General features: G+C 49.5%; 2 protein-coding genes across 3 annotated transcripts; one reads left to right on the top strand and one right to left on the bottom strand.

The window, feature by feature from the left end:
• Positions 1-38,770: 38,770 nt before the first annotated feature.
• Positions 38,771-124,451, top strand: XPO7 (exportin 7). Its single transcript, XM_073654053.1, has 28 exons — positions 38,771-38,898; positions 46,758-46,904; positions 49,176-49,269; positions 49,552-49,718; positions 50,841-50,906; positions 51,432-51,536; positions 61,123-61,288; positions 61,373-61,446; positions 61,540-61,659; positions 62,998-63,144; positions 63,704-63,876; positions 65,937-66,130; positions 66,687-66,792; positions 67,267-67,402; positions 67,644-67,717; positions 67,807-67,890; positions 68,142-68,202; positions 71,402-71,510; positions 73,899-74,005; positions 74,221-74,309; positions 75,467-75,574; positions 117,231-117,313; positions 117,407-117,621; positions 120,903-121,041; positions 121,125-121,285; positions 121,673-121,771; positions 121,863-121,990; positions 124,281-124,451. The coding sequence occupies exons 1-28, from the start codon at positions 38,776-38,778 to the stop codon at positions 124,372-124,374; spliced, it is 3,369 nt and encodes a 1,122-aa protein (XP_073510154.1). The 5' UTR covers positions 38,771-38,775; the 3' UTR covers positions 124,375-124,451.
• A 4,669-nt stretch (positions 124,452-129,120) lies between these two features.
• On the bottom strand, positions 129,121-135,901 carry PBDC1 (polysaccharide biosynthesis domain containing 1). 2 transcript variants are annotated; one of them, XM_073654055.1, is made up of 7 exons: positions 135,752-135,848; positions 134,310-134,349; positions 134,042-134,107; positions 133,289-133,348; positions 132,583-132,723; positions 132,381-132,492; positions 129,121-129,496 (listed from the first exon to the last, which is right to left on the bottom strand). In XM_073654055.1, exons 2-7 carry the CDS (start codon positions 134,331-134,333, stop codon positions 129,399-129,401), a joined length of 501 nt encoding a protein of 166 aa, XP_073510156.1. In that variant the 5' UTR covers positions 134,334-134,349; positions 135,752-135,848; the 3' UTR covers positions 129,121-129,398. The 2 variants fall into 2 exon arrangements, with proteins under 2 accessions (XP_073510156.1, XP_073510155.1); XM_073654054.1 differs by lacking the exon at positions 134,310-134,349 and having other exon boundaries at positions 135,752-135,901.
• Positions 135,902-143,426: the final 7,525 nt, after the last annotated feature.

Here is a 143,426-nt window from a genome sequence, read left to right as displayed (position 1 = left end):
GGGGAGAGGAATGATGGGGCAGGGGAGAGCAATGATGGGATGGTGGGGCTGGGGTGAGCAATAATGGGGCTGATGGGGCTGGGGAGAGGAATAATGGAGTTGATGGGGCTGGGGAGAGGAATGATGGGATGATGGGGCTGGGGAGAGCAATAATGGGGCTGATGTGGCTGGGGACAGGAATGATGGGGCTGGGAAGAGCAATAATGGGGCTGATGGGGCTGGGAAGAGCAATAATGGGGCTGATGGGGCTAGGGAGAGGAATGATGGGGCTGGGAAGAGCAATAATGGGGCTGATAGGGCTGGGGAGAGCAATGATGGGGATGGTGGGGAAGGGGAGAGCAATGACGTGTTGCTGAGAGAGAGCAATGATGGGGGTGCTGGGAGAGAGCAATGATGGGGGTGCTGGGACAGAGCAATGGTGGGGGGCTGGGAGAGAGCAATGATGTGGGGCTGGGAGAGAGCAATGATGGAGGTGCTGGGACAGAGTAATGATGGGGGTGCTGAGAGGAAATGATGGGGGTGCTGGGAGAGAGCAATGATGGGAGTGCTGGGAGAAGCAATGATGAAGGTGCTGGGACAGAGCAATGATGGGGGGCTGGGAGAGAGCAATGATGGAGGTGCTGGGACAAAGCAATGATGGGGGTGCTGGGACAGAGCAATGATGGGGGCTGGGAGAGAGCAATGATGGGGGTGGTGGGACAGAGCAATGATGCGGGTGCTGAGAGAGAGCAATTATGGGGGTGCTGGGAGAGAGCAATGATGGGGGTGCTGGGAGAGAGCAACGATTAGGGTGCTGGGACAGAGCATTGACGGGGGTGCTGGGACAGAGCAATGACGGGAGTGCAAGGAGAGAGCAATGATGGGGGTGCTGGGAGAGAGCAATTATGGGGGTTTCACTTTGCTTGTGCTGTGAAGCCTTGTATGTTTTCCGTGTGCACATAGCCTTACAGTTAATTGGGGAGAGTCACAGAGACTGAATAATTTATATTATTGGCCGGTGCAGATTATAGTTAATGGGGGGCACTTTATATTTTGATTACTAAGTGGCTAATAGTATATTAATGGGGGGGGTTACATATCTGTATTCGAGGACACAGAGCGGGGAGACACATGTATACATACAGTACAATATGTGACCTTGTTATTATCTAGGCTGGAGATCATTGTGACAAGTCGTGGCTGGGAGATGTCGACATGAAGGTCTGACCAGATGGAGAAGAAGCAGCAGAAACCTGCTCTGATGAGATGAGACGTCAGCGGTAAGTGCCTGGATGTAAATATTATTCTGTATCTGCACTGTGTGACTTGGAGTGTTAATGTTATCTGTAAAATCCCTTAGGCCACATTCTCACATTTGTGTGAAATGTCCGTGTGCTGCCAGATCTTTTTATTGGATGGTCCACGGACTCGTACAGTTTTATAGATCCATTCACACATCCATGAAAATCACGTATCTGAGAATGAGATCTGTGAGCGTCAGAGAATGTCCTGTTCTGATCCGATTTTGAGGATTAGAATAGGACATGCTCAATGCGTCAGTAAAACAGGGCAGCACACCGACACTGCACACAGATGCAGGAATGTAGCCTTATTATGTATAGCACAGTTTCTTAGTATATAGTGTACTCACTTATTATGTATAGCGCCATCCTTAGTTATATAGTTTCCTCTTTTATTATGTATAACACCCTCCCTTATTATGTACCATCCTCTCTAGCGGCTCACAGTTTGGGGATCATACTGTGTTGGGGTCAGCATACTTTACCCTGGGAGTTGAGGTGGGGTACAGTAGGGTCATTATACTATGCATGTGGAGGAATTCACCATGGGGGTTTCATACTGTGTTTGGGGGCCCTTTTATTGGCATCACACGTTATGGGGCAATGAAAGAGAGATCTAGGATGTCAGCAGGAGGAAAATTACTATGTAAAGGATGGAAAGTTGTGAGATCTGATCTTTGGTGACCCCGACAATTATTTAAATTTTTTTTTGGGGGGGGCCCAATTAGAGCTTCTGCTATGGGGCCCCATGATTCCTATGTACGCCCCTGGGCACTTGGTAGAACACAACCTGCACAAACAAGAGGGGAAATCTCTCCACCTCTACCTCAATGCATGGTGGTGTAAAACAGGTGCCGGAATGCAACACACAGAGACACAAGGCGAGCACAGTCAGGGATGGATATAAACAGTTTATATATATGTGACGCCCAGCTGCGCTTGGTATCACAGATCCTAGAAGAGTGCATTGATGGATTCCTCCACAAGAGGCCCCCATAAACATTCACACATCTCCACCTTCCACCTCAGACCAGCAGAGGGAGCCCGTTAGAGATATAAATAGGGAAGGTGGAGCTAGGCAGTTAGGATTTCCTCTGGAGAGTTCAGCAAGTACAGGTCTGAATACAGAGTCACGCTCAGTCAGTTCCTACAGTGGAGCTCAGTTCAGTTGTAGCTCAGAATAGGGAGCTTTAGGTGTGCCGGCGCCATAAGATCGGTGAAGCACGGCAAGCTGCCGTTAGTGTGAGTAGCCTAGTGAGGGCCCAAGTAGGCCGAAGGCGAGTGGAAAGTGAGTAGCAGTGGGGGCAGAGGAGCTTACCCAGCTCACCCCGAAACATACACCGGACACCGGGTCCGAGCTTACCGAGATCTCTACGACCCAGTAAGGCATAACCGGAATCCCTGGAGAACTACAGGTTCCAGGTTCACCAGCGAGCTGATACGTAACAGAGCCAGGAGACACATAGGCCCCGTAAACTGGGAGCGTTCACTCCAAGAGAAGGCCCTACCACAACGTCAGCCGGTGCAGGACAGAGATAAAGTTAGGCCTAGCTTCAGGCAGGTCAGAAACTTACTATGCAGAGGCAAGAAACAGGAGGCCCTATACCCGCTCATTGGGGAGGATCCTGATATGCACCCTTCACACTACAGTGCTCCGGGATGTGCCTAAATTACCACCAGTAAAAGGTACTGAAGTGACTATCGTGTCCGTCCCCGTTCTTGCTCTGACTTGGCTGGGTCTCGCCTGTCCTGTATCCCCCTCTCCGTACGCAGCCCTGAGGCCTAGCTCCACCAGTGGGGAGCTATACCATCGAGCTGCCTTATCACCGGCCTCAGTGGACTGCCGCAGCGCTGGTGATTCTCACCAGATACCACAGGTGGCATCACGAACTTTCATAAAATTAACAAACACTCCCCTTTTAAAAGCTGACCCCAGGGTACGGGCCTGGGAGCCGACCACCGCAACATCCCCAAGGCCAGGCAAAGTCCCGGGTACCGAGTCATCCTCATCCCCTGGGCTAGTCATATATATATATATATATATGCAACAGGTGTTCTAAACAAGGGAATGGTGACAGGGATAACAAAGGGTAAATTGAAGTAATAATGCAAAGTCTCTCAAGGTAGTGTGATGCACCCAATCGTGGGAGTCACCACGTTAGTTCTTTAACTCTGTATATGGCCCTAGCGGGGGTCACCGGTTATTTCCGCTAGGCCACAAGTCTTTGCCGGACAAAGTCAATCAAATCAAGTTTAGCTTTTCCCGCCCCAACCGGTCCCCTCCGAACCTGAGATCCTAAACCCAGCTGCCCCTAGTACCGTAGGTGAACAGTGGAAGTGACGGCCCTGTTCACTTGTGCAGCTCCTCTGCTTCCGCTGGCGTGACTCTCTTGGCGCAGCCTTCTCCCAGCTCCTCTCTGCTTGGCCATCGGAGGCAGTCTCTCAAGCCGTGGGTAGGGGGATCCAGACCTCGTCTGTTGGCTGGCGACGTTGGGTCCTGCGAATTCACCCAGCACCGCAAACAGGTCCCAACTCTCCTCAGCAGGCACAGCACTCGAGGCACCTCTGTGGGGAATCCAGAGTTCATCCACCGGCGTCTGGCTGTTATGTGTCGCAGGCCTCTGGCTCAGGCCTGCCACGCTGGGCTTCTCAGCACGTCGCTCTGCAGCTTGGCACCAATCCAGCTTCAGGCTTGGCGCGCTGGACTTTTATATGCAGGAAATCCTTCCTGGAAATCATCTGACTGAGTCCAGCGTCTAAATCTGTTCCCCCTTCAACTTTCCTAACACATCTTGGTTCCGTTTGATTGTGTCTGACCAGCAGATGGCAATCTCTCTTCATCTTTAACACATCCTGCAAGAATTGTCATGATGGCTTTTTTTCTTCTACTACATTCCTACCCTCTTTTTGCTCGCCAGTCCTTGGGCGAGTGAATTTCTTGCGGGATTGATGCCTCTTTCCAGGTAGCGCAAGTTCAGACAATAGCCCATTGTAGCCCATCCTTCTTCATGCCCCAAGGTCTCTGTGTGTGGCACCTCAGCCAATTCATTTGGAGGCCCAACCCCATTACAGCCCTCTGCTTCAGAGGAGCAGGGCCGCAGCATATTGCGGTGCAACACCCTAGGTGTCGTGGCGTCATCCCCTTCAGGTCTGACCTCGTAGACTGGGTTGTCTGGGTGGATCTTCTTCACCACTTGATATGGTATCACCTCCCAACGATGATCCAGCTTACTCCCAAATCGTTTGGCCCTAACTAGCACCATTGTCTCCTACCTGGAGTGATCCACACGAGGTCAGGGGCCGACCTACATGCTCTACTTCCTGAAACGTCTGCGCAACCAATCTTCTCACTGTATGAAGTCGGCGCCTGTGCTCCCAAATCCAGGTACTTAGGCTGCTGCCCGGGCCGGAGTCTTCTGAGTCTAGCTCTAGTTCAGTAATTTTTCGCCCATTCCTTGCAAACAGCAAATGTAAGGGGTGTAACCAGAAGTCGCATGAACTCGATTATTATACACCCACACCAGCTTGGACACTAATTCGGGCCACTTCATCTTTTTTTCCTCTTCCAGCATTCGCAACATTTGCAATAGGGTTTGGTTGAAGCGCTCGCACGCTCCGTTCCCTTTGGGGTGATAGGGCGTTGTACGGGATTTGTCGATCCCTTAGACACGGTATAGCTCATCCATCACTCGCCCCTGGAAGCTGGTCCCCTGATCAGAATGTATTCGCTTTGGGCACCCATAAATCTGAATTAAATCCTGACAAATGGCCTCAGCTGCAGCTTTGGCTGTCTGGTCACGGGTAGGTGTCACCACTGCGAACTTGGTGAAGTGATCAGTCATTACCAAGCAGTGTCCATAACCATTGTATGAAGTTCTGATCATCAGGTAGTCAATCATCAGGACTTTTAAGGGTGCAAAAGTTCGGATGGTCTGAATGGGAGCTCTTTATTCTGGGGGCTTACTCAACTCATACTGGCGACATTTTCGGCAGACCCCTTCAACTTCTTGCCGCAGTTGGAGCCAATACACCAGCCGTTGTAACCACAGAAAGGTATTCTCCACACCGAAGTGAGAACCTCTTCCATGAGCTTCCTGGGCTAGCTGTGCTACTAGCGCTTCTGGAACTACTACCTGCCAGGTAACATCGAACTCTCTAGGTAGCTGGATTCTTCGGCATAGCAAGCCATCTCTCAGGAAGAGCTTTTCCCACTGGCCTAGGATTTGTAGGGAAGTTGGGAGTGAAGCAGCCCTGGCTATCTGGTCGGGTCTTTGACCCAGGACGACCCATTCTCTCGGCTTTGCCAGTTCTGGGTCTGACTGTTGCAGATGTATCCATTCGTCTCTTGAGCGGTCCAGAATTTGAGTGGGCCTCGGCTCCTCTCCGGACTCCTGGGCGTTGACCACAGGAGCGGTGAACTGGCTGAAATCCGGAATCTCGTCCCCTTCAAGCTCCTCATCTATATCTCTCTTGGGCCCCGTCTGCGTGACTCAGGACAGGGCATCTGCATGAGTGTTCAGGGCCTTGACCAATAGGCAATTTTGTACTGGTATTTAGACATCCTTGCGACCCACTGCTGCTCTAGTGCACCCAACTTTGCGTTCTCTAAGTAGGCCAAAGGGTTGTTGTCTGTCCGCACTTGTACTTCTGACCCCGACAAGTACTCCGCAAATTTCTCGGTCATGGCCCACACCAGTGACAGTAGCTCCAGCTTGAACGAACTATAGTTGTCCGGATTCTTCTCCGTATCCCAGAGTGACCGACTGGCATACGCGATCACTCGCTCTTTTCCTCCTTGCACTTGAGCCAGCACTGCTCCCAGCCCATGCAAGCTACTGTCAGTGTACAACATAAAAGGCTGCGAAAAGTCAGCGTAGGCCAGAATTGGGGCATCTGTTAGCGCCATTTTCAATGCTCGGAATGCCTCTTCTTGTCATGGGCCCCACTGAATGGGCTGCCGCTTGGCGCCCCCAACCGTTCCTCTCAGTAATTCATTAAGCGGGAGTGCAATCTTAGCAAAGTTTTTTATGAATTCACGGTAGTATCCAGCGAGCCCCAGGAATGCCCTCAGTTCTCTTAGGTTGGGGGTGTAGGCCACTTCTGCTCTGCAGCTACTTTCTCTGCAGTGGGGTGCACTCCCGCACTGGACACAGTGTGCCCGAGATATTAAATTTCCCGCTTGAAGAGATGACACTTACGAGGCTTGATTTTTAATCCGTGCTTCTGAAGTCGTTCTAACACTTGTTCCAGTTGGCGGAGATGATCTTCAAACGTAGCGGAATAGATAATTATATTGTCTGCTCAAACAAATAAAGGGAACACTTAAACCACACAATGTAACTCCAAGTCAATAACACTTCTGTGAAATCTACCTGTCCAGTTATGAAGCAACACTGATTGTGAATCAATTTCTCCTGCTGTTGTGCAAATGGAACAGACAACTGGTAGAAATTATAGGCAATTAGCAAGATACCCCCTATAAAGGAGTGGTTTTGCAGGTGGTGACCACAGACCATTTCTCTGCTCTCATCCTTTTTGGCTGTTGTTTTGGTCACTTTTTCATTTTGCCATTGCTCTCACCCCTAGAGGTACAGTAGCATGAGGTGGTGTCTACAGTACAACCTACAGAACTTGCTCAGGTAGTGCAGTTCATCCAGGATGGCACATCAGTTCAAGCTGTGGCAAGAAGGGTAGCTGTGTCTGTCAGCACAGTGTCCAGAGCATGGAGCAGATACCAGGAGACGTGGAGGGAGCCATAGGAGAGAAACAACCCAGCAGCAGGACCGCTACCTCCTCCTTTGTGCAAGGAGGAACGGGAGGAGCACTGCCAGAGCCCTGCAAAATGACCTCCAGCAGGCCACAAATGTGCATGTGTCTGTACAAACGGTTAGAAACCGACTCCATGAGGGTGGTATGAGGGTCCGACGTCCACAGATGGGGGTTGTGCTCACAGCCCAACACCGTGCAGGATATTTGCCATTTGCCACAGAGCACCAGGACTGGCAAAGTCGCCACTGGCACCCTGTGCTCTTCACAGATGAAAGCAGGTTCACATGCACATGTGACAGACGTGACAGAATCTGGAGACGCCGTGGAGAGCGATCTGCTGCCTGCAACATCCTTCAGCATGACCGGTTTGGCAGTGGGTCAGTAATGGTGTGGGGTGGCATTTCTTTGGAGGGCCGCACAGCCCTCCATGTACTCGCCAGAGGTAGCCTGACTGCCATTAGGTACCGAGATGAGATCCTCAGACCCCTTGTGAGAACATATGCTGGTGCGGTTGGCCCTGGGTTCCTCCTAATGCATGAGAATGCCAGACCTCATGTGGCTGGAGTGTGTCAGCAGTTCCTGCAAGATGAAGGCATTGAAGCTATGGACTGGCTCGCCCGTTCCCCAGACCTGAATCTGATTGAGCACATCTGGGACATCATGTCTCGCTCCATGCACCAATGTCACGTTGCACCACAGACTGTCCAGGAGTTGGTGGATGCTTTAGTCCAGGTCTGTGAGGAGATCCCACAGGAGACCATCCGCAACCTCATCAGGAGCATACCCAGGCATTGTAGGGAGGTCATACAGGCATGTGGAGGCCACACACAATACTGAGCCTCATTTTGACTTGTTTTAAGGACATTACATCAAAGTTGGATCAGCCTGTAGTGTGTTTTTCCACTTTAATTTTGGGGGTGACTCCAAATCCAGGCCTCCATTGGTTAATAAATTTGATTTCCATTGATGATTTTTGTGTGATTTTGTTGTCAGCACATTCAACTTTGCAGAGAATGGAGTATTCAATGAGAATATTTCATTCACTCAGATCTAGAATGTGTTATTTGAGTGTTCCCTTTATTTTTTTGAGCAGTGTATTAAAGTGGCTTCGAAGTTGAGGTCCCCCAAACATCTCTCCATCAGTCTTTGGAAGGTCCCTGGTGCATTTGTTAGCCCGAACGGCATCCAGTTGAACTCAAACAACCCCATAGGAAGGACAAAGGCTGTCTTCGGATGATCCTTCTCAGCTACTGGGACCTGTCAATAGCCACTGGCCAGGTCTAGAGAAGAGGAGAACTTGGGGCTTCCTAGTGCAGACAGAGACTCTTCAATTTGGGGTAGCGGATAGGAGTCCCGCACAGTACATGCATTCAGCTTCCGATAGTCTACACAAAACCTCAGGGTACCATACTTCTTCTGAACCAGCACGGCAGGGGCTGCCCAAGGACTCTGACTTTCGCGGATCACGCCATTCCGCAAAATGTGGGCCAACATTTCTTTCACCTCCTGGTACATTTGAGGTGGAATCTGACAATATCTCTCTCGAATGGGGGCAGTATTTCCTCTGGGTATTTCATGCTGAATGTCCCGAGTGCACCCAAAATCGTCTTCATGCTGTGCAAACACTCCCTGATACAGCTGTAGAAGTTGTTTGATCTGTCTGACCTGCCCGGCAGAAAACTCAGTAAGGTTAGCCTCCATTTGCTCTAAGAGGTGGTGTCCAGCCAACGGTTCTCTTTCATTCTCTTGGCTGTTGAGGGACACCTCTAGGGTCCATGGTTCTCCTTCCACAGGTGCCAGCCCTATAGCGTCAGCTCTGATAAGATCCTCTGGCATTATGCAAACTCGCACCACCTCTTGTCGGGGCAACAGCTGCAAACTTGCGCCACTTAGATTGATGCAATGCACGGGCACCCGGCCCTGCCACACGGTGGCCAGGGTGCGAGCAACCAGAAGTCCCGAGGGTGCTTCCTCTCCCTCTCTTGGTTCAATCTGAACGTCCACACCCTCTAAGGGACACATGTGCCAGTACCAGTAAAGTGAGTACAGTCAGTCCCACTGGCAGTGTCACTCTGGCTTTAGGTGGTATCGATACCTTACCAAGATACTGAGAGGTAGCGGGCAATTTTTGAATTTGGTTGACACGCACGAGATGCTGGAATACTCTCTTGCTGGCTGGGCTACGAGTGGCGCGGATCCAGTTGTTTTTGTCAGAGCCCTCAGCCAGGAACTGTCCGACGTCCTTCGGCAAATTCATGCCCAGGGTTACGATGGGCCCGTCGCCTCCAGACCCTGTGGTCAGTACTATCCCTTTCCGACCGAGGTCCTTTCCGCATGCCCAGACAGACATCCATACTACCCCCGCTACTGGGATAGGTACTTGATTAGCCACCACCAGATTGACAGTGGGAAAGAGCAACTTCGGGAAAGTGACTTTGGAAATACGTCCCAGGCAGAGTGGTCACCTGAGACCCGGTGTCCATTAGAAACGAATCCGCTGCCCATTAAATTCAGTCCAAATTATGGGCCTCTCGGAGACAATGTCTTCTGAGCTCGCTCTTCCACTCTCTGAAGTTCGAAGCCCCACGGTATGCTCCACAACCGCGGGGCATATTAGTTTAACGGCTGCCCCCGTCTCCTCCTTTCTCGGTTTGGACAGTCTTTGGAGATATGCCCCCTACCGCCGCAGGTCCAACTCTCCGGCCCTCACTCCACCGATGGGCTGGGTACATGACGTGTTGGAGCTTGGTAGGAATGTCTTTCTTGTTCTGGCCTCCATCCACGTGGGGCAATACCGTCCAATGGCAAGGGAGCAGAAGGAGTCTTCCTAATAGTGCTCAGCTCACCTCGAATATCTCGAATTTCCTGACGTATCTCCCGTGCCCAGTCAGGCTCTTTGTGGGTGAATTCAGGAATAGCTGCTTCATGGCTTCTGACTGTGGCTTTGAAAACAGGAACTTCTTTTTCCAGGACTCTAGCTTCAGCCCCAACCTCCAGGAAGCCCAGATCGGGACTCAAACGCAGCCGCTCCTTTAAGATCTGCCTCAGGGAAGGGTCCTTCAAGCCAGCAATCAGTTGGTCATGCAACACTTCAGCCAATGGTCCCAGTCCTCGGTTCTCATCTCGAGCCTTCTTGACAATATGGGCCGTCACTTCCTGTAATGCATTAACATATTGGTTTATGGTCTCATATTCCCCTTGGACCCGCTAATTGCAGGCGCAAGTGCCCCAGATCCGTGGTGTCACCGTGCATGTCTTCCAGAGTTTTTATCACTTTGTCCACGGTGTTACGGTCCCCAGGTGGGCGGTACATCACAGTTTGCAGGGCCTCTCCATCAAGGGTTAGGAGGGCCAGCTCCGCCTGGGCTAGGGGATTGAGGGGATACATGCGCAGCATACTTCTCAGTCTTTCTACCCAGTCCCACAGTGACATACCATCCCCCGTGAACTTGGGAAGGTGGCTGAGCATAGCCCCCAAGGGTATATGTCCCCTGCCGGCACCCAGTAACAGACTGATAAGCCGTCTCTGTGCATGAATGTTGCATCCTGCCGACTACGCCAAATGTAATGCAGTTACCGGAATGCAACGTACAGAGACACAAGGCGAGGACAGTCAGGGATGGATATAAACAGTTTATATATATATGCAACAGGTGTTCTAAACAAGGGAATGGTAACAGGGATAACAAAGGTTAATTGAAGTAATAATGCAAAGTCTCTCAAGGTAGTGTGATGCACCCAATCGTGGGAGTCACCACGTTAGTTCTTTAACTCTGTATATGGCCCTAGCGGGGGTCACCGGTTATTCCCGTTAGGCCGCAAGTCTTTTTCGGACAAAGTCAATCAAATCAAGTTTAGCTTTTCCCGCCCCAACCGGTCCCCTCCCACCCTGAGTTCCTAAACCCAGCTGCCCCTGGTACCGTAGGTGAACAGTGGAAGTGACGGCCCTGTTCACTTGTGCAGCTCCTCTGCTTCCGCTGGCGGGACTCTCTTGGCGCAGCCTTCTCCCAGCTCCTCTCTGCTTGGCCGTTGAAGGCAGTCTCTCAAGCTGTGGGTAGTGGGGATCCAGACCTCGTCTGTTGGCTGGCGACGTTGGGTCCTGCAAGCTCAACCAGCACCGCAAACAGGTCCCGACTCTCCTCAGCAGGCGCAGCACTCGAGGCACCTCTGTGAGGAATCCAGAGCTCATCTACCGGCATCCGGCTGCTATGTGTCGCAGGCCTCTGGCTCAGGCCTGCCACGCTGGGCTTTTCAGCACGTCGGTAGTGCGTATGCTCCTCTCTGCAGCTTGGCGCCAATCCTGCCTTAGGCTTGGCGCACTGTTTTTTTATATGCAGGAAATCCTTCCTGGAAGTCATCTGACTGGGTCCAGCGTCTAAATCTGCTCCCCCTTCAACTTTCCTAACACATTTTGGTTCCATTTGATTGTGCCTGACCAGCAGATGGCAATCTCTCCTCATCTTTGACACATCCTGCAAGAATTCTCCTGAAGGCTTTTTTTCTTCTGCTACAGTGGTACTTTTAAAGTCCTTCAGGGGTCAGATACCCAGGACATTACAGTAATAGTGTTGTGGATTCGATTTTAATAAAATCTTATCCACACGCTGTTAAGAAAATACACATTGCAGATTTCATATTTGCTGCCTGTCAATTCATGCTGCTGAGACATCCAAACAGATATTGTCCCCATTCCAGGTAGGTCCCCCTTTTTCACATATAATTAATAGGTGATAAACTAGATGTGCCCACATTTGGGACATTTTTCATGAAAGTTGAGGCGCACCGAGAAGAATAAATTTGTGCCAATATTTTCACAATTTTTTTTATTTACACCATAAGATTTCTCATATGGAAATAATGAACTGGTACTTAGTGGACACATTTGTGTCTTCAGGGGGAACAGAAAATAACTAGTCAGGTCACCGAGCAGCTCTCTCATTGGTGTCATCTTAGAAGTGTGAAAATTCTATACTCACAAATTCGTCTTATCTGTTACTGCTTTTTTTCTGGTGACATGCTCCCTGGCAACTCATGAGAGGAACTTGTGGGTCTCAACCAGTGATATAATCTGCTGTGGGTGTCACATACTGCCTGATAACCAAGACGAGGACTACAGATCGACCCTGGACACGTGGCAGCAAGTGCGCGACAATCAGCTCAGTAGCAGGCCGGTCATATTGAAGCGTATGGTGGAGAGTCGCGAGCAACTTATGCAACGCAACCGTTGCAAAAAATATTGTTCCGTTTTGTAGGTTGCGGATAGCAATGTGAACTCTTTCCAATAATAGGATGCAATGTTGATACATGATCTTTTTCTCACACGACGCAGGTTAGTGTGTACCCTAAGAAACTGCAGAAAGGTTGTATCCAAGCTGCAAATCACACCTATTTGTTTAAGGCTGCACACAACATGAAAGCAAAACCGAATAGTGTTAGATTTTTTGGGTGGTCATTTTACGTCTCCGAGCTTCTAAGAGACCTAAATGACAATCAATAGATGCAATGTTGCAATGCACGACCCATGAAGAAACAGCACCATCACGTATGAAGAATATACGGCTGTGGAGCAAGTTCAACAAGTAAATCTAACTGCATCTGTTACCCCAATAATGGGAGCATCTGGAAAAAAAATACATAAAATTTTCTGCACATTTTGCTCTATTTGTCTCTGAGGTCTAAGAACTCATTCACACATGTAGTTTTTTCACATACGTGAAAAAAAAAACTGAACGATTATCATCAGTATTTTGCATCAGATTTTCCTCAATGTTTGTGACGCGCCCCCTGGGCCATGTTGTTAGGGATACCCGGAGCCGGATCAGATGGGGGTTGTAGTCTCCGAGTGGCTGTGACCCGGTCCGTGCCCAGGGTGTCAAACTCAGTGTGCGGCAGTCCTGGTAGTTGTTGTTTCTGTGTCGACTACGCCACCCGTTGATTTGCGGTCAAAAGGCCGCCGCTGCAGGATGGTCCGCTGAGGCTGGTGGTGTGTGTGCAGCTGTGGTAGTATAACCCCCAACGGGAGGGGTATAGCCTCAGGGGGTCAGACGTGGAGGATGGTGGTTGTGAAGGTGCAGCAAGGAGACTCAGAGGCATAAAATGCAGTTCCAGGGTTTTACTTACTGGTGTTGCTCGGGTCACTGTGTACAGCAGTGACCACCCAAGCCGTGCTGCGTCCACCAGGTGCGGGACTCGGTCAACTCCCGGGCAATTCCGGAGCGTGGTCCTGAGCTCCTTTCTGACTCTCCCTTCCTCTGGCCGTTCCCACCAGGGATCCACTTTTGGCCGGCTCCCTCGGGTCTCTTGGTGGTCAAGCCTCCTCTGGGCTCCCTGACCCTATACTTGGTATGCCTTTCTAGTGGATTTGGTGAGGGTCGTGGCAGATCCTGACCACGACCTCCGGTTCCTGGCTAAGGTTTACTTCTGCTTCCACCAGCTTGGGATCCGGTACCCTTGTCCGCCGACCCTTCACCCTTCTGTCCTTATTCTGGGATCTTGGGGTTCTTTCTGACTCGTTCTCTCTGGGTCCTTCTGACTCCTCTCTCTCTCTTCTGCTTCACTGCAGGCTCAGCCCTGGAGCTGGGCCCAGCCGGAGCCACAGCTCCCTGTCAGCCCTCCTGGCTGAGCTCCTCTGCTCTGCTTCTCCTCAGGCTGAACTCACCCTGATCTAAGATGGTGCCCACCTTTTATACTCCCTCTATGTGTGAGCCCAGGTGACCAGCACCCAATGAGCTCCTAGCTTTACCCAGACTGCTCCCCCTATCTGCCCCTACACTACTGGGATGTTCCACCCCCCCTCCCACTCCAGCCAGGGACAGACGCTGTCGTACCTGCACATATACTGGTGGGAGTACCGTAGTTCTGTCCCCCGGAAATGGGATGTATGTAGTGCATGCAGCCTACTAAGCTCAGTTCCACACTCCATCCTTACCCGGGAGTGGAATACCACACCTCTGGGTTGAGGTGCAATACCCCTGTAGCAGCCGAATCCTCAGGGTGCTACATTTGGTCTGTGAGTCAATTTTTACCATCATTGTTTTATCTACCCAGTACAATGTTAAAAACGGACAGCAAACTGCACATGGATGGTGTGGCACCCCAGGTTTCCGGTTGCCACAGGGGCATTGCCTCCCTCAAAAGAGGTAATGCCATGCCTGGAAGCAAGCAGGGATCCCCTAGTCAGGTATACTAAACATGCAACACTTTCCTGGCTCCAGACCAGCAAGGGGAGCCCCCTCCCCTTGGCAACTGGTATCTGGGGGCGGGGTTAGTTAGTCTTAGTGTGGGGAGTTGAAGCGAGGACGTCGAGGAGAGAGGAGCTGGGAACTGGAGCTGCGCGGCAACTCACCCCAGAAGGAACAAACACAGAAGAACCGGACACGGGAGTCCGAGGCTGTGGGGCACTGAAGACCCAGCAGCAGAAACCGGAGGGCAGGAGACTGCAGGTCTCCTGGCCCCATCAGACGCCCGGAGACTCAGCAGCACAAAGGGCCCAGCACCGCCACGTGGGAGCGACGCACCAGCAAGGACCGAGCTGCCTGCCATACGGGTGAGCACAGAAACGTTACACTCAGGGACGAGGGCCACCGCACAGCTACAAGCAGCAGGGCCAAAGAGTTTAGTGGAAAGGGAAGGGCTCCAACTTCACCTGGCGAGGAGGATTCTTTACTTGCTTCCAGGCTGCCCGGACTTCCACTTCTAGTCAGTACTCTAGTCCTGGCTTGTCTAATCACCACCAGTAAAGACAAGAGTAAACTGCCATTAAGTTGTGGACTGATTATTGCTGCGCCATCAACCCCTGCACTACAACGCCCAGCACAACCTACAACATCTACACTGCCCTGGAGCTAAGCTCTACCTGTGGAGAGCCACACCATCCCTGCTGCAGTAACATCAGCTCCAGAGGACTGCTCCGCAGCGGTGGCTCCCTTTAGCCGCATTCCGCAGGTGGCGTCACAAAAAAAACACTATAAATCCCTTATACATAACCCCTTTTATTGACCGCCCTGGGTCACGGACCAGGTCACTGCCACTGTGACATTCCCCAGCATCCACCGGCCCGACACCGGGTACCCCACAGCCCAGGGGGCGCGTCAATGGCATCTGTGCGCTGTCCGTGATACTCACGGACCCATAGACTTGTATGGGTGATTTTGATCTGTGACTTGGATTAAAAATGGACGTCTGACATCTCCATTTTATTTTTTGTTTGCCGACCACTTGCAAAATAACAGGAGCATGTGAACAGAGACATAGACTATAATGGGCACATGAAATACCCATGGAAAACACAGATAAAAGACGTACGTGAAAAACGCAAGTGTGAATGAGACTTAAAGCAAACTTGCCTTTGTACCCCCTCCCCAAAGAGCAGAAAAAAATGCACTATGCTGCTATAATAAGGCCCCAGGGCTTAATACAGTGTATTCACACATTCTATAGCAGTAAATGTGTAGAAATAAATTGCTTTCACTCACTGAGAGGCTTGAAGTCTTCAAAAATAGGGAAGAAATCCTGAACAAACAAGTTCATCTCCTGCTGAGGCTTTTAGCAGCTGCCACTAAGGAGATACCACCAATCAGACGAAAATCGCAAAACAGCTCTGATCCATCGAAGCCTGGACTCCATCAGATCTCTGCAGTCTCTGTGGCATCTGGCACAAGACATTATCGGCAGATCCTATATATCTTGTGCGTTGCTTGCTGCAGCTTCCACATCTGACTTGTTTTTCCACCACATCCCACAGAAGATCAATTGAACTGAGATCTGGGGGATTTGGAGATGTCTTCACCTCAATCTCTTTTTCATGTCCCTCTCACCATTCCTGACAATGTCCGCAGTATGGCAGAGGCATTATCCTGCTGCCATTAGGGCATAGGACTGACATAAAGGGGTTTACCAGGTCTGTACAATGATTAGGTAGGTGGTACATGTCACATCCACATGACACAAGGTTCTCCAGCATGTCACTGCCCCACCACTCTGCCTGCGCCGTCTTGACTTCTTCCCATGGCGCATCCTGGTGCCGTCTCTTCCAAGGTAAGTGTCACTCACGCACCTGGACATTCATAAGACGTTAAATGTGATTCCTCAGACCCGGCCGCCTTCTTCCACTGCTCCATGGTCCAGTTCTGATGCTAATGTGCCCATTGTAGGTGCCCTGTGCAGTAGATAGGGGTCTGCAAGGGTTTTCTCACCGGTCTGTGACTACACAGCCCCGTACACACACCAGGCAGCGATGCTCTGCGTGTTCTGACACCTTTCTATAGTAGCAAGTTATTCAATAATTTGTGCTACCCACTCTTCTGGGGGATTGAACCAGGTGGGCTAGCCATACCCCCCACATACATCGAGTTGGCCGCCCATGACCTTGTTGCCGGTTCACCAGTTGTCCTCCATTGAGCCACATTTGATTGGTACCAATTACTGTGTACCAGAAACAGCACACCTGCCATTTTGGAGATGCTCTGACACATCGTCTATTCATCACAATTTGGCCCTTATCGAAGTGGTTCAGATGCTTACGCTCACTAACTGGACTCCCTCCACTCAAGCAATGATGGCTTTCTAGAGTTGTACTATTCAAAACCGTTTGAAAAAATGAGATCTGTACCAATCTGTATTCGGTGAGCTTCCTCTAGCGGTGGCTGCGAGCAGTCAGAATTCTATCATCTATTTCTATGGCTGTGTAACTCATATATTACGCAAATAATGAATGTTTCGGGACTCTTCAGAAAAGTGGCACAGGCCCCAAGGCTCTTCAGCAGTAATTTGCACATAGCACATACTACACTACTCAAAAAATAAAGGGAACACTCAAATAACACATCCTAGATCTGAATGAATGAAATTTTCTCATTGAATACTTTGTTCTGAACAAAGTTGAATGTGCTGACAACAAAATCACACAAAAATCATCAATGGAAATCAAATGTATTAACCAATGGAGGCCTGGATTTGGAGTCACCCCCAAAATTAAAGTGGAAAAACACACTACAGGCTGATCCAACTTTGATGTAATGTCCTTAAAACAAGTCAAAATGAGGCTCAGTATTGTATGTGGCCTCCACGTGCCTGTATGACCTCCCTACAATGCCTGGGCATGCTCCTGATGAGGTTGTGGATGGTCTCCTGTGGGATCTCCTCCCAGACCTGGACTAAAGCATCCGCCAACTCCTGCACAGTCTGTGGTGCAACGTGACGTTGGTGGATGGAGCGAGGCATGATGTCCCAGATGTGCTCAATCGGATTCAGGCCTGGGGAACGGGCGGGCCAGTCCATAGCTTCAATGCCTTCATCTTGCAGGGACTGCTGACACACTCCAGCCACATGAGGTCTGGCATTGTCCTGCATTAGGAGGAACCCAGGGCCAACTGCACCAGGATATGGTCTCACAAGGGGTCTGAGGATCTCATCTCGGTACCTAATGGCAGTCAGGTTACCGCTGGCGAGCACATGGAGGGCTGTGCGGCCCTCCAAAGAAATGCCACCCCACACCATTACTGACCCACTGCCAAACCAGTCATGCTGAAGAATGTTGCAGGCAGCAGATCGCTCTCCATGGCGTCTCCAGACTCTGTCATGTCTGTCACATGTGCTCAGTGTGAACCTACTTTCATCTGTGAAGAGCACAGGGCGCCAGTGGCGACTTTGCCAATCCTGGTGTTCTGTGGCAAATGCCTGCACGGTGATGGGCTGTGAGTACAACCCCCATCTGTGGACGTCGGGCCCTTATACCACACTCATGGAGCTGGTTTCTAACCGTTTGTGCAAACACATGCACATTTGTGGCCTGCTGGAGGTCATTTTGCAGGGCTCTGGCAGTGCTCCTCCTGTTCCTCCTTGCACAAAGGCGGAGGCACCGGTCCTGCTGCTGGGTTGTTGCCCTCCTACGGCCCCCTCCACGTCTCCTGGTGTACTGGCGTGTCTCCTGGTAGCACCTCCAGCCTGTGGACACTACGCTGACAGACACAGCAAACCTTCTTGCCACAGCTCGCATTGATGTGCCATCCTGGATGAGCTGCACTACCTGAGCAACTTCTGTGGGTTGTAGAGTCCGTCTCATGCTACCACGAGTGTGAAAGCACAACCAACATTCAAAAGTGACCAAAACATCAGCCAGAAAGCATTGGTACTGAGATGTGGTCTGTGGTCCCCACCTGCAGAACCACTCCTTTATTGAGGGTGTCTTGATAATTGCCAATAATTACCATCTATTGTCTATTCCATTTGCACAACAGCATGTGAAATTGATCGTCAATCAGTGTTGCTTCCTAAGTGGACAGTTGATTTCACAGAAGTTTGATTTACTTGGAGTTATATTCTGTTGTTTAAGTGTTCCCTTTATTTTTTTGAGCAGTGTATAAACATTTAGCTCTTTAACTCCTTTATGTGACATGCAGAAGTAACACAAGCATATGAGACAGGAAGTGTTGTGCTCCAGAAGCATCCAGCAACTAGAGGGGTTAACACAGTCACAGGAGAAGGGGGGTGTTTTAGCAGAGCCCCAGGAGGATTGTGGGGAAGTTGTTTACTATCTGGCTGGAGCCAAAGAGAAAGGTGATGTGTGTGTTCTGTATCTCACAGAAGCGCCCCTGCAAGTGAAAAGGATTCAAGCCAGGAGTGAAGCTGAGCACAGTTGAGGTAGTGTTCCTGAACTAGTATTTCCTGAACTAGTGCAGAGTATTGTCAGGTAGAAAGATAAGGACTGTAAGAAATGGTGTCACAGGGATCGTCTCCCTCAGCAAACCCCCCCCCTCCTCCATCTCACTGTGCTGTAAAGAATGCTGTGTTCATTAATGTGCCTTTGCATTAGAACTGTGCCGTCCTGTACTACTCGGAAAACTGTGAACTGCTGTGCTGCTAAGGAAACTGTACTGTTTGTTACTGGAGCCTGTTGCTCATAAGACTTAACTAGCACTGGCTGTGCGGCTTCTTATTAAATGCTACTGTTCTACCGTTTATGAGGACTCTTGTCAAGTGTGTCTGGTCATCAAGTGAAACAACCTACGTGTCTGTGCCTGAGGGTCAATACCCGTGTGCCTGAGAGAAGCTGCAGCACAAGGTCTATGGTCGCCCTGAGTAACGGTTCCCCAAGGATTCCAAATAATTCATGTAACCTGTCTTGCCCCTATCTGAACCTAGCGGCGTGCGTGTAACATTTACCCCCCAAGGATGTTTGCACGTTAATGACCAGGCCAATTTTTACAATTCTGACCAGTGTTACTTTATGAGGTAATAAATCTGGAACGTTTCAATGGATCGCACTGATTCTGAGATTGTTTTTTTTTGTGACATATTGTACATCATGATAGTGATAAAATTTCTTCGATAAGACTTGCGTTTATTTGTGAAAAAAATGGAAATTTGGCGAAAATTTAGAAATTTTCAAACTTTGAATTCTTATGCCCTTAAATCAGAGATACATGTCACACAAAATAGTTAATACATTTCCTTCATGTCTACTTTACATCAGCACAATTTTTTAAACTAAAGTTTTTTTTGTTAGGAACTTACAAGGGTTAAAAGTTGACCAACGATTTCCCATTTTTCCAACAAAATTTACAAAATCATTTTTTTAGGGCCCACATCACATTTGAAGTGACTTTGAGGGGCCTTTATGACAGAAAATACCCAAAAGTGACACCATTCTAAAAACTGCACCCCTCAAGGGGCTCAAAACCACATTCAAGAAGTTTATTAACCCTTCAGGTGCTTCACAGAAATCTTTGGAATGTGGAAGAAAAAAAGGAACATTTAACTTTTTTTCACAAAAATTTTACTTTAGACTCAATTCTGTTATTTTCGCAAAGGTACCAAGCATAAAATGGACCACAAAATTTGTTGTGCAATTTCTCCTGAGCATGCCGATACCCCATATGTGGGGGAAAATCACTGCTTGGGCGCGCACGGCAGGGCTCGGAAGGGAAGGAGCGCCGTTTGACTTTTTGAATGCCAAATTTTCTGGAATAATTAGCAGACGCCATGTTGCGTTTGGTGAGCCCCTGATGTGCCAAAACAGTGGAAAACCCCCACAAGTGACCTCATTTTGGAAACTAGACCCCACAAGGAATTTATTTAGATGTGTGGTGAGCACCTTGAACTCACAGGTGCTTCATAGAATTTTACAACGATGATCTGTGAAAATTAAAAACATAGTTCTGTCAAGAACTGTCTCCTCACCCGGGACACCCCCACTTACCACACTTATAGGAATACACGTACCATTAATACCCAGCAGCTTATGGACAATCGCCACACATCTTTAGCCCCCATCTCCTCCCTCTCCTCTCCGGACTTAGCAGTGTGACACTACAATAATACACTGAAGAGTGCCCTAGATGAAGCAGCACCTTCTACACGCAGAAAGACCCGACACAGACAACGGCAGCCCTGGCACACAATGCAAATACGCTTTCTTCAGCGTTGCTCAAGGTGTGCCGATGGTCAGTGGAGAAAATCTCTTTTAGCAGAGGACTTCATCCACTATAAATTCATGCTCAAAACCTATAACTCTGCCCTTCATCTGGCCAAACAATCCTACTTCACCACCCTCATCACTTCACTGTCCAACAATCCAAAACGACTTTTTGAAACCTTAAACTCCCTCCTGAGCCCTAAAGCACAGGCCCCCACCACCAACCTCAGCGGGGAGGATCTGGCCACTTATTTCCTAGAAAAAATCAACCACATCCATCAGGAAATCTCAGCCCAATCTCCTCAGTGCCTGGATCCCCTTCCCTGCCGCACTTCAAGCTCACTAGCCATCTTTCAGCCTGTTACAGAAGAAGAAGTTACCCAGCTCCTCATTTCTTCTCGACCTACAACCTGCAACAGTGACCCCATTCCTTCACATCTCCTGCAGTCTCTCTCACCGGTGGTCACCACTCACCTGACTAAAATACTTAACCTCTCTCTTTCTTCAGGTATCTTTCCCTCCTCATTTAAACATGCTATCATAACCCCTTTACTTAAAAAGCAATCCCTGGACCAGAAATGCACTGCTAACTACAGACCTGTCTCTAACCTTCCTTTCATCTCTAAACTCCTGGAATGCTTGGTCCACTCCCATCTAGTTCGCTATCTCTCAGATAACTCTCTCCTGATCCTCTACAATCTGGTTTCCCCTCCTTACACTCCACTGAAACTGCCCTCACTAAAGTCTCTAATGATCTACTAAGAGCTAAATCCAAAGGTCACTGCTCCCTGCTGATTCTCCTGGATCTCTCTGCAGCATTGGACACTGTGGATCACCAGCTCCTCCTCACTATGCTCCGCTCTATAGGCTTCAAGGACACTGTTCTCTCCTGGTTCTCCTCCTACCTCTCTGACCGCTCCTTCACTGTGTCTTTTGCCGGCTCCTCTTCCTCTCCTCGTCCCCTTACTATCGGGGTTCCGCAGGGCTCAGTCCCAGGCCCCCTCCTCTTCTCTCTATAAACTGCCCCATCCCAGGCCCCCTCCTCTTCTCTATATAAACTGCCCCATTGGACAAATAATCAGCAGATTTAGGTTCCAGTATCATCTCTATGCTGACGACACCCAACTATATACCTCTTCACCTGACATCACCCCTACCCTAATACAAAATACCAAGTATTGTCTGTCCGCTGTCTCTAACATCATGTCCTCCCCCTATCTTAAACTGAGTCTCTCTAAAACTGAACTTCTTGTGTTTCTCCCCTCTACTAACCCAACTCTACCTAACATCGAAATTACCTTGGAGGGTTCAACCATAACTCCCAAGCAGCACGCTCGCTGCCTTGGGGTCATATTCGACACTAACTTTTCCTTTACTCCCTATATTCGATCACTCACTTGCTCTTGTCACCTGCATCTTAAAAACATCTCCAGAATCCGACCTTTTCTCAACTTTGAAACTGCTAAAACTCTGACTGTTGCTCTTATTCACTCTCGTCTGGACTACTACAACTCTCTTCTGATCGGTCTCCCTGTTACCAAACTTTCTCCTTTCCAATCCGTCCTGAATGCGGCAGCCAGGGTCGTATTTCTGTCCAGCCGCTTTACCGATGCCTCCATCTTGTGCCAGTCATTACACTGGTTGCCCGACCGCTACAGGGTCCAATATGAACTCATCGCGTTATATCTTATATTTAAGGACTCTGTTGAGACTGGGTCTGTGCCACTTGATTGGCGACAGGCGAATGTAGTGCCAATATTCAAAAAGGGACCAAAAAGTAACACCGGAAACTATCGGCCGGTGAGTCTGACGTCCGTTGTGGGCAAAATTTTTGAAAGCTTCATTAAAGAGGCAATTACGGAGCATCTTGGGGAGACGGTAATGTCGGATTCACTACACCAGTTCAAGCGGGGACTGGATGCATTCCTAGATACCAGGCAGATTTCAGCATATACTTAAAAATAAAATAAAATAGTAGGTTGATACAAAGATTTCTTCTGACTGCTGGTTTCAGAGTCGGGAGGGAATTTTTCCTCAGGTGAAGATTGGCCAAATCATTTGGGGTTTTTGCCCTCCTCTGGATCAACTTTAGCAATTACAGAACTAACAGGTCGAACTTGATGGACGCAAGTCTTTATTCGGCTTTACAAACTATGTTACTATGTTACTCTCACCCACAAAGCTCTCCATAGTTCTGCACCACCTTATATCTCCTCCCTCATCTCTGCCTATCGGCCTACACGTGCCCTCCGTTCTACAAATGACCTAAGACTAACATCCCCCATAATCCGAACCTCGCACCTCCGTCTCCAAGACTTCTCTCGTGCTGTGCCAGTTCTCTGGAATGCACTACCCCAGGCGATCCGACTGATGCCTAGCCCCCATGTCTTCAAGGGCGCTTTAAAAACCAATCTCTTTAAACAAGCCTACTAATCAGTAAATTAACTTTCCCCTGTTCCATCCTTCTAAATATTATTCAGAATCTGTTCCCTACTCTTCATCTGTCTCCACACCCTCTACGCACACGATAACTGCACTCGATACTTGAGTATTGCACTTAAACATATGGGCTGATGACCAGATCATACAGCTTTATATGAAAATCCCTATTTATTATAATTGCCAGACCTGAAATAACTAGCACTTTTCACCTATTGTGTCCCCCCCATTTCCTTGTAGAATGTAAGCTTGCGAGCAGGGACCTCACTTGGTTCATTATAAATGTGGCATAAACCAACATTGAATCCATGAAAATAAACACAGCCCTTTGGGCAAAATGGGAAAACAAGCAAAAAACAATGTGGTCACGCACAACACAGTCCTTGTGTTAGCAGGGGTCCGCCTGCTCAGAGTTAGCAACTCTACATGGTTCAGGTCAGCACAGAACACCATCACCTGTCTGCCTCTCCAGATACTGAATACTGAATGCCTCTGCAGGCCGAATATTTAAACCCCCCCGAGACCACACCCTGATGTGGAGATATGGTGAATGGCCTCCCCCGCTTCACAATGGCCATTCACAAAAGCCGTTCCCTTTTACTATTGAGGTTTAACCCTCTCAGCAAATAACATGCTGGAGCACACTTTATTATTTCAATTCACGGAAGCTAATAGCCTCCGTGAAACATATCTTCCCTCTATCACTTTACCAGTGACTTTATCACACCCTAAGGTGCCAGAACAGCATAACTCCCCATAAGAAACCCCATTTCAGAAACTACACCTCTCAATAAATTCATGTAGGAGTACAGTGAGCATGTTGACACCACATGTGCCTCATAGAATTTTACACCATTGGGCGGTGAAGAAAGAATAATTACATTTATACCACCAAAGTTTTTTTAGCCCCAGATTTTACATTTTCACACTGGGAAATGGTAAAAATGGCACTGTACAGCACTGTTTAGCCACACGGCAAGGGATGAAGCGCTATTAGCCTCCTGGAGTGCAGATTTTCCTAGAATAGTATGCGGGCTCCATATACAGAGACCCTAAGTGCTAGAAGAGCAGAATCACCAATCAACAGACCACATTTTGGAAATGATACCCCTTTGGGAATTTACCTACAAGTGTAGTGATGATTTTAACTATATGGATGTTTTCCAGACAAAGCATCAGTGGATGTTGCTGAGTGAAAATCGCAAACTGCCGTTATAGTGACCAGTACATTGTAGTGACCAGTACGTTGTAGTGACCAGTACGTTATGCCCAGCCCGTGCTTCTGGAGACATGCACCCATAAATTAAGCGGGCTCTCATCGCTACAGAAATGCCAAACATGTGGACGCTAACTGCGGTTTAGGCACACTGTGGGGCTCAGAAGGGTTGGGCTGGATTTCTTTTGGAGGGCGAAAAGCCATTTCGTTTTTCCAGAGCCTTTGTGCTACCAGTAATGTGGAAGCCCCTATATATTTTTAACAGATGATGGACCTGAGTTGGGACTTGCTTTTTTTGTGGAATGAGTTGAAGCTTTTATTGTGATCCAAAATGTTATGTAAAATGTTTCCATTTATCCGGTGCTCTACACTCAGCACTGATATTGAGGTTTCCATTTAAATCTCCAAGTGATGTAATTCAGATGAAACCCCTAGGTTCTATCTGAATCACGTATTTCAGGGATTTACACAGAATTCACGATGTAAGCGCTCAGCGCAGAGAGCAGGATAAATATGAGCCGGGCTATACTGCGATCTTTGGGAGGCAGAATGAACAAATCAGCAGCAAGTGAAGAATTGGTTTAATTTACTTTGTACGCCGTTCCTAGTGCGGTATAAGTGATTAGACAACTTTATTCTTCGGGTAGGTGCGATTACAGCGATACCAGATTTATATCGGGTTTTTATGTTTGGCAGCTGTCACACACTAAAAGACGCTTTTTTTTGCAAAAACGTTTGTGCATCGCCATATTTTGAGAGCTATCATTTTTCCATATTTTGGCTGACATAGTCATGTGAGGGCTTGTTTTTTGCTAGAAAAGTTGACATTTTTATTGGTACCATTTTCGGGCATGTGACTTTTTTTTGATCGCTTTCTATTTTGATTTTTGGGAGGAAGAATAAACAAAAACCAACAATTCAGGAATTGTTTTTTGGGGGGGGTTTATGCCGTTCCGTGTATGGTCAAATTGATAAGGCAGATTTATTCTTCGGGTCAGTACAATTACAGCAGTACCATCTTTTTTATGTTTTGGAGCTTTTACACAATAAAAACTATTTTATTGAAAAAATAATTAATTTTGGATTGTTTTTTTCTAAGAGCTATTACTTTTATTTTTTGGCTGATGGAGCTGTATGGCAGCTTGTTTTTTTGCAGGACAAGATGATGTTTTCACCTGAATCATTTTTATTTACATTCATCTTTTTGATCGCATTTTATTCCACTTTTTGTTTGGCGGTATGAAGATAAAGCACCGTTTTTTGCTTTGTTTCTTTTTTTTTTTTTTTTTTTTATCGTGTTCACTAAAGGGGTTAACTAGTGGGACAGTTTTATAGGTTGGGGCTTTATGGATGCGGCGATATCAAATATGTGTACTTTTATTGTTTATTCTAATATTTATTTATGGGTACAATATATATATATATATATTTTTTTTTTTATTATTATTATTATTATTTTGTGATTTTTTTAAAAATATTTTGACAACTTTTTTTCATTTTTTTACTTAGTCCCACTATGGGACTTTCAGTTTCTGAAGTTTGATCGCTGTTATAAGGCCCTGCAGACACTGCGCATGATCTAACTACCTTGCTGGTGCCTGGTGACCTGGATGTCGTCATGACGGCATGGGGTCACCATGGCAATGATCGGGACCCTGCGATGTCGAGGTCTGATCCAAGAGCAGAGGGGCTTTTGTCCCTCTGCCTGTTCCCTAAATGCTGTAATCGCAGCATTTAGGGGGTTAAAGTGCCGGAAGTGGTGCGGGCACCGATCCCTGCACTAAGTGCCGGGTGTCAGCTGTCAGAATCAGCTGACACCCGGCGGCGATCGCGTGTGCTCACAGCAAAAGCGCCTAGACGTATCCATACATCCCATGTCGGTAAGTACCAGGCCACAGGGACGCATGGATACGTCTCATGTCAGAAAGGGGTTAAGGACAGGGCGATTTTTTGTTTTTGTGATTTCTTTTATTCCTCCTCTTTAAGAACCATAAGTTTTTTTTACTTTTCCATTGACATAGCAATATGAGGACTTGTTTTTTACAGGACCAGTTGTAGCTTTGAATCCCACCATTCATTTTACGATAAAATGTTCAGAGAAATGGAGAAAAAATTCAAAGTGCAGTGAAATTGCATTAAAAAAAAAGTGAAATTCCGACATTGTTTTTTTTGGATTTTGTTTTTACGTTAATTTTGTGGTAAAAATTACCTGGAAACATGATTTTCCAAGTCATTACAATTAAGGTGATACCAAATATGTTTTTTTTTTTTTATGTTAAAGAGGAGAAAAAAAAATCAGAAATGTGAAATCAAAAAATGTTTTGCTTGTGTCACCATGTCCATGTTTTATTTTTTCAGTTGTGCCCTGAGCTGATGTTATTATTTATACCATGTTGGGATACATAAAATGTTTTGATGGCTTTTTATTGAATTTTTATTGGTGGAGATGTGGCGACCAAAAAAAAAGCAATTCTGGTGTTTCTATTTTTTTCCTTTTTGATGTTTAAAAATCAGGTTTATTTTATATTTTGATAGAACGGACTTTTATGGACATGGAGATACCACATATGTGTATTTTTAATATCTTTATTTTTAATGTGGGAAAAGGGGTAATGATTTGAAAATTGATGTGTATAGCAAAATTCATGGTCTCCTATGAACGTCAGGCATAGGCACCCTGAGAATGCTTCATGGCGGGCTGTAGGGAGCGTGGAACTGCATGCCTCCCCTGGGCCATGTGCTGTAAATACCGCAGTCAGCGGCATTTAACAGGTTAACAACAGCTCAACTGAATTCAACTCCACTTGTGGCTTTTAGTAGCAGATGATGGCTGAATAACACAGCCATCTTCTGCTGTAAATAGCGTGGGCTCGTCGACAAAGGAGTTAAAGGGGTTGTCCACAGGATAGAGAATAACTTGCTAATCGGTGGTATATCACCACCTCTGCCTTCCCGATCACTGTATACAAACTGCTGAGCAAGATCTTGGCATACAGTACAGAAAGCACTAACAGCGTCTCCTCCTCTGGAGCCATTGATCATGTGAACGATGGGAGCTGGCACTCAAGCCAGTCGCCAAATGGCTCTCGCTGGGGGTAAAATGATAGTGTTTGGTGGCCAAAACCTTGCCCACCAGCGGTTTCGACCTCAAGTGGGCCGGATTTAAGTTGCGTTAATTTAATCGTAAATGTGTGTTAACCTGCACTGAATACATATCTAACAAGCGCCCATTTGGAATTCAAAAGAATCGGCTCTTTTTGGTGAGTGGAGCCAAGTGAATCAAATCACCAAAAAAAGCTGACCTGCCCATCATTAGGAGGGAGCGGGAGTTGCTGGGAGACCCAAACAGCTCTCTTATGCAGCCAGGAGGCTGAATTTCCTCTGTAACTGGGGCTAATATAACAGTTACAGGGGAAATCAGTAATAAAAAGAATATACTAATATTTTAATATTACCTCCCCTGGTAGGCATAATGTGTTAAGTAAATGTAAAAAGATAGTAAATAGAAATGCAAAAAAAAATCTTAAGAAAAACAAACACTGTTTCTAGCCCTGCCCCCATTGAAAAAAGTATGTCCAAAATAAAAAAAATAATTTCCATGGAAAGAGGAACGCAACTGAAAATGTTTTTAACGGTCCTTCGTGGTAGCACGCATTGTGCTTCCTATTTTTCTTCATATATTTCCGCAGTACTAGCATAAAAAAAGGAATACAAAAATGACGTTAAAATGAAGCCCTATGTATTGTAAAAATAGGTAAAAACAATATGAATATCCGTATGAGAAAAAAGTCTAGTGGCGTTAAAAGCGTATATGCAAAAAAAAAACGCAAAATTTTGCCTAATCAGGAATGGTGCTGAGCCAGTTCTCTGAAATGCTCTACCCTAGACGATCCAACTAATGATTAGCCACCACGCACTTTAAAAACGCGCTTTAAACACCCATCTCTTTAAACAAGCCTACCGCTTCAACTCAGTAACCTAATTTACCCCTGTTCCCTCCCTCTAAATATTATTCAGAATCTGCTCCCTACTATTCTGTCTCCACATCCTCCATGCACACGATAACTGCACTCAATACTTTATTATTGCTCTTAAACATACAGACTGATGACCGGATCATGCAGCCTTAGATGATAATCCCAACTTATTATAATTGCTGGACCTGAAATAACAAGCACTTTTCACCTATTGTGTCCCCCCCCATTCCCTTGTAGATTGTAAGCTTGCGAGCAGGGACCTCACTCCTGATGTAACTGTTTAAACTGTCACCTTGCTACACTCATCAGGAGAGATTTAAACTAGAACAATGTGGGAAGGGAAGCAAAAGGCCAGAAAAAGCCATACAGCTGACAAATACTATTGAGATCTCTGCTACTGGAAGTGGAAAGGAAAAACTAAGACAAAACAATTTAAATAATAAAAATATGGGAGGAAGAGAAACGAATCACAAACTAAAATGTTTTTATACAAATGCACAAAGCATGGGCAACAAACAAGGACAATTGGAACTACTAATGCAGGAAAAGGAATATGATGTCATTGGAATCACTGAAACTTGGTGGGACGATACACATGATTGGAATACAAGGCTAAAAGGATACAACTTATTTGCAAGAAACAGATTTGATAAACGAGGAGGAGGTGTTGCATTGTATGTTAGAAAAGCGTATATCTGCACAGAGATTGAAGCTTCAGTGACTGGGAGTTCTGGGGAAACTGGGTAAGAATACAAGGAGAGAACAACGGAAAGGACACCATTGTAGGCATTTACTACAGGCCACCTGGGCAAACTGAAGATATGGATGAACTCTTTATGTATCAAATGACCAAGTTCTCCAAAAAATATGACGTAGTGGTCATGGGAGATTTCAACTATCCAGACATTTGTTGGGAATCTCTCTCAAGTAAAACTACCAGGTCAAGCAAATTCTTATCCTCTCTTGCTGACAACTTTATCTTCCAAAAGGTAGGGGAGAAAACAAGGGGATCTGCTACTTTGGATCTAATCCTTATAAACAGGGAGGAAATGGTTAAGGGGGTAAAAGTGGCTGGGACCCTAGGAGGCAGCGATCATGCTATTATAGAATTTTGGATAACTAGAGGAGGAAGACATGTGAAGACTCAAACTTCAAGGTCAGACTTCAGAAAGGCAGATTTTAAGCAACTCAGAAAGAGAATAGGAGGGATCCAATGGCTGGATGTCCTTAAGGACAAAAATGTCCAGGAAGGATGGGAAATTTTTAAAAATGAGATTCTCAAAGCACAATCGTTAACAATCACGAAAAGTAGGAAGAATGGGAAGCATTTAAGGAAACCAGGATGGATGAACACAGAACTTAAACACATGCTAAAAAGAAAGAAAGAAATGTTTATCAAATGGAAGGAGGGAGGCATATCTAAAGAAGATTATAATGCAGTCTGCAGAACCTGTAGGGCACGTATCAGGTTAGCTAAAGCTGACAATGAATTAAGGCTTGCAAGAGACGTCAAAAGCAATAAAAAAGGATTTTGGGGGTATGTCAAAAGTAAAAGAAAATATAACAAAGAAAATATAACCAAAAAATAGACACATCCACCGAAAATAATGATAAAATTATCACTTTTATTGAATACTAAATATTAAAAACATTATAAAAACACACAAAAATAGTAAAAAAGGGAAAGGTGATAAGGACACTCACAAAAACTTTCGGGTTAGTACCTATTTATCTACTTACCTTTTATATTGCGAATTTTCTGGTCAAGTTTACAATTTTAGTGCAATATTCCTAATATGCTTATACATATACTTATATCGATTCATTATTTATCCACTTGGATTTATTTATTATGAGTATGATTATAATTATATTTATTTATTTCTACACTTATTCTTTATTTAATAGCACAGTGCACTTTTTTGTGGATATATATACGTAAGATATATCTGATTTTTCGCATGTGATACTTGTCCTGTTGATAGGTTAATAATATCTTACCCTGGTGTACTCTTTTTGTGAGTGTCCTTATCACCTTTCCCCTTTTTTACTATTTTTGTGTGTTTTTATAATGTTTTTAATATTTAGTATTCAATAAAAGTGATAATTTTATCATTATTTTCGGTGGATGTGTCTATTTTTTGGTTATATGTTTGGTATCGACACATCATCTTATTTACTCATATGCATTTGTTGTGAAAAGTAAAAGAAAAGTCAAATATGCTATAGGATTTTTACAGGATGAAAATGGTGAAATGGTAAGAAAGGATGTTGAGAAGGCCGAGCTTTTTAATTCCTATTTTGCATCAGTTTTCTCTCAGAAAGAAAATGTAACATCAACTGATCTTCACTGTCTTATTAAAGGAATAGAAGAATCCAGGTTATCTGTAAACAGAAAGATTGTGAGGGAATATTTAGCTAACATAAATGAGTTCAAGTCTCCAGGTCCAGATGAATTACACCCCAGAGTACTGAAGGAGATCGTAGAAGAAATTTTAGAACCACTCTCCATAATCTGAAAATTCTTGGAGAACAGGAGAAGTCCCAGAAGACTGGAGAAGAGCAAATGTTGTTCCTATCTTTAAAAAGGGGAAGAAGGTGGACCCAGGGAACTATAGGCCGGTGAGTCTGACTTCTATACCAGGAAAGATCTTTGAACAAATTATTAAACAACATGTATGTAAGTACCTGGATAAGAATGAAGTGATTAACCAGAGTCAGCATGAGTTTGTAACTAACAAGTCATGTCAGACTAACTTAATTTCCTTCTATGACAGAATCACTGACTGGGTAGATCAGGGAAATGCTGTAGATATAGTATATCTTGACTTCAGCAAAGCATTTGACAAAGTATCTCACACCATCCTTATTGAAAAAATGACCAAGTATGGAATGGACAAGGCAACTGTTAGGTGGATTCATAATTGGCTTAGTGATCGGACTCAAAGAGTGGTCGTAAATGGCTTCACATCCAGTTGGATGAATGTCTCAAGTGGGGTACCACAGGGCTCTGTCCTGGGACCTGTATTGTTCAACATCTTTATCAATGATTTAGATGAAGGAATTGAGGGTAAACTGATTAAATTTGCTGATGACACAAAGCTAGGAGGAATAGCTAACACTAGAGAAGAGAGAGAGAGGCTTCAAAAAGACCTAAATAAACTGGAGCAGTGGGCAGTAACTAACAGAATGGTTTATAACAGGCAGGGAAAAATGCAAAGTACTACATCTGGGCAATAAAAATAAAAAAAGCATATACAGAATGGGAGGAATAGAGCTAAGCAACAGTACATGTGAAAAAGACTTAGGTATACTAATAGATCATAGACTGAACATGAGTCAACAGTGTGATGCAGCAGCAAAAAAGGCAAATACAATTCTGAGATGTATTAATAGAAGCATACAGTCTAGATCACGTGAAGTCATTATCGGACTTTACTCCTCTTTGGTCAGACCTCATCTGGAATACTGTGTCCAGTTCTGGGCACCACATTTTAAAAAAGACATTGACAAACTGGAGCAAGTTCAGAGAAGAGCGACCAGAATGGTGACCGGTCTGCAAACCATGTCCTATGAGGAACGGTTACAGGATTTGGGAATGTTTAGCTTGCAAAAAAGAAGACTGAGAGGAGACTTAATAGCTGTCTACAAATATCTCAAGGACTGTCACATTGTAGAAGGATCATCTTTATTCTCATTTGCACAAGGAAAGACTAGAAGCAATGGGATGAAACTGAATGGGAGGAGACACAGATTAGGTATTAGAAAAAACGTTTTGACAGTTAGGGTGATCAATGTGTGGAACAGGCTGCCACGAGAGGTGGTGAGTTGTCCTTCAATGGACGTCTTCAAGCAGAGGCTGGAAAGACATCTGTCTGAGATGATTTAGTGAATCCTGCTTTGAGCAGGGGGTTGGACACGATGACCCAGGAGGTCTCCTCCAACTCTACCATTCTATGATTCTATGACCTTGTATTGAATTTATTGTCTGTACATGTCCCCGCTTAATTGTAAAGTGCTGCAGAATATGTTGGCGCTTAAATGTTTACATACCCCACCAGAATTTTTGCTTTCTTGGCTTGTTTCAGAGAATATGAATGATAAAAAAAAACTTTTTCTCCACTCATGGTTATTGGTTGGGTGAAGCCATTTATTGTCAAAACTACTGTATTTTCTCTTTTTAAATCTTAATGACAACCAAAATCATCCAAATGACCCTGATCAAAAGTTCACATACCCCAGTTCTTAATACCGTGTATTGCCCCCTCTAACATCAATGACAGCTTGAAGTCTTTTGTGGTTGTTGTGGATGAGGTTCGTTATTTTCTCAGATAGTAAAGCTGCCCATTCTTCTTGGCAAAAAGCCTCCAGTTCCTGTAAATTCCTGGGCTGTCTAGCATGAACTGTGCGCTTGAGATCTCCCCAGAGTGGCTCAATGATATTGAGGTCAGGAGACTGAGATGGCCAATCCAGAACCTTCACTTTCTTCTGCTGTAGCCAATGACAGGTCGACTTGGCTTGTGTTTTGGATAGTTGTTATGTTTGAACATCCAAGTACGTCCTATGCGCAGCTTCCGGGTTGATGAGTGCAAATTTGCCTCCAGTATTTGCTGATAACGTGCTGTATTCATCTTTCCTTCAACTTTTACCAAGTTTCCTGTGCCTTTGTAGCTCACACATCCCCAAACATCAGCGATCCACCTCCGTGCTTTACTGTAGGAATGGTGTTCCTTTCATCATAGGCCTTGTTGACCTCTCTCCAAATGTAACATTAAGGTTGTGGCCAAAAAGTTCAATTTTGGTCTCATCACTCCAAATTACCTTGTTCCAAAAGTTTTGAGGCTTGTCTCTGCGCGGTTTGGTGTATTGTAGGCAAGATACTTTGTGGCATTTGCACAGTAATGGCTTTCTTCTGGCAACTTGACCATGCAGCCAATTTTTCTTCAAGTGCCTCCTTATTGTGCATCTTGAAACAGCCACATTGCTAGTTTTCAGAGAGTCCTGAATTTCAGCTGATGTTATTTGTGGGTTTTTCTTTGCATCCCGAACAATTTTCCTGGCAGTTGTGGCTGAAATTTTTGTTGGTCTATCTGACCATGGTTTGATTTTTATAAAGCCTCTGATTTTCCATTTGTTAATCACAGTTTGAGCGCTGCTGACAGGCATTATCAATTCCTTGGATATTTTTTTGTATCCCTTTCCTGTGTTATACAGTCGAACTACTTTTTTCCATAAATCCGTTGATAATTCTTTTGCTTTCCCCATGGCGCGCAATCCAGAAATGTCCGTGACTGGATGAAAGATGCAAGAGTCTGTCTGATCCCAGAAACTCACTCAGCTTTTATGCACACACACTGATTACAAGCAAACAGGTCACAGGTGAGGATGTTACTTTTAGTAGCCATTCAAATCCATTTGTGTCAAATTCTGTGCATGTTGTCAGGCCAAAATCACCAGGGTAAGTGAACTTTTGATCAGGGTTATTTGGATGTTTTTGGTTGTCATTAAGATTTAAAAAGAGAAAACTCAGTAGTTTGACAATAAATGGCTTCACCCAACCAATAACCATGAGTGGAGAAAAAGATTTTTTGTTATCATTCATATTCTCTGAAACAAGGCCAAGAAAGGAAAAATTCTGCCGGGGTATGTAAACTTTTGAGCACAACTGTATATAAATAAAAACTATTATTAATTATTATTAATGGTGGGAAAAAAAGCCCTGAACTGGATAAGGAAGTAGCTATTTTGGCTTTTGAGGCATTTTGAGCGCTGCAACTTTCCAGTTTTTCTGTTGACTTTTTTTTTTTTAAGAACAAGTTCTATGACTCCATTTAGGTATGTAATATGTTTTAGAAGAAAAAATATATACAGCACAAACCAAAAGTTTGGACACACCTTCTCATTTAAAGATTTTTCTGTATTTTCATGTCTATGAAAATTGTACATTCACACTGAAGGCATCAAAACTATGAATTAACACATGTGGAATTATATACTTAACAAAAAAGTGTGAAACAACTGAAAATATGTCTTATATTCTAGGTTCTTCAAAGTAGCCACCTTTTGCTTTGATGACTGCTTCGCACACTCTTGGCATTCTCTTGATGAGCTTCAAAAGGTAGTCACCGGAAATGGTCTTCCAACAATCTTGAAGGAGTTCCCAGAGATGCTTAGCACTTGTTGACCCTTTTGCCTTCACTCTGCAGTCCAGCTCACCCCAAACCATCTCGATTGGGTTCAGGTATGGTGACTGTGGAGGCCAGGTCATCTGGCGTAGCACCCCATCACTCTCCTTCTTGGTCAAATAGCCCTTACACAGCCTGGAGGTGTTTTTGGGGTCATTATCCTGTTGAAAAATAAATGATGGTCCAACTAAACGCAAACCGGATGGAATAGCATGCCGCTGCAAGATGCTGTGGTAGCCATGCTGGTTCAGTATGCCTTCAATTTTGAACAAATCCCTAACAGTGTCACCAGCAAAGCACCCCCACACCATCACACCTCCTCCATGCTTCACGGTGGGAACCAGGCATGTAGAGTCCATCCGTTCACCTTTTCTGCGTCGCACAAAGACACGGTGGTTGGAACCAAAGATCTCAAATTTGGACTCATCAGACCAAAGCACAGATTTCCACTGGTCTAATGTCCATTTCTTGTGTTCTTTAGCCCAAACAAGTCTCTTCTGCTTGTTGCCTGTCCTTAGCAGTGGTTTCCTAGCAGCTATTTTACCATGAAGGCCTGCTGTACAAAGTCTCCTCTTAACAGTTGTTGTAGAGATGTGTCTGCTGCTAGAACTCTGTGTGGCATTGACCTGGTCTCTAATCTGAGCTGCTGTTATCCAGCGATTTCTGAGGCTGGTGACTCGGATAAACTTATCCTCAGAAGCAGAGGTGACTCTTGGTCTTCCTTTCCTGGGGCGGTCCTCATGTGAGGCAATTTCTTTGTTGCGCTTGATGATTTTTGCAACTGCACTTGGGGACACATTCAAAGTTTGCCCAATTTTTCGGACTGACTGACCTTAATTTCTTAAAGTAATGATGGCCACTCGTTTTTCTTTACTTAGCTGCTTTTTTCTTGCCATAATACAAATTCTAACAGTCTATTCAGTAGGACTATCAGCTGTGTATGCACCTGACTTCTGCACAACACAACTCATGGTCCCAACCCCATTTATAAGGCAATAAATCACACTTATTAAACCTGACAGGGCACACCTGTGAAGTGAAGACCATTTCCGGTGACTACCTCTTGAAGCTCATCAAGAGAATGCCAAGAGTGTGCAAAGCAGTCATCAAAGCAAAAGGTGGCTACTTTGAAGAACCTAGAATATAAGACATATTTTCAGTTGTTTCACACTTTTTTGCTAAGTATATAATTCCACGTGTTAATTCATAGTTTTGATGCCTTCAGTGTGAATGTACAATTTTCAAAGTCATGAAAATACAGAAAAATCTTTAAATGAGAAGGTGTGTCCAAACTTTTGGTCTGTACTGTATATATATATATATATATATATATATATATATATATATATATATATATAAATAAAAAAGTTCCCACACAGGTTTGACGTGGTCCAGGGAATCCGACATAGTCCACAAATGGAAACCTGAAAACCATAAAAAGAGAGAAATAAAAACAAGACACTGTCCCTCGTTCGCCACTTTATTATAAAAAAAAGTTCCCACGTAGGTCCGGCGTAGTCCACAGAATACAACATAGTCCAGAGGGCAGAGTGAGCAGGAACGTCTGAAGAGCAGAGACGTTACTCCGCTCTGCAGAGGTGCACGGTCTCGCTGCGCTCCGTGAGACCCCGCGACTGTGAAGAGCAGGGACGTTACTGATGTCACCGCTGTTCAGAGCCGCCGGGTCTCTCTGAGTTCCGTGAGGCCCGGTGACTGTGAAAAGCAGAGACGTTACTGATGTCATCGCTGTTCAGAGCCGCCGGGTCTCGCTGTGCTCCGTGCGCCCCGGCGACTGTGAAGTGGAGGGACGTTGCTGATGTCACCGCTGTTCAGAGCCACCGGGTCTCGCTGCGCTCCATGAGGCCCGGCGACTGTGAAGAGCAGGAACGTTACTGATGTCACCGCTGTTCAGAGCCACCGGGTCTCGCTGCGCTCCGTGAGGCCCAGAAACTGTGAAGAGCAGAGACGTTACTGATGTCACCGCTGTTCAGAGCCGCCGGGTCCCGCGCAGCGCAGTGTGAGTGGCTGCTCCTAAAGCCTATGACACCTCAGAACAAGCCTCCATAGGCTTTGGTCGATGGATTCGGGAATTTTGTGGGAAGCGCTGGATTACGTCGGACCTGCGTGGGAACTTTTTTTCTAATAAGTTGGTGAACAGCGGACAGTGTCTTGTTTTTATTTCTCTCTTTTAACCCCTTAACGACCACCATAACGCATTTTTACGGTGGCAGTTAAGGGTACTTATGCCTCAGCGCCGCTCTTTTACGGTGCTAAGGCATAAGTGTATAGCGCCGCCCGGCGATTCCCGCGGATGTGACAACTGACACCCTGCAGGCAGTATCGGCCCCGGCCGGTTTCGATGCTGATCAGGCCGATTAACCCCTTAAATACCGCTGTCAATCTTGACAGCGCTATTTAAGTGGTTACAAGGGGGCGATCTCAATGTTTTGGCTGCAACAGTCCTGATGATGGTAGACGGCATCAGCGCATCTAGTTGACTGGCTGCAGCGGCTCTGATAATGTAGAGAGCAGCGGTTCTGATGCTGGTAGATGGTATCAGCGCATCTGATTGGCTGCAGCGGTTCTCATAATATGAAGAGCAGCGGTTCTGATGATGGTAGACGGCGTCAGCGCATCTGGTTGATTGGCTGCATCGGTTCTAATAATGTAGAGAGCAGCGGTTCTGATGATAGTAGACGGCATCAGCGCATCTAGTTGACTGGCTGCAGCGGTCCTGATAATGTAGAGAGCAGCGGTTCTGATGATAGTAGACGGCATCAGCGCATCTGATTGGTTGCAGCAGTTCAGATAATATAGAGAGCAGTGGTTTTGATGATGGTAGAAGGCGGCAGCGCATCTAGTTGATTGGCTGCATCGGTTCTGATAATGTAGAGAGCAGCGGTTCATATGATGGTAGACGGCATCAGCACATCTAGTTGATTGGCTGGAGCGGTGCTGATAATTTAGACAGCAGTTCTGATGATGGTAGACGGCATCAGCGCATCTAATTGATTGACTTCAGCGGTTCTGATAATGTAGACAGCAGCGGTTCTGATGATGTAGACGCCATCAGCGCATCTAATTGATTGGCTGCAGCGTTTCTGATGATGTAGACGGCAACGGTTCTGATGATGTAGACAGTATCAGCGCATCTAATTGATTGCAGCGGTTCTGATGACGTAGACATCAGTGCATCTGATTAGCTGCAGTGGTTCTGATGATGCAGACGGCATCAGCGCATCTGATTGGCTGCAGCGGTTCTGATGATGTAGATGACATCAGTGCATCTAATTGATTGGCTTCAGCGGTTCTGATTATGTAGACACATCAGTGCAACTAACTGATTGGCTGCAGCAGTTCTGATTATGTAGACGCATCAGTGCATCTAACTGATTGGGTGCAGCAGTTCTGATGACATAGACGACATCAGCGCATCTAATGGATTGACTGCAGTGTTTCTGATGATGTACATGACATCAGCGCATCTAATTGATTGGCTGCAGCGGTTCTGATGATGTAGACGCATCAGTGCATCTGATAGCCTGCAGCGGTTCTGATGATGTAGACGCATCAGTGCATCTTACTGATTGCGTGCAACGGTTCTGATGATGTAGACGACATCAGTGCATGTAATTGATTGGCTGAAGCGGTTCTGATGATGTAGATGGCAGCAGCTCTGATGATGTAGACAGCATCAGCACATCTAATTGATTGGCTGCAGCGGTTCAGATGATGTAGACGACATCAGTGCACCTAATTCATTGGCTGCAGCGGTTCTAATGACGTAGACTACATCAGCGCATCTAACTGATTGGCTGCAGTGGTGATGTGTGCTGGAAGACAAAACAATGAGACTGAAGCAGCAGGAGAGTGGAAAACCCCTTTAAAAAAAACAAAACATGATAAAAAAAACTAATGGGACAAAATCCACAAAAAGCTTTTTTGCAAAAAAAAACAACTTTTTTTTGGTTTTTTGCATTTTTTGCCAAGAATGAATAGAAATGTATCTGCACCAGAAATAAGGGATAGATGAAAAAATCAAATAGTCGGGTTTTAAGGGGTTAAAGGAATGTTCCAGTTTTCCTCCCCTCAAAATAGAGAAAATAATAACCTTTTATAGTGTAAAGTGCAGGAAGCACGGAGCCCCCGGTGTCCTGAGAGACCGGACAACTTTCTGGTGATTAATAGCGACATAAATAGACCGGAATCTTCTTTTTTATCATTTCTCTCCGTTTCCAAGATGGCGCCGGTTCCCTACAAGATGGATCCGATTTTTTTTTAAAATTGCCTCAACCAACATGGCGGCTTTTACCTGCCTCGATAACTTCAGTTGAAAAAAAAACGGCCGGGTCGGTTCATCCTCTGTGACATTACTCATTTCCCTCAACAAAGATGTCGCTTTTCCCTCACGCGCCCTTTACCAACATGTCCGCTCGGAACCTTCACCCGTAAGCAATATGGCGGCTGCCCGCCTTCAGCCCCTCCTCTGTTGTCTATGGTTGCGGGGATCCCTGTACGTGCATGCGCAGTGCTCGCTGTGAGCGGTTGCGCAGGCGTAGCTTGTTCCTCGGGGGGGAAAGAGGAGCATGAATGGAGCAAGATGGCGGATCCTGTGCAGGTGAGGGGGGACCCTGAGGATGTGCTGAAGGAGGAGGGGAAGGGGGCAGCAGATGGGCACTGAGGGGGCCCCCGGGAGCTGTTGCTGGGCCCTGTGTGACAAGGTGCTGGCTGCTGGGGTGGCAGCACAGGAGGCTGAGGCCTGCAGACTGTGCAGTGTGTACATAAACACAGGGGATGCAGATGTGTGTGTGTGTCTGCAGGGCAGCCCTGGATTACCTGCAGCTCTGCTCCTGCCCTCCCCCTACCTCGCTCTCTGCCCTGCAGAGTTACAGAGGGACGCTGCAGGATTTCGCTTATTCTATCAATAAAAAATAAAAATTTCCCAAAAAAATAACCCGGGTGTCTCGCTGCGTACATCGTGGTTTATGGGGGCACCAAAGACCCGCCAGGTTCAGCCGTCACCACATTGTATGATCACGTCACCAAAGTCTACCCTGCTCAACAGCGCCGCCCTACTGGGGTCTGCCCTTTATATCCTGCTCCAGATGGCGGCTAAACCGTTGCTAAAGGGATCTTCGCCTAACAGAAACGTTTTTCCGATAAGATCCGTTACTAGTACAAAAAACAAACAAATTGTTCTTTACTCACCCTCCCCGGGTCCAGCGCCGGTCCCTACTCGCCGTCCCCGGGTCCAGCGCCGGTCCCTACTCGCCGTCCCCGGGTCCAGCGCCGGTCCCTACTCGCCGTCCCCGGGTCCAGCGCCGGTCCCTACTCGCCGTCCCCGGGTCCAGCGCCGGTCCCTACTCGCCGTCCCCGGGTCCAGCGCCGGGCCCTACTCGCCGTCCCCGGGTCCAGCGCCGGGCCCTACTCGCCGTCCCCGGGTCCAGCGCCGGGCCCTACTCGCCGTCCCCGGGTCCAGCGCCGGGCCCTACTCGCCGTCCCCGGGTCCAGCGATGGGCCTTACTCGCCTTCACCGGGCCCAGTGCCGGACCTTAGTCGCTGTCCCCACATCACATCCAATCAGGGAGCTCAGGAACATGTGTCGTTTACTCGGACCGATTGGCTGCAGCACTGCAGACAATAACAGACACCCGGAAGAACCGTGGAGACTCAGCGCTGAACCTGGGCAGGGGGAGTAAAGGACAGTATGTTTGTGTTTTGTTTTTTTTTCTTTGTGACAACCTCTTGTGTCTTCTTCAGGCGTCCATTTTTCTTTTTTTTCATGCATATGAGAAAAAAGTGACTTTTTTTCATCACTTTCACTGGATCCGATTTTCATCTGTGTCCGTTTTCGCCGTCAATGTTTCATCAGTTTTTCTCGTATACAAAAAAAATACATTTCCACTCGTATCCTCTCCGTCACACATCCGTCTCACTGTCCCCAAATCCCGCACTGAGTCTCTGCCGCTGTTACTGTCTGCAGTGCTGATGTCACATCGCCAGCACTGCAGCCAATCGGTGAGCTGTGCGGCTTGTTGTCAACTCGGGCAGAGCCACTGAGCTTATGGATTAGCGGCAGTGCTGTTGACGTGACGTCAGCGCTGCAGAAGTCTCATAGTCGGACCTGGGAAGGGGAAGTAAGGCGTGTTTGTTTATTTATTTTTTTACCCGTTCAGCTGTGCCTCGTAGTTTATTGGGAAGGCTGCGGTGGGTGCAGTAACATTTGGGGGACTGACATGTAAGCAATGTTGTGATATCGTACGGGTGATAGTTGACAGGCGCGGATTTCCGGCGGTGCAGTTTGGTTCCAGCCCTTGTGTAAAAGCCGGGTGATTACCAGACGTGGGGTACGACAGAAATTTCACAATGGAAATCCACATGGATTGATTGCATAGGAATCCACGCCGTGGGGAAAAAAAAGTTTTATGGAAGCCATGTGTCAATTAGTCCCATTAAGATGAGCTAAATCTGCTCTTAGCCATCCACAGCAAACTCCAATCCCCACGAGATTGGTGGTGGACCCTCCTGGGACCCCCCTGATTCCCCAGATCGCCCCTTTGCGAAACGCAGACGGCACACATGCTATTCTTCCCCATTAAAATTAGTGCACAAAGGGACCGTGGAGTGCCATGTTCCCTAACAATGACATCTTAAAGGAGTTGTCCACCTTTTGTGGTCAATTTTTTTTTTTTGTTAAATGCATTTATTTTTGACTAAAAATAAAGTTTCATTAAAAATGTTGCACCATTTGCCTTCTACAGCCTCTGCGATGCACTGTCCATTGCTGGCTGCAGAATGGGTGAACTGAGAATCCGTCAGTGAGCTCCTCCTGACAGATGGGAGAGTTTTGTAACTTGTTTATCTGTCTTTTTCTGAGCTCTTCTCAGCTGATTCATGACCACAGGGAAGCAAAGCGCCTGTAAAAACCAAAATTGTTAGGTGAGATCCAATTGCAAAAAGCCCCAAATACACACAAAAAAAAAAAAGCCACATTGCCATGCTGTGCCTCCTCGCCAGTTGTCGTATACATTTAAAGAGCCTGGGGCGGCGTCTCATTGGTGCACGGAGCTGAGGGAGGAGGACAAGTTGTTTGGTTTTGAAAGAGAAGGATGTACCAAAAAAAGTGCTGAGATAAGGAGGGTGGAGGCTGGAGGCCGGGGTCAGCGGAGTACAGCTCTGGTACAGAGTGTTTTCTGGACCTGGGGTTTATTGGAGACGCTTCTGTCTTCAGCGGAGACCAGGATTGGGATTTCGCGGCCACTGATGTCCCGTCCTGAGCAGAACCAGCAGGTTACGGCTCCGTTAACTTTTCCAGCCAATTGTTGAGATGATCACCCCCCCCCCCCCCCCCAACAAGGCGGCCTTGTCCCCTACTGCTTAGGTTTACAATGGTGTATGTTGGATAAGGCAAAGGTTTGGACCACCACCAAACTTCTATAGATGGGACACAGTCAGACTGTTGACCGCAGGTTGGTGGTGGGGTCTGGACCCCCGCAGATCTAATAGTGACCACCTATTCTAGATCCCCATAACGTCAGAGCTTCAGGCATTGGCTCCAGCAGTCGGTGACTACTATCTCTAGGGCCTGTGGAATCCCAGGATCCGGTGCTTCACTTTCTGGAAGAGAACTTCTGTTCCCCGAGAAATAATCACATTGGCTCCTGGAGTTCACAGTATTTTTCCCATCACCCCAGAGACTTGGCATCCACTTGATGTTCCAAGTATCTGACAGCCCATCCTCCTGGAAATCATGTCACTCGCTCCTCATTTCACTTGTTTCCCATTGATGTCTATGAGAGTTGTTATTGCCGGTCGGGAAGCGGAGCCCGGCCATCAGGTTGGGGCAGAGGAGACCAGCAGTCGGCTCGGGCAGCGGAGGCCTCCGCTTCCCGACCCGACGGGCATCGGAGGCCATCAGGTTTGGGCAGCGGAGGCCAGCCGTCAGGTCGGGAAGCGGAGCCCTTCTGTCAGGTCAGACAGCGGACGTCAGCCGTCAGATCGGACAGCTACATGAGGTTTGACACCTTACTCTGCCCAAACCGTGCCCTTTTTTTGCTGGCCATGCCTTTTGGATGGAGTCCTTTCATATTGACCATAAGGGGGTAAGCAACTTGTGGTATTCTCGCTGCTGTGAAACTACAGCTCCCAGCACGCTCTAATTGTTCCTTGTAGTGGTGGCTTTTGCAGCCGTGCACAGGACAGAGGCGCAGTGAGTGCTGCGTCGCAGTGTGCCAGCGCTGCGTTATCTCATGGAGGCAGATCTCCCTCTTCTGTATCTATCCCCCTCCCGTCCCCTTATCACAGGGCTCACACCCTCGGGCTTCCCAGTCCTCACATTCTGTCCGGTCCTTTTGTCCTGATGTCACACATTGGAGGATGTGTGACGCCGCCATGTGACTGTCATCCCCTGCCCGCTCCGCCAGCACAGGACTGACACCACCGACCATCCAGGAGATTAGATTATTTTTTTCTTCGTTTATTCTTCTGTAATAAGCTTCTCATTTTCTTTTGTTTTGGAATTAAAAAATGCAAAATATCCGTTTGTGAATTGATTTGCAGACTTTCAGTTCTTCTCATGAATCAGTCACAACTTTGTTGTTAATTTTCTCCATTGAGTTCAGTGGAGAAAAAAATTACTGTATGTCCCTCAGCCCACCATGGACACTACCGTGAATTTCTTACCTGGTCCCTCTCCTCCGATGACATCTCATCCCATGGGACCTCTGCGTTGGTGGGAACCTGGCATGGAAACCACAGAAATAGGTTTCTTTTAAACTGTGTAGCCGGATTACTGGAGCAGCAGCTACAGGGAGAAATTGAAGTTATGTCCTCCCTGCAGCCGCTGCTTCCAGTCATCAAGGCGGTGCAGGGAGCGATTACAGTCACCATTCACTATAAAGATAGCGCTGCTGTGCCATGTAAGGACTTGTTTTTTTGTGGGACGAGTTGTACTTTGCAATGACACCATTGGTTTTACCATATAGCGCACTGGAAAACAGGAACAAAAATTCCAAGTGCAGTGAAATTGAAAAAAATGCAATTTCACAATTGTTTTTTGGGTTTTTTATTTACCATTTTCACTATATGGTAAAACTAACCAGGCAATGAGATTTTTCAGGCCATTACAAGTACACGGACACCAAACATGTATATGTTATTTTTTTATTTAAATGGTGAAAAAAAATTCCAAAATTTGTATGAAAAAAGTTTTTGCGTTTGCCCGCTCCCACCTTCTGGCTTTCTCTCTGCCCGCTCCCACCTTCTGGCTTTCTCTCTGCCCGCTCCCACCTTCTGGCTTTCTCTCTGCCCGCTCCCACCTTCTGGCTTTCTCTCTGCCCGCTCCCACCTTCTGGCTTTCTCTCTGCCCGCTCCCACCTTCTGGCTTTCTCTCTGCCCGCTCCCGCCGTCTGGCTCGCTCTCAGCCGGCTCCCGCCGTCTAGCTCGCTCTCTGCCCGCTCCCGCCAGAGCTGCAGTGCGCAGGTGTGTTCACTGTGTAGCGGCCTCTGTCGGGTCCTGCAGATTAGCTGTTACTTACAAGAATATTCAACAGAACAGCTGCTGATCCGCAGCTACATGGCATATGAATAGTTTGTAGGGGGTGAAATTCTGCTGACCGATTCCCTTTAATGACTTCCATCTTTCTAGAGAATGGCAATCGCTGGATCCGGGCAGCTTCTAGCCTCCATTCTCCTCCGATGCTCGATGCTACAGAGGCAAAGCTGCCTGATATAGCAGCACGGAGAAGGCTGCATAGAGAATGGAGAGAGCCGCACACTGTGATGGCTACCTCTCTAGTGCAGAGGTCGGGGGGATGTCATTCTCCTGATATATGGGAGGTCCAGAGATGGGCTCCATTGTCCACCATTACTACTTTTTTTTTTTTTACTTTGACCATTACTACTTTTTTTTTTAGCTAATGAGGTTTTTAATTAGACTGCTTTATTGACAAATTACTGTTTTATCTGCTGCACCTCTGCTAGTCTTCTTATTGATGATAGTCCTCAGATAGTCCTCGGATCGGGCTCATAGGTGAATAAAAACCTGTTATGTGAAAAGCCTCATTGACTTTTATATGGGTCAGTGAGCACACAGATGAGAAAAACTGCTTGTGTGAATAAGGCCTGAACAGTAGATAATCTTGCCCTACTATTTATCAGTCTGCTTTTTCCGGGCACAGTGGTGTAGAGATCTTATTCACACATCCGTCTGTTTTTCATCTATTTTTTTTTCCTTTTTTAACCATCGCATATTCAAAACTTAAAGGGTTGGTCTGGTAGATAACAACATTTTGTTTTTGTTTTAAAAAGGACTCAGACTGATTTAAAAAAATATAATAAAAGAAGTAAAACCCTCAGTTGTGACAAGTCAGTGATTGGCAGAGTGGGCTTTTCCGGTGTGCCGAGATGGGACCTGGAAGTAAACTCCAGCGGGAAACATGACCGCGTCGGATCGCGGAGGGTCACTGCTATTAATTTCTTCTAACCAGATCACGACCATTTAAAAGCATCTTTTTCACCTGGACAAATCCTTTAATAACCTCTGATCTTTTCCATTTTTCACTGGTTGGAAGGAGAGAGTTTAGCCAAGTAACGTGCTTAGCCGGGACAGTGGGGGGAGGCTCCTGCTGCGGGACAGTGGGGGGGGGGCTCCTGCTGCGGGACAGTGGGGGGGGCTCCTGCTGCGGGACAGTGGGGGGGGGGCTCCTGCTGCGGGACAGTGGGGGGGGGGCTCCTGCTGCGGGACAGTGGGGGGGGCTCCTGCTGCGGGACAGTGGGGGGGGGGCTCCTGCTGCGGGACAGTGGGGGGAGGCTCCTGCTGCGGGACAGTGGGGGGGGGGCTCCTGCTGCGGGACAGTGGGGGGGGCTCCTGCTGCGGGACAGTGGGGGGGGGCTCCTGCTGCGGGACAGTGGGGGGGGCTCCTGCTGCGGGACAGTGGGGGGGGCTCCTGCTGCGGGACAGTGGGGGGGGGCTCCTGCTGCGGGACAGTGGGGGGGGGCTCCTGCTGCGGGACAGTGGGGGGGGGCTCCTGCTGCGGGACAGTGGGGGGGGGGCTCCTGCTGCGGGACAGTGGGGGGGGGGGCTCCTGCTGCGGGACAGTGGGGGGGGGCTCCTGCTGCGGGACAGTGGGGGGGGGCTCCTGCTGCGGGACAGTGGGGGGGGGCTCCTGCTGCGGGACAGTGGGGGGGGGCTCCTGCAGCGGGACAGTGGGGGGGGGCTCCTGCAGCGGGACAGTGGGGGGGGGCTCCTGCTGCGGGACAGTGGGGGGGAGGCTCCTGCTGCGGGACAGTGGGGGGGGGGCTCCTGCTGCGGGACAGTGGGGGGGGGCTCCTGCTGCGGGACAGTGGGGGGGGGGGCTCCTGCTGCGGGACAGTGGGGGGGGGGCTCCTGCTGCGGGACAGTGGGGGGGGGGCTCCTGCTGCGGGACAGTGGGGGGGAGGCTCCTGCTGCGGGACAGTGGGGGGGAGGCTCCTGCTGCGGGACAGTGGGGGGGAGGCTCCTGCTGCGGGACAGTGGGGGGGAGGCTCCTGCTGCGGGACAGTGGGGGGGAGGCTCCTGCTGCGGGACAGTGGGGGGGAGGCTCCTGCTGCGGGACAGTGGGGGGGAGGCTCCTGCTGCGGGACAGTGGGGGGGAGGCTCCCGCTGCGGGACAGTGGGGGGGAGGCTCCCGCTGCTGGACAGTGGGGGGGGAGGCTCCCGCTGCTGGACAGTGGGGGGGGGAGGCTCCCGCTGCTGGACAGTGGGGGGGGAGGCTCCCGCTGCTGGACAGTGGGGGGGGAGGCTCCCGCTGCTGGACAGTGGGGGGGGAGGCTCCCGCTGCTGGACAGTGGGGGGGGAGGCTCCCGCTGCTGGACAGTGGGGGGGGAGGCTCCCGCTGCTGGACAGTGGGGGGGGAGGCTCCCGCTGCTGGACCGGGGGGGGGAGGCTCCCGCTGCTGGACAGTGGGGGGGAGGCTCCCGCTGCTGGACAGTGGGGGGGGGAGGCTCCCGCTGCTGGACAGTGGGGGGGGGAGGCTCCCGCTGCTGGACAGTGGGGGGGGGAGGCTCCCGCTGCTGGACAGTGGGGGGGGGGCTCCTGCTGCTGGACAGTGGGGGGGGGGGGGCTCCTGCTGCAGTCAGTTGCCCTTAGTGAGGAGGAGGAGTGGAGCACATGGCGGCGTTGCTTCTGTTGCATAGAGACCATTCCTTTATACGTGGAGGAAAGTTAGCAATCATGGCACCGGGCAAGGACCACAATGCCCACTAGCAGTGCTGCTCTGCGGCGAGTGGTGTTGGCAGATGTGTCGTAGGGTCCTGAAGACCCCAGCGCTGCACTGACAACACTATGACCAGTTGGTATATTATCCACATTAACCATCCTGATACTTGTACGCATGGTCAGAGATAATCTGTTGTGACGGACCCCATGCACACTTTGGTATTAGTGCTCTGCTTGCTCTGTATGACCCTCATGTAATTCATTCCCTCTTCTCTTTCTCAGAGTCTAGCGCAGCTAGAAATCCTGTGCAAGCAGCTGTATGAGACCACCGACACCAGCACCCGACTGCAGGCGGAGAAAGCCCTTGTGGAGTTTACCAACAGCCCGGAGTGTCTGAGCAAGTGCCAGCTCCTGCTGGAGAGGGGCAGTGTGAGTACAGAGGGTGTATGCGAGGCTCCGCGCCCTCTGTGTGTGTATAAACAGTGCACCCTTAGGCAAAAAAATCAGGGTTAAAGAGGAGGGACCAAATATATAAGGTCCGGAGAATGGGGGGACGAGCATTTGCACCTGCGCTCAGTTCATTCTCTATGGGATTGCTGGAAATTTCCGAGCTCTGCACTCAACTCTCTCCAGCAGTCCTATAGAGAATGAATTTGCGTCATTCACAAGGGGCACTGCAGAGTCCCTTTTTTTAGGGGTTGGAGCTGGGACCCCCACCAATCAGTAAGACTGCTGTCTCCATCTCTACTGCACTCTGCTGTTCGGTCAGTCTTTGCATGGCGCTCTCGGTGTATTTGTGAGATGCCGGACTCTCCGTCCCCAGCTGCTGATTTATAGGTTTCTCCCTATGGATCTTAATAGGGAGAAAGTTGGCAACTAGCGGCCAGGGGGGGTGGGGTGGAGGTCTCCTGAATATATTACACTTTTTCGTTGCGGAGCCTGACATAGTGGGTGCACATTGGAAGAGCGGGTGAGATGAGGCGGCCCAAAGGTTCCCTTACCTTCCTTTTGGCGCATTCCTTTTTTTGTTTCCTCCTCTTCTTCCAAGAGATTATCACTTTTTTTTTTTTCTGGCAACATACCCCCCCTATAAAGGAGGTAAAAGTCGTTTTTTTGCAGGATAAGTTGCAGTTTTGAATAACACCATTGATTTTACCATATAACATTCTGAAAACCGGTGTGAACGGTAAAAAGAGCGCAATTCCGTCTTTTTTTTTTTGTTATTTTTACATTTTGTTTTTACGGCGTTCAAAAAAAAAAAAGACCTTGCTACATGATTCTGCAGGTCAGTACGATTATGGCTTGATGTCACAACTTTCAGAGACCCGTAAGGTTTTTTTTTTTACCGTCCACAGATTTGTTGTGTTTTTTTTTCTCTTCTTTCTTTTACTTAACCAACTGATGTTTTTATTGATGCCAATTTGTGGCACAATATTTTGGGCTTCACCTCAGAGCTAAGATGACAGCAATGGGGGGCTTCCAGCAGGCCCCTGCTGCCACGCGATTGCATCCTGGGGCATTGATGAGAGCAGGTGGTGGCTTGCATCGGCAGTCTTGTCATTAAAATGCAGCAATAAGTGACTAGTAGTGGCATCAAAATGGTTAAACAGCAGCTATTGGTGTTACATGCAGATGCCGTCCATGTAACACAGCCAGGTATGGTGCAGGCTCAGCTCCTGAGCCCGTTCCATACATTCGACCTGACGTAGGATGTACTATTGCGCCCGGAAGAACTTAAAGGAATATTCCCATCTCCAAGATCCTATCCCAATACGTAGTAGGTGTAATAATATTAACAAATACCCCAATTAAAAATGTAGCATAGTTCTCTTGATTTGCTATATTCGCTAACCCCATGTCCAGGGCATTGCAGTAGCTTAGGTATCCATGTTTACGACCACTAACAACTAACTGTCACTATATGAGTGGTCATAACCATGGATACCTAAGCTACTGCGATGCCCTGCACATGGGGTAAGAGACATAGCGAATCAGAAGAACTGTACTACATTTCTAATTGGAGGTATTTGCTAATATTCTTTTTATTACACCTACTACTTATTGGGATAGGATCTTGGAGATGGGAATACCCCTTTCAGGACTTGAACCTACAGTTGCTGATTGTTTGCTCAATATACAAATCAAAATGTTTTATTATTGTCGCCTCTTTCTGGCAGAGGTCATTGTTTTTTAGTTTCTTTTTTTCTGTTTATATACGACATTCATTATGTGGGAAAAATAACTCGTTATTATATATATATTTTTTTTATCACTGATGATGCAACAATACCATTTTTTTTCTTCTATAAGAAAACAAGATACAAAGTTTACTTTTTGTTTTTCTTCTTTTGATTTTTTTTCACACTTTATTAGTTTAGGACTGGTCAGGTGTACTCTTGGTCAGGCTGGAGAATTTTTGCAGTCAGTGTCCTTCGCTCTATGTCCTGTCCTAGGAAGTGTGTAATACCTCATTTCCCCTCTGGAGATGCTGCAGGGTGCATGATCCCTCACCACTGATCGCTGGAGGACACGCACTGATCAGTTTATTGCCGCCTTTTCAGCAAATAGAGATCGTCCAAAAGCGAGACCCCTCTTCACATTTTAGCAGCAATTTTCATACATTTATTTTAATATTTTTAAAACATTTATTTTATTTTTTTTAAATCCCAATAATCATCGTCTTCCCTCTTTCATCCGCAGTCTTCCTATTCCCAGCTTCTTGCTGCCACGTGTCTCACCAAGCTGGTGTCCCGGACCAGTAATCCCCTGCCGCTGGAGCAAAGAATTGACATCCGTAAGTACACGGAGCACGCCATCCCGATTTTGGGGATGAAATTGACGCTCGGGAGGTTAGTGGCGGCGGACATTTCTGCGACTGAACAGTCGGTTCCTTCCACGTCCACGGGATTGTTGCTGCGACAATCGTAAAGATTTCTGCAAACCCCAACCAGATGAATTGGAAGGTCCCAGAAATTTCTGCCACAAGTCATCCACCCCCAATAGGGCTCAGACAGCTTCTTAGTTAAATCTCTGCTGGATACATAGATATATTTGTCCTCTTTTCTCTCCGTTACAGGGAACTATGTCTTGACCTATTTGGCCACCCGCCCGAAACTTGCTTCTTTTGTCACCCAAGCCCTGATTCAGCTGTACGCCCGCATCACCAAGCTGGGCTGGTTTGACAATCAGAAGGACGAGTACGTGTTCCGCAGCGTCATCGTGGACGTCACTCGCTTCCTGCAGGTTAGTGGCCACTCAGCACATTCACTAGTCACCAGGTATCAGAGAACAATTAGCCGGCTGGCCTCGCTCTACTGCTGTCACTTCTCAGTATCTTTACTCCATTAGCTCCCATAATATGCGAACAGGAATAAGGGTCAGAATCTTCCAGACATCCGTGCAACACGGACTGGCCGCTTGACTCCCGACCTGAGCGTGACAGCTTCATTTTATTCTTTGAGACTGTCACGCTTTATTCAGGCACAATGACTAATAACACCTCTATATACAGTAGATAGCACAGGATCCTCCATTCACAATAGGTGATATCACAGCTCACCTCCTCCCCCTCCTGTACAATGACTGATAACACCTCTATATACAGTAGATAACACAGGATCCACCATCCACAATAGGTGATATCTTCTGTATATAGAGGTGTTATCAGTCATTGTACAGGAAGGGGGGTAGGTGAGCTGTGACATCACGTATTGTGAATGGTGGATCCTGTGCTATCTGCTGTATATATAGAGGTGTTATCAGTCATTGTACAGGAGGGGGAGGAGGGGAGCTGTGACATCACCTATTGTGAATGGTGGATCCTGTGTTATCTACTGTATATAGAGGTGTCTGTGATGAGTGGGACTAGTGAAAAGTCTCCCCGACAGAACAGGAAGCATAAGTCTAGATTCCAGTGTGAAAATTGCAAGATTCCAGTTCTTTTTTTATATAAGTAGCGATATGGTAACATTATCAAAATTTAAAATAATAATTTTATCATGAATGCCTGATTTAAACACTGTTCTTTTCTGATGTCACATTCCCTTTAAATCCCCAACATTTGACAATGTGAAACCCATTTTTGCCTTTTGGAGCTGTGTTCACAGTCGCACTATTTTTGTGTGTTTTACTGGTTGTAAGATGGGACCCTTGTGGCCATCACGGTTTATTAGGGTCAGTATTTTTCCCTTGTGACTGATACTGGGTCGCCCAGGTTTTTGGGTTGAAAATCTGTATCAGAAAGCATCGGAAAAGAACCAGGACTGACCTGAGCACAGACTGATCCGCATCAACTGCTGATCCCTGTCCCTTGTTTATGCCTTGTTTATACCTCTGCTCTGACCGACACTTGTGTCCCCCCCACAGGACAGCGTGGATTATTGCGTCATCGGAGTCAGTATTTTATCACAGTTGACCAATGAAATCAACCAGGTAAGAAACTCCTCCAGGAAATATTGCCTAAATGTTTATCACGTGAAATCTCTGATGTGTTGGATGAACCGCAAAGTGTACAGAAGGGGCTTCTGCGTATGTGGGGGGGGGGGGGGGGGGGGATCAATCCTGTCTTCTAGCAGGCAAGGCATCTGACAAGATGGCTACACATAGAGGGGGAAAGTCGGCCAATATCAAAGCTCCTAAATTTCCTCCTTTTCCTAGTTGAGAAATATATAAAGAAATTGTCTGTGTCCCATAAAATCAGCCATGACGCCCCCTACACCTTACTGCCCTGTGTCTGGCCGTAAGACAACTAGCTGCAGCAGGAGGCTGTCCCCTCTACCATGTGTTAAAGCATAAAAGTGAGGCTTCTGCTGCAGCCAGTTGTCCTATGGCCAGACACAAGTGCCGCTTCCTTACTTTGTTGTATGGTGAACTGGACAATGTAAAACAGAATTGACGTAGCTCAGCTTTATAAGAAAATGGATGAATGACATTTCTTGGACCTATTTATTTTTTCAGGCAGATGCTACACACCCACTGACCAAGCACCGCAAGATTGCTTCATCTTTCCGAGACTCCTCGCTTTTTGATATCTTCACTCTGTCTTGTAACCTCTTAAAACAGGTATGGACAGAGAACCCAGGAAAAGCCATGTGTTTAACCTTTTCCTCAAATTACATTATTATATGACTAAAAGGGACAAATTTCCTTCAGCTTGAAATAAGCCCCATTGGAAAGGAGGGGTGGACGGGCACACCAGCCTCCGCTCCATTCATTTTTTTTTCATAGAACTGATGGAGATTACTGAATACAGCGCCATAGAGAATGAATCAAGACGACACATGTCCACGGCCACCTCTCCATCCCGTTGCGGCATTTCAGAGCTCGTTCTTTAGATTATTGAGGGTCCCATCAGTTGGGACCATAATTAATTTGCTTCTTATCACTTATCCTCTGGATAGGTAATAATTTGAAAGGGTTTGTCCCATATTCTATCTTCAGGCACACACAGCTCCACAGCCTCTCAACTTCCTAGTTGCTGTGGGGCGCGGGCTGGCTGCATTATTAGGCGACATTGCCTCTGAAGCATTGGAAGCTCAGGTTGAGGTGGCCGCTCCCGTGATCCCTTCTGGCCTCAGGGCAGGGCTTACAAACTGAGTAGGAAAGAGCTTGTAAGCACTGCCAAGTAGGAAAAAAAGGTAGTAAGCACTGTTAAGTAGGAAAGAGCTTATAAGTGCTGCTCAGCAGGAAAGAGCTTGTAAGTGCTGATCAGCGGGGAAAGCGCCACTAGTCAGGAAAGTGAGTGTTGCTCAGCAGGAAAGAGCTTGTAGGCGCTGCTTAGCGGGAGAGGGCCTTTCGGCTCTGCTCTTCTATAAGGCAGCAGTGGTCAGTCTCCTTGGCAATGAGCAGTAAAGAATAGAAAAAAATGAATAAAAGTAGGGCTAGTTGGAGAACGGGACAGATTTTAATAAATACATTTGCAAAGTCGCCTTTCTTTAAAAGCCCTTTGCAAACATACCCCCATCTTCGTAGATGGTAATAACTTTTTAGGCTCCTGGTTCTTAATGCAAAATCTGTAACACGGCCCCTGCTGACTATATACCATTTATAATAATAATTTTTATTTTTATAGCGCCAACAAATTCCGCAGCACTTTACAAATTTTAGGGGGGACTTATACAGACAATACAGAATAAGCATAACTCATATCGAAAGGAGTGAGGGCCCTGCTCGCAAGCTTACAGTCTATGAGGAAATGGGGGAGACACAAAAGGTAGAATGTACATATACTGTATAATGCAGCCTTGATATACTAAATAGGATAAATAATACATGTACTGGTCGCCTGCCAGTATGTGTGCATTCCTGACCGAGGCTATTATGTGCATGGATGGTATGAACATGAAATTGAAGAAGATTTTAATATGGGGGAAAACTGGGACGGACTGATAGTGTGTGGAGGCGATACGCCAGTCTAAAGAAATGGGTTTTTAGGGTCCGCTTGAAACTGTGGGTATTGGTAATTAATCGAACTGTCCTGGGTAGTGCATTCCAAAGAATTGGCGCAGCACGCGAGAAATCTTGGAGACGGGAGTGGGAAGTTCGGATTATGGAGGATTTTAGTTTTAAGTCATTGGCAGAACGGAGGGCACGTGTAGGGTGGTAGACTGAGACAAGGGAGGAGATGTAGGGGGGTACTGAAGCATGGAGCGCTTTGTGGGTAAGCGTGATAAGTTTAAATTGAACTCTATATTGGATGGGTAACCAATGCAATGACTGGCACAGGGAAGAGGCATCGGTGTAGCGGTTGGCGAGGAATATGATCCTGGCTGCTGCGTTAAGGACGGATTGGAGAGGGGAGAGTTTAGTAAGAGGGAGCCCGATTAGTAGAGAGTTGCAATAGTCCAGACGAGAATGAATAAGAGCTACAGTAAGAGTTTTTGCCGAGTCAAAGGTGAGAAAAGTCCTGATTCTTGAGATGTTTTTGAGGTGAAGATGACACGAGCGAGTGAGTGATTTGATGTGAGGAGTGAAGGAAAGATCTGAGTCAAAAATGACCCCAAGACAGCAGGCTTGTTGCTGGGGAGTAATGGTTGAGCCACAAACGGAAATGGCAATATCGGGCACAGGTAGGTTAGTGGAGGGAGGAAAGACGAGTAGTTCAGTTTTTGACAGATTCAGTTTTAGACTGAGGAAGGACATGATGTTGGACACAGCAGAAAGACAATCACTGGTCTTATGTAGTAATGCAGGGGTGATGTCCGGAGCAGAGGTGTATAATTGGGTGTCATCAGCATAGAGATGGTACTGAAAAGCGAATCTGCTGATTGTTTGTCCAATAGGAGCGGTGTATAAGGAGAAAAGAAGGGGGCCTAGGACTGATCCTTGAGGAACCCCGACAGTAAGGGGAAGGAGAGAGGAGGAGGAGCCGGCGAAAGACACAGAAAAGGAGCGGTCAGAGAGATAAGAGGAGAACCAGGAGAGAACAATGTCCTTGAGGCCAATAGTGCGGAGCATAGTGAGGAGGAGCTGGTGATCCACAGTGTCCAATGCTGCAGAGAGATCCAGGAGAATCAGCAGGGAGCAGTGACCATTAGATTTAGCTGTTAGTAGATCATTAGAGACTTTAGTGAGGGCAGTTTCAGTAGAATGTAAAGAGCGGAAACCAGATTGTAAAGGGTCAAGAAGAGAGTTGTCTGAGAGATAGCGGATGAGACGGGAATGGACCAGGCGTTCCAGGAGTTTAGAGATAATGGGAAGATTGGAAACAGGTCTGTAGTTGGCCGTGCAGTTCTGGTCAAGGGATGGTTTTTTAACCACTTCGCACCAGAGCCTGTTTTGGCCTTCTTGACCAGGCCAATTTTTTCAATTCTGACCACTGTCACTTTATGAGGTAATTACTCTGGAACGCTTCAACGGATCTCCCTGATTCTGAGAATGTTTTTTCATGAAATATTGTACTTCATGATAGTGGTAAAATTTCTTCGATATCACTTGCGTTTATTTGTGAAAAAATCGGAAATTTGGTGAAAATTTTGAAAATTTTGCAATTTTCAAACTTTGAATTTTCATGCCCTGAAATCAGAGAGATATGTCACACAAAAGAGTTAATAAATAACATTTCCCACATGTCTACTTTATATCAGCACAATTTTGGAACCAAAATTTTTTTTTGTTAGGGAGCTATAAGGGTTAAAAGTTGACCAGCGATTTCTCATTTTTCCAGCAAAATTTACAAAAACATTTTTTTAGGGACCACATCATATTTGAAGTCACTTTGAGGGGCCTTTATGACAGAAAATACCCGAAAGTGACACCATTCTAAAAACTGCACCCCTCAAGGTGCTCAAAACCACATTCAAGAACTTTATTAACCCTTCAGGTGCTTCACAGGAATTTTTGGAATGTGGAAGAAAAAAATTAACATTTAACTTTTTTCACAAAAATGTTACTTTAGACCCATTTTTTTTTATTTTCACAGGGGTAACAGGAAAATATGGACCCCAAAATTTTTTGTGCAATTTCTCTTGAGCGCGCTGATACCCCATATGTGATGGAAAACCACTGTTTGGGCGCACTGCAGGGTTCGGAAGGGAAGGAGCGCCATTAGACTTTTTGAATGTAAAATTTGTCTGAATAATTAGCGGACGCCATGTTGCGTTTGGAGAGCTCCTGATGTTCCTAAACAGTGGAAACCCCCCACAAGTGACACCATTTTGGTAACTAGACCCCTCAGGGAACTTATCTAGATGTGTGGTGAGCACCTTGAACCCCCAGGGGCTTCACAGAATTTTATAATATTGAGCTGTAAAAATAAAATTTTCACATTTTTCCCACAAAAACGTTTTTCATCCCTTAATTTTGCATTATCATAAGGGTAATAGGATAAATTGCACCATGAAATTTGTTGTGCAATTTCTCCTGAGTACGCCGATACCCCATATGTGGGGGAAAACCACTGCTTTGGTGTACGGCAGGGTTCGGAAGAGAAAGGAGCGCTATGTTGGCTGGGATAGGCAGCAGACACCATGTTACATTTGAAGAGTCGCTGACATGCCGAAACAGCAGAAACCCCCACAAGTGACCCCATTTTGTAAACTACACCTCTCAAGGAATTCATCTAGGGAAGTAGTGAGTATTTTTTAATTTTTAAATTTATACCATTGGGCAGTGAAAAAAGCATAATTATATTTTTACCACAAAAAAATGTTTTACCCTCAGATTTTAGATTTTCACACAGGGCAATGGGTAAAAATGGTGCCGAAATGCGTCACACAATTTCTTCTAAAAGTGCCAATACCCCATATGTGGCTGTATCGTACCGCTTAGCCATACGGCGAGATCTGGGGGGGACGGAGCGCTATTTGACAATTGGAGAACAAATTATTGTAGAATAGGCATTTGGATTTGGGAGCACAAAATTTTTTGAATTTCTTTTGGGGGGCAAGGGCCATTTCGCTTTTCCAGAGCCTTTCTGCTACCAGTAACTTGGAAGTCCCTTATATTTTTAACAGATGACGGACCTGAGTGGGGACTAGCTTTTTTTGAGGACTGAGTTGAAGCTTTTATTGGGAACATTTTACGTAACATTTATCCGGCGCTCTAGGCTGAGCACTAACATCGGGGTTTCCATCTAAATTTCCAAGTGATGTAATTCAGATGAAACCCCTGTGGGATCCATTCACTGTAATGAGGCAGCAGAGTTACTCTGGACTCCGTCTGGCCTCTGTTTAGCAGTGTCCTTTTTTTCAGAAGTGCACAAACTGTGGCCTACCGCACTTTTATGCACGCCTAAAAAAACTGACACCGTGGGATCCCAGGCTAGACGGCGTCCACAGTGGCCTATATCTGCCTCATTACAGGGAATCTTCCATCATAAGTTCCGTCTGAATCACGTATTTCAGAGATTTACACGGAAACTCTGGTGTAAGTGCTCAGCGCAGAGCGCAGGATAAATGTGAGCAGAGCCTTACTGCGATCTTTGGGAGACATAATAAACAAATCAGCAGCAGGTGAAGAATTGGTTTTATTTATTTTTTTACGCCGTTCCTAGTGTGATATAACTGATGAGATTACTTTATTCTTCGGGTCGGTGCGATTACGGAGATACCAGATTTATATCGGGTTTTAATGACTGACAGCTGTCACACACTAAAAGACGCTTTTTTTGGCAAAATCTAGTTTTTGCATCGCCATATTTTGAGAGCTATAATTTTTCCATATTTTGGCCGACAGTCATGTGACGGCTTGTTTTTTGCGGGACGAGTTGACATTTTTATTGGTACCATTTTTGGGTACGGGACATTTTTTGATCGCTTTCTATTTAGTTTTTTGGGAGGTAAAATTAACAAAAGCCAACAATTCAGGAATTGTTTTTTGAGGGTTTTTTTTTAATGCCGTTCTGCGTGTGGTAAAAGTGATAAGGCAGCGTTATTCTTCAGGTCAGTACTTTTACAGCGATACTACACTTACTGTATATTTTTTTTATGTTTTGGCTCTTTTACACAATAAAACAATTTTATAGAAAAAATATTTTTTTTGCATTGCTTTATTCTGAGCGCTATAACTTTTTTATTTTTCGGCTGATGGAGCTGTATGGCGGCTTTTTTTTTGCGGAACAAGATGACGTTTTCAGCGGTAACATTTTTATTTCCATTTTGCTTTTTGATCGCATTTTTTTCCACTTTTTGTTTGGCGATATGAGGAAAAAGCATAGTTTTTTGCTCCGTTTTTTATTTATTTTTATTACGGTGTGCACAGAAGGAGTTAATTAGTGTGACGGTTTTATAGCTCGGGTTGTTTTGGACGCGGCAATACCAAATATGTGTACTTTTTTTATTTTTGCATAAATATACGGATTTATCGGTTTAATATTTTATTTATTTATTTTAATTAATTTTGTATTTTTTTGGCCAGATCGTCAGCGCTGAGGTCGGTGGTCGGGGCCTGTGCTGTTTGATTGAGGAGAGAATGAAACGTGTCAAAGAGTCGTTTAGGATTATTGGAAAGTGAGATTATGAGGTTGTTAAAGTAGGTTTGTTTGGAGAGGTGAAGCGCAGAGTTATATGTTTTCAGCATAAATTTATAATGGAGGAAATCTTCGGGCAGATTAGATTTTCTCCACAGCCTTTCAGCGCACCTGGAACACCGCTGGAGAAGACGTGTTTGCAGTGTGTGCCAGGGTTGTCGCCGTCTATGCCGAATTGTTCTTTGTGTAGGAGGTGCGGCTTCATCCAGGGCGCATAGCATTATTTCATTATAATGCTTCAATGCAGAGTCAGGACATGAGAGGGAGGAGATTGGGGCCAATGATGATTGCAACTTTTTCAGAAATTTCTGGGTGTTAATGGCCCGTATATTTCTATAAGTGTGGAAAGTGGGGGGGTCTTGAGTAGAGTCACAGTTCTTGACAGAGAATGAAAGAAGATTATGGTCAGAGAGAGGAAGAGGAGAGTTAGTAAAGTCATGTACCGAGCAAAGCCGGGAGAAGATCAGGTCCAATGTGTTCCCGTCCTCATGTGTAGGAGAATTAGCAAGCTGTGAAAGGCCGAAGGAGGAGATTAGTGATAAAAGATGAGCGGCAGATGGGGAAAGGGGATCGCCAATTGGGATGTTAAAATCTCCCATGATTAGAGTGGGGATGCCGCAGGATAGAAAATTTGGAAGCCAGGCAGCAAAGTAATCCAGGAACTGACGGGAGGGACCTGGAGGGCGATAGACAACGGTAGAGTCTGACTGTGTGGGCCTCAAAAGAAGGGAAGATAAGGGAGGGTAGTGGGGGGATAACTTGAAAAGTACATTTTGTTGAAAGAAGCGGACCAACACCTCCACCTTATCTGTTGTCAGGTCTCGGAGTATGAGAGAAGTGTAGGCCACCATATGAGAGAGCTGCAGCGGCGGTGGTGTCCGACTGCTGGATCCAGGTTTCAGTGAGAGCCAGAAGGTTGAAGGAATTAGAGAGAAAAAAGTCATGGATGTAAGAGAGTTTATTACAAGCTGAGCGCGCATTCCAAAGGGCACAGTTGAATGAGACAGAAGATATGCAGGGAATATTAATGAGATTAGCAGGGTTACTGAATGTAACAGGGAAAGAGTTAATGTTATTACTGGAGGGTCCTGGATTAGGGGAAATATCACCTGTGACTAAGAGAAGGAAGATACAGAGAGTGAGCAGATGGTTGAGTGATTTGTGAGAGCGTTTCCTATGTTGTATGGTGGGAATGAATGGATCTGTGTGGTATAACATTGTGAAGAGAGCATGACAGCTGTACATAGGAGAAAAGAGGAGAGAGGGGTTAATATGGATGAAGTGTGCAGAATTTGTGGGAGAACGGTGAATGTGGATGATTGTAGCAGCCAGAACGTAAATGGCACAAATACAAATGGTGAATACTGTTTGCAAAACAGATGACCTGGAAGCAAGTTTGTTTAATTGTCTTGCATGTCTTACCTGTCTCCTGCCCAACTGCCATATCTAACTGCCGAGGCACTTTGATAAAGTATGCATGAATGCTATATGCATAAATGCCCCCCGCATAAATGCTGCCCCTTGACTATGTCTCAATATATAGGGACGTATCTGCTTAGATCTACTCGTTAGCAATCAATCAACTAGCTTAAGACAACAGGAGACCATAAAACTGCAGAAAAAAAAAACAGACTGGCAACTCAACATGGATCATAAACTGTTAAAGTAAGTGTGATGACCTTAAAGTATCATGGATTAAACAACGTAGATGAGTGAGATATACAGTACAGACCAAAAGTTTGGACACACCTTCTCATTTAAAGATTTTTCTGTATTTTCATGACTATGAAAATTGTACATTCACACTGAAGGCATCAAAACTATGAATTAAGACATGTGGAATTATATACTTAACAAAAAAGTGTGAAACAACTGAAAATATGTCTTATATTCTAGGTTCTTCAGAGTAGCCACCTTTTGCTTTGATGACTGCTTTGCACACTCTTGGCATTTTCTTGATGAGCTTCAAGAGGTAGTCAACGGAAATGGTTTTCACTTCACAGGTGTGCCCTGTCAGGTTTAATAAGTGGGATTTCTTGCCTTATAAATGGGGTTGGGACCATCAGTTGTGTTGTGCAGAAGTCTGGTGGATACACAGCTGATAGTCCTACTGAATAGACTGTTAGAATTTGTATTATGGCAAGAAAAAAGAAGAAAAGTAAAGAAAAACAAGTGGCCATCATTACTTTAAGAAATGAAGGTCAGTCAGTCCGAAAAATTGGGAAAACTTTGAAAGTGTCCCCAAGTACAGTTGCAAAAACCATCAAGCGCTACAAAGTAACTGGCTCACATGAGGACCGCCCCAGGAAAGGAAGACCAAGAGTCACCTCTGCTTCTGAGGATAAGTTTATCCGAGTCACCAGCCTCAGAAATCGCAGGTTAACAGCAGCTCAGATTAGAGACCAGGTCAATGCCACACAGAGTTCTAGCAGCAGACACATCTCTTCAACAACTGTTAAGAGGAGACTTTGTGCAGCAGGCCTTCATGGTAAAATAGCTACTAGGAAACCACTGCTAAGGACAGGCAACAAGCAGAAGAGACTTGTTTGGGCTAAAGAACACAAGGAATGGACATTAGACCAGTGGAAATCTGTGCTTTGGTCTGATGAGTCCAAATTTGAGATCTTTGGTTTCAACCACCGTGTCTTTGTGCGACGCAGAAAAGGTGAACGGATGGACTCTACATGCCTGGTTCCCGCCGTGAAGCATGGAGGAGGAGGTGTGATGGTGTGGGGATGCTTTGCTAGTGACACTGTTGTGGATTTATTATTAAAATTGAAGGCATACTGAACCAGCATGGCTACCACAGCATCTTGCAGCGGCATGCTATTCCATCTGGTTTGCGTTTAGTTGGACCATCATTTATTTTTCAACAGGACAATGACCCCAAAACACACCTCCAGGCTGTGTAAGGGCTATTTGACCAAGAAGGAGAGTGATGGGGTGCTACGCCAGATGACCTGGCCTCCACAGTCACCAGACCTGAACCCAATCGAGATGGTTTGGGGTGAGCTGGACCGCAGAGTGAAGGCAAAAGGGCCAACAAGTGCTAAGTATCTCTGGGAACTCCTTCAAGATTGTTGGAAGACCATTTCCGGTGACTACCTCTTGAAGCTCATCAAGAGAATGCCAAGAGTGTATAAAGCAGTCATCAAAGCAAAAGGTGGCTACTTTGAAGAATCTAGAATATAAGACATATTTTCAGTTGTTTCACACTTTTTTGTTAAGTATATAATTCCACATGTGTTAATTCATAGTTTTGATGCCTTCAGTGTGAATGTACAATTTTCATAGTCATGAAAATACAGAAAAATCTTTAAATGAGAAGGTGTGTCCAAACTTTTGGTCTGTACTGTATATACCAGTGATTAGCTGCAGAGCATTGCAAGTAACATGGAGATACAATGTAAATTTCAGAAGAGATTACACGGAGCAGAGGAATGAGATATATATACCTGTGGTGTGATCTTCTGTGGCAGAGGGGCCATTGTAATATCCAGGGCCTGGATGCCCATTTACCCTTGTATCTGTGTCCCTCTGAGTGATACGGATAGGACTGGTCTCGGTAAGACGACCCTTTTATTCCTCAGGAGTTGCTTTAGCATCTAATATATAATCATGAATCAAAGGCCTAGAATTAATTCATTTTTGTGCAATTTTTTTTCCCTTTTTATTTTAAAGGCGTCTGGAAAGTCATTGCTCCTCTCCGATGGGTCCCAACAAGACCTCCTTATGCAGCTTCTCAAACTAACCCACAGCTGCCTGAATTTTGACTTCATCGGCACTTCCACAGACGAGTCCTCCGACGACCTCTGTACAGTACAGATCCCCACAAGCTGGCGTTCAGGTGAGAGAGAAGACGGTGCATGAACGGACGGGGAATCGGGGGTTGTAACAAGCCGTTCTCATGCTTCGTTCATTGCCTCCGCAGCTTTCTTGGACTCTTCCACACTACAACTCTTCTTCGACCTGTATCATTCCATCCCCCCCAACTTCTCCCCACTGGTGAGTACATGGCGGAGAGAAGGAGGAAGCATTCCGGTTATTTCTGCATTGATCACATCCGTAACGTACTAGTAAGATCTTTCCACCCCACAGGTCCTCTCATGTCTGGTACAAATCGCCTCTGTCCGTCGCTCCCTATTTAATAATGCGGAAAGAGCCAAGTTCCTCTCTCACCTGGTGGACGGAGTGAAGAGAATTTTAGAAAATCCCCAAGTAAGTATGAAGGAAGGTTAAATCGCTCTTACATATAGTGGAGCAGTCATAGTCTTAGAATAGCCCTATTGTAATCGAACCCTGGGGTCTAAGGCAGAGAAGAGACCATCCCAAATGGTTTGTAATAGAGAATGGGTTACTGCTAGAATCCCAGGTGGTCTAGGGCAAAGAAAATGAATATTATCATCGTCCCTGGTGGTATGGGGCAGAGAAGACCGGTATCAATGAGCATTTGTGGTGGGCTAGGGGTTAATCTTTTCATCCCTTGGGGTCTATGCAAGTGAAAAGGTTAATAGTACCATGCCTTTAGGATAGTATAAGGGAAAGAATAGGTTCTTATCAGTATCCCTGGTGTTCTAGGGCACAGGAAAGGGAAATGCTAGAGTCACCAGTAAGAGTCGGTGTTGAAATCCCTGATGGTCAAGGTCATTATATGGGTAAATGTGAAATCCCTGGTAGTCTAGGGCAGAATATGGGTAAATTGTGAATCCCTGGTGGTCTAGGGCATTGTATGGGTAAATGTGAAATGCCTGGTGGTCAAGGCCATTATATGGGTAAATGTGAAATCCCCGATGGTCTAGGGCAGAATATTAACATCACTGGTTGTCTGTAGATCCCTAGAGCCCACTTTCCTCTCCAGGTACCAGCATCGTCTTGGCTGTAACAAGAAATTGACTGCAGCTTCTTCTTCTTTGCTTCCCCTGATGACTACAGAGATGAGTTCAGGGAGGGAGCAGACACAACTATACAGCTACACGGTTCTCTCCTGTGATTGAGCAGAGCCCCATCTCTAAGTGACGGGAGTTTGTGAGCACAAAATAACTGTTCAAACCAAGCACTGGTGCTTTGTGCCCTCCCCCCTTGGCGTGGCTGAACAGTTCAGTGCACCTTCTCACCCTCCTATAAAGCCAGAGCTGTCAATCAAGGAAGAAGCAGAGATGGTTAGAAAACAGTTGGTCAGGAAGGTGCACTAAACTGGGCACGCTAATGGAGCACTGAATGCCTGTGCTTGGTTTGCACAGTCATATTATGACGACAGACTTCCTTTATTGCTTTGTAGCTGTGCCAAATGTCGTTCCAAACCCCAGTAAACGGCAGCACTGATTTGCAGACTTATTGCAGAGCGGTGGGAAGGAAGCTATCCAGCGAGAAACACGTGTAACTTTGCATTAGTTGCAGTCGTCTCTGTCGCCAAGGGCGTATGTGCAGGACAGGCCGACTACCATTATGGTTTCTCACACACGGTGGTAGTTAAACCACCCAGGAGGCCCCCATGCTTTTTTCTATGATTATCATGTGTGTGTGTATAGCCGCACTTACCGTGTTTTCCTCCTCCAGAGCTTGTCAGACCCCAATAACTACCATGAATTTTGCCGCTTGCTGGCCCGCCTGAAGAGTAATTACCAGCTGGGGGAGTTGGTGAAGGTAGAGAACTACCCCGAGGTCATCAGACTCATCGCAAACTTCACCGTCACCAGTCTACAGGTACGTGCGTCAGTGCGTGTCACCCTTCCTGTATCTCTGCAGGCTGAGGATAAGCTTGCGTTACTACAGAGGCCAACAAACATATCTGCCCGGGATCATCAAAGCGATTACCCCAGAATTCTGCAGGAAGTCACTTTTGAAAAGTCTTTCACCACGTCTTCAAGGGACCGGGGTATAATGCATGACGAGCTGTGGCCCTCCTTACACCAGAAAATTTACTCCAGGCCATGACTGAAGTAAGATTTGTGGCAAGACCCATGGAGGTGCACACCACTCGTCAGATGTGCCTGTTTCATTAAGAGGCGTGCGCCCCCTCATCAAGACCGGCATGAACATCCATACCACGTGCCCAAGGGCTAATGGTGGCCCCATGGCCATCCTATGTCCTATCTGTAATATGTTCAGGTGTGGAGGAGATGAGAGGCTGCGGGGCGGCTCTGAAGCTACTGCCTTTGCTCATCCATTAGTATTCCAATGTTTTTGCTTTGCCCATTCTCTTTAGAGCTTTCTCTTTTCGGCTTTAATCTGGTTTCTAATGGACTTTCTTTTTCTTTTCCAGCATTGGGAATTTGCACCCAATTCAGTACATTATCTTCTGAGCTTATGGCAGCGTCTTGCAGCATCTGTGCCCTACGTGAAGGCAACGGAGCCTCATCTTCTAGAGACCTACACGCCAGAGGTGACCAAAGCCTACGTCACGTCCCGCTTGGAGTCCGTGCACATTATCCTCAGGTACATTGGTGTTTGCGATGACTTAAGGAGTAATCTTGCACTCTGAGATTGCGGGGACTGTGGCTGCAGTGTCCTAGGTATCCGCTCAGGGAACAAATATTAAAAGGGTTGTCCTAAGGCGCAGCTCCAGGAGCTCACCGCTCCTCTGTCTCCTGGTCCCTGTTTTCCTGGGGAGATGGGTGACCGTTCAGACCTGCAGCATGGTCGCACCGCTGGCTGAGCTGTGCTCTCTCACTGTTGGAGAATCACAGGGGACTGAGGTAGGTTGGATCCAGCGATACGGCCGGCTTCAGAGTAGTACGAGCACGCTGTAAAGCCGGGCGCACACATCTTCTCTAGGGACTGCAGAGGTGGACGGTAACCTAGAGAACAGAATTATAAATCTGCGGAGCAAGTTTCACAACAGTCATCGCTGCTTGACTATTTATATATACTGAGGTTGATAATGTGGGGGGGGGGGGTCCGAAGACCACATAAAAGAAAGCCCAGTCCCAGATGCCCTCCTCCCGCTTCCTTCCCTGTTGGCCACCCTCCCACCGGTTAGGCAGTCAGGGGGGAATCAATCCATCTACCCCAAACTTTTGGAAACTCTCCAGGGCAGCTTCAGCGTAGATGCATAATTTTCTTTTAAAAAGTGAAGGAGAGATTTACCACCAATTTCCATTGTGATATGGTTGGCAATCTTGATGACATCCACACGTTTTCGGGCCATAAGTAGGACCTCAGTCAGGAATGATCCAGCTACAGTCCTCTTGTTCAGGGTCAACAAAGAGTAGACAAGTCTTGGGGTCCTCTGTAATGGGTATTCCCATGTGGTCGTATAGGAACTCATCCTCATCAATTGGGTCCAGTATCCCCTACTCGTTGGGAAATCCCACAAAAGGGGGAAGAACGTTCCCGAGCCCCTGTGACATTTGGAGCCCTCATCCAGATATTCAGGTTGTACCCTGTGCATTCTGGATGTGGTGTAAGACGTACGGTGGAGAATATATATCTGTGTGCCTCTGTCAGTATAATTCGGGGCTTCCAAGGCTCCCAGTGCTCATCACTCCCACATCTGTCTCCCACCTGCTTCTCGTCAGGTCATGTAGTGGATCCGCGCTCCCTTCCAGCAAAGGGGCAAATAAATGGGATATAAGGCCAGATCCAGGTGGATCCAGCAGCACCTAGGACAAGGGGAAGTCTCGCAGGACAGGGGACTGGTTCAGGGGGCCGTCGGGAGGGAGGCGTCGGGGCCGTCGGGAGGGAGGCGTCGGGGCCGTCAGGAGTCGGTGTCTTGTAGGAACAGGAGGATATCATTCGCTATAGATAAAAGTTTAACCCATCTAGTAAATACAGGTCCAGAACCTGTCCTTCGCACCGTTGCCCAACGCCTGCACTCCTCCATGGTCTCCATGAATAATCTGAAAGATAAAAGATTGCAATTGATCAGCTAAAATTTTGGCAAGGATTTTGTACATCAGGTTGTAATAATGAGATGAGTTTATACATGGAGAGGAATTTTAATATGGGGTAAACTGCACAGTTGCTTGTATTTGCAAGCACTTTACAATTTTACCCATTTTTGACCTTGAGACTCCCCTTTAAAGCAATAGTAATAGTCTGACATCTCAGCATTTCTTCAGTAAATGTTTTTACAATTTGTACTTTGTGATATTTAAAGGGGTATTCCCATCTCCAAGATCCTATGCCAGTATGTAGTAGGTGTAATAATAAAATAGCATACCTCCAATTAGAAATGTAGTGTAGTTCTTCTGATTCGCTGTGTCACTTATCCCATGTGCAAGGCATTGCAGGACCTTAGGTTACGTGGTTACGACCACTCCTATATTGACAGTTAACTGTTGGTGGTTGCAATCATGGATACCTAAGCTGCTTCTGCAATGCCCTGCACGTGGGGTAAGCGACATAGCGAATCAGAAGAACTATACTACATTTCTAATTGGAGGTAATTGCTAATATTGCTACTATTACACCTACTACATATTGGGATAGGATGTTGGAAATGGGAATACCCCTTTAAGCCTCTTCCCTAGTATTCAACCACTTGCTTTCTGCAGGGACGGCCTAGAAGACCCTCTTGACGATGCAGGTCTGGTACAGCAGCAGCTGGATCAGCTCTCCACCATTGGGAGGTGCGAGTACGACAAGACGTGCGCTCTTTTGGTGCAGCTGTTTGACCAGTCAGCTCAGACGTATCAAGAGCTTCTGCAAAGCGGATCTGCCCCCAGCATGGAGCTGACTGTGCAGGAAGGTAAGCGGCTCGCTGCCCTCTCCAGAAGAGCAGCATTAAAGTGCATCTCTAATGTTACAGAAAAATATTACCGTGCACAGGAATCGTTCTAAATACATTGCATAGCGGCTCGGAGCGGGCTTGCTATACAATGCTCCTATCTGGGAGGCAGAGCTGCTGGCTTTATCTCCTAGTAATAAGGTGCTCCAGTGCCGGCCCCCTATCATTAGCAGGACTGATATGAGCCTCCTGGAATGCCACTGCTCCTCACTGCTGCACAATCCACTCTGCAATATACTTACAATTTTTATTGAATTAATGATTTTATATATAATAGAAGGTACAAATCTAAATCCCTGTCCGTATATCCTACTCCTGACAACGTTTATTTAGCCAGAGCAGTGAACGCCGTAAGACATTCTCCCACTATGGTGGACCCGACGAGTCCATGAATTATATGTAGTGGCATTCTCCACGGATGCCTTCCTCTGTGATATCCGAATATTTCTCAGCTCTTGGGTGTTTCTGCGATTGCTGTCTTTTCACACTATATGCTGTCGCGATTTATTTTTCACAGGTCGGCTCACCTGGTTGGTTTACATTATTGGCGCAGTGATCGGAGGCAGAGTATCTTTCGCCAGCACTGATGAACAGGACGCCATGGACGGAGAGTTAGTCTGTCGGTATGTATTATTTCATCACGATCCATTGCTTCATTGCGGCTAAATTTGTGGGTTTTTTTAGACTGTAACTGCTGATTGGCAGCCGAGACCTGGCCGCGTTATGTCACCTCCACACCTGTCCAAAATCTCACACGTGCAACGCTTTGCTCTTGGCCAACACTTACCACGCAAAAGAAGATTGGATGGTGCGTAAGATTTTGGCCGGGAGCAGAGCTGACGTCGTGCAGCAGAGATTGCATCTCCACTGTCGATGAAAATAAGAGAAGAGGACCCATAGATTGCAATTGCATTGCCGTCTAGTTTGCAAATAGGTGTTTGTTGCCCACTCCCGTGTCTTGCACTACTCTGGCTGCTGACAGGTTGACTTTAACGAATCTTTTTAATAAGCGCGGCGAATCATTATACAAATAGTAATGGTAATTATTAAACCCGAGAGGACTAATTTAGTCAGGACTAATCCATTCTCCACCACAGTGTGCTGCAACTGATGAACCTCACGGACTCGCGTCTCGCCCAGGCCGGCAACGAGAAGCTGGAGCTGTCAATGCTGAGCTTCTTTGAGCAATTCAGGAAAATATACATCGGGGATCAAGTTCAAAAGTCATCGAAGGTAAGATAGCTTCACAAAGCGTGCGATCCCGATATACGGAGAAGAACGCGCTCCGCCATGGCTTCATTAATGAGGGTCCCGTGTGATTGACAGCAAGAAAAAAGATGATCGTGTGTATTTCTTGGCAACAATGGTGCCGCATTAATAAAAATCAGTGAATCCTCAATACGGAGAATGTACAGATTAGCTGGTAGATTATTGCAGATTATTCTCTAACATGGCGTCCTGTTCTCTCTTACAGCTTTATCGGCGTCTCTCAGACGTTCTGGGTCTGAACGATGAGACCATGGTGCTGAGCATTTTTATTGGCAAAATGTGAGTTTATTTCTAGCTATTGGGGATACAGGTTTTTTTCACGTGTATAAGAAAAGAACAGTAACCCGTCACCTCGTGTTTCCCCACAGTATCACCAATCTCAAGTACTGGGGTCGCTGCGAGCCCATCACCTCCAAGACCCTGCAGCTGCTGAACGACCTGTCTATAGGATATCCTTTACTGTGTTATATGGCTGTAGGAGGGGATCATGCACAGGAATAAATGACGCTTACTCATGTAGGGTCTCACGTTGCTGCGTCCTACTAGGGGGGGCAGCAGCCTGTGACCACAGATGGATCTCACCATGTTGGAGGGATTATCCATACATCATGGGCTCTGTGGGCATTGATCATGCTATAGGCTATAGAGGCGGAGAGCGTTTTCCGCTGTCGGTGCTGCTTTTCTCCTTAACCCCTCGCACATACAGCAGTGTCCGGAAGCTGGTGAAGCTCAGCGCTGTGCAATTCATGTTAAATAACCATACGGTGAGTACAAGGGGCTCATAGCGGTCAGATAACAAATGATAGTATTCTCGGTGTCAAGCAGTTTATGCGGAGTTTAGACGTACCCTGATGGCGGCCGGTTATCACTTCTTTGGGTCATGTGAATGGTCGTCCAACAAACTGCAAACAGAACAAATAAAGTATAACATGGCAGGTTATCAGGACAGGTGTACTAACCATTCTTTATGCCTCGTACGTTAGTAGCATGCTGTTTATCTAATGGGTTAACAAACTACATATGTGATATCTATGGGGTTGATAAAATAACATGTCTCGGGGGTTAATGAGATGTCTGGGGTCTGGTGGGTTAATAATTAGCATGACTGGTGTCTGTGGGGTTAATAATTAGCATGACTAGTGTTGAGGGGGTTAATGACATGTCTGGTGTTGAGGGGGTTAATGACATGTCTGGTGTCGAGGGGGTTAATGACATGTCTGGTGTCGAGGGGGTTAATGACATGTCTGGTGTCGAGGGGGTTAATGACATGTCTGGTGTCGAGGGGGTTAACAATTAGTGTGTCTGGGGGTACGGTAAGTACATGTCTGGGGGTACGGCTGGTACGTCCCTGGTGTCTGGGGGTATGGCTGGTACGTCCCTGGTGTCTGGGGCTACGGCTGGTACGTCCCTGGTGTCTGGGGCTACGGCTGGTACGTCCCTGGTGTCTGGGGGTACGGCTGGTACGTCCCTGGTGTCTGGGGGTACGGCTGTTATGTCCCTGGTGTCTGGGGGTACGGCTGGTATGTCCCTGCTGTCTGGGGGTACGGCTGGTATGTCCCTGGTGTCTGGGGCTACGGCTGGTACGTCCCTGGTGTCTGGGGCTACGGCTGGTACGTCCCTGGTGTCTGGGGCTACGGCTTGTACGTCCCTGGTGTATGGGGGTACGGCTGGTATGTCCCTGGTGTCTGGGGGTATGGCTGGTATGTCCCTGGTGTCTGGGGGTATGGCTGGTATGTCCCTGGTGTCTGGGGCTACGGCTGGTATGTCCCTGGTGTCTGGGGCTACGGCTGGTACGTCCCTGGTGTCTGGGGCTACGGCTGGTACGTCCCTGGTGTCTGGGGCTACGGCTGGTACGTCCCTGGTGTCTGGGGCTACGGCTGGTACGTCCCTGGTGTCTGGGGCTACGGCTGGTACGTCCCTGGTGTCTGGGGCTACGGCTGGTACGTCCCTGGTGTCTGGGGGTACGGCTGGTATGTCCCTGGTGTCTGGGGGTACGGCTGGTATGTCCCTGGTGTCTGGGGGTACGGCTGGTATGTCCCTGGTGTCTGGGGGTACGGCTGGTATGTCCCTGGTGTCTGGAGGTACGGCTGGTATGTCCCTGGTGTCTGGGGGTACGGCTGGTACGTCCCTGGTGTCTGGGGGTACGGCTGGTACGTCCCTGGTGTCTGGGGGTACGGCTGGTACGTCCCTGGTGTCTGGGGGTACGGCTGGTACGTCCCTGGTGTCTGGGGCTACGGCTGGTACGTCCCTGGTGTCTGGGGCTACGGCTGGTACGTCCCTGGTGTCTGGGGCTACGGCTGGTACGTCCCTGGTGTCTGGGGCTACGGCTGGTACGTCCCTGGTGTCCGGGGGTACGGCTGGTACGTCCCTGGTGACTGGGGGTACGGCTGGTACGTCCCTGGTGTCCGGGGGTACGGCTGGTACGTCCCTGGTGTCCGGGGGTACGGCTGGTACGTCCCTGGTGTCTGGTGGTACGGCTGGTACGTCCCTGGTGTCTGGGGGTACGGCTGGTACGTCCCTGGTGTCCGGGGGTACGGCTGGTACGTCCCTGGTGTCCGGGGGTACGGCTGGTACGTCCCTGGTGTCTGGGGGTACGGCTGGTACGTCCCTGGTGTCTGGGGGTATGGCTGGTACGTCCCTGGTGTCTGGGGGTATGGCTGGTACGTCCCTGGTGTCTGGGGGTACGGCTGGTACGTCCCTGGTGTCCGGGGGTACGGCTGGTACGTCCCTGGTGTCCGGGGGTACGGCTGGTACGTCCCTGGTGTCCGGGGGTACGGCTGGTACGTCCCTGGTGTCTGGGGGTACGGCTGGTACGTCCCTGGTGACTGGGGGTACGGCTGGTACGTCCCTGGTGTCTGGGGGTACGGCTGGTACGTCCCTGGTGTCTGGGGGTACGGCTGGTATGTCCGGGGGTACGGCTGGTACGTCCCTGGGGTACGGCTGGTACGTCCCTGGTGTCTGGGGGTACGGCTGGTACGTCCCTGGTGTCTGGGGGTACGGCTGGTACGTCCCTGGTGTCTGGGGGTACGGCTGGTACGTCCCTGGTGTCTGGGGGTACGGCTGGTACGTCCCTGGTGTCTGGGGGTACGGCTGGTACGTCCCTGGTGTCTGGGGGTACGGCTGGTACGTCCCTGGTGTCTGGGGGTACGGCTGGTACGTCCCTGGTGTCTGGGGGTACGGCTGGTACGTCCCTGGTGTCTGGGGGTACGGCTGGTACGTCCCTGGTGTCTGGGGGTACGGCTGGTACGTCCCTGGTGTCTGGGGGTACGGCTGGTACGTCCCTGGTGTCCGGGGGTACGGCTGGTACGTCCCTGGTGTCCGGGGGTACGGCTGGTACGTCCCTGGTGTCCGGGGGTACGGCTGGTACGTCCCTGGTGTCCGGGGGTACGGCTGGTACGTCCCTGGTGTCCGGGGGTACGGCTGGTACGTCCCTGGTGTCCGGGGGTACGGCTGGTACGTCCCTGGTGTCTGGGGGTACGGCTGGTACGTCCCTGGTGTCCGGGGGTACGGCTGGTACGTCCCTGGTGTCTGGGGGTACGGCTGGTACGTCCCTGGTGTCCGGGGGTACGGCTGGTACGTCCCTGGTGTCTGGGGGTACGGCTGGTACGTCCCTGGTGTCCGGGGCTACGGCTGGTACGTCCCTGGTGTCCGGGGCTACGGCTCGTACGTCCCTGGTGTCCGGGGCTACGGCTCGTACGTCCCTGGTGTCTGGGGCTACGGCTGGTACGTCCCTGGTGTCTGGGGCTACGGCTGGTACGTCCCTGGTGTCTGGGGCTACGGCTGGTACGTCCCTGGTGTCCGGGGGTACGGCTGGTACGTTCCTGGTCCAGGGGTTAATATTTTCATTCCTGGGGAATTTACAATAGTCAGGAAATTGTGACTGATTTTCCCACTGCTTTGAGCTGTACCATGAGCTGTCCTCGGACGCCGGCGCTATAACATGAGCTGTGCTTTGTGTTACAGAGCGAGCACTTTTCCTTCTTGGGAATCAACAGCCAATCGAACTTGTCAGACATGCGCTGCCGGACGACCTTCTACACTGCACTAGGACGCCTTCTCATGGTGGATTTAGGTACTGCCTGCTGTTTAAAGGGGATTTAACGCCTTAAAGAAAAACTTAAAAAGTGTCAGTAGATGAAATGACAACATTTTTCTCATATACATGTCATTAGTAAATCAGATGACTTCCCCTGGTATTACAGCAACAAGGTTTCACTTCATCACAAAGAACACAGAATCTGGTGAGATTGTCTACTCTGGGAGATACCAACTGTGAGGGGAAGCACATTCTATATCTGTACTGTAGGGGGAGCCTTGCGTTCAGATCTGTGTAGGATTCAGGGTCAAATTTCCTATTTTGGCATTGTGTTTCATTTTTTTCTCCTCTACCTCCTTCTACTCCATAATACACAGGAATACATCGTACTTGGCTCCATGTAGTGATACATCCATGTTGAAGTATGATAGATGTACAGATCTGTGCTTCCAAGTTGCTCAGCCCCCCCCCCTCTCTTCACACACACAGTGGTATCTCCCAGCACAGAGGCAGAAAGTCTTAACACAGTTAATGAGATAGTGAAAGACTTCAGCCTCCCTCTCTTAAAGGGCCAGAACTATTATGACAATATTGGACATCTATCATGTATATATATATATATATCCGTACAGACCAAAAGTTTGGACACACCTTCTCATTTAAAAATTTTTCTGTATTTTCATGACTATGAAAATTGTACATTCACACTGAAGGCTTCAAAACTATGAATTAACACATGTGGAATTATATACTTAACAAAAAAGTGTGAAACAACTGAAAATATGTCTTATATTCTAGGTTCTTCAAAGTAGCCACCTTTTGCTTTGATGACTGCTTTGCATACTCTTGGCATTCTCTTGATGAGCTTCAAGAGGTAGTCACCGGAAATGGTTTTCACTTCACAGGTGTGCCCTGTCAGGTTTAATAAGTGGGATTTCTTGCCTTATAAATGGGGTTGGGACCATCAGTTGTGTTGTTCAGATGTCAGGTGGATACACAGCTGATAGTCCTACTGAATAGACTGCTAGAATTTGTATTATGGCAAGAAAAAAGCAGCTAAGTAAAGAAAAATGAGTGGCCATCATTACTTTAAGAAATGAAGGTCAGTCAGTGCGAAAAATTGGAAAAACTTTGAAAGTGTCCCCAAGTGCAGTTGCAAAAACCATCAAGCGCTACAAAGAAACTGGCTCACATGAGGGCCGTCCCAGGAAAGGAAGACCAAGAGTCACCTTTGCTTCTGAGGATAAGTTTATCCGAGTCACCAGCCTCAGAAATCGCAGGTTAACAGCAGCTCAGATTAGAGACCAGGTCAATGCCACACACAGTTCTAGCAGCAGACACATCTCTACAACAACTGTTAAGAGGAGACTTTGTGCAGCAGGCCTTCGTGGTAAAATAGCTGCTAGGAAACCACTGCTAAGGACAGGCAACAAGCAGAAGAGACTTGTTTGGGCTGAAGAACACAAGGAATGGACATTAGACCAGTGGAAATCTGTGCTTTGGTCTGATGAGTCCAAATTTAAGATCTTTGGTTCCAACCACCGTGTCTTTGTGCGATGCAGAAAAGGTGAACGGATGGACTCTACATGCCTGGTTCCCACTGTGAAGCATGGAGGAGGAGGTGTGATGGTGTAGGGGTGCTTTGCTGGTGACACTGTTGGAGATTTATTCAAAATTGAAGGCATACTGAACCAGCATGGCTACCACAGCATCTTGCAGCAGCATGCTATTCCATCCGGTTTGCGTTTAGTTGGACCATCATTTATTTTTTAACAGGAAAATGACCCCAAACACACCTCCAGGCTGTGTAAGGGCTATTTGACCAAGGAGGAGAGTGATGGGGTGCTACGCCAGATGACCTGGTCTCCACAGTCACCAGACCTGAACCCAATCGAGATGGTTTGGGGTGAGCTGGACCGCAGAGTGAAGACAAAAGGGCCAACAAGTGCTAAGCATCTCTGGCAACTCCTTCAAGATTGTTGGAAGACCATTTCCGCTGACTACCTCTTGAAGCTCATCAAGAGAATGCCAAGAGTGTGCAAAGCAGTCATCAAAGCAAAAGGTGGCTACTTTGAAGAACCTAGAATATAAGACATATTTTCAGTTGTTTCACACTTTTTTGTTAAGTATATAATTCCACATGTGTTAATTCATAGTTTTGATGCCTTCAGTGTGAATGTACAATTTTCATAGTCATGAAAATACAGAAAAATCTTTAAATGAGAAGGTGTGTCCAAACTTTTGGTCTGTACTGTGTATATATATATATATATATATATATATATATATATATATATATATATAATATATGAATGAAGTGTTTTCCTTTGGTCTCCTAAATGTGATAGTTCCTTATTAAGCACAAAATTAAAATCCTAGTGGTGATCAGACCCAATATTTGGTATTCTTCCTCTTCGTTCATAGGGGAGGACGAGGAGCAGTTCTCTCAGTTCATGATGCCTCTCACCGCTGCCTTCGAGTCAATGGCCCAAATGTTCAACAGCAATAGCTTCAACGAACAAGAAGCCAAGGTAAGATGTTGCTGCAGAGCTGCAGTACCACACAGATCCTGTGGACTGGAGTGGTGCTGTTTCCATAAAAAAAATGGCTTCCATGTCTTTCTAAGCCTGTGCAGCTCTTTTAGAGGGTTTGTAGCTTCCTTATCACCCTACGGATAAGCAAAAACTTTATACAAAATCCTTTAAGGAGGGAGATTCACATTGAACTATTTATCTTGTGTTTTTAGAGGAGTCTAGTTGGACTGGTGAGAGATCTCAGAGGAATCGCCTTTGCTTTCAACGCTAAGAGCAGCTTCATGATGCTCTTTGACTGGATGTATCTTTTAATGTTTCTGGACTCAAGCGGATAAATTCAGATCATACAATCCGTTTCAAGACACTGTTGCGTTAAAAGTAAATTTTAATCAATAGATCTTTGGAATAATAATAAGTTTCACAATTGGATATGTTAAAAAATGAAAGATAATCTTATAAATGTGTCCCTATGTAGTGTGTAATTTCTGTGTCTCACCATGCAGAGCTGCTCCAGTTCATGGTTGGTAAGTACCACTGTTCCTGGCCAGGGAGGATAGCATAAGTCACTTACTATAAATAAGTATACAGACGAAACAGCAGGTGCTCACAGCTGCTACTTTCTGAGGTAACACATTTCGCTGCTTGTTTTATCACAGGAGTGAGTGTTTTTTCTGCGTCTCCAGCTGTCTGAGCTGATCATAAACCAAGTCAGTGACATATAAGCTCACCAGCTGCTGGAGCTCGTGCGTCACTGACTTGATTTATGATGAGATCACAGGACTGATGAAGCAGCAGAAACACTCACTCTTGTGATAAAACAGGCAGGGAAATGTGTTACCTCAGAAAGCAGCAGTTGTATGCCTATGCTATTTTGTATGTGTACTCACTTATCATAAGTGACTTATGCTTCCCTCTTCAGCCAGGAGCTGTGGGATATCCTGACCATAAATTGGAGCACCTCTGCATGGTGAGACACAGCCATTACGCAGTACACAGTAGGGGCACAATTATAAGATTATCTCAGCACAGGAACATTTTTTTTTGGAACACTTGCAATTGTGGAATGTATTATTAGTCCAAGATCTATTGATTAAAAGATACTTTGTTCATTGGACAACCCCTTTAATAAACTTGCCCTAGATTTAATACATGTCGAAAGAGATTTGTCAATCATTAGGAGTCAGAGCAGAGCCACCTCTCCTCCTGTTCCTTTTACCAAAATATTACATTGCTTCATAGTTGCACTTAAGTCATTAAAATGTTGGGGGTTGTCACTAGTCATAAAGTGAAGGCAGCACCATCTTGTCGATAGGTTCCCATTAAATTATCAACCAGCGCCCCATTATGGGAACTGTCAATGCAAAATGAGCCACAGTCCAGCTTTTAGTCCTGAAGACTCCAGGGAGGACATTAGTGTTGTGGGCAGCGATGGCTGGGTTATTCCTTAGCCCTCCTCAGATACCCCGCGTACATGCCCATCCTGCAGAGGGCACTAGAGCTCTGGTTCCATGACCCGGCCTGCACTACACCCATCCTCAAGCTCATGGCAGAACTGGTGCACAACAGGTTGGTACTTTATCTTATTTATATGTTTCTTCCTTACCTGTCAATGAAATATATACACGTTTTTTATTCGCTGTTATGTTTCTTTTTCTTTCTTGTGTAGTCATATCCTTTACTCTGATTTTCTCTGCAGAGGTCCAGCTAGTAGTCCCTCATTAGGTGGGATGAAAACTGTTCCTCTAGGGAAATGTGAGAACTGTAAACCACTGGCGGCTGCAGACTGACTGCAGCGCTCACATGGCATAACAATGTCGCACGACCAATATAGGCTGCAGACTGACCGCAGCGCTCACATGGCAGAACAATATCACACGACCACTAGCGGCTGCAGACTGACCGCAGCGCTCACATGGCATAACAATGTCGCACGACCAATATAGGCTGCAGACTGACTGCAGCGCTCACATGGCATAACAATGTCGCACGACCAATATAGGCTGCAGACTGACCGCAGCGCTCACATGGCAGAACAATATCACACGACCACTAGCGGCTGCAGACTGACCGCAGCGCTCACATGGCAGAACAATATCGCACGACCGCTAGCGGCTGCAGACTGACCACAGCACTCACATGGCAGAACAATATCACACGACCACTAGCGGCTGCAGACTGACCGCAGCACTCACATGGCATAACAATATCGCACGACCACTAGCGGCTGCAGACTGACCGCAGCGCTCACATGGCAGAACAATATCGCACGACCACTAGCGACTGAAGACTGACCGCAGCATGCACATGGCTTAACAATATCGTACAACCACTAGTGACTAGAGACTGACCGCAGTGCTCACATGGCATAACAATATCGCACGACCACTAGTGACTGGAGACTGACCGCAGCTCTCACATGGCAGAACAATATCACACGACCACTAGCGACTGCAGACTGACCGCAGCGCTCACATGGCAGAACAATATCACACGACCACTAGCGGCTGAAGACTGACCGCAGCGCTCACATGGCATAACAATATCGCACGACCACTAGCGGCTGCAGACTGACCGCAGCACTCACATGGCATAACAATATCGCACGACCACTAGCGGCTGCAGACTGACCGCAGCGCTCACATGGCTTAACAATATCGCTCGACCACTAGCGACTGCAGACTGACCGCAGCGCTCACATGGCATAACAATATCACACGACCACTAGCGGCTGCAGACTGACCGCAGCACTCACATGGCAGAACAATATCGCACGACCACTAGCGGCTGCAGACTGACCGCAGCACTCACATGGCATAACAATATCGCACGACCACTAGCGGCTGAAGACTGACCGCAGCGCTCACATGGCTTAACAATATCGCTCGACCACTAGCGACTGCAGACTGACCGCAGCGCTCACATGGCATAACAATATCACACGACCACTAGCGGCTGCAGACTGACCGCAGCACTCACATGGCATAACAATATCGCACGACCACTAGCGGCTGAAGACTGACCGCAGCGCTCACATGGCTTAACAATATCGCTCGACCACTAGCGACTGCAGACTGACCGCAGCGCTCACATGGCATAACAATATCACACGACCACTAGCGGCTGCAGACTGACCGCAGCACTCACATGGCATAACAATATCGCACGACCACTAGCGGCTGCAGACTGACCGCAGCGCTCACATGGCATAACAATATCGCACGACCACTAGCGGCTGAAGACTGACCGCAGCGCTCACATGGCAGAACAATATCGCACGACCACTAGCGGCTGAAGACTGACCGCAGTGCTCACATGGCAGAACAATATCACACGACCACTAGCGGCTGCAGACTGACCGCAGCGCTCACATGGCAGAACAATATCGCACGACCACTAGCGGCTGAAGACTGACCGCAGCTCTCACATGGCATAACAATATCGCACGACCAATATAGGCTGCAGACTGACCGCAGCGCTCACATGGCAGAACAATATTGCACAACCACTAGCGACGGCAGACTGACCGCAGCGCTCACATGGCAGAACAATATCGCACGACCACTAGCGACGGCAGACTGACCGCAGCGCTCACATGGCAGAACAATATCACACGACCACTAGCGGCTGAAGACTGACCGCAGCGCTCACATGGCATAACAATATCGCACGACCACTAGCGGCTGCAGACTGACCGCAGCACTCACATGGCATAACAATATCACACGACCACTAGCGGCTGCAGACTGACCGCAGCGCTCACATGGCAGAACAATATTGCACAACCACTAGCGACTGCAGACTGACTGCAGCGCTCACATGGCAGAACAATATGGCACGACCACTAGCAGACTAGGCAACAACGTTCCTGGAACAGCGCTGGTGGGGAAGTTATACAGTATTTAAGAAGAAAAAAAGGGATTGTCCAAGAAGAGGACAACCCCTTTAAGTGTAGCTTTACACCACATGTCAAATTTAAGAGTTTTTTTCAACACTGATCCAGGACGAGGAACTCCAAGGGGACTAGTAATGTTCTGATTGAGGTCATCCAGGACTTGACAATTGATGACATATCTGTACTAGATCAGTGGGGGTCCGACTATCGACACCCCCGATGATCACTATAGTGTTTACCGATTCCAGTGACTAGAACTGAGCTGCAGGTACAGCCACGACTAGAGGTAGGAAGATGCTCTGCTGGCTGGAGCACCTCAGCCCCTTCATACAACTGAACTGTGCTGGTTGTTGGATGTTGAAGACCAACCTAGGAATAAGCAAGCAGTTTTGGAAAGGGTAGTCTCGCACTACTTTCTACCACTTAGGGAGGTGACTGGCACTAATGGCACCATGTCTGTTCTGTAACTATACAGTCACAGTGAGAGGAGCGCAGGAGCCGGGTCTGCACAGCGCTCTCACTGTGACTGCAGCCTGTTCTCTATACAGTCACAGTGAGAGGAGCGCAGGAGCCGGGTCTGCACAGCGCTCTCACTGTGACTGCTGCCTGTTCTCTATACAGTCACAGTGAGAGGAGCGCAGGAGCCGGGTCTACACAGCGCTCTCACTGTGACTGCAGCCTGTTCTCTATACAGTCACAGTGAGAGGAGCGCAGGAGCCGGGTCTGCACAGCGCTCTCACTGTGACTGCAGCCTGTTCTCTATACAGTCACAGTGAGAGGAGCGCAGGAGCCGGGTCTGCACAGCGCTCTCACTGTGACTGCAGCCTGTTCTCTATACAGTCACAGTGAGAGGAGCGCAGGAGCCTGGTCTGCACAGCGCTCTCACAGTGACTGCAGCCTGTTCTCTATACAGTCACAGTGAGAGGAGCTCAGGAGCCGGGTCTGCACAGCGCTCTCACTGTGACTGCAGCCTGTTCTCTATACAGTCACAGTGAGAGGAGCTCAGGAGCCGGGTCTGCACAGCGCTCTCACTGTGACTGCAGCCTGTTCTCTATACAGTCACAGTGAGAGGAGCGCAGGAGCCGGGTCTGCACAGCGCTCTCACTGTGACTGCAGCCTCTTCTCTATACAGTCACAGTGAGAGGAGCGCAGGAGCCGGGTCTGCACAGCGCTCTCTCTGTCACTGCAGCCTGTTCTCTATACAGTCACAGTGAGAGGAGCGCAGGAGCCGGGTCTGCACAGCGCTCTCACTGTGACTGCAGCCTGTTCTCTATACAGTCACAGTGAGAGAAGCGCAGGAGCCGGGTCTGCACAGCGCTCTCACTGTGACTGCAGCCTGTTCTCTATACAGTCACAGTGAGAGGAGCGCAGGAGCCGGGTCTGCACAGCGCTCTCACTGTGACTGCAGCCTGTTCTCTATACAGTCACAGTGAGAGGAGCGCAGGAGCCGGATCTGCACAGCGCTCTCACTGTGACTACAGCCTGTCCTCTATACAGTCACAGTGAGAGGAGCGCATGAGCCGGGTCTGCACAGCGCTCTCACTGTGACTGCAGCCTGTTCTCTATACAGTCACCGTGAGAGGAGCGCAGGAGCCGGGTCTGCACAGCGCTCTCACTGTGATTGCAGCCTGTTCTCTATACAGTCACCGTGAGAGGAGCGCAGGAGCCGGGTCTGCACAGCGCTCTCACTGTCACTGCAGCCTGTTCTCTATACAGTCACCGTGAGAGGAGCGCAGGAGCCGGGTCTGCACAGCGCTCTCACTGTCACTGCAGCCTGTTCTCTATACAGTCACAGTGAGAGGAGCGCAGGAGCCGGGTCTGCACAGCGCTCTCACTGTGACTGCAGCCTGTTCTCTATACAGTCACAGTGAGAGGAGCGCAGGAGCCGGGTCTGCACAGCGCTCTCACTGTGACTGCAGCCTGTTCTCTATACAGTCACAGTGAGAGGAGCGCCGGAGCCGGGTCTGCACAGCGCTCTCACTGTCACTGCAGCCTGTTCTCTATACAGTCACAGTGAGAGGAGCGCAGGAGCCGGGTCTGTACAGCGCTCTCACTGTGACTGCTGCCTGTTCTCTATACAGTCACAGTGAGAGGAGCGCAGGAGCCGGGTCTGCACAGCGCTCTCTCTGTCACTGCAGCCTGTTCTCTATACAGTCACAGTGAGAGGATCGCAGTAGCCGGGTCTGCACAGCACTCTCACTGTGACTGCAGCCTGTTCTCTATACAGTCACAGTGAGAGGAGCGCAGGAGCCGGGTCTGCACAGCGCTCTCTCTGTCACTACAGCCTGTTCTCTATACAGTCACAGTGAGAGGAGTGCAGGAGCCGGGTCTGCACAGCGCTCTCACTGTGACTGCAGCCTGTTCTCTATACAGTCACAGTGAGAGGAGCGCAGGAGCCGGGTCTGCACAGCGCTCTCACTGTGACTGCAGCCTGTTCTCTATACAGTCACAGTGAGAGGAGTGCAGGAGCCGGGTCTGCACAGCACTCTCACTGTGACTGCAGCCTGTTCTCTATACAGTCACAGTGAGAGGAGCGCAGGAGCCGGGTCTGCACAGCGCTCTCACTGTGACTGCAGCCTGTTCTCTATACAGTCACAGTGAGAGGAGCGCAGGAGCGGGGTCTGCACAGCGCTCTCACTGTGACTGCAGCCTGTTCTCTATACTGTCACAGTGAGAGGAGCGCAGGAGCCGGGTCTGCACAGCGCTCTCACAGTGACTGCAGCCTGTTCTCTATACAGTCACAGTAAGAGGAGCACAGGAGCCGGGTCTGCACAGCGCTCTCACACTGACTGCAGCCTGTTCTCTATACAGTCACAGTGAGAGGAGCGCAGGAGCCGGGTCTGCACAGCGCTCTCTCTGTCACTGCAGCCTGTTCTCTATACAGTCACAGTGAGAGGAGCGCAGGAGCCGGGTCTGCACAGCGCTCTCACAGTGACTGCAGCCTGTTCTCTATACAGTCACAGTGAGAGGAGCGCAGGAGCCGGGTCTGCACAGAGCTCTCTCTGTCACTGCAGCCTGTTCTCTATACAGTCACAGTGAGAGGATCGCAGTAGCCGGGTCTGCACAGCACTCTCACTGTGACTGCAGCCTGTTCTCTATACAGTCACAGTGAGAGGAGCGCAGGAGCCGGGTCTGCACAGCGCTCTCACTGTGACTGCAGCCTGTTCTCTATACAGTCACAGTGAGAGGAGCGCAGGAGCCGGGTCTGCACAGCGCTCTCACTGTGACTGCAGCCTGTTCTCTATACAGTCACAGTGAGAGGAGCGCAGGAGCCGGGTCTGCACAGCGCTCTCACTGTGACTGCAGCCTGTTCTCTATACAGTCACAGTGAGAGGAGCTCAGGAGCCGGGTCTGCACAGCGCTCTCACTGTGACTACAGCCTGTTCTCCATACAGTCACAGTGAGAGGAGCGCAGGAGCCGGGTCTGCACAGCGCTCTCACTGTGACTGCAGCCTGTTCTCTATACAGTCACAGTGAGAGGAGCTCAGGAGCCGGGTCTACACAGCGCTCTCACTGTGACTGCAGCCTGTTCTCTATACAGTCACAGTGAGAGGAGTGCAGGAGCCGGGTCTGCACAGCGCTCTCACTGTGACTGCAGCCTGTTCTCTATACAGTCACCGTGAGAGGAGCGCAGGAGCCGGGTCTGCACAGCGCTCTCACTGTGACTGCAGCCTGTTCTCTATACAGTCACAGTGAGAGGAGCACAGGAGCCGGGTCTGCACAGCGCTCTCTGCACAGCGCTCACTGTGACTGCAGCCTGTTCTCTATACAGTCACAGTGAGAGGAGCGCAGGAGCCGGGTCTGCACAGCGCTCTCACTGTGACTGCAGCCTGTTCTCTATACAGTCACAGTGAGAGGAGCGCAGGAGCCGGGTCTGCACAGCGCTCTTACAGTGACTGCAGCCTGTTCTCTATACAGTCACAGTGAGAGGAGCGCAGGAGCCGGGTCTGCACAGCGCTCTCTCTGTCACTGCAGCCTGTTCTCTATACAGTCACAGTGAGAGGAGCGCAGGAGCCGGGTCTGCACAGCGCTCTCACAGTGACTGCAGCCTGTTCTCTATACAGTCACAGTGAGAGGAGCGCAGGAGCCGGGTCTGCACAGCGCTCTCACTGTGACTACAGCCTGTTCTCCATACAGTCACAGTGAGAGGAGCGCAGGAGCCGGGTCTGCACAGCGCTCTCACTGTGACTACAGCCTGTTCTCCATACAGTCACAGTGAGAGGAGCGCAGGAGCCGGGTCTGCACAGCGCTCTTACTGTGACTGCAGCCTGTTCTCTATACAGTCACAGTGAGAGGAGCTCAGGAGCCGGGTCTACACAGCGCTCTCACTGTGACTGCAGCCTGTTCTCTATACAGTCACAGTGAGAGGAGCGCAGGAGCCGGGTCTGCACAGAGCTCTCTCTGTCACTGCAGCCTGTTCTCTATACAGTCACAGTGAGAGGAGCTCAGGAGCCGGGTCTGCACAGAGCTCTCACAGTGACTGCAGCCTGTTCTCTATACAGTCACAGTGAGAGGAGCGCAGGAGCCGGGTCTGCACAGCGCTCTCTCTGTCACTGCAGCCTGTTCTCTATACAGTCACAGTGAGAGGAGCGCAGGAGCCGGGTCTGCACAGCGCTCTCACTGTGACTGCAGCCTGTTCTCTATACAGTCACAGTGAGAGGAGCGCAGGAGCCGGGTCTGCACAGCGCTCTCACTGTGACTGCAGCCTGTTCTCTATACAGTCACAGTGAGAGGAGCGCAGGAGCCGGGTCTGCACAGCGCTCTCACTGTGACTGCTGCCTGTTCTCTATACAGTCACAGTGAGAGAAGCTCAGGAGCCGGGTCTGCACAGCGCTCTCATTGTGACTGCAGCCTGTTCTCTATACAGTCACAGTGAGAGGAGCGCAGGAGCCGGGTCTGCACAGCGCTCTCACTGTGACTGCAGCCTGTTCTCTATACAGTCACAGTGAGAGGAGCGCAGGAGCCTGGTCTGCACAGCGCTCTCACTGTGACTGCAGCCTGTTCTCTATACAGTCACAGTGAGAGGAGCGCAGGAGCCGGGTCTGCACAGCGCTCTCACTGTGACTGCAGCCTCTTCTCTATACAGTCACAGTGAGAGGAGCGCAGGAGCCGGGTCTGCACAGCGCTCTCTCTGTCACTGCAGCCTGTTCTCTATACAGTCACAGTGAGAGGAGCGCAGGAGCCGGGTCTGCACAGCGCTCTCACTGTGACTGCAGCCTGTTCTCTATACAGTCACAGTGAGAGAAGCGCAGGAGCCGGGTCTGCACAGCGCTCTCACTGTGACTGCAGCCTGTTCTCTATACAGTCACAGTGAGAGGAGCGCAGGAGCCGGGTCTGCACAGCGCTCTCACTGTGACTGCAGCCTGTTCTCTATACAGTCACAGTGAGAGGAGCGCAGGAGCCGGATCTGCACAGCGCTCTCACTGTGACTACAGCCTGTCCTCTATACAGTCACAGTGAGAGGAGCGCATGAGCCGGGTCTGCACAGCGCTCTCACTGTGACTGCAGCCTGTTCTCTATACAGTCACCGTGAGAGGAGCGCAGGAGCCGGGTCTGCACAGCGCTCTCACTGTGATTGCAGCCTGTTCTCTATACAGTCACCGTGAGAGGAGCGCAGGAGCCGGGTCTGCACAGCGCTCTCACTGTCACTGCAGCCTGTTCTCTATACAGTCACCGTGAGAGGAGCGCAGGAGCCGGGTCTGCACAGCGCTCTCACTGTCACTGCAGCCTGTTCTCTATACAGTCACAGTGAGAGGAGCGCAGGAGCCGGGTCTGCACAGCGCTCTCACTGTGACTGCAGCCTGTTCTCTATACAGTCACAGTGAGAGGAGCGCCGGAGCCGGGTCTGCACAGCGCTCTCACTGTCACTGCAGCCTGTTCTCTATACAGTCACAGTGAGAGGAGCGCAGGAGCCGGGTCTGTACAGCGCTCTCACTGTGACTGCTGCCTGTTCTCTATACAGTCACAGTGAGAGGAGCGCAGGAGCCGGGTCTGCACAGCGCTCTCTCTGTCACTGCAGCCTGTTCTCTATACAGTCACAGTGAGAGGATCGCAGTAGCCGGGTCTGCACAGCACTCTCACTGTGACTGCAGCCTGTTCTCTATACAGTCACAGTGAGAGGAGCGCAGGAGCCGGGTCTGCACAGCGCTCTCTCTGTCACTGCAGCCTGTTCTCTATACAGTCACAGTGAGAGGAGTGCAGGAGCCGGGTCTGCACAGCGCTCTCACTGTGACTGCAGCCTGTTCTCTATACAGTCACAGTGAGAGGAGCGCAGGAGCCGGGTCTGCACAGCGCTCTCACTGTGACTGCAGCCTGTTCTCTATACAGTCACAGTGAGAGGAGTGCAGGAGCCGGGTCTGCACAGCACTCTCACTGTGACTGCAGCCTGTTCTCTATACAGTCACAGTGAGAGGAGCGCAGGAGCCGGGTCTGCACAGCGCTCTCACTGTGACTGCAGCCTGTTCTCTATACAGTCACAGTGAGAGGAGCGCAGGAGCGGGGTCTGCACAGCGCTCTCACTGTGACTGCAGCCTGTTCTCTATACTGTCACAGTGAGAGGAGCGCAGGAGCCGGGTCTGCACAGCGCTCTCACAGTGACTGCAGCCTGTTCTCTATACAGTCACAGTAAGAGGAGCACAGGAGCCGGGTCTGCACAGCGCTCTCACACTGACTGCAGCCTGTTCTCTATACAGTCACAGTGAGAGGAGCGCAGGAGCCGGGTCTGCACAGCGCTCTCTCTGTCACTGCAGCCTGTTCTCTATACAGTCACAGTGAGAGGAGCGCAGGAGCCGGGTCTGCACAGCGCTCTCACAGTGACTGCAGCCTGTTCTCTATACAGTCACAGTGAGAGGAGCGCAGGAGCCGGGTCTGCACAGAGCTCTCTCTGTCACTGCAGCCTGTTCTCTATACAGTCACAGTGAGAGGATCGCAGTAGCCGGGTCTGCACAGCACTCTCACTGTGACTGCAGCCTGTTCTCTATACAGTCACAGTGAGAGGAGCGCAGGAGCCGGGTCTGCACAGCGCTCTCACTGTGACTGCAGCCTGTTCTCTATACAGTCACAGTGAGAGGAGCGCAGGAGCCGGGTCTGCACAGCGCTCTCACTGTGACTGCAGCCTGTTCTCTATACAGTCACAGTGAGAGGAGCGCAGGAGCCGGGTCTGCACAGCGCTCTCACTGTGACTGCAGCCTGTTCTCTATACAGTCACAGTGAGAGGAGCTCAGGAGCCGGGTCTGCACAGCGCTCTCACTGTGACTACAGCCTGTTCTCCATACAGTCACAGTGAGAGGAGCGCAGGAGCCGGGTCTGCACAGCGCTCTCACTGTGACTGCAGCCTGTTCTCTATACAGTCACAGTGAGAGGAGCTCAGGAGCCGGGTCTACACAGCGCTCTCACTGTGACTGCAGCCTGTTCTCTATACAGTCACAGTGAGAGGAGTGCAGGAGCCGGGTCTGCACAGCGCTCTCACTGTGACTGCAGCCTGTTCTCTATACAGTCACCGTGAGAGGAGCGCAGGAGCCGGGTCTGCACAGCGCTCTCACTGTGACTGCAGCCTGTTCTCTATACAGTCACAGTGAGAGGAGCACAGGAGCCGGGTCTGCACAGCGCTCTCTGCACAGCGCTCACTGTGACTGCAGCCTGTTCTCTATACAGTCACAGTGAGAGGAGCGCAGGAGCCGGGTCTGCACAGCGCTCTCACTGTGACTGCAGCCTGTTCTCTATACAGTCACAGTGAGAGGAGCGCAGGAGCCGGGTCTGCACAGCGCTCTTACAGTGACTGCAGCCTGTTCTCTATACAGTCACAGTGAGAGGAGCGCAGGAGCCGGGTCTGCACAGCGCTCTCTCTGTCACTGCAGCCTGTTCTCTATACAGTCACAGTGAGAGGAGCGCAGGAGCCGGGTCTGCACAGCGCTCTCACAGTGACTGCAGCCTGTTCTCTATACAGTCACAGTGAGAGGAGCGCAGGAGCCGGGTCTGCACAGCGCTCTCACTGTGACTACAGCCTGTTCTCCATACAGTCACAGTGAGAGGAGCGCAGGAGCCGGGTCTGCACAGCGCTCTCACTGTGACTACAGCCTGTTCTCCATACAGTCACAGTGAGAGGAGCGCAGGAGCCGGGTCTGCACAGCGCTCTTACTGTGACTGCAGCCTGTTCTCTATACAGTCACAGTGAGAGGAGCTCAGGAGCCGGGTCTACACAGCGCTCTCACTGTGACTGCAGCCTGTTCTCTATACAGTCACAGTGAGAGGAGCGCAGGAGCCGGGTCTGCACAGAGCTCTCTCTGTCACTGCAGCCTGTTCTCTATACAGTCACAGTGAGAGGAGCTCAGGAGCCGGGTCTGCACAGAGCTCTCACAGTGACTGCAGCCTGTTCTCTATACAGTCACAGTGAGAGGAGCGCAGGAGCCGGGTCTGCACAGCGCTCTCTCTGTCACTGCAGCCTGTTCTCTATACAGTCACAGTGAGAGGAGCGCAGGAGCCGGGTCTGCACAGCGCTCTCACTGTGACTGCAGCCTGTTCTCTATACAGTCACAGTGAGAGGAGCGCAGTAGCCGGGTCTGCACAGCGCTCTCACTGTGACTGCAGCCTGTTCTCTATACAGTCACAGTGAGAGGAGCGCAGGAGCCGGGTCTGCACAGCGCTCTTACTGTGACTGCAGCCTGTTCTCTATACAGTCACAGTGAGAGGAGCGCAGGAGCCGGGTCTGCACAGCGCTATCACTGTGACTGCAGCCTGTTCTCTATACTGTCACAGTGAGAGGAGCGCAGGAGCCGGGTCTGCACAGCGCTCTCACAGTGACTGCAGCCTGTTCTCTATACAGTCACAGTGAGAGGAGCGCAGGAGCCGGGTCTGCACAGCGCTCTCACAGTGACTGCAGCCTGTCCTCTATACAGTCACAGTGAGAGGAGCACAGGAGCCGGGTCTGCACAGCGCTCTCACAGTGACTGCAGCCTGTTCTCTATACAGTCACAGTGAGAGGAGCGCAGGAGCCGGGTCTGCACAGCGCTCTCTCTGTCACTGCAGCCTGTTCTCTATACAGTCACAGTGAGAGGAGCACAGGAGCCGGGTCTGCACAGCGCTCTCACAGTGACTGCAGCCTGTCCTCTATACAGTCACAGTGAGAGGAGCACAGGAGCCGGGTCTGCACAGCGCTCTCACAGTGACTGCAGCCTGTTCTCTATACAGTCACAGTGAGAGGAGCGCAGGAGCCGGGTCTGCACAGCGCTCTCTCTGTCACTGCAGCCTGTTCTCTATACAGTCACAGTGAGAGGAGCGCAGGAGCCGGGTCTGCACAGCGCTCTCACAGTGACTGCAGCCTGTTCTCTATACAGTCACAGTGAGAGGAGCGCAGGAGCCGGGTCTGCACAGCGCTCTCACTGTGACTGCAGCCTGTTCTCTATACAGTCACAGTGAGAGGAGCGCAGGAGCCGGGTCTGCACAGCGCTCTCACTGTGACTGCAGCCTGTTCTCTATACAGTCACAGTGAGAGGAGCGCAGGAGCCAGGTCTGCACAGCGCTCTCTCTGTCACTGCAGCCTGTTCTCTATACAGTCACAGTGAGAGGAGTGCAGGAGCCGGGTCTGCACAGCGCTCTCACTGTGACTGCAGCCTGTTCTCTATACAGTCACAGTGAGAGGAGCACAGGAGCCGGGTCTGCACAGCGCTCTCACAGTGACTGCAGCCTGTTCTCTATACAGTCACAGTGAGAGGAGCGCAGGAGCCGGGTCTGCACAGCGCTCTCTCTGTCACTGCAGCCTGTTCTCTATACAGTCACAGTGAGAGGAGCGCAGGAGCCGGGTCTGCACAGCGCTCTCACAGTGACTGCAGCCTGTTCTCTATACAGTCACAGTGAGAGGAGCGCAGGAGCCGGGTCTGCACAGCGCTCTCACTGTGACTGCAGCCTGTTCTCTATACAGTCACAGTGAGAGGAGCGCAGGAGCCGGGTCTGCACAGCGCTCTCACTGTGACTGCAGCCTGTTCTCTATACAGTCACAGTGAGAGGAGCGCAGGAGCCAGGTCTGCACAGCGCTCTCTCTGTCACTGCAGCCTGTTCTCTATACAGTCACAGTGAGAGGAGTGCAGGAGCCGGGTCTGCACAGCGCTCTCACTGTGACTGCAGCCTGTTCTCTATACAGTCACAGTGAGAGGAGCGCAGAAGCCCGGTCTGCACAGCGCTCTCACTGTGACTGCAGCCTGTTCTCTATACAGTCACAGTGAGAGGAGCGCAGGAGCCGGGTCTGCACAGCGCTCTCACTGTGACTGCAGCCTGTTCTCTATACAGTCACAGTGAGAGGAGCGCAGGAGCCGGGTCTGCACAGCGCTCTTACTTTGACTGCAGCCTGTTCTCTATACAGTCACAGTGAGAGGAGCGCAGGAGCCGGGTCTGCACAGCGCTCTCACTGTGACTGCAGCCTGTTCTCTATACAGTCACAGTAAGAGGAGCGCAGGAGCCGGGTCTGCACAGCGCTCTCACTGTGACTGCAGCCTGTTCTCTATACAGTCACAGTGAGAGGAGCGCAGGAGCCTGGTCTGCACAGCGCTCTCACTGTGACTGCAGCCTGTTCTCTATACAGTCACAGTGAGAGGAGCGCAGGAGCCGGGTCTGCACAGCGCTCTCACTGTGACTGCAGCCTGTTCTCTATACAGTCACAGTGAGAGGAGCGCAGGAGCCGGGTCTGCACAGCGCTCTCACTGTGACTGCAGCCTGTTCTCTATACAGTCACAGTGAGAGGAGCGCAGGAGCCGGGTCTGCACAGCGCTCTCACTGTGACTACAGCCTGTTCTCCATACAGTCACAGTGAGAGGAGCGCAGGAGCCGGGTCTGCACAGCGCTCTCACTGTGACTGCAGCCTGTTCTCTATACAGTCACAGTGAGAGGAGCTCAGGAGCCGGGTCTGCACAGAGCTCTCACAGTGACTGCAGCCTGTTCTCTATACAGTCACAGTGAGAGGAGCGCAGGAGCCGGGTCTGCACAGCGCTCTCTCTGTCACTGCAGCCTGTTCTCTATACAGTCACAGTGAGAGGAGCGCAGGAGCCGGGTCTGCACAGCGCTCTCACTGTGACTGCAGCCTGTTCTCTATACAGTCACAGTGAGAGGAGCGCAGGAGCCGGGTCTGCACAGCGCTCTCTCTGTCACTGCAGCCTGTTCTCTATACAGTCACAGTGAGAGGAGCGCAGGAGCCGGGTCTGCACAGCGCTCTCACTGTGACTGCAGCCTGTTCTCTATACAGTCACAGTGAGAGGAGCGCAGGAGCCGGGTCTGCACAGCGCTCTCACTGTGACTGCAGCCTGTTCTCTATACGGTCACAGTGAGAGGAGCGCAGGAGCCGGGTCTGCACAGCGCTCTCACAGTGACTGCAGCCTGTTCTCTATACAGTCACAGTGAGAGGAGCGCAGGAGCCGGGTCTGCACAGCGCTCTCACAGTGACTGCAGCCTGTCCTCTATACAGTCACAGTGAGAGGAGCGCAGGAGCCGGGTCTGCACAGCGCTCTCACAGTGACTGCAGCCTGTCCTCTATACAGTCACAGTGAGAGGAGCACAGGAGCCGGGTCTGCACAGCGCTCTCACTGTGACTGCAGCCTGTTCTCTATACAGTCGCAGTGAGAGGAGCGCAGGAGCCGGGTCTGCAAAGCGCTCTCACTGTGACTGCTGCCTGTTCTCTATACAGTCACAGTGAGAGGAGCGCAGGAGCCGGGTCTGCACAGCGCTCTCTCTGTCACTGCAGCCTGTTCTCTATACAGTCACAGTGAGAGGAGCGCAGGAGCCGGGTCTGCACAGCGCTCTCACAGTGACTGCAGCCTGTTCTCTATACAGTCACAGTGAGAGGAGCGCAGGAGCCGGGTCTGCACAGCGCTCTCTCTGTCACTGCAGCCTGTTCTCTATACAGTCACAGTGAGAGGAGCGCAGGAGCCGGGTCTGCACAGCGCTCTCACTGTGACTGCAGCCTGTTCTCTATACAGTCACAGTGAGAGGAGCGCAGGAGCCGGGTCTGCACAGCGCTCTCACTGTGACTGCAGCCTGTTCTCTATACAGTCACAGTGAGAGGAGCGCAGGAGCCCGGTCTGCACAGCGCTCTCACTGTGACTGCAGCCTGTCCTCTATACAGTCACAGTGAGAGGAGCGCAGGAGCCGGGTCTGCACAGCGCTCTTACTGTGACTGCAGCCTGTTCTCTATACAGTCACAGTGAGAGGAGCGCAGGAGCCGGGTCTGCACAGCGCTCTCACTGTGACTGCAGCCTGTTCTCTATACAGTCACAGTAAGAGGAGCGCAGGAGCCGGGTCTGCACAGCGCTCTCACTGTGACTGCAGCCTGTTCTCTATACAGTCACAGTGAGAGGAGCGCAGGAGCCTGGTCTGCACAGCGCTCTCACTGTGACTGCAGCCTGTTCTCTATACAGTCACAGTGAGAGGAGCGCAGGAGCCCGGTCTGCACAGCGCTCTCACTGTGACTGCAGCCTGTTCTCTATACAGTCACAGTGAGAGGAGCGCAGGAGCCGGGTCTGCACAGCGCTCTCACTGTGACTGCAGCCTGTTCTCTATACAGTCACAGTGAGAGGAGCGCAGGAGCCCGGTCTGCACAGCGCTCTCACTGCGACTGCAGCCTGTTCTCTATACAGTCACAGTGAGAGGAGCGCAGGAGCCGGGTCTGCACAGCGCTCTCACTGTGACTGCAGCCTGTTCTCTATACAGTCACAGTGAGAGGAGCGCAGGAGCCCGGTCTGCACAGCGCTCTCACTGCGACTGCAGCCTGTTCTCTATACAGTCACAGTGAGAGGAGCGCAGGAGCCGGGTCTGCACAGCGCTCTCACTGTGACTGCAGCCTGTTCTCTATACAGTCACAGTGAGAGGAGCGCAGGAGCTGGGTCTGCACAGCGCTCTTACTGTGACTGCAGCCTGTTCTCTATACAGTCACAGTGAGAGGAGCGCAGGAGCCGTGTCTGCACAGCGCTCTCACTGTGACTGCAGCCTGTTCTCTATACAGTCACAGTGAGAGGAGCGCAGGAGCCGGGTCTGCACAGCGCTCTCACTGTGACTGCAGCCTGTTCTCTATACAGTCACAGTGAGAGGAGTGCAGGAGCTGGGTCTGCACAGCGCTCTCTCTGTGACTGCAGCCTGTTCTCTATACAGTCACAGTGAGAGGAGTGCAGGAGCCGGGTCTGCACAGCGCTCTCTCTGTGACTGCAGCCTGTTCTCTATACAGTCACAGTGAGAGGAGCGCAGGAGCCGGGTCTGCACAGCGCTCTCACTGTGACTGCAGCCTGTTCTCTATACAGTCACAGTGAGAGGAGCGCAGGAGCCGGGTCTGCACAGCGCTCTCACTGTGACTGCAGCCTGTTCTCTATACAGTCACAGTGAGAGGAGCGCAGGAGCCGGGTCTGCACAGCGCTCTCACTGTGACTGCAACCTGTTCTCTATACAGTCACAGTAAGAGGAGCGCAGGAGCCGGGTCTGCACAGCGCTCTCACTGTGACTGCAGCCTGTTCTCTATACAGACACAGTGAGAGGAGCGCAGGAGCCTGGTCTGCACAGCGCTCTCACTGTGACTGCAGCCTGTTCTCTATACAGTCACAGTGAGAGGAGCGCAGGAGCCGGGTCTGCACAGCGCTCTCACTGTGACTGCAGCCTGTTCTCTATACAGTCACAGTGAGAGGAGCGCAGGAGCCGGGTCTGCACAGCGCTCTCACTGTGACTGCAGCCTGTTCTCTATACAGTCACAGTGAGAGGAGCGCAGGAGCCGGGTCTGCACAGCGCTCTCTCTGTCACTGCAGCCTGTTCTCTATACAGTCACAGTGAGAGGAGCGCAGGAGCCGGGTCAGCACAGCGCTCTCACTGTGACTGCAGCCTGTTCTCTATACAGTCACAGTGAGAGGAGCACAGGAGACGGGTCTGCACAGCGCTCTCTCTGTCACTGCAGCCTGTTCTCTATACAGTCACAGTGAGAGGAGCGCAGGAGCCGGGTCTGCACAGCGCTCTCACTGTGACTGCAGCCTGTTCTCTATACAGTCACAGTGAGAGGAGCGCAGGAGCCGGGTCTGCACAGCGCTCTCTCTGTCACTGCAGCCTGTTCTCTATACAGTCACAGTGAGAGGAGCGCAGGAGCCGGGTCTGCACAGCGCTCTCACTGTGACTGCAGCCTGTTCTCTATACAGTCACAGTGAGAGGAGCGCAGGAGCCGGGTCTGCACAGCGCTCTCACTGTGACTGCAGCCTGTTCTCTATACTGTCACAGTGAGAGGAGCGCAGGAGCCGGGTCTGCACAGCGCTCTCACAGTGAATGCAGCCTGTTCTCTATACAGTCACAGTGAGAGGAGCGCAGGAGCCGGGTCTGCACAGCGCTCTCACAGTGACTGCAGCCTGTCCTCTATACAGTCACAGTGAGAGGAGCACAGGAGCCGGGTCTGCACAGCGCTCTCTCTGTCACTGCAGCCTGTTCTCTATACAGTCACAGTGAGAGGAGCGCAGGAGCCTGGTCTGCACAGCGCTCTCACAGTGACTGCAGCCTGTTCTCTATACAGTCACAGTGAGAGGAGCGCAGGAGCCGGGTCTGCACAGCGCTCTCTCTGTCACTGCAGCCTGTTCTCTATACAGTCACAGTGAGAGGAGCGCAGGAGCCGGGTCTGCACAGCGCTCTCACTGTGACTGCAGCCTGTTCTCTATACAGTCACAGTGAGAGGAGCTCAGGAGCCAGGTCTGCACAGCGCTCTTACTGTGACTGCAGCCTGTTCTCTATACAGTCACAGTGAGAGAAGCGCAGGAGCCGGGTCTGCACAGCGCTGTCACTGTGACTGCAGCCTGTTCTCTATACAGTCACAGTGAGAGGAGCGCAGGAGCCGGGTCTGCACAGCGCTCTCACTGTGACTGCAGCCTGTTCTCTATACAGTCACAGTGAGAGGAGCGCAGGAGCCTGGTCTGCACAGCGCTCTCACTGTGACTGCAGCCTGTTCTCTATACAGTCACAGTGAGAGGAGCGCAGGAGCCGGGTCTGCACAGCGCTCTCACTGTGACTGCAGCCTGTTCTCTATACAGTCACAGTGAGAGGAGCGCAGGAGCCGGGTCTGCACAGCGCTCTCACTGTGACTACAGCCTGTTCTCTATACAGTCACAGTGAGAGGAGCGCAGGAGCCGGGTCTGCACAGCGTCACTGACTGCAGCCTGTTCTCCATACAGTCACAGTGAGAGGAGCGCAGGAGCCGGGTCTACACAGCGCTCTCACTGTGACTGCAGCCTGTTCTCCATACAGTCACAGTGAGAGGAGCGCAGGAGCCGGGTCTGCACAGCGCTCTCACTGTGACTGCAGCCTGTTCTCTATACAGTCACAGTGAGAGGAGCGCAGGAGCCGGGTCTGTACAGCGCTCTTACTGTGACTGCAGCCTGTTCTCTATACAGTCACAGTGAGAGGCGCGCAGGAGCCGGGTCTGCACAGCGCTCTCACTGTGACTGCAGTCTGTTCTCTATACAGTCACAGTGAGAGGAGCGCAGGAGCCGGGTCTGCACAGCGCTCTCACTGTGACTGCAGCCTGTTCTCTATACAGTCACAGTGAGAGGAGCGCAGGAGCCGGGTCTGCACAGCGCTCTCACAGTGACTGCAGCCTGTTCTCTATACAGTCACAGTGAGAGGAGCGCAGGAGCCGGGTCTGCACAGCGCTCTCACTGTGACTGCAGCCTGTTCTCTATACAGTCACAGTGAGAGGAGCGCAGGAGCCGGGTCTGCACAGCGCTCTCTCTGTCACTGCAGCTTGTTCTCTATACAGTCACAGTGAGAGGAGCGCAGGAGCCGGGTCTGCACAGCGCTCTCACTGTGACTGCAGCCTGTTCTCTATACAGTCACAGTGAGAGGAGCGCAGGAGCCCGGTCTGCACAGCGCTCTCTCTGTCACTGCAGCCTGTTCTCTATACAGTCACAGTGAGAGGAGCGCAGGAGCCGGGTCTGCACAGCGCTCTCACTGTGACTGCAGCCTGTTCTCTATACAGTCACAGTGAGAGGAGCGCAGGAGCCGGGTCTGCACAGCGCTCTCACTGTGACTGCAGCCTGTTCTCTATACAGTCACAGTGAGAGGAGCGCAGGAGCCGGGTCTGCACAGCGCTCTCACTGTGACTGCAGCCTGTTCTCTATACAGTCACAGTGAGAAGAGCGCAGGAGCCGGGTCTGCACAGCGCTCTCACTGTGACTGCAGCCTGTTCTCTATACAGTCACAGTGAGAGGAGCGCAGGAGCCGGGTCTGCACAGCGCTCTCACTGTGACTGCAGCCTGTTCTCTATGCAGTCACAGTGAGAGGAGCTCAGGAGCCGGGTCTGCACAGCGCTCTCACTGTGACTGCAGCCTGTTCTCTATGCAGTCACAGTGAGAGGAGCTCAGGAGCCGGGTCTGCACAGCGCTCTCACTGTGACTGCAGCCTGTTCTCTATGCAGTCACAGTGAGAGGAGCGCAGGAGCCGGGTCTGCACAGCGCTCTCACTGTGACTGCAGCCTGTTCTCTATGCAGTCACAGTGAGAGGAGCGCAGGAGCCGGGTCTGCACAGCGCTCTCTCTGTGACTGCAGCCTGTTCTCTATACAGTCACAGTGAGAGGAGCGCAGGAGCCGGGTCTGCACAGCGCTCTCACTGTGACTGCAGCCTGTTCTCTATACAGTCACAGTGAGAGGAGCGCAGGAGCCGGGTCTGTACAGCGCTCTTACTGTGACTGCAGCCTGTTCTCTATACAGTCACAGTGAGAGGAGCGCAGGAGCCGGGTCTGCACAGCGCTCTCACTGTGACTGCAGCCTGTTCTCTATACAGTCACAGTGAGAGGAGCGCAGGAGCCGGGTCTGCACAGCGCTCTCACTGTGACTGCAGCCTGTTCTCTATACAGTCACAGTGAGAGGAGCGCAGGAGCCGGGTCTGCACAGAGCTCTCTCTGTGACTGCAGCCTGTTCTCTATACCGTCACAGTGAGAGGAGCGCAGGAGCCGGGTCTGCACAGCGCTCTCACAGTGACTGCAGCCTGTCCTCTATACAGTCACAGTGAGAGGAGCGCAGGAGCCGGGTCTGCACAGCGCTCTCACTGTGACTGCAGCCTGTTCTCTATACAGTCACAGTGAGAGGAGCGCAGGAGCCGGGTCAGCACAGCGCTCTCACTGTGACTGCAGCCTGTTCTCTATACAGTCACAGTGAGAGGAGCGCAGGAGCCGGGTCTGCACAGCGCTCTCACTGTGACTGCAGCCTGTTCTCTATACAGTCACAGTGAGAGGAGCGCAGGAGCCGGGTCTGCACAGAGCTCTCACTGTGACTGCAGCCTGTTCTCTATACAGTCACAGTGAGAGGAGCGCAGGAGCCGGGTCTGCACAGCGCTCTCACTGTGACTGCAGCCTGTTCTCTATACAGTCACAGTGAGAGGAGCGCAGGAGCCGGGTCAGCACAGCGCTCTCACTGTGACTGCAGCCTGTTCTCTATACAGTCACAGTGAGAGGAGCGCAGGAGCCGGGTCTGCACAGCGCTCTTACTGTGACTGCAGCCTGTTCTCTATACAGTCACAGTGAGAGGAGCGCAGGAGCCGTGTCTGCACAGCGCTCTCACTGTGACTGCAGCCTGTTCTCTATACAGTCACAGTGAGAGGAGCGCAGGAGCCGGGTCTGCACAGCGCTCTCACTGTGACTGCAGCCTGTTCTCTATACAGTCACAGTGAGAGGAGCGCAGGAGCCGGGTCTGCACAGCGCTCTCTCTGTGACTGCAGCCTGTTCTCTATACAGTCACAGTGAGAGGAGTGCAGGAGCCGGGTCTGCACAGCGCTCTCTCTGTGACTGCAGCCTGTTCTCTATACAGTCACAGTGAGAGGAGCGCAGGAGCCGGGTCTGCACAGCGCTCTCACTGTGAATGCAGCCTGTTCTCTATACAGTCACAGTGAGAGGAGTGCAGGAGCCGGGTCTGCACAGCGCTCTCACTGTGACTGCAGCCTGTTCTCTATACAGTCACAGTGAGAAGAGCGCAGGAGCCGGGTCTGCACAGCGCTCTCACTGTGACTGCAGCATGTTCTCTATACAGTCACAGTGAGAGGAGCACAGGAGCCGGGTCTGCACAGCGCTCTCACTGTGACTGCAACCTGTTCTCTATACAGTCACAGTAAGAGGAGCGCAGGAGCCGGGTCTGCACAGCGCTCTCACTGTGACTGCAGCCTGTTCTCTATACAGTCACAGTGAGAGGAGCGCAGTAGCCGTGTCTGCACAGAGCTCTCACTGTGACTGCAGCCTGTTCTCTATACAGTCACAGTGAGAGGAGCGCAGGAGCCGGGTCTGCACAGCGCTCTCTCTGTCACTGCAGCTTGTTCTCTATACAGTCACAGTGAGAGGAGCGCAGGAGCCGGGTCTGCACAGCGCTCTCACTGTGACTGCAGCCTGTTCTCTATACAGTCACAGTGAGAGGAGCGCAGGAGCCCGGTCTGCACAGCGCTCTCTCTGTCACTGCAGCCTGTTCTCTATACAGTCACAGTGAGAGGAGCGCAGGAGCCGGGTCTGCACAGCGCTCTCACTGTGACTGCAGCCTGTTCTCTATACAGTCACAGTGAGAGGAGCGCAGGAGCCGGGTCTGCACAGCGCTCTCACTGTGACTGCAGCCTGTTCTCTATACAGTCACAGTGAGAGGAGCGCAGGAGCCGGGTCTGCACAGCGCTCTCACTGTGACTGCAGCCTGTTCTCTATACAGTCACAGTGAGAAGAGCGCAGGAGCCGGGTCTGCACAGCGCTCTCACTGTGACTGCAGCCTGTTCTCTATACAGTCACAGTGAGAGGAGCGCAGGAGCCGGGTCTGCACAGCGCTCTCACTGTGACTGCAGCCTGTTCTCTATGCAGTCACAGTGAGAGGAGCTCAGGAGCCGGGTCTGCACAGCGCTCTCACTGTGACTGCAGCCTGTTCTCTATGCAGTCACAGTGAGAGGAGCTCAGGAGCCGGGTCTGCACAGCGCTCTCACTGTGACTGCAGCCTGTTCTCTATGCAGTCACAGTGAGAGGAGCGCAGGAGCCGGGTCTGCACAGCGCTCTCACTGTGACTGCAGCCTGTTCTCTATGCAGTCACAGTGAGAGGAGCGCAGGAGCCGGGTCTGCACAGCGCTCTCTCTGTGACTGCAGCCTGTTCTCTATACAGTCACAGTGAGAGGAGCGCAGGAGCCGGGTCTGCACAGCGCTCTCACTGTGACTGCAGCCTGTTCTCTATACAGTCACAGTGAGAGGAGCGCAGGAGCCGGGTCTGTACAGCGCTCTTACTGTGACTGCAGCCTGTTCTCTATACAGTCACAGTGAGAGGAGCGCAGGAGCCGGGTCTGCACAGCGCTCTCACTGTGACTGCAGCCTGTTCTCTATACAGTCACAGTGAGAGGAGCGCAGGAGCCGGGTCTGCACAGCGCTCTCACTGTGACTGCAGCCTGTTCTCTATACAGTCACAGTGAGAGGAGCGCAGGAGCCGGGTCTGCACAGAGCTCTCTCTGTGACTGCAGCCTGTTCTCTATACAGTCACAGTGAGAGGAGCGCAGGAGCCGGGTCTGCACAGCGCTCTCACTGTGACTGCAGCCTGTTCTCTATACAGTCACAGTGAGAGGAGCGCAGGAGCCGGGTCAGCACAGCGCTCTCACTGTGACTGCAGCCTGTTCTCTATACAGTCACAGTGAGAGGAGCGCAGGAGCCGGGTCTGCACAGCGCTCTCACTGTGACTGCAGCCTGTTCTCTATACAGTCACAGTGAGAGGAGCGCAGGAGCCGGGTCTGCACAGAGCTCTCACTGTGACTGCAGCCTGTTCTCTATACAGTCACAGTGAGAGGAGCGCAGGAGCCGGGTCTGCACAGCGCTCTCACTGTGACTGCAGCCTGTTCTCTATACAGTCACAGTGAGAGGAGCGCAGGAGCCGGGTCAGCACAGCGCTCTCACTGTGACTGCAGCCTGTTCTCTATACAGTCACAGTGAGAGGAGCGCAGGAGCCGGGTCTGCACAGCGCTCTTACTGTGACTGCAGCCTGTTCTCTATACAGTCACAGTGAGAGGAGCGCAGGAGCCGTGTCTGCACAGCGCTCTCACTGTGACTGCAGCCTGTTCTCTATACAGTCACAGTGAGAGGAGCGCAGGAGCCGGGTCTGCACAGCGCTCTCACTGTGACTGCAGCCTGTTCTCTATACAGTCACAGTGAGAGGAGCGCAGGAGCCGGGTCTGCACAGCGCTCTCTCTGTGACTGCAGCCTGTTCTCTATACAGTCACAGTGAGAGGAGTGCAGGAGCCGGGTCTGCACAGCGCTCTCTCTGTGACTGCAGCCTGTTCTCTATACAGTCACAGTGAGAGGAGCGCAGGAGCCGGGTCTGCACAGCGCTCTCACTGTGAATGCAGCCTGTTCTCTATACAGTCACAGTGAGAGGAGTGCAGGAGCCGGGTCTGCACAGCGCTCTCACTGTGACTGCAGCCTGTTCTCTATACAGTCACAGTGAGAGGAGCGCAGGAGCCGGGTCTGCACAGCGCTCTCACTGTGACTGCAGCCTGTTCTCTATACAGTCACAGTGAGAAGAGCGCAGGAGCCGGGTCTGCACAGCGCTCTCACTGTGACTGCAGCATGTTCTCTATACAGTCACAGTGAGAGGAGCACAGGAGCCGGGTCTGCACAGCGCTCTCACTGTGACTGCAACCTGTTCTCTATACAGTCACAGTAAGAGGAGCGCAGGAGCCGGGTCTGCACAGCGCTCTCACTGTGACTGCAGCCTGTTCTCTATACAGTCACAGTGAGAGGAGCGCAGGAGCCGTGTCTGCACAGAGCTCTCACTGTGACTGCAGCCTGTTCTCTATACAGTCACAGTGAGAGGAGCGCAGGAGCCGGGTCTGCACAGCGCTCTCACTGTGACTGCAGCCTGTTCTCTATACAGTCACAGTGAGAGGAGCGCAGGAGCCGGGTCTGTACAGCGCTCTCACTGTGACTGCAGCCTGTTCTCTATACAGTCACAGTGAGAGGAGCGCAGGAGCCGGGTCTGCACAGCGCTCTCACTGTGACTGCAGCCTGTTCTCTATACAGTCACAGTGAGAGGAGCGCAGGAGCCGGGTCTGCACAGCGCTCTCTCTGTCACTGCAGCCTGTTCTCTATACAGTCACAGTGAGAGGAGCGCAGGAGCCGGGTCAGCACAGCGCTCTCACTGTGACTGCAGCCTGTTCTCTATACAGTCACAGTGAGAGGAGCACAGGAGACGGGTCTGCACAGCGCTCTCTCTGTCACTGCAGCCTGTTCTCTATACAGTCACAGTGAGAGGAGCGCAGGAGCCGGGTCTGCACAGCACTCTCACTGTGACTGCAGCCTGTTCTCTATACAGTCACAGTGAGAGGAGCGCAGGAGCCGGGTCTGCACAGCGCTCTCTCTGTCACTGCAGCCTGTTCTCTATACAGTCACAGTGAGAGGAGCGCAGGAGCCGGGTCTGCACAGCGCTCTCACTGTGACTGCAGCCTGTTCTCTATACAGTCACAGTGAGAGGAGCGCAGGAGCCGGGTCTGCACAGCGCTCTCACTGTGACTGCAGCCTGTTCTCTATACTGTCACAGTGAGAGGAGCGCAGGAGCCGGGTCTGCACAGCGCTCTCACAGTGAATGCAGCCTGTTCTCTATACAGTCACAGTGAGAGGAGCGCAGGAGCCGGGTCTGCACAGCGCTCTCACAGTGACTGCAGCCTGTCCTCTATACAGTCACAGTGAGAGGAGCGCAGGAGCCGGGTCTGCACAGCGCTCTCACTGTGACTGCAGCCTGTTCTCTATACAGTCACAGTGAGAGGAGCGCAGGAGCCTGGTCTGCACAGCGCTCTCACAGTGACTGCAGCCTGTTCTCTATACAGTCACAGTAAGAGGAGCGCAGGAGCCGGGTCTGCACAGCGCTCTCTCTGTCACTGCAGCCTGTTCTCTATACAGTCACAGTGAGAGGACCGCAGGAGCCGGGTCTGCACAGCGCTCTCACTGTGACTGCAGCCTGTTCTCTATACAGTCACAGTGAGAGGAGCTCAGGAGCCAGGTCTGCACAGCGCTCTTACTGTGACTGCAGCCTGTTCTCTATACAGTCACAGTGAGAGGAGCGCAGGAGCCGGGTCTGCACAGCGCTCTCACTGTGACTGCAGCCTGTTCTCTATACAGTCACAGTGAGAGGAGCGCAGGAGCCGGGTCTGCACAGCGCTCTCACTGTGACTGCAGCCTGTTCTCTATACAGTCACAGTGAGAGGAACGCAGGAGCCGGGTCTGCACAGCGCTCTCACTGTGACTGCAGCCTGTTCTCCATACAGTCACAGTGAGAGGAGCGCAGGAGCCGGGTCTGCACAGCGCTCTCACTGTGACTGCAGCCTGTTCTCCATACAGTCACAGTGAGAGGAGCGCAGGAGCCGGGTCTGCACAGCGCTCTCACTGTGACTGCAGCCTGTTCTCTATACAGTCACAGTGAGAGGAGCGCAGGAGCCGGGTCTGTACAGCGCTCTTACTGTGACTGCAGCCTGTTCTCTATACAGTCACAGTGAGAGGCGCGCAGGAGCCGGGTCTGCACAGCGCTCTCACTGTGACTGCAGTCTGTTCTCTATACAGTCACAGTGAGAGGAGCGCAGGAGCCGGGTCTGCACAGCGCTCTCACTGTGACTGCAGCCTGTTCTCTATACAGTCACAGTGAGAGGAGCGCAGGAGCCGGGTCTGCACAGCGCTCTCACAGTGACTGCAGCCTGTTCTCTATACAGTCACAGTGAGAGGAGCGCAGGAGCCGGGTCTGCACAGCGCTCTCTCTGTCACTGCAGCATGTTCTCTATACAGTCACAGTGAGAGGAGCGCAGGAGCCGGGTCTGCACAGCGCTCTCACTGTGACTGCAGCCTGTTCTCTATACAGTCACAGTGAGAGGAGCGCAGGAGCCGGGTCTGCACAGCGCTCTCTCTGTCACTGCAGCCTGTTCTCTATACAGTCACAGTGAGAGGAGCGCAGGAGCCGGGTCTGCACAGCGCTCTCACTGTGACTGCAGCCTGTTCTCTATACAGTCACAGTGAGAGGAGCGCAGGAGCCGGGTCTGCACAGCGCTCTCACTGTGACTGCAGCCTGTTCTCTATACAGTCACAGTGAGAAGAGCGCAGGAGCCGGGTCTGCACAGCGCTCTCACTGTGACTGCAGCCTGTTCTCTATACAGTCACAGTGAGAAGAGCGCAGGAGCCGGGTCTGCACAGCGCTCTCACTGTGACTGCAGCCTGTTCTCTATACAGTCACAGTGAGAGGAGCGCAGGAGCCGGGTCTGCACAGCGCTCTCACTGTGACTGCAGCCTGTTCTCTATACCGTCACAGTGAGAGGAGCGCAGGAGCCGGGTCTGCACAGCGCTCTCACTGTGACTGCAGCCTGTTCTCTATACAGTCACAGTGAGAGGAGCGCAGGAGCCGGGTCTGCACAGCGCTCTCACTGTGAATGCAGCCTGTTCTCTATACAGTCACAGTGAGAGGAGCGCAGGAGCCGGGTCTGCACAGCGCTCTCACTGTGACTGCAGCCTGTTCTCTATGCAGTCACAGTGAGAGGAGAGCAGGAGCCGGGTCTGCACAGCGCTCTCTCTGTGACTGCAGCCTGTTCTCTATACAGTCACAGTGAGAGGAGCGCAGGAGCCGGGTCTGCACAGCGCTCTCACTGTGACTGCAGCCTGTTCTCTATACAGTCACAGTGAGAGGAGCGCAGGAGCCGGGTCTGCACAGCGCTCTCACTGTGACTGCAGCCTGTTCTCTATACAGTCACAGTGAGAGGAGCGCAGGAGCCGGGTCTGTACAGCGCTCTTACTGTGACTGCAGCCTGTTCTCTATACAGTCACAGTGAGAGGAGCGCAGGAGCCGGGTCTGCACAGCGCTCTCACTGTGACTGCAGCCTGTTCTCTATACAGTCACAGTGAGAGGAGCGCAGGAGCCGGGTCTGCACAGCGCTCTCACTGTGACTGCAGCCTGTTCTCTATACAGTCACAGTGAGAGGAGCGCAGGAGCCGGGTCTGCACAGAGCTCTCTCTGTGACTGCAGCCTGTTCTCTATACAGTCACAGTGAGAGGAGCGCAGGAGCCGGGTCTGCACAGCGCTCTCACTGTGACTGCAGCCTGTTCTCTATACAGTCACAGTGAGAGGAGCGCAGGAGCCGGGTCAGCACAGCGCTCTCACTGTGACTGCAGCCTGTTCTCTATACAGTCACAGTGAGAGGAGCGCAGGAGCCGGGTCTGCACAGCGCTCTCACTGTGACTGCAGCCTGTTCTCTATACAGTCACAGTGAGAGGAGCGCAGGAGCCGGGTCTGCACAGCGCTCTCACTGTGACTGCAGTCTGTTCTCTATACAGTCACAGTGAGAGGAGCGCAGGAGCCGGGTCTGCACAGAGCTCTCACTGTGACTGCAGCCTGTTCTCTATACAGTCACAGTGAGAGGAGCGCAGGAGCCGGGTCTGCACAGCGCTCTCACTGTGACTGCAGCCTGTTCTCTATACAGTCACAGTGAGAGGAGCGCAGGAGCCGGGTCAGCACAGCGCTCTCACTGTGACTGCAGCCTGTTCTCTATACAGTCACAGTGAGAGGAGCGCAGGAGCCGGGTCTGCACAGCGCTCTCACTGTGACTGCAGCCTGTTCTCTATACAGTCACAGTGAGAGGAGCGCAGGAGCCGGGTCTGCACAGCGCTCTCACTGTGACTGCAGCCTGTTCTCTATGCAGTCACAGTGAGAGGAGCTCAGGAGCCGGGTCTGCACAGCGCTCTCACTGTGACTGCAGCCTGTTCTCTATGCAGTCACAGTGAGAGGAGCTCAGGAGCCGGGTCTGCACAGCGCTCTCACTGTGACTGCAGCCTGTTCTCTATGCAGTCACAGTGAGAGGAGCGCAGGAGCCGGGTCTGCACAGCGCTCTCACTGTGACTGCAGCCTGTTCTCTATGCAGTCACAGTGAGAGGAGCGCAGGAGCCGGGTCTGCACAGCGCTCTCTCTGTGACTGCAGCCTGTTCTCTATACAGTCACAGTGAGAGGAGCGCAGGAGCCGGGTCTGCACAGCGCTCTCACTGTGACTGCAGCCTGTTCTCTATACAGTCACAGTGAGAGGAGCGCAGGAGCCGGGTCTGTACAGCGCTCTTACTGTGACTGCAGCCTGTTCTCTATACAGTCACAGTGAGAGGAGCGCAGGAGCCGGGTCTGCACAGCGCTCTCACTGTGACTGCAGCCTGTTCTCTATACAGTCACAGTGAGAGGAGCGCAGGAGCCGGGTCTGCACAGCGCTCTCACTGTGACTGCAGCCTGTTCTCTATACAGTCACAGTGAGAGGAGCGCAGGAGCCGGGTCTGCACAGAGCTCTCTCTGTGACTGCAGCCTGTTCTCTATACAGTCACAGTGAGAGGAGCGCAGGAGCCGGGTCTGCACAGCGCTCTCACTGTGACTGCAGCCTGTTCTCTATACAGTCACAGTGAGAGGAGCGCAGGAGCCGGGTCAGCACAGCGCTCTCACTGTGACTGCAGCCTGTTCTCTATACAGTCACAGTGAGAGGAGCGCAGGAGCCGGGTCTGCACAGCGCTCTCACTGTGACTGCAGCCTGTTCTCTATACAGTCACAGTGAGAGGAGCGCAGGAGCCGGGTCTGCACAGAGCTCTCACTGTGACTGCAGCCTGTTCTCTATACAGTCACAGTGAGAGGAGCGCAGGAGCCGGGTCTGCACAGCGCTCTCACTGTGACTGCAGCCTGTTCTCTATACAGTCACAGTGAGAGGAGCGCAGGAGCCGGGTCAGCACAGCGCTCTCACTGTGACTGCTGCCTGTTCTCTATACAGTCACAGTGAGAGGAGCGCAGGAGCCGGGTCTGCACAGCGCTCTTACTGTGACTGCAGCCTGTTCTCTATACAGTCACAGTGAGAGGAGCGCAGGAGCCGTGTCTGCACAGCGCTCTCACTGTGACTGCAGCCTGTTCTCTATACAGTCACAGTGAGAGGAGAGCAGAAGCCGGGTCTGTACAGCGCTCTCACTGTGACTGCAGCCTGTTCTCTATACAGTCACAGTGAGAGGAGCGCAGGAGCCGGGTCTGCACAGCGCTCTCACTGTGACTGCAGCCTGTTCTCTATACAGTCACAGTGAGAGGAGCGCAGGAGCCGGGTCTGCACAGCGCTCTCTCTGTGACTGCAGCCTGTTCTCTATACAGTCACAGTGAGAGGAGCGCAGGAGCCGGGTCTGCACAGCGCTCTCTCTGTGACTGCAGCCTGTTCTCTATACAGTCACAGTGAGAGGAGCGCAGGAGCCGGGTCTGCACAGCGCTCTCACTGTGAATGCAGCCTGTTCTCTATACAGTCACAGTGAGAGGAGTGCAGGAGCCGGGTCTGCACAGCGCTCTCACTGTGACTGCAGCCTGTTCTCTATACAGTCACAGTGAGAGGAGCGCAGGAGCCGGGTCTGCACAGCGCTCTCACTGTGACTGCAGCCTGTTCTCTATACAGTCACAGTGAGAAGAGCGCAGGAGCCGGGTCTGCACAGCGCTCTCACTGTGACTGCAGCATGTTCTCTATACAGTCACAGTGAGAGGAGCACAGGAGCCGGGTCTGCACAGCGCTCTCACTGTGACTGCAACCTGTTCTCTATACAGTCACAGTAAGAGGAGCGCAGGAGCCGGGTCTGCACAGCGCTCTCACTGTGACTGCAGCCTGTTCTCTATACAGTCACAGTGAGAGGAGCGCAGGAGCCGTGTCTGCACAGAGCTCTCACTGTGACTGCAGCCTGTTCTCTATACAGTCACAGTGAGAGGAGCGCAGGAGCCGGGTCTGCACAGCGCTCTCACTGTGACTGCAGCCTGTTCTCTATACAGTCACAGTGAGAGGAGCGCAGGAGCCGGGTCTGTACAGCGCTCTCACTGTGACTGCAGCCTGTTCTCTATACAGTCACAGTGAGAGGAGCGCAGGAGCCTGGTCTGCACAGCGCTCTCACTGTGACTGCAGCCTGTTCTCTATACAGTCACAGTGAGAGGAGCGCAGGAGCCGGGTCTGCACAGCGCTCTCACTGTGACTGCAGCCTGTTCTCTATACAGTCACAGTGAGAGGAGCGCAGGAGCCGGGTCTGCACAGCGCTCTCTCTGTCACTGCAGCCTGTTCTCTATACAGTCACAGTGAGAGGAGCGCAGGAGCCGGGTCAGCACAGCGCTCTCACTGTGACTGCAGCCTGTTCTCTATACAGTCACAGTGAGAGGAGCACAGGAGACGGGTCTGCACAGCGCTCTCTCTGTCACTGCAGCCTGTTCTCTATACAGTCACAGTGAGAGGAGCGCAGGAGCCGGGTCTGCACAGCACTCTCACTGTGACTGCAGCCTGTTCTCTATACAGTCACAGTGAGAGGAGCGCAGGAGCCGGGTCTGCACAGCGCTCTCTCTGTCACTGCAGCCTGTTCTCTATACAGTCACAGTGAGAGGAGCGCAGGAGCCGGGTCTGCACAGCGCTCTCACTGTGAATGCAGCCTGTTCTCTATACAGTCACAGTGAGAGGAGTGCAGGAGCCGGGTCTGCACAGCGCTCTCACTGTGACTGCAGCCTGTTCTCTATACAGTCACAGTGAGAGGAGCGCAGGAGCCGGGTCTGCACAGCGCTCTCACTGTGACTGCAGCCTGTTCTCTATACAGTCACAGTGAGAAGAGCGCAGGAGCCGGGTCTGCACAGCGCTCTCACTGTGACTGCAGCATGTTCTCTATACAGTCACAGTGAGAGGAGCACAGGAGCCGGGTCTGCACAGCGCTCTCACTGTGACTGCAACCTGTTCTCTATACAGTCACAGTAAGAGGAGCGCAGGAGCCGGGTCTGCACAGCGCTCTCACTGTGACTGCAGCCTGTTCTCTATACAGTCACAGTGAGAGGAGCGCAGGAGCCGTGTCTGCACAGAGCTCTCACTGTGACTGCAGCCTGTTCTCTATACAGTCACAGTGAGAGGAGCGCAGGAGCCGGGTCTGCACAGCGCTCTCACTGTGACTGCAGCCTGTTCTCTATACAGTCACAGTGAGAGGAGCGCAGGAGCCGGGTCTGTACAGCGCTCTCACTGTGACTGCAGCCTGTTCTCTATACAGTCACAGTGAGAGGAGCGCAGGAGCCTGGTCTGCACAGCGCTCTCACTGTGACTGCAGCCTGTTCTCTATACAGTCACAGTGAGAGGAGCGCAGGAGCCGGGTCTGCACAGCGCTCTCACTGTGACTGCAGCCTGTTCTCTATACAGTCACAGTGAGAGGAGCGCAGGAGCCGGGTCTGCACAGCGCTCTCTCTGTCACTGCAGCCTGTTCTCTATACAGTCACAGTGAGAGGAGCGCAGGAGCCGGGTCAGCACAGCGCTCTCACTGTGACTGCAGCCTGTTCTCTATACAGTCACAGTGAGAGGAGCACAGGAGACGGGTCTGCACAGCGCTCTCTCTGTCACTGCAGCCTGTTCTCTATACAGTCACAGTGAGAGGAGCGCAGGAGCCGGGTCTGCACAGCACTCTCACTGTGACTGCAGCCTGTTCTCTATACAGTCACAGTGAGAGGAGCGCAGGAGCCGGGTCTGCACAGCGCTCTCTCTGTCACTGCAGCCTGTTCTCTATACAGTCACAGTGAGAGGAGCGCAGGAGCCGGGTCTGCACAGCGCTCTCACTGTGACTGCAGCCTGTTCTCTATACAGTCACAGTGAGAGGAGCGCAGGAGCCGGGTCTGCACAGCGCTCTCACTGTGACTGCAGCCTGTTCTCTATACTGTCACAGTGAGAGGAGCGCAGGAGCCGGGTCTGCACAGCGCTCTCACAGTGAATGCAGCCTGTTCTCTATACAGTCACAGTGAGAGGAGCGCAGGAGCCGGGTCTGCACAGCGCTCTCACAGTGACTGCAGCCTGTCCTCTATACAGTCACAGTGAGAGGAGCACAGGAGCCGGGTCTGCACAGCGCTCTCACTGTGACTGCAGCCTGTTCTCTATACAGTCACAGTGAGAGGAGCGCAGGAGCCTGGTCTGCACAGCGCTCTCACAGTGACTGCAGCCTGTTCTCTATACAGTCACAGTAAGAGGAGCGCAGGAGCCGGGTCTGCACAGCGCTCTCTCTGTCACTGCAGCCTGTTCTCTATACAGTCACAGTGAGAGGACCGCAGGAGCCGGGTCTGCACAGCGCTCTCACTGTGACTGCAGCCTGTTCTCTATACAGTCACAGTGAGAGGAGCTCAGGAGCCAGGTCTGCACAGCGCTCTTACTGTGACTGCAGCCTGTTCTCTATACAGTCACAGTGAGAGGAGCGCAGGAGCCGGGTCTGCACAGCGCTCTCACTGTGACTGCAGCCTGTTCTCTATACAGTCACAGTGAGAGGAGCGCAGGAGCCGGGTCTGCACAGCGCTCTCACTGTGACTGCAGCCTGTTCTCTATACAGTCACAGTGAGAGGAACGCAGGAGCCGGGTCTGCACAGCGCTCTCACTGTGACTGCAGCCTGTTCTCCATACAGTCACAGTGAGAGGAGCGCAGGAGCCGGGTCTGCACAGCGCTCTCACTGTGACTGCAGCCTGTTCTCCATACAGTCACAGTGAGAGGAGCGCAGGAGCCGGGTCTGCACAGCGCTCTCACTGTGACTGCAGCCTGTTCTCTATACAGTCACAGTGAGAGGAGCGCAGGAGCCGGGTCTGTACAGCGCTCTTACTGTGACTGCAGCCTGTTCTCTATACAGTCACAGTGAGAGGCGCGCAGGAGCCGGGTCTGCACAGCGCTCTCACTGTGACTGCAGTCTGTTCTCTATACAGTCACAGTGAGAGGAGCGCAGGAGCCGGGTCTGCACAGCGCTCTCACTGTGACTGCAGCCTGTTCTCTATACAGTCACAGTGAGAGGAGCGCAGGAGCCGGGTCTGCACAGCGCTCTCACAGTGACTGCAGCCTGTTCTCTATACAGTCACAGTGAGAGGAGCGCAGGAGCCGGGTCTGCACAGCGCTCTCTCTGTCACTGCAGCTTGTTCTCTATACAGTCACAGTGAGAGGAGCGCAGGAGCCGGGTCTGCACAGCGCTCTCACTGTGACTGCAGCCTGTTCTCTATACAGTCACAGTGAGAGGAGCGCAGGAGCCGGGTCTGCACAGCGCTCTCTCTGTCACTGCAGCCTGTTCTCTATACAGTCACAGTGAGAGGAGCGCAGGAGCCGGGTCTGCACAGCGCTCTCACTGTGACTGCAGCCTGTTCTCTATACAGTCACAGTGAGAGGAGCGCAGGAGCCGGGTCTGCACAGCGCTCTCACTGTGACTGCAGCCTGTTCTCTATGCAGTCACAGTGAGAGGAGAGCAGGAGCCGGGTCTGCACAGCGCTCTCTCTGTGACTGCAGCCTGTTCTCTATACAGTCACAGTGAGAGGAGCGCAGGAGCCGGGTCTGCACAGCGCTCTCACTGTGACTGCAGCCTGTTCTCTATACAGTCACAGTGAGAGGAGCGCAGGAGCCGGGTCTGCACAGCGCTCTCACTGTGACTGCAGCCTGTTCTCTATACAGTCACAGTGAGAGGAGCGCAGGAGCCGGGTCTGTACAGCGCTCTTACTGTGACTGCAGCCTGTTCTCTATACAGTCACAGTGAGAGGAGCGCAGGAGCCGGGTCTGCACAGCGCTCTCACTGTGACTGCAGCCTGTTCTCTATACAGTCACAGTGAGAGGAGCGCAGGAGCCGGGTCTGCACAGCGCTCTCACTGTGACTGCAGCCTGTTCTCTATACAGTCACAGTGAGAGGAGCGCAGGAGCCGGGTCTGCACAGAGCTCTCTCTGTGACTGCAGCCTGTTCTCTATACAGTCACAGTGAGAGGAGCGCAGGAGCCGGGTCTGCACAGCGCTCTCACTGTGACTGCAGCCTGTTCTCTATACAGTCACAGTGAGAGGAGCGCAGGAGCCGGGTCAGCACAGCGCTCTCACTGTGACTGCAGCCTGTTCTCTATACAGTCACAGTGAGAGGAGCGCAGGAGCCGGGTCTGCACAGCGCTCTCACTGTGACTGCAGCCTGTTCTCTATACAGTCACAGTGAGAGGAGCGCAGGAGCCGGGTCTGCACAGCGCTCTCACTGTGACTGCAGTCTGTTCTCTATACAGTCACAGTGAGAGGAGCGCAGGAGCTGGGTCTGCACAGCGCTCTCACTGTGACTGCAGCCTGTTCTCTATACAGTCACAGTGAGAGGAGCGCAGGAGCCGGGTCTGCACAGAGCTCTCACTGTGACTGCAGCCTGTTCTCTATACAGTCACAGTGAGAGGAGCGCAGGAGCCGGGTCTGCACAGCGCTCTCACTGTGACTGCAGCCTGTTCTCTATACAGTCACAGTGAGAGGAGCGCAGGAGCCGGGTCTGCACAGCGCTCTCACTGTGACTGCAGCCTGTTCTCTATACAGTCACAGTGAGAGGAGCGCAGGAGCCGGGTCTGCACAGCGCTCTCACTGTGACTGCAGCCTGTTCTCTATACAGTCACAGTGAGAGGAGCGCAGGAGCCGGGTCTGCACAGAGCTCTCTCTGTGACTGCAGCCTGTTCTCTATACAGTCACAGTGAGAGGAGCGCAGGAGCCGGGTCAGCACAGCGCTCTCACTGTGACTGCAGCCTGTTCTCTATACAGTCACAGTGAGAGGAGCGCAGGAGCCGGGTCTGCACAGCGCTCTCACTGTGACTGCAGCCTGTTCTCTATACAGTCACAGTGAGAGGAGCGCAGGAGCCGGGTCTGCACAGAGCTCTCACTGTGACTGCAGCCTGTTCTCTATACAGTCACAGTGAGAGGAGCGCAGGAGCCGGGTCTGCACAGCGCTCTCACTGTGACTGCAGCCTGTTCTCTATACAGTCACAGTGAGAGCGCTGTGCAGACCCGACTGCTGCACTCCTGTCACAGTGACAGTATATTTACAGAACAGGCTGCAGTCAGTGAGAGCGCTGTGCAGACCCGGCTCCTGCGCTCCTCTCACTGTGACTGTATGGAGAACAGGCTGCAGTCACAGTGAGAGCGCTGTGCAGACCCGGCTCCTGCGCTCCTCTCACTGTGACTGTATAGAGAACAGGCTGCAGTCACAGTGAGAGCCCTGTGCAGACCCGGCTCCTGCGCTCCTCTCACTGTGACAGTATAGTTACAGAACAGGCTGCAGTCACAGAGAGAGCGCTGTGCAGACCCGGCTCCTGCGCTCCTCTCACTGTAACTGTATAGAGAACAGGCTGCAGTCACAGTGAGAGCTCTGTGCAGACCCGGCTCCTGCGCTCCTCTCACTGTGACTGTATAGAGAACAGGCTGCAGTCACAGTGAGAGCGCTGTGCAGACCCGGCTTCTGCTCTCCTCTCACTGTGACTGTATAGAGAACAGGCTGCAGTCACAGTGAGAGCGCTGCGCAGACCCGGCTCCTGCGCTCCTCTCACTGTGACTGTATAGAGAACAGGCTGCAGTCACAGTGAGAGCTCTGTGCAGACACGGCTCCTGCGCTCCTCTCACTGTGACTGTATAGAGAACAGGCTGCAGTCACAGTGAGAGCGCTGTGCAGACCCGGCTCCTGCGCTCCTCTCACTGTGACTGTATAGAGAACAGGCTGCAGTCACAGTGAGAGCGCTGTGCAGACCCGGCTCCTGCGCTCCTCTAACTGTGACTGTATAGAGAACAGGCTGCAGTCACAGTGAGAGCGCTGTGCAGACCCGGCTCCTGCGCTCCTCTCACTGTGACTGTATAGAGAACAGGCTGCAGTCACAGTGAGAGCGCTGTGCAGACCCGGCTCCTGCGCTCCTCTCACTGTGACTGTATAGAGAACAGGCTGCAGTCATAGTGAGAGCGCTGTGCAGACCCGGCTCGTGCGCTCCTCTCACTGTGACTGTATGGAGAACAGGCTGCAGTCACAGTGAGAGCGCTGTGCAGACCCGGCTCCTGCGCTCCTCTCACTGTGACTGTATAGAGAACAGGCTGCAGTCACAGTGAGAGCGCTGTGCAGACCCGGCTCCTGCGCTCCTCTCACTGTAACTGTATAGAGAACAGGCTGCAGTCACAGTGAGAGCTCTGTGCAGACCCGGCTCCTGCGCTCCTCTCACTGTGACTGTATAGAGAACAGGCTGCAGTCACAGTGAGAGCGCTGTGCAGACCCGGCTCCTGCTCTCCTCTCACTGTGACTGTATAGAGAACAGGCTGCAGTCACAGTGAGAGCGCTGTGCAGACCCGGCTCCTGCGCTCCTCTCACTGTGGCTGTATAGAGAACAGGCTGCAGTCACAGTGAGAGCGCTTTTCAGACCCGGCTCCTGCTCTCCTCTCACTGTGACTGTATAGAGAACAGGCTGCAGTCACAGTGAGAGCGCTCTGCAGACCCGGCTCCTGCGCTCCCTCACTGTGGCTGTATAGAGAACAGGCTGCAGTCACAGTGAGAGCGCTGTGCAGACCCGGCTCCTGCGCTCCTCTCACTGTGACTGTATAGAGAACAGGCTGCAGTCACAGTGAGAGCGCTGTGCAGACCCGGCTCCTGCGCTCCTCTCACTGTGACTGTATAGAGAGCAGGCTGCAGTCACAGTGAGAGCGCTGTGCAGACTCGGCTCCTGCGCTCCTCTCACTGTGACTGTATAGAGAACAGGCTGCAGTCACAGTGAGAGCGCTGTGCAGACCCGGCTCCTGTGCTCCTCTCACTGTGACTGTATAGAGAACAGGCTGCAGTCACAGTGAGAGCGCTGTGCAGACCCGGCTCCTGCGCTCCTTCCTCTCACTGTGACTGTATAGAGAACAGGCTGCAGTCACAGTGAGAGCGCTGTGCAGACCCGGCTCCTGCGCTCCTCTCACTGTGACTGTATAGAGAACAGGCTGCAGTCACAGTGAGAGCGCTGTGCAGACCCGGCTCCTGCGCTCCTCTCACTGTGACTGTATAGAGAACAGGCAGCAGTCACAGAGGGAGCGCTGTGCAGACCCGGCTCCTGCGCTCCTCTCACTGTGACTGTATAGAGAGCAGGCTGCAGTCACAGTGAGAGCGCTGTGCAGACCCGGCTCCTGCGCTCCTCTCACTGTGACTGTATAGAGAACAGGCTGCAGTCACAGAGAGAACGCTGTGCAGACCCGGCTCCTGCGCTCCTCTCACTGACTGTATAGAGAGCAGGCTGCAGTCACAGTGAGAGCGCTATGCAGACCCGGCTCCTGCGCTCCTCTCACTGTGACTGTATAGAGAGCAGGCTGCAGTCACAGTGAGAGCGCTGTGCAGACCCGGCTCCTGCGCTCCTCTCACTGTGACTGTATAGAGAACAGGCTGCAGTCACAGTGAGAGCTCTGTGCAGACCCGGCTCCTGCGCTCCTCTCACTGTGACTGTATAGAGAACAGGCTGCAGTCACAGTGAGAGCGCTGTGCAGACCCGGCTCCTGCTCTCCTCTCACTGTGACTGTACAGAGAACAGGCTGCAGTCACAGTGAGAGCGCTGTGCAGACCCGGCTCCTGCGCTCCTCTCACTGTGACTGTATAGAGAACAGGCTGCAGTCACAGTGAGAGCGCTGTGTAGACCCGGCTCCTGAGCTCCTCTCACTGTGACTGTATAGAGAACAGGCTGCAGTCACAGTGAGAGCGCTGTGCAGACCCGGCTCCTGCGCTCCTCTCACTGTGACTGTATAGAGAACAGGCTGCAGTCACAGTGAGAGCGCTGTGCAGACCCGGCTCCTGTGCTCCTCTCACTGTGACTGTATAGAGGACAGGCTGCAGTCACAGTGAGAGCGCTGTGCAGACCCGGCTCCTGCGCTCCTCTCACTGTGACTGTATAGAGGACAGGCTGCAGTCACAGTGAGAGCGCTGTGCAGACCCGCCTCCTGTGCTCCTCTCACTGTGACTGTATAGAGAACAGGCTGCAGTCACAGTGAGAGCGCTGTGCAGACCCGGCTCCTGAGGTCCTCTCACTGTGACTGTATAGAGAACAGGCTGCAGTCACAGTGAGAGCGCTGTGCAGACCCGGCTCCTGCGCTCCTCTCACTGTGACTGTATAGAGAACAGGCTGCAGTCACAGTGAGAGCGCTGTGCAGACCCGGCTTCTGCGCTCCTCTCACTGTGACTGTATAGAGAACAGGCTGCAGTCACAGTGAGAGCGCTGTGCAGACCCGGCTCCTGCGCTTCTCTCACTGTGACTGTATAGAGAACAGGCTGCAGTCACAGTGAGAGCGCAGTGCAGACCCGGCTCCTGCGCTCCTCTCACTGTGACTGTATAGAGAACAGGCTGCAGTCACAGTGAGAGCGCTGTGCAGACCCGGCTCCTGCGCTCCTCTCACTGTGACTGTATAGAGAACAGGCTGCAGTCACAGTGAGAGCGCTGTGCAGACCCGGCTCCTGTGCTCCTCTCACTGTGACTGTATAGAGAACAGGCTGCAGTCACAGTGAGAGCCCTGTGCAGACCCGGCTCCTGCGCTCCTCTCACTGTGACTGTATAGAGAACAGGCTGCAGTCACAGTGAGAGCGCTGTGCAGACCCGGCTCCTGCGCTCCTCTCACTGTGACTGTATAGAGAACAGGCTGCAGTCACTGTGCGAGCGCTGTGCAGACCCGGCTCCTGCGCTCCTCTCACTGTGACTGTATAGAGAACAGGCTGCAGTCACAGTGAGAGCGCTGTGCAGACCCGGCTCCTGCGCTCCTCTCACTGTGACTGTATAGAGAACAGGCTGCAGTCACAGTGAGAGCGCTGTGCAGACCCGGCTCCTGCGCTCCTCTCACTGTGACTGTATAGAGAACAGGCTGCAGTCACAGTGAGAGCGCTGTGCAGACCCGGCTCCTGCGCTCCTCTCACTGTGACTGTATAGAGAACAGGCTGCAGTCACAGTGAGAGCGCTGTGCAGACCCGGCTCCTGCGCTCCTCTCACTGTGACTGTATAGAGGACAGGCTGCAGTCACAGTGAGAGCGCTGTGCAGACCCGCCTCCTGTGCTCCTCTCACTGTGACTGTATAGAGAACAGGCTGCAGTCACAGTGAGAGCGCTGTGCAGACCCGGCTCCTGCCCTCCTCTCACTGTGACTGTATAGAGAACAGGCTGCAGTCACAGTGAGAGCGCTGTGCAGACCCGGCTCCTGCGCTCCTCTCACTGTGACTGTATAGAGAACAGGCTGCAGTCACAGTGAGAGCGCTGTGCAGACCCGGCTCCTGAGGTCCTCTCACTGTGACTGTATAGAGAACAGGCTGCAGTCACAGTGAGAGCGCTGTGCAGACCCGGCTCCTGCGCTCCTCTCACTGTGACTGTATAGAGAACAGGCTGCAGTCACAGTGAGAGCGCTGTGCAGACCCGGCTTCTGCGCTCCTCTCACTGTGACTGTATAGAGAACAGGCTGCAGTCACAGTGAGAGCGCTGTGCAGACCCGGCTCCTGCGCTTCCTCTCACTGTGACTGTATAGAGAACAGGCTGCAGTCACAGTGAGAGCGCTGTGCAGACCCGGCTCCTGCGCTCCTCTCACTGTGACTGTATAGAGAACAGGCTGCAGTGACAGTGAGAGCGCTGTGCAGACCCGGCTCCTGAGCTCCTCTCACTGTGACTGTATAGAGAACAGGCTGCAGTCATAGTGAGAGCGCTGTGCAGACCCAGCTCCTGCGCTCCTCTCACTGTGACTGTATAGAGAACAGGCTGCAGTCACAGTGAGAGCGCTGTGCAGACCAGGCTCCTGCGCTCCTCTCACTGTGACTGTATAGAGAACAGGCTGCAGTCACAGTGAGAGCGCTGTGCAGACCCGGCTCCTGAGCTCCTCTCACTGTGACTGTATAGAGAACAGGCTGCAGTCATAGTGAGAGCGCTGTGCAGACCCGGCTCCTGCGCTCCTCTCACTGTGACTGTATAGAGAACAGGCTGCAGTCACAGTGAGAGCGCTGTGCAGACCAGGCTCCTGCGCTCCTCTCACTGTGACTGTATAGAGAACAGGCTGCAGTCACAGTGAGAGCGCTGTGCAGACCCGGCTCCTGCGCTCCTCTCACTGTGACTGTATAGAGAACAGGCTGCAGTCACAGAGAGAGCGCTGTGCAGACCCGGCTCCTGCGCTCCTCTCACTGTGACTGTATAGAGAACAGGCTGCAGTCACAGTGAGCGCTGTGCAGACCCGGCTCCTGCGCTCCTCTCACTGTGACTGTATAGAGAACAGGCTGCAGTCACAGTGAGAGCGCTGTGCAGACCCGGCTCCTGCGCTCCTCTCACTGTGACTGTATAGAGAACAGGCTGCAGTCACAGTGAGAGCGCTGTGCAGACCAGGCTCCTGCGCTCCTCTCACTGTGACTGTATAGAGAACAGGCTGCAGTCACAGAGAGAGCGCTGTGCAGACCCGGCTCCTGCGCTCCTCTCACTGTGACTGTATAGAGAACAGGCTGCTGTCACAGTGAGAGCGCTGTGCAGACCCGGCTCCTGCGCTCCTCTCACTGTGACTGTATAGAGAACAGGCTGCAGTCACAGTGAGAGCGCTGTGCAGACCCGGCTCCTGCGCTCCTCTCACTGTGACTGTATAGAGAACAGGCTGCAGTCACAGAGAGAGCGCTGTGCAGACCCGGCTCCTGCGCTCCTCTCACTGTGACTGTATAGAGAACAGGCAGCAGTGACAGTGAGAGCGCTGTGCAGACCCGGCTCCTGCGCTCCTCTCACTGTGACTGTATAGAGAACAGGCAGCAGTCACAGTGAGCGCTGTGCAGACCCGGCTCCTGCGCTCCTCTCACTGTGACTGTATAGAGAACAGGCTGCAGTCACAGTGAGAGCGCTGTGCAGACCCGGCTCCTGCGCTCCTCTCACTGTGACTGTATAGAGAACAGGCTGCAGTCACAGTGAGTGCTGTGCAGACCCGGCTCCTGCGCTCCTCTCACTGTGACTGTATAGAGAACAGGTTGCAGTCACAGTGAGAGCGCTGTGCAGACCCGGCTCCTGCGCTCCTCTCACTGTGACTGTATAGAGGACAGGCTGCAGTCACAGTGAGAGCTCTGTGTAGACCCGGCTCCTGCGCTCCTCTCACTGTGACTGTATAGAGAACAGGCTGCAGTCACAGTAAGAGCGCTGTGCAGACCCGGCTCCTGCGCTCCTCTCACTGTAACTGTATAGAGAACAGGCTGCAGTCACAGTGAGAGCGCTGTGCAGACACGGCTCCTGCTCTCCTCTCACTGTGACTGTATAGAGAACAGGCTGCAGTCACAGTGAGAGCGCTGTGCAGACCCGGCTCCTGAGGTCCTCTCACTGTGACTGTATAGAGAACAGGCTGCAGTCACAGTGAGAGCGCTGTGCAGACCCGGCTCCTGCGCTCCTCTCACTGTGACTGTATAGAGGACAGGCTGCAGTCACAGTGAGAGCGCTGTGCAGACCCGGCTCCTGAGGTCCTCTCACTGTGACTGTATAGAGAACAGGCTGCAGTCACAGTGAGAGCGCTGTGCAGACCCGGCTCCTGCGCTCCTCTCACTGTGACTGTATAGAGGACAGGCTGCAGTCACAGTGAGAGCGCTGTGCAGACCCGGCTCCTGCGCTCCTCTCACTGTGACTGTATAGAGAACAGGCTGCAGTCACAGTGAGAGCGCTGTGCAGACCCGGCTCCTGCGCTCCTCTCACTGTGACTGTATAGAGAACAGGCTGCAGTCACAGTGAGAGTGCTGTGTAGACCCGGCTCCTGCGCTCCTCTCACTGTGACTGTATAGAGAACAGGCTGCAGTCACAGTGAGAGCGCTGTGCAGACCCGGCTCCTGCGCTCCTCTCACTGTGACTGTATAGAGAACAGGCTGCAGTCACAGTGAGAGCGCTGTGCAGACCCGGCTCCTGCGCTCCTCTCACTGTGACTGTATAGAGAACAGGCTGCAGTCACAGTGAGAGCGCTGTGCAGACCCGGCTCCTGCGCTCCTCTCACTGTGACTGTATAGAGAACAGGCAGCAGTCACAGTGAGAGCGCTGTGCAGACCCGGCTCCTGCACTCCTCTCACTGTAACTGTATAGAGAACAGGCTGCAGTCACAGTGAGAGCGCTGTGCAGACCCGGCTCCTGCGCTCCTCTCACTGTGACTGTATAGAGAACAGGCTGCAGTCACAGTGAGAGCGCTGTGCAGACCCGGCTCCTGCGCTCCTCTCACTGTGACTGTATAGAGAACAGGCTGCAGTCACAGTGAGAGCTCTGTGCAGACCCGGCTCCTGCGCTCCTCTCACTGTGACTGTATAGAGAACAGGCTGCAGTCACAGTGAGAGCGCTGTGCAGACCCGGCTCCTGCGCTCCTCTCACTGTGACGGTATAGAGAACAGGCTGCAGTCACAGTGAGAGCTCTGTGCAGACCCGGCTCCTGTGCTCCTCTCACTGTGACTGTATAGAGAACAGGCTGCAGTCACAGTGAGAGCGCTGTGCAGACCCGGCTCCTGCGCTCCTCTCACTGTCACCACTATATACACAGAGGCTGTACACACCATGAAGACTCTGCTCCCCACCCCCCTTCCCATCCTCCTGTGACCGGTGGCTTTGTCTCCTGCAGGTCTCAGAGGTTACAGTTTGACGTCTCATCTCCTAATGGCATTCTTCTGTTCCGGGAGACCAGCAAAATGATCACAACTTACGGTAATTCCTCACGTACCTTTACGTGTTAGACCCGGTCGTATTTTCTTTTTCTGCGGGGGGATAATGAACGTGTGTCTGTGTCTTCACCACCAGGTAACCGGATCCTGACGCTGGGCGAGCTCCCCAAGGAGCAGCTGTACGTTCTGAAGTTGAAAGGAATCTCCATATGTTTCTCGGTGCTAAAAGCTGCTCTCAGCGGCAGCTACGTCAATTTCGGGGTCTTCCGCCTGTACGGCGATGAAGCTCTGGATAACGCTCTTCAGACCTTCGTCAAGTTACTGCTATCTGTGCCCCACAGTGATCTGCTGGTAATAAACCTTGGCAAAATGTAATCTATGTCATAGTGGAGAATGAAACCCAGGCAGTGGAAGTGCTCAGTTCCGCCCAGAGCACTTGCCGACTCATTTGTATATAATTTCTAAAGTGCAAAAACATAGTTTTTCAACTAGGTTTTATTGAGAAATTTTGCACTTTTGTGTTTTTTCCAAGCACTCTGATTTCCTGCACATTATTGGCTGCAGGATGAGTTAACTGAAAATCCAACAGTGAGCTCGTTCTGATGGGAGCGTTTTTAAGCACCTCATTGGGCGACACAGTAACCATGGATGACGTCTGTTGCCATGCTTCCTGTGTCCCCCCAAAGAGGGCTGTGAGAAAGATTTTACGTTGAGTAAAAAAAAAAAAATCCTCTTTTCTGAGCTCTTCTATGCTGATTTATGACCACGGACCACATCAAAGTTGAGAAAAAGACCAGATGAAAGAGTTTAAAATTCTTCTAACAGAACGAGCTGACTGACACACTATCTGTTAACTTATTCTGCAGCCAGCAATCTGCAGCGATTCCAAGAGCCAAAAACAGTGCAACATTTTTAATAAAACCCAATTTTAAAAAGGATTTTTAAATCTCAAGATCCATGCATTTAAGTAAAGAAATATGTCTCTGAAGGAATCTATACTCTTTAACCCCTTACTGACTAGAGCATTTTCCATTTTTTGCTCCCCTTGTTCCCAGAGCCATAACTTTTTTTTATTTTTTAGTCAATATGGCCGTGTGAGGGCTTATTTTTTGCGGGACGAGTTGCACTTTTGAATGACATCACTGGTTTTACCATTTTGTGTACTGGAAAATGGGGAAAAAAATCATCCAAGTGCAGTGAAATTGCAATAAAAGTGCAATACCACAGTTTTTTTTTTTTGGTTTTTTTTTTAACCACGTTCACTGAATGCTAAAACTGACCTGCCATTATTATTCTCCAGGTCATTACGAGTTTGTAGATACCAAACATGTATAGTTGTTTTTTTTTTATTTAAGTGAAAAAAAAATCCAAAATTTGCTAAAAAAAATCTCCATTTTCCGAGACCCGTAGCATCTCCATTTTTTGCGATCTGGGGCCGGGTGAGGGCTTATTTTTCGTGCTCGGAGCTGACGTTTTTATTGATGCCATTTTGGGGTAGATCCGATGTTTTGATCTCCCGTTATTGCATTTTATTGCAATGTTGTGGCAACCAAAAAAACAACATAATTCTGGCGTTTAGAATTTTTTTCTCGTTACGCCGTTTACCGATTGGATTAATTCTTTTTTTATATTGATAGATCGGGCGATTCTGAACATGGCGATACCAAATATGTGGGTTTTTTTTATTGTTTTATTTTGAATGGGGTAAAAAGGGGGTGAATTTAAACTTTTTATATATTTTTATTTTTTATTATTTTTTTATATTTTTCAAAACATTTTTTTTTACACTTTTTGCATGCTTCAATAGTCTAGAAGGAGACTAGAAGCAGCACTTATCTGATCGTTTCTGTTACATACAGGCGATGAGCAGATCACCTCTATGTAGCAGAAATGCTCACTTGCTTCGAGCGCCGTCCACTAGGTGGCGCTCATAGCAATCTAGACATGACAACCACAGGGGTCTGCTGCAGACCCCGGATTGTCATACCCACCCATCGGTGACCCGCAATCATGTGACAGGGTCACCGATGGGCGGAGTCAGTGACGCGCTTCCCTGAAGCTTGAGTTAAATGCCGCTGTCAAACAGCTGCGGGTGGATCGCGATTCCACCCGTGGCTGTTGCGGGCACATATCAGCTGTAATAATCAGCCGACATGTGCTCGGTTCAGTGCGGGCTCGGCGCCGGAGCTCGCGCTGAACCGGGGGTACCAACGTGATGCGTACTAATACGCACCACGTCGGTAAGGGATTAAAGGGAATCAGTAGGATTAACTCTACTAAGCCGGCTATATGGGCATACAGGACATAGAACGTTGAATAAAATGATACCTTGTTATCTGCGATCCGATGTGTTATTCAAGAGAAATCTACATCTTTCTTAATATGTAAATGAGCTCTCTGCAAATCTGCCTCCAGAGCTTTTTTTTTTTAATGAAAAAGAGGCGTTACCGCTGTGAGACTTGTAATGACTGACAGTCTGATCTCATTACAGAGCTGTGTATGATTATAACTAGCATAGTAGGGCAGAGCAGAACTTTGTCTCATTACAAACATATCTGCAGTTGTAGTTCTCCTCTCACAGTGGTGTTGGCTCAGCTGCAGAGCTGGGTCTGATTACAACTATCACTTCTTCAGCTTACATCTCACAGGCAGCAAGTGTTGAGGGGAGGGATAGTACTGCAGAAATTTGTCTCATTGCAAATACATTTGCAGTTGTAGTTCTCTCACAGTGCTGTCAGCTCAGCTGTACTGCCATTCCCTCCCATACTGGCTGTCTGAGATTGACACTGAAGAAGTGGTAGTTATAATCAGACACAGCTCTGCAGCTGAGCAGGCGGCACAGCGAGAAGGAGGGCAGGCGGCACAGTGAGTGGGAGAGCAGGCGGCACAGTGAGAGGGAGAGCAGGCGGCACGGTGAGAGGGAGGGCAGGCGGCACGGCGAGAGGGAGGGCAGGCGGCACGGCGAGAGGGAGGGCAGGCGGCACGGCGAGAGGGAGGGCAGGCGGCACGGCGAGAGGGAGGGCAGGCGGCACGGCGAGAGGGAGGGCAGGCGGCACGGCGAGAGGGAGGGAAGGCGGCACAGCCAGAAGGGAGGGCAGGTGGCACAGCGAGTGGGAGGGCAGGTGGCACAGCGAGAGGGAGGGCAGGCAGCACAGTGAGAGTAAGCAGGCGGCACAGTGAGAGGAGAGCTACAAATGCAGATGTGTTTGTAATGAGACAAAGTTCTGCTCTGCTGTACTGTGTTAGTTATAATCACACACAGCTCTGCAATGAGCTCAGGAGAGCAGACTGTCAGTAATTACATATCACACTGGTAACATCCCCTTTTTATTAAAAATAAGCTCTGGGGTCAGATTCTCGGGGACATCCATGTCCGGCCCATAGATCTTAACAGCTCATTTACATATTAAGAAATACTTTCTCTAGACTAAAACATTGCATTGCAGAAATCCTTTTATTCAGCTTCCTATGAGCTACATTCCCGTATAGACGGCTTAGTATAGTTTATTACAATGATGGATTCCCTTTTTTACAGTGTTTTTTCCACACTTTATGAATTGTCCACAGTGGATCGGCCGGCGGGTTATTGTTCTCTATGGGGATTTGTGACGTGGAGGCTTCCTGTTTTGTAGGATTATCCCAAGCTCAGTCAGTCGTATTATTCGCTTCTGGAGGTGCTGACTCAGGATCACATGTCTTTCATCGCCAGCCTGGAGCCGCACGTCATCATGTACATCCTCTCCTCCATCTCCGAGGGGCTGACTGCTCTGGGTAAGCAGGGACCTGGCCATGTCTCCTTGTAGCACCTCCACCTTGTGCCATTTCCTAATTCACCACGTGTCTTATGCCCACAGACACGATGGTGTGTACGGGGTGCTGCTCCTGCCTGGACCACATAGTCACATACCTCTTCAAACAGCTATCTCGCAGCGGGAAGAAAAGGGGCGCTCCGCCGCCGCAGGAAAGTGAGCGCTTCCTGCATATCATGCAGCAGCACCCGGAGATGATCCAACAGGTGACCCCTCAATCTCACATACTAATATTGTAAAATATCCTAAAAGAGCAGGCAAGCAAGTGCCCCCTCCTGTCGCCTGATTTTACTGTAAGCTTACATTATTGCATAGATCCTTCAAACCTAATGTGGCTGGTGTACTGACTTTCAAAATTCATATCCAAATAGCTGTACAATCCTGATATTAAAATGAGTCTAGCTTTTAATACCAAGAGGGAAGATTTGGAAAGTAAGTACACCTGAACCACCAGGTCTGAGATCTGTGTAATGATGTATCGTGAAATCTGCTGACAGATGCGAAGGACGTAGGTGTTGTAGACTGTGCTGATACTGTCACATTTTGGACGAGGCCCCCCTTATCGTATGTTCTCCTCTCTCTTACACCCCCAGATGCTTTCCACGGTTCTCAATATCATTATCTTTGAAGACTGTCGAAATCAGTGGTCAATGAGCCGGCCATTGTTAGGCCTGATCCTCCTCAACGAGAAGGTAACAAGTCCACGCCTCAATTATATCTGCAGTTTTTATTTTTGTCCATTCTCCGCCATTTTTAATGTGTTTTTGGGTTTTTTACTGCTAGTATTTCTCGGACCTTCGGAGAAGCATTGTAAGTAGTCAGCCCCCGGAGAAGCAGCAAGCCATGCATCTTTGTTTTGAGAACTTAATGGAAGGAATTGAGGGAAACCTCCTCACAAAAAACAGAGACAGGTTAGTAGCGTCATTGGCCAAAGTGGTCTCCACCTTGGGCATATTCTTCCCCAAAAAGAAAAAAAATATATAAAATAAGTATATACAATATATCTGACTGCAGGTATGTAATTTGCACACTTCCGGCCACATTCCGACTAGACGTATTGAGCAAGGCTAAGCATGTCTAGTTGGCTCGTGACTGCATGTATGCAGATCACATACTTGCAGTCACGTGCCCGCCCGCTTCCGGAGAATCCTCATTGTGCGCACACTTTGCGCTAACCCAAAGTCTGGCCAACCTTTTTAATAAGTAGAGATGTATATCTCTAACTTGACTATTGTCACCACTAGGGGCACAATGAATTTTCTGTTCCTCTGTGTCAATAGGAGCCATATACATGCTTACAGATTGCCCCCTAGTGGTGGCAGCAGGAATGTAACATTTTAATAATATTTGTGTGGATCAAGTGCTTTATAATGAAGATATGGGACATTAGGAAAATGTTCAAAATCGTTTAGGCCACTGGGTTCAGGAAAAGATATGTTAGAATATGTAGACTTTAAAACAGAAAAACAGGTTTGCTTTTTTTTTTTTAAGGAATTGGGCAACTCTTGTCTACCACCTGTGACTGGTATTGTATGACAGGTGTAATGCCACCCACAACCATGGGGAGGAGTGGCGCCGGTTCCTTTAAACCTGGACAATCCCATTAAATCGTCCTGACATAGAACGTAAATGTATGTCTTATGTCGGGTGCTGGTGATTGAACCGGGTCCAGGAAATGAACCCGCATCAGGGTTTTATATTTACCCATTAAGATGCTGCTAGATGGTCATTGTCCCCCGGCTCCCCCAAAGTATTACAGTATATAGTGCAAGTGACCAAACCATCCCTTGTGCACAAAAGACATGTAAAGAAGCAGTCAAACACTTTTTAGAAAATGTTATTAAAGAAAATGAAAAAATAAATAAATAAATATATAAAATCATCCCTGTGTATCAAAATAGAGAATTCAGTAACCCTTAAAAGTGCGGTAAATAAAAATTAAAAATGCCACTGAACGCTTCCCCAAAAAATGCTATTAAAAGTGATCAATCCATTCCCAAATGGTACCAAGACAAACATCAACTATCCACCCAAAAAGAAGTCAAATCCTACTAGCCCAAATAAAAATGCCGTGCGTCTCGGAAGATGGTGACACGAAATAAAACGTTTGGAATTTTGAAGTTTTTGAATTTTTAAAACCGCTAAAAAAAATAAACCCGATACAAGTTTGGTGTCCCTGCAATCCTACTGACCCAAAGAAACAAAGTATGAAACCAAAAAGAAAAAACTGACAAAATTGCAGGGTTTTTTCCCACTATTTCACCTCACTTGGAATTTTCTCCCCGTTTTTCTGTACATTTTATGGAAAAATTAGTGGTGTCATTCCAAACTACAATCCCTCCTGCAAAAAAAAAAAAAAAAAACACAAGCCCCACTTTATTGCTCTTGCAAGAAGAGAAGGAAAAAAATGAAATTGCAAACAGTAAAAATTGGCTGCGTCTTTAAAGAGTAAATCCTGGACAACCCCTTTAAAAAACCATATGACTGCGGCTCTCAGATGTTACCCGAGGGCACAGATTTGCAGCTGTAAAGTCACGTGGCTCACTTGCCAAAAGGAAGTTGGGCGACGGCCTTTTCAACCAGTTCAGGACCAGCCGTTTACCCCCGTTACTGACCTTTTCAGGGTTTTTTTTTCAAGCTGTGAAAAAAAAAATTCTCATTTGGATATTGAAATCATTTTTGCATTTTTTTTTTTTTTCATAATACGCGGGGCTTGATATTCGATATTCTCGCCAGCCGAGCCCCGCGCCCCTGCCGGGCCGAGCCGCACACCGTTTGCAGGTCAATATAGTGATCAGTGGGAGTCTCAGGTGGGGGTCCGACTCCTATTTGCAGGAAATTAAAGTGCCTGCTAGTTATGAAAAAAAAAAAACAGGATGAAAGTTTTAGTTTAAAGGTTTTCTCAGACACTTCTATTCAGCGAGGCTCAATGGGAACCTTCTTATATCTGTCCATCTGGTATATTATATCATTATATTACCAGTTTATATCCTGATGTTTGGCACTCATGGGTCTCATAGGATCAAATAAAAGTCTTCCAAAAACAGCGCCACCCTGTTCACAGGTCATTTGCGGTATTGCAGCTCAACCCTATTCTCCTCCACGGAGCCGAGATGCACTACCAGACACAAGCTGTGTATTTATTAGTCCTGTATGACCCCGTACATATGAGCGAGCCCTGACTTTTGTCTCTTTTCTCAGGTTTACGCAGAATCTCTCCGCCTTCCGACGAGAAGTCAACGACTCCATGAAAAACTCAACCTGCGGCCCCAACAGTAATGAAATGATGAGCTGACCTCTCCCCACAGCTCCAGCCATCTTCTCCCCACCATCTTCCTCCCCTTGTACAAAAAAAATCCCTACCCCTGCACATTTTTTTGGTAATGTTTTGAATTCTTTCTACGGACAGGGGATATATATATGGCGAGTGGATCTCTGCCTCCTGCCCCCTCTTTCCACAGAGTGGAGGTGGTCGGGGCGCTGATATGATGAGCGAATGTTAAGTCACGCCTGTTCACCTGGACTTGAGCCCCCCTATTGATAAATTACAAATATATAAATATATATATATATGTATGTATGTGTCATTTGGAGTGACAAGTAAAATCACCTACCCAACCCTCACCCACCCCACAGATTCCCCTCCCTACCCTCAGCGTGGATGAACGGAGGAGTGGCAGAGCATTGCGTTGTTAGAGTGAAGCTCTGCAGAGACTGCACTTAAAAAAGGGTGAACAGGTTTTGCAAGGACATTTTGTAATAAACGATCCTGTATACTGAGGGGCGCAGCCCTCGCTCTGCTCTTATTGTGACTGTGGGGTTGAATGATTGGCAGCAGAACCATCTATCGTCTCTCTCGTTGGATCTGCGGCGCCACCTGGTTGCAACCAGAGAGAATGCAGCCCACTGATCAGCGCTCACACCGAAGTATTGGGAGACCAGTTGTGCTCATGATAGTCAATAGCTGCCTCACCGGTCCTGGATGGATCGCTCGCTCAGAACTGTGTTCCGCATTGTGCACAGCGGTGTTGTTTTTACATTGCTGTGCATTTTTTTTTTTTTTGGTGCCTTTTTTCAGGCGGATTCCACGCAGTTGGGCACATACAATAAGGTTATGTGCACATGGAGCAGATCTGTTCCCAAAAATCTGCTTCGAAAAAACTTTTGGAAAACTTTCTCTATGGGAAATCCACATTGCAGTTAATAGGAGTTTTTGGAGCTTTCCCCCCGCCCCACTCTAGAGGTGGTGGGAAAAATGAGTTTGTGTCACTTTTTTTATTTTATTTTATTAAAGAGGTTCCTGAAGCAAACCTCTCCAAATTTAGGCATTGTCCTATCAAAAGGCTGCAAATAATACGTCAAGGCTATGCGCCCAACAAGTATTTTTTTTTATTATTATTTTGGAGCAGAAACTCTCCAAATGCTCCTCCAAAAAAGTCAAAACTCTTTAAAAAAAAACTTGGAACTGCTCCAAAAACTAAGCAAAAAGATTCAGTGTGTACTTACCCAAAAACTTCTTTAAAACCGCTTCAGGAATAGAAAAACTTCCCCAAAAAAAAGAAGTTTCCTGAAGCGGTTTCTGCTTAAGAAATTAGTGTTTTTTAAATGCCTCAATATACTCCATGTGCACATAGTCTTAGGACTGCATTTACAGCAGGGTTTTTTTTTTAAGTACTTAAAAAAAATATTCAGATACCACAACAGAAAAAAAAACATCCAAAACTGCATCTAAATGTTAGAAATTGCACGCATTTTTTGAGGATAATAGGGCGTTTTCTTTAATTTATTGCGTGTTTTTGCAATTGGTTGTCATTAAAAATGTTGTCTTCTATAGCCTTTGTTGCCCTATATCGCTAGCTGGAGAATGAGTTAACTGAGAATCTGTCAGAGAGCTCCTTCCGACGGGAGAGTTTGTAACTCATATCTTCTTCTAAGCTCCTCTCAACTGATTTTTGATCACAGAGTTCAGCTCAAGTTTCATGTGGCCCATAATCTGCTCAGAATAGAGACGAGTTAACTGAGAATCTATCAGTGAAGATCGTTCTCAAGGGAGAGCTTAAAACTTTTATCTTCCTACTTGTAAGCTCTATGCCGATTTATAATTATGTGAAATGTGAGTTGATCCTAAATCGGCAGAGCAAGGTAAAACTTATAAACTCTCCAGTCAGAAGGAACTCACTGAGGAAATCTCAGTTAACTCATTCTGCGGCCAATAAGAAGACAAAGTAACACAGGCTATAGCAGGCAACTGGTGCAAAATTTATAAAGAAACCCAATTGTAAAAATGATTTTTAGCCAACAAAAATACATTATTTAAAGTGAATTTGTCACCAGGTTTTTGCTCTGTAATTTGAAAACAGCATGATGTAGGGGCAGAGACCCTGTTTCCAGCGATGTGTCACTTATTAGGCTGTTTGTTCTCTCGATAATGTCCTGCTGAAATAACACAGATTTTATCACTACCGGACTAGGTGTCTCGTGCCTCCTGGTCCAACCACATCCCCACCACTGATTTGGCTGCTTTCTGAAAGCAGCCAATCAGTGGTGTGGGCGGGGTTATACAAAGCTCAGCATTCCGAGCTCTGCTAGATTTACAGCAGAGAAAACATGGATTGTATCACAACTGCTGCACCCAGTAAACTTAAGTGACACATCACTGGACTCAGGGTCTCAGCCCCTACATTGTGCTGCTGTCAGATTACATAGCAAAACCTGCTGACAGATTCCCTTTAAGTAAAAATAAATTGTGTCTGAAGAGGTCTATGCCATTTCAGCATGATTTTTTTAATTGTGAAGTTAAAAATTATTCATGTAAATGCACGATGCAACTTGGTGAAGATCCGACTCCAGGCAACATTCGCTTCTGTAAGGCCTCATTCACACACACACAGTCTGCAGCTTAAATGCCAGTATCTCAGGACGTTTTCATAGCGCTTTTAACAATACTACTTTTTTTTTTATTTCGTATCATTTAAAATGTGTTTTTTCCAAGTCCTATAGAGAAACTTATTGGGGGGAAAAAAGCCATAAAAATTGCCATACAAAAAAAACAGAAACCAAAATACTGTTTGTAGTGCTTTATAGGTTACTCTAGCCTTTACAGTAACATCTGTCCACTATAAAATCTGTTAGTTTTGTAGTTTTTACCTCTTTTCTCGATAATTTTCAATATATGTCTTTAACAGAATATTGAAATGTTTACATACATGCCACAGCTTTGGCGGTTTACCCCCATAAGCTTCTGTATTGGAACGCATGTCGCAGAGTAAGACACTAAAAAAAATATTTATTTTTTCTCAAGTATTTAGAAACTTATGCAAAAACCGAGTGCGTGTGAAGGATGCATGTAACTAGTCAGCCGGTCAATCATCACGTTTACTGCCCTTTTCATTGACAGAATTGTCTTATTCAGAAATGGTTTAAACAGGACCGGTCACCTCTCCCGACATGTCTGTTAGTAAATGACTCTATTCCCTGTGAAATAAAAATTCCACAGCATCTTTTTCCATGATGCTGTTATTCCTCCTGCAAATGTTAGAAGTACAGCCAGGTGTTAGCAGTTGGTGGTGTGTCCCCTTACACAAGTCTGACACTATCCAATCAGTGATGATTGTGTAGAGAGGCACGCCCCCTTAGGGCGATTGGTTAAACCCTGTTGCCAGCTGATTCATACATTTGCAGGAAGGATAACAGCAGAACGGCACAACACAGAAAAGATGCTCAAGAATTGACATTTCATGGGGAATACAAACATTTATTAAAATAGACCAGTGCAGAGAAATGATTTTTTTTTTATTTAAAGAGTAAATCTTTGGGGATTATATTTGATATTTTTGTGACCCTTTAAAGGAACACAAATTGTGCCTTAAATGTTCAGTTACTCTTTAAGGCTCAGACATGAAGGTTACAATTTTGACAGGACAACTGCAAAAAGTCCAAACCCGTTGGATGTTTGGTCTCGGGTAATAGTCGCTTCCAAAAGGGTCTGAGCAGTAGAGAAGAGACCACCCATCTCTTGATGACCATAGCACTTATGTCAGACACTAAACCATAGAAGAACCTATTCCCTTAGGAGATGTGTTCATGGGCGTATAATACGGACGACGATCGCATGGCAATGCTCGGACTGGCCGGCAGCTGTCCTGACAGCATGTAATTCTATGCGGCGGTCACGCTCTGGTCAGGAGAGCCGCCAGCCGGTCCGGGCATTGCCATGCGATAGTCGTCCATATTATATGGTCAATCAAACATTCATGCACTGTTCACTTCTGCAGCAGGAAGGCTTACTAATCAGAAGAGGCGCCAGTGATGTCAACAGGTAGGAGGTCTCCACGGCTTTGGACTCCCAATGTGGCCGCTGGACGAGGGTCCTGATAATCATCGTGATTAACTCTACGACTGATCCCTTAAAGGTGCAAATAACTAAATGAGTCCGCCATTTTAAAAGTTAGGATTCCTGAAAAATCACTGTCTCGTCCATTCAGAAGCTTAAAGGGGCTGGCTGGCGCCGATTGCTTTTGCATCGGAGGCGAGCCATGATATGACCCCACATACCTGTCGAGACGTGGGCACATTTCGGTGGGGGTCGTACCATTGGCATCGGTCACCTGAAGGGAGAGGCGTCAGAGTATCCCTTTAAACACAGAGCTCATAAATATTTCCTTCTAGGCATGATTTTTTAGTGTCATATTGTTGTAGACAAGCTCCGGAGTTGCTCCATATTTATCCTGATATCAGCCATGTTTTTTTTTTGTTTATGGTCGGAGAGTGGGGGAAAAAAAATGAACAAAAATACAGAAATCTGAACAAAACAGCCCATATTCTGCGTCAGGACAGAACAAATCCCCAAGCTATGCGGAATGAGGGAAGTGGCATATGTCGTCCAAAGAAGTGGTCATGTTTTAGTTTTTTGGGGTTTTTTTTAGGGGAGATGTATGTGTGAATAAAAACAAGGTTAAACTTGCCATAAAATAATTCTTCCAGTTGTGGAGATGTGTCCAGGAGTGAGGCAGCTATGAAGACGAGCAAATCTACGGGAAGATTGTAATATACATGCAATTTATTAAAATTACACAAAAAACAACTAAAACCCCAGGTGTCCAAATACTCGTAGATGGCACTTTGTGAAGCGGTTTTAAAGTCTGTGGTGGCAGCGATGAAGTTTGGGTATTTTACTGTTTGCCAAATGAGTGTATAGTGGAAACTGCAAAAAAATAAAATCAGAATTGTTTGGTAACTGGTGTTGTAGTACAGGACACAAGGGATCCATCTGACTCCATCCACAGTAGCGCGCCTGATGGTGGGCTGCCCTTCCGGCTGTCATTTTCCAGCTCGTTTGTGCCTGTGGTTGTAAATGACGTCATTAGATCCTTCTCTGTTCCGTGCAATTTCAATAGCAAAAAATTGGATTCTGGTGGCTGAAAAAAAAAAAAAAAAATTTTAGGACTCACCGTAAAATATTTCTTAAAGCCATGGGTGCACGTGGCTGCCACCAGGGATTACAACCTAAAGAAACTTTTGCTTTTCCTTGCTGTCAAGTAGAAAAAATTAGTAAAAAATAAAAATACAAGGGGCAGAAACAAGTCTTAGACTCCAGACCAGTGTCTGCCTCCTGTATGACACTAATGAGTAGCTTGGTGCCCATAGGTACTCCAGATGGTGTCTGCCTCCTGCATGACTCTAATCTGAGTAGCCTGATGCCCGTGGGCAGGTGTAGCCTGCTGAGGCGTAATCCTTAGTGGCAGCAGCATAAACCCATTGTTTCCAATGAAGCGCCAGAGACAAGAGAATTTCAAAGCCAGATAATACAGGTGGAAGGTAAAGTCCCATATATTAGAAATTGTTCAGTAATGATCTCTATAACTGCTACTTTTGCTAGGACATTCAAATCATGTCCAGAAGATAAAAAGCCTGAATGATTTTACTTGAAGCCTTTGGGTACGGCTGCATTCACATGTCCGTGATCTCCAGACTGGTCACCCGTCTCCTTTCCCGAACTCCACCGCATCATAGCTGTCGAATTCAAGTTGGGAGATCAGTGACCGATCCACAAATTAGAGTCCGTACATGGACTATAGAACATGGATGTACAGTGGGGAAAATAAGTATTTGATACGCTGCCGATTTTGCAAGTTTTCCCACCTACAAAGAATGAAGAGGTCTGTAATTTTTATTGTAGGTCACTTCACCTGTGAGAGACAGAAACTAAAAAGAAAATTCAGAAAATCACATTGTATGATTTTTACATAATTAATTTGCATTTTATTGCATGAGATGTACTTGATACAATAGAAAAACAGAACTTAATATTTGGGACAGAAACCTTTGTTTGCAGACGTTTGGTCAGACGTTTCCTGTAGTTCTTGACCACGTTTGCACACACTGCAGCAGGGATTTTGGCCCCCTCCTCCATATAGATCTTCTCCAGATCTTTCAGGTTTTGGGGCTGTTGCTGGTGAACATTGAGTTTCAGCTCCCTCCAAAGATTTCCTATTGGGTTCAGGTCTGGAGACTGGGTAGGCCACTCCAGGACCTTGAAATGCTTCTTACAGAGCCACTCCTTAATTGCCCTGGCTGTATGTTTTGGGTCATTGTCACACTGGAAGACACAGCCATGACCCATCTTCAGTGTTCTAATTGAGGGAAAGAGGTTGTTGGCCAAAATCTCACGATACATGATCCCATCCACCATCTCTTCAATACGGTGCAGTCAGCCTGTCCCCTTTGCAGAAAAGCACCTCCAAAGTATGATGTTTCCTCCACCATGCTTCCCGGTTGGGATGGTATTCTTGGGGTTGTACTCATCCTTTCTCCAAACGCCACGAGCGGAGTTCATACCAAAAAGTTCTATTTTGGTTTCATCTGACCACATGACCTTTTCTCATGCCTCCTCTGTATCATCCAGATGGTCATTAGTGAACTAACAGGTCTGGACATGTGCTGGTGTGAGCCGTCATGGATTTTAATCCATGACGGCGTAGTGTGTTACTAACGGTAATGTTTGAGCTAGTGGTCCCAGCTCTCTTCAGGTCATTGACCAGGTCCTCCTGTGTAGTTCTGGGCTGATTCTGACCTTTCTCAGAATCATCCTTACCCCACGAGAAAAGATCCTGCATGGAGCTCCAGACCAAGGAAGACTGACAGTCATCTTGTGTTTCTTCCATTTTCTAATAATTGTGCCAACAGTTGTTGCCTTCTCACCAAGCAGCTTGTCTATTGTCCTGTAGCCCATCCCAGCCTTGTGCAGGTCTACAATTTTGTCCCTGGTGTCCTTAGGTCTTTGGTCTTGGCCATGGTGGAGAGGTTGGAGTGTTATTGTGTGGACAGGCGTCCATTATACAGGTAAAGAGTTCAAACAGGTGCAATTAATACAGGTAATGAGTGCAGAGTAGGAAGGCTTCTTAATGGAAATGTAACAGGTCTGCGCATTTTTGCTGGTAGGTGATCAAATATTTATTTCAAGCAATAAAATTCAATTTTGTAAAAATCACAATGTGATTTTCTGGATTTTTCTTTTTAGATTCTGTCTCTCACTGGTGAAGTGTACCTACGATAAAAATTACAGACCCCTCCATTCTTTGTAGGTGGGAAAACTTGCAAAATCAACAGCGTATCAAATACTTATTTTCCCCACTGTATGACTATAGGATTACATACTGTACCCTAGAAGTGATGCTCTATGGGAGAACACCTAAAGAGCACTTAGCTGTTCATAACCCTCCCGCTTATGGTCAGTGTTTATTTGCATGACAGGTTTAGTGAAGTTCATAGCACGTGACCGCTGCAGCCAACCACTAGCCTCAGCAGTCATGCTATGAATGCAATGTCATTGCTGCAGTCCTGTAAACTGGTTGGAAGTAGGTAGGTAATGATTACTATTAGAGATGAGCAGATTGATTCATGGGACTCATGTCCATGTCAGTGATACCTGGCTGCTATACAGGAGGCCTGCAAATCTCTTACCTTCTGGCACTGCACTTGATAGGTTAGGGCTACCGCAACGTCATCTGTGCAGGCTGGTGCATAGATGACGTCACGCCAACAGTGACCAATCAAAAGCCCATCTTCATGGATGGATAGTAATGTTAAAAACAAGCACTTTTGCAATTTATTGCTTATTAAAAGTTACAGCCGTTCTTGAGATAATAAGCAGTAAATAGCAAAATGTCTTGTATTTTCAAGCGCTATCCATCCATGAAGTTGGGAACATTCCTATAAGACGCTGACTTATCACTAGAGCCCATATTGTCCTGGTGTACTGGCAGTATCTGAGTTATACGCTGCTGTTTCCTACACACTTACAGAAGATGGTGTTCTCCTCTGTATACTCCTTGCTGCTGTCCAGTCTTAACAAGGTCCCGTAGTTAAAATCTTCAACTTGACTCTCAAACTGCATGCAGAACGGCCGCCATTTCTGTGTAAGTCATAAAACACGGTCATTGTCATACAGGAAAAAAGAAAAAACTCCATGGCAGATGTGGGAGCTCCTTCGTTACCGATTTACCTCTTTGGATGCAGGAGACTTCAGATCTTCGGGGTCGATCACGTCAATACGAAGATCGGGAAATTCTGATCGGAAAGCTGTGTAGATCCCGTCATCTAAACGGGTCAGTTTCAAAAGGCGAGGGTCAACGGAAGATATTAGCTGGGGGGGGGCGAGAATGTAAGAGGTCGATTACTGTGGAGCGTTCACTGACCTGGGATTTCAGCAACTGCTTTATTAATCATTTCATGCCACAAGCAGGAACTGACCCTCATTAAGAAAAAAAAAATTACCAACCCCCGTTTTATGCAAGGTTCTGGGCCGCCCATTTAGACAAGCCAAGAAACACTTGTCTCCTGGCGAAGACCAAAAATCCAAGACACCGGGTATCTTCCTTCTACAAAAATTATTTTTATTGACACCAGTGTACACAGAGAAAAATTAGCAAAGTTTCCGCCATGCAGGGCCTTTGTCAAGACATGAAGAAAAGTTCACTTTTCTTCTTGGCTTGATAAAGGCCCTGCATGGCGGAAACTTTGTTAATTTTCCTGGTGTCAAAAATAATTTTTGTAGAAGAAAGATACCCGGTGCCTTGGGTTTTTGGCCTTCGCCAGCACAGAACGGTCACAGATTCCTGCAGGAGATTCGGCCGCCTCTGCTGACATCACGTAGACAGAGCAGCAGCTTCTTTCCCGCTCCGTCGACAGGACATGACTGCTCGACTTACATTGAAGTACACCTCTGCGTGCTGATACGCCTTCATGGCCCAGACCATCTCTACGTTGGGCTGCAAAATAAAAGGCAGGTATTATTAATAGAGCCCCAGCCTTTTCTGTGCCGCTTGCAGTAACTCATAGTTCATGTAGTCTACTCATAAACAATCAAAAAAAATCGTACATGTCTGTTTGGGGGGGGGCACATTCAAAGGTATCAAGCCGGGCACAATTCCATCAAGTTATTAACAATAAGTCATGTAAAATAACAGATCCCCATTATCCACAGGTGCAGCACTAGATCTCCACCGCCGCTCATGTTTCTGTGTTTTGGCTGCAGCGGTGACGCCACAGCAATAGCTCACACACATCACTGCTGCAGCGTATTACTGAGCTCAGCGGCATTACTAAGGCAGTATATTAAAGGGGTCGTCCAGCCCTAGACTGCATTGTGCGCTGTGGGGATTCTCCGTTGCAGGGAACGGCGGTCATGTGACCACAAGTAAGTGATTTGTATACATGCACTCACGTGCCGACTAAAAGTGGCCAGACACGTCTAGTCGGAATGTGTCGGGAAGTAGGCAAATCGCTAACTTGCGGTCACATGACTGCCAGCATACAGTGTGAGGTTTCCAAAAAAAAAAAGTGACTGCAGACTTGTACCCTAAGGCTGGACCACCCTTTAACAGAAGAATGAGACAATGATAAACTAGTGAATCCGTCCCATATACAGATCCGCGTCATGATTATTATTATTATACACTTACATCATTCCCGTAAGATTCCGCAGGAAGAGACAGGGCCTCCGCCACGGACATCGCTTCTGCTGCTCCCTGGAAAGGAAAAGGAAAAAAAAAATACTTGTAAGAAAATAAAAATGACCAACATTAGGAAATTATGAGCTTATACAGTGAAACCCATGTAAGATATGAGAACCATCCCCTCCACCTGCCCCAAATGAGCAGGAAGAAAAAATAAGTATTTATTATACATGTGTATTTGTGGGGGATTTCACCCTGGTTTATGATGACTGACCCAGCATGGATGCCACATCCACATCTCAGGTTCACTGTTCCTGCAAAGTGCAGAAGAGAATTTGCATTTTTTTTTTACACCTCATCTGTGCAGCTAGTACAGTAATACACTACATATTACACACCTGACGAAGTCATTCCAAAACGCGCGTCGGGGCGGACGTGCAGGTCTCTGGAGCATCCACATATGGTAATGTACCTCTTTACTTGGATGAGGCATAATTATGCCTATTGCTATGCACGGCCTACTATTGCTAGTGACCCAGTGGTCATACTATAACAATTACCCTATATGTTAAGCTAAATGTGGAATTGTTTACTGCTGCCAAATTTAGTGGTCACATTATACCAGTTATTATATGTGCCACTTGCTCTGGTTTGATATTGCTCCGGTCCTGTGCGCCCCACGCACATGTGTCACGTTTCCCATCCTGCTTTGTTATTTTACTAATAAATTTGATACTTTTTCATTATATCTTGGACTCTACTGATCATTTTTTCCCCTCCCCACTCTCTCTATATTACACAACGGGGAAAATCTGCAGCGTCTGTGGCCCAGTGTGAACATCCCCCTGTCATTCAACATATCCTGCGATAAACTTTCAGCTCCACCATAAATTATCAGTGCAGCCCAACTTCTACAAGACGACAACTCCTCAATTTTTTTTCCTTTTATATCAAATGAGGCATCTTACATTTTTTTGTGGTTCCCATTATGCTATTTCAATCATTATATATATCTCTATATATATTTTGTGTGTGTGTATGTATATTTATTTCATTATGTCTATTTTTATTAACATATTTTGGTCATTTCGTAAAGCTTATTCAACATTTTTTTTTCCCAGCTGAACTTTTGAACATTTTTTTTTTTGCCACTTTCCGGATTTTATTAAATCTATTATCAAATAAAACGCTAGCGGTATTTTTTTTTTTTTTTTATTAAAAAATGCTGATGAAACACTCAAAAAAAGCAGCCCAGCCTTTTAGCCGTCCCGTTGACTTGTAGTGTAAAGTACAGAGCGTCTTCAAAGCAGGGAACCCCTGAACGAAGGTCGGGTCACTTCTTTTAGACGCTTGGTGTCATTGAAAGCCTGAACATATCGACAGCAATGTTGTTTTCCCATAGAAATCAATGGCGCTGAGCGCGGCCGATTCCTGGGGTCTCTTTTTTTTTTGCTCCCCCATAGAAAACTATGGGAGCGTTACAGCACAGACAATGTAAATACTCTGCTCCTATTCATTTCTATGGGGTTCACTTCTCCTACGATGATGGGGAACAACAAGTCTCAGAATAGCACTGGTGGAACACGTGTCTATGTTAACCCCCAGCATGGTTGCGGTACAGCTATGACATACACCTCCCCTGCCCACAATGATGCCCTCTGCAGAGATGCCAGGCTGTGAAAACAAACCACGACGATATAAGTTATAAATTCTCACCAGTGAGTTCAAGCCACCCAATTCTCCCGGAGCCGCCATCTTGGTACTCTCTCTCTCTCTACCCTTTCCTCTCTCACCCGGAAGTGATTCTCTTCTCTTTACATTGAAGCCCGTTCCGCCATCGATACTAATCCATGCCTAGTGCGCATGCGCATAAGTACTTCACTGGTAGGTTCGCCTCTGAAAGCGTGTGATAAGCGACGTAGCCAATGATAGTGCAAGCGATTGAGCGGTTGCTGTGGAAACCAGGGCAGTTTTTCTTTGTACAGAGAGTGTGCGGGACGGTCACGTGATGAGGGGGTGGGAGGTTTTCCCGCCTTTTACCTCACGCGCTGTGATTGACGCTCAAACTGAGGAGAATCTGAGGCGACGATGAAGCATAAATGGCGCAATTTTAGGGCCGATTTTGTATGATGGGGGACACTGTTTTTTTTTACAGGCACCATATAAGGCCTTGTTCACACGTTTTTTATGCCTCCATAAAAAAAAAATATTAATTTTATGAGATTTGCAAGGCTTTTTAGCTAACAATATATTTATATACATACAGCCGCCTTTTCTCTCATTCTGTGAAAAAACACAGTTGATATCGCCGCGTCTGTAAAAATCCAAACTTTTATTTAGAGCATTATGTGTCTAGATAAAATAACACTAAAATTGCTGTTTTGTTGGTCACCTATCAATACACCATACGTAGCCTTCCCTCGTTTTTATAGGTATCAATAAAAACAACTCAAGCCGCAAAAAATAATCCCTCACCCGGCCCCAGATACCAAAATGTCAAGCTTTAAATATATCTGTTTTGTTTTAATAATAATAATCTTTATTTATATAGCGCCAACATATTCCGCAGCGCTTAACAATTCACAGGTTCATGTACAACAGTCATAAGTAACATAGCTAAAGATAATACAATAATTACAGCAAAAATAATGACGACCCTGCTCCTAAGAGCTTACAATCTACAATGAGGTGGAGGTGACACAAAGTACAACGGCTTATTTACAAGGATGGTCCAGCCATCTTGAGGGGATGAGGGATAGATAGAGGCTGCATGAGCTTATCACCAGCCAGTATCTAGTGCTTTTTGGTTGGGTGGAGACTTATGTTTGGAGAAATAAGGAATGGGCTATGAGAATATAAAAAGACTTTGATTAGGGAACGTGATAGGCCACCCTAAACAGATGTGTTTTTAGGGAGCGCCTAAAACTGTGTAAATTGTGGTTCATCCTAATTTCTTGGGGTAGAGCATTCCAAAGAATAGGTGCAGCTCGGGAGAAGTCTTGAAGCCGGGAGTGGGAGGTACGGATTAGTGCGGATGTTAGTCGAAAGTCGCTTGCAGAGCGTAGAAAACGGGTAGCCCGATAGACAGAGATGAGGGAAGAGATGTAGGGGGGTGCCACACTGTGGAGAGCTTTGTGGGTGAGAACAAGCAATTTAAATCGGATCCTATAATTCATGGGCAGCCAGTGCAATGACTGGCACAGAGCGGAAGCGTCTGAGTAACGATTAGCCAGATAGATGACCCTGGCTGCAGCATTAAGGATGGACTGGAGGGGGGAAAGTCGAGTGAGGGGGAGGCCAATTAAGAGAGAGTTACAGTAGTCAAGGCGGGAGTGGATCAGGGCAACAGTGAGGGTTTTTGTTGTTTCCAAGGTGAGAAAGGGGCGGATTCTAGAGATGTTCTTCAGGTGCAAGAGACAAGAGCGAGCAAGAGATTGTATGTGGAGGGTGAAGGAGAGATTGGTGTCAAACACAACGCCCAAGCAACGCGCCTGCTTGCTCAGCCTTATTGTGGTGCCACACACTGAGAGAGAGATGTCAGATTTAGAGAGGTGAGTGGACGGCAGGAACAGAAGAAGTTCAGTTTTTGAGAGGTTGAGTTTCAGATAGAGAGCGGACATGATTTTAGAAACTGCGGCCAGACAGTCACTGGTGTTCTGTAGTACAGCGGGGGTAAGGTCAGGGGATGAGGTGTATAGTTGTGTGTCATCAGCATAAAGATGATACTGCAAACCAAATTTGCTGATGGTCTGTCCAATTGGGGCTGTGTAGAGATAGAAGAGAAGAGGGCCAAGGACTGAACCCTGAGGAACCCCAATAGTGAGAGGAAGAGGGGAAGAAGTGGAGCCAGCGAACGATACACTGAAAGAGCGGTCAGATAGGTAGGAGGAGAACCAGGAGAGAGCAGTGTCCTTTATGCCGATTGAGTGAAGCATAGAGAGTAGGAGGTGGTGGTCAACGGTGTCAAAGGCTGCAGAGAAGTCAAGAAGAATGAGCAAAGAGTGGTCACCATTGTGTTTTGCTGTCAGAAGGTCATTGGTTACTTTGATGAGTGCAGTTTCTGTAGAATGTAGAGGGCGGAAGCCGGACTGTGATGGGTCTAGAAGAGAGTGAGTGGAGAGGTAGCTGGTAAGGCGGGAGTAGACCAGGCGCTCCAAGAGTTTAGAGATGAAGGGAAGATTGGAGACTGGTCTGTAGTTGTTTGTGCAGGAAGGGTCAAGAGAGGGCTTTTTTAATAATGGAGTGATGATGGAGTGTTTGAAGGAGGAGGGGAAGATACCCGAAGAGAGGGAGAGGTTGAAGATTTTAGTTAGGTGAGTAGTGACGACTGAAGAAAGAGGCTGGAGTAGATGTGAGGGGATGGGGTCAGTGGTGCATGTGGTGGGATGAGAAGAAGAGAGGAGCCTGGAGACTTCGTCTTCTGTGACTGGGTCAAATGTGGAGAGGGATCCAGAGGGGATGTGCGGGGGGGGTGGGAGTCACGGCACTTTGTGGCTGGGAGCTGATTTCCTGACGGATGGTGTCTATTTTCTCTGTGAAGTAGGAGGCCAGGTCTTCAGCACAAATGTCCGTGGTGGGGGCCTGCGCTTTAGGACTGAGGAGGGAGTGAAAGGTATCGAAGAGTTTTTTGGGGTTGTTGGATAGTGAGGAGATCAGGGTGGTGAAGTAGGTCTGTTTGGCAAGGTGAAGGGCAGAGTTATATGTTTTTAACATAAATTTGTAGTGGATAAAGTTTTCTGGTGTCCGAGTTTTCCTCCATAGCCGTTCGGCACTTCTAGAGCATCGCTGGAGAAATCGGGTTTGCGGTGTGAGCCAGGGCTGTTTTACTCTGTGTTTAGAGGTTCTGAGGGTGAGGGGCGCTAATTGGTCCAGCATGCTTCGGAGAGTGTCATTGTAGTGGTTTACAGCCAGATTAGGACAGGAAGAAGAGGAGATTGGGGACAGTGATGAGTGAAGGGAGTCTGTGAGTGTATGAGGTTGGAAACTTCCGGGAATTTGGCTTTTGATAAAAATGTATTGATACAATCATGCAGATTACAAGCTTTTTTATTGCATTTCCACAGTGGAAATGTAATAAAAATATATATGCATATTTTTTTCTGTGGATTTTCCTTGTCTCATTCAAGTCTAAATCTGCAAAGAGAAACCTATACCGAAAAGAAATACCAAAAGTATAAAAAAAAATTATTAAATGCCGATGAATACCAAGTAAGCATATAGAAAACCAAAAAATGTATTCAAAATAAGGCAAAAATAAATAAACATAATCAAAGTTTATTCAATAGCAAAATCAATGCACATGATGGAATAAAAGCTCAATAATTTAAAAACACGAAATATAATAGAAGAGATCAGGGTGTGTCCATGATAACAATATTGTGTGCCAGCAAACAATGAATACAATGAATATACATAATGTATCAAAAAGTATAATTGATCAAAAAATATACAAAGTGCGTATATAAAAATGAAAAAGAAATATAGTGAGAATATAAACTATTCAAAATACATGATACACAAAGGAATAATCAATTAGTTACTGTGACATTCAGAAGTAGTGCTATTAGAAATAACACAATCACAGGAGACAAGAAGTGTTGTGCTTCAGAAGCATCCAGCAACTAGAGGGGTTAACACAGTCACAGTAGAAGGGGGGTGTTTTAGCAGAGCCCCAGATCATAAGAATAGGTTATCAATGTTTATAAATGTTATACCAATTTGACAATGACAATTTGTATATAAAGTTACACAACTTTCACCACTGTCTCAGAATTGGTCAGATTGACCATTTAAGATGAATGTGGAGGACGACATTCAAAAAGGAGGGAAGAGTGTGACATGCAGAAGTAGTGCTGTTGCTTCAAAAGCATCCAGCAACTATTAGAAATAACACAAGCACAGGAGACAGGAAGTGTTGTGCTTCAGAAACATCCAGCAACTAGAGGGGATAACACAGTCACAGGAGACAGGGAGTGTTTTACAGAGCCCCAGGGGGATTGTGGGGAACTTGTTATTGTAGTCTGGCTGAAGCCAAAGAGAAAGGTGGTGTGTTATCTGGATCTGACAGAAGACAACTGAACAGGATTCAGATCAGGAGAGAAACTAAACACAGGTCAGATAAACTCCATGAACTAACAGTGCAGAGTATTATCGGGCAGGAAGATAAGGACTGGAAGGAATTTATCACAGGGATCATCTCCCTCATCAAACCCTCCCCCCCTCCATCTCCATGCAGGATAAAGAATGCTGTGTACTATTCTGTCCTTGTGAAGGAAAAGACTATGGTTGTGTATGCATAGAAGTGTGCTGCCAAGAGATCTAATCTATGCTGAATTATGCTATTGAAGAGAGACTGTAATACTGTGCCTTGTGAAGAAACTACTGTATTGTTAATGGAGCCGGTTGCTCAAGAAACTCAGTCTGTACTGTAATGAAGATTGTTGCTGTAATATCCCTGAATTTTCTCTGGCCGTGCTTCAGATTAAATTTCACTGTTAAACTGTTGAAAAAGACTCTTGTCAGATGTGTCTGGTCAGCAATCAAATCTATCGTGTACCTGAGAGAAGCTGCAGCCTATGGTCGCCCTGAGTAAGCGTTCCCCCAGGATTCCAAAGAATTCATGAAACCCGTCTGAACCTAGCGGCGTGCGTGTAACATTGGTGGCCCGTACGGGGAATCCTGAGTGGGAATTAGCGTGTAGAGGGAGAAGAGGAAAAGTGTCTGGAAAAACACAGCAGCACAGCACCTCAATTCAACTCTTCTACACCAGTTAAAGGGGACCAACCCTAAAGAAAACTCACTAGCAGCAATGGATGTGGAAATACAAATTGACAGAATAAGTGAGCTGCTTCTTTAGTTAACCTGTGAAGAATTGAGAACAGTAGCAGAACATATAAAGATATCAGAAGAACAGATTTCTAAAGCACACAACCGCAGGCAACTGTTAGCTGCCATTAATGCAAAAATGGATGAGCTGGGGGAGAAAGAAGCTGAAAACATCACGGGGACGTTCCTCTAGGAGCAAACAGTTTCTAACCAGGTTGAAGTTGGAGGATGGATGGGTGGTCCAAATTACCAAAAGCGGGAATCTCCGTCCGCAGACAGAACTACAGGAATTGAAAGAACAATTCAAAGCCCTAACAACAGCCTTGCAGGAATCGACCAAAACCTCTGAACGGGTGACAGACTCAGACAGAACCTTTGCTCTGTTTGGGTTAGATAAATCAGGAAGACAGTCCTCTCTAATACCACAAATTACCAAAAGGAAAGAATTCAAGATCCTGGGACTGATTGGAGAGTGTGAACAGAAAGAGAAACTGTCTTATATGAACTTGTTGCACCAGATTGATACAGGCTTACAGAAAGGCTACCAGCCAGATGAGATTGTTAAGGGGGTGGTGAAAGCGATCAGCCCAGGACTGAACCTCCGTAGTATGCTAGAAATGAAGAGTCAATTGACCTTGCAACAGCTGAAGATGATTTTAAAAGGGCATTATAAAGAAGAGAGTACTTCAGAATTGTTTCACCGACTCATTAACCTCTCACAGAAAAATAATGAATCATCCCAAAGTTTCTTGTTCAGAGCAATTAAACTGAAGGATAGACTGTTGTTTGCATCCAGAGATGTAGAAGCGGAGGAGAAGTTTGAGTCCAGAAGAAGTTCTTGAGATCATTGGGAATGGGTTTAATCAGAAAAGACATCAAGTTGCAGCTGAAACAGTACCTAGAAGATCCTGGCATTCTGGATGAAGTCCTATTTGGAGTCAGAGAGCAAACAGAAGTTAAAGAAAGGCTCTGCTGCTAAAATCACCAAAATGAGTCAGCTGAAGTTGGAGACCCCCGGTGGCCAGTCCGAAGATCATCATGGAGACCCTGCAGTGCCACCTCCGAGAGGGAACCTTAAATTACCAACAAAAGAGAGGACGCCAGCGCTGCCTGGGAGGAAGTAATAAGAGAACTGCGAGCCGAGTTGATTGAGGTGAAAAAGTTGATTCGTTCCAGGCCAGAACCTGTATCCCTCAGACCCAGGGGTGGGATCCAAAACAGAAGATACCCGGTTTGTGAAGCGTGCCATTCATCAAATCAGAGTACGGTGGTGTCCACTGTCTAAGATGTGGTGAGGAAGGACATTATGCCAAGGCATGCCAATGGTCACGGTCATTTGGGTTAAAAGACAGGAGGTTGCCAGTGCGGGACGACTGGTAACTGCAACACGGAGGAGGCCCCAGAAGCAAATCCAAATCTCACCAAACCCCAGAACGGCGCATGAGGTAATTCGGCTACGTCAGTACTATCCCCAAGTGTATTCCTGTCTACAACAGCTGCAAGAGAGACAGGGGCATCAGTTACTTAATGCCCAGTGCAGAGGTCAAACGATGTACTCCTGGGAGGAGGATTCCTCGGTCAGTATAGATAGCCTCATCAGCCTTATTGGTGAAAGGTGCTTTATAAAGTGCCAGCTAGATAGACTCCTGGTAAAAACACTGTTGGACACAGGAGCCCAAGCGAGCCTTTTAAATGAAGAATGGAGAAGGCGCTACCTGCCACATACCTGCCTTAGGTCGTTAAAAGAACTCTTAGGACCTGTGGAACTCCACGGCAAAGCTGTCAACCAGACCAAAATCCCTTTCATAGGCTGGGTGGAAGTGACTTTCCAACTGAGGGCCACAAAGAACAGCAACACCATTGAGCTTGTGGTACCTTTTCTCGTGACCAGTGATCAGAACGTGGCAGAGGATCCTATCCTGGGTTATAATGTAATCAGTGACGTCATCACGAAACACAAGTCAGGGACGCTGGTGGTGGATGCAATTGCCACAGCACTTGCCATACCCAACGCCGTGGCGGAATATGTGATTCATAGAGTAACGAAAGCACAGAATACAATGGATCTAAAAGAAGTCAAGGTAGGCTAGTGCCCAACCATCATCCCTGCAAACAAAATGGTGGGGGTCAGGTGTGGAGTCCGGGTAGAACCGGTAAGAAGAGTCCAGAAAAGACTGTTTGTGCCAAAAGACTTCTCAGAACTTCCGGAAGGCCTAGTTCAAGGTGAGACTGTGCTTACGATTGCTACTGGTGGGTTTGCTTGAGTGACAGTACCGGTCATGAATACTATGAAACATGAAATTAGACTGGATCCAAAGACTGTGTTAGGTTACATTGAAACCGTTAAAACGGTATATCCAGCCAGTGTGAGACCCGCCCAGGGGTCTACCATGAACAGGTCCGGCTCCAGGTTTTTGTGGGCCCCGGGCGAAAGAGTCTCAGTGGGCCCCTTTAACACATACCACGATTCATGATGCACAGATACCGCAGAGAAATATAGGTATAGTACAAGGACAAAGGTTTCACTTCTTACATTACATGAGTGATATCTATTGTAAATTCCACA

Source organism: Phyllobates terribilis, unplaced genomic scaffold (assembly GCF_046119375.1).
Source record: "Phyllobates terribilis strain yellow unplaced genomic scaffold, ASM4611937v1 Scaffold_11__3_contigs__length_659146591, whole genome shotgun sequence".
Classification (NCBI taxonomy): domain Eukaryota; kingdom Metazoa; phylum Chordata; class Amphibia; order Anura; family Dendrobatidae; genus Phyllobates; species Phyllobates terribilis.
The sequence above is the reverse complement of the archived record's forward strand: the minus strand, read 5'-3'. Positions and strand labels throughout refer to the sequence as shown.

Bases quoted from the DNA above. Each gene is read 5' to 3' on its own strand.
- XPO7 (XM_073654053.1), top strand. From the start codon at position 38,776: ATGGTTGCGGGGATCCCTGTACGTGCATGCGCAGTGCTCGCTGTGAGC. The intron at 61,447-61,539 runs GTGAGTACATGG...TCCACCCCACAG, and splicing joins CCCCCAACTTCTCCCCACTG to GTCCTCTCATGTCTGGTACA. The intron at 74,006-74,220 runs GTAAGATGTTGC...TTGTGTTTTTAG, and splicing joins TCAACGAACAAGAAGCCAAG to AGGAGTCTAGTTGGACTGGT.
- PBDC1 (XM_073654054.1), bottom strand. From the start codon at position 135,790: ATGGCGGCTCCGGGAGAATTGGGTGGCTTGAACTCACTG. The intron at 132,493-132,582 runs GTAAATCGGTAA...TGACTTACACAG, and splicing joins AGTCTCCTGCATCCAAAGAG to AAATGGCGGCCGTTCTGCAT. The intron at 129,497-132,380 runs GTAAGTGTGTAG...TTTTTTTTTCAG, and splicing joins AGAGGAGAACACCATCTTCT to CCACCAGAATCCAATTTTTT.